This window comes from Brienomyrus brachyistius, chromosome 19 (genome assembly GCF_023856365.1).
Source record: "Brienomyrus brachyistius isolate T26 chromosome 19, BBRACH_0.4, whole genome shotgun sequence".
Lineage (NCBI taxonomy): Eukaryota > Metazoa > Chordata > Actinopteri > Osteoglossiformes > Mormyridae > Brienomyrus > Brienomyrus brachyistius.
Window position 1 is genome coordinate 17,352,446 of NC_064551.1, and position 143,802 is coordinate 17,496,247.

At 44.6% G+C, this 143,802-nt stretch overlaps 5 protein-coding genes and 1 long non-coding RNA gene across 9 annotated transcripts; 4 read left to right on the forward strand and 2 right to left on the reverse strand.

The window, feature by feature from the left end:
- Nucleotides 1-37,364: 37,364 nt before the first annotated feature.
- Nucleotides 37,365-43,111, reverse strand: brox (BRO1 domain and CAAX motif containing). Its single transcript, XM_048985985.1, has 13 exons — nt 43,022-43,111; nt 42,305-42,424; nt 42,053-42,159; nt 41,746-41,842; nt 41,085-41,180; nt 40,503-40,575; nt 40,184-40,289; nt 39,870-39,959; nt 39,650-39,735; nt 39,480-39,561; nt 39,232-39,382; nt 38,895-39,054; nt 37,365-38,793 (listed from the first exon to the last, which is right to left on the reverse strand). The coding sequence occupies exons 2-13, from the start codon at nt 42,403-42,405 to the stop codon at nt 38,707-38,709; spliced, it is 1,236 nt and encodes a 411-aa protein (XP_048841942.1). The 5' UTR covers nt 42,406-42,424; nt 43,022-43,111; the 3' UTR covers nt 37,365-38,706.
- Nucleotides 43,112-44,883: 1,772 nt separating this feature from the next.
- Nucleotides 44,884-51,275, forward strand: aida (axin interactor, dorsalization associated). Of its 2 annotated transcripts, XM_048985986.1 has the most exons (11): nt 44,884-45,217; nt 46,065-46,131; nt 47,381-47,434; nt 47,537-47,591; nt 47,928-47,991; nt 48,341-48,450; nt 48,712-48,720; nt 49,238-49,360; nt 49,512-49,634; nt 49,918-50,035; nt 50,328-51,275. In XM_048985986.1, the coding sequence occupies exons 1-11, from the start codon at nt 45,111-45,113 to the stop codon at nt 50,422-50,424; spliced, it is 927 nt and encodes a 308-aa protein (XP_048841943.1). In that variant the 5' UTR covers nt 44,884-45,110; the 3' UTR covers nt 50,425-51,275. The 2 variants fall into 2 exon arrangements, with proteins under 2 accessions (XP_048841943.1, XP_048841944.1); XM_048985987.1 differs by lacking the exon at nt 48,712-48,720 and having other exon boundaries at nt 44,885-45,217.
- Nucleotides 51,276-51,937: 662 nt separating this feature from the next.
- On the reverse strand, nt 51,938-66,221 carry mia3 (MIA SH3 domain ER export factor 3). Its single transcript, XM_048985975.1, is given in 30 exon segments — nt 51,938-52,769; nt 52,866-53,000; nt 53,003-53,102; nt 53,499-53,546; nt 53,992-54,026; nt 54,121-54,183; nt 54,556-54,595; nt 54,597-54,670; nt 54,752-54,849; nt 55,170-55,237; nt 55,321-55,356; nt 55,454-55,616; nt 55,708-55,846; nt 56,273-56,363; nt 56,607-56,662; nt 56,743-56,845; nt 56,974-57,096; nt 57,276-57,380; nt 57,459-57,530; nt 57,624-57,734; nt 58,476-58,553; nt 58,638-58,726; nt 58,831-58,852; nt 58,971-59,102; nt 60,678-60,811; nt 60,941-61,234; nt 61,391-63,992; nt 64,372-64,458; nt 64,741-64,874; nt 65,704-66,221. Coding segments are annotated over 30 exon segments (5,682 nt in total). The 5' UTR covers nt 65,858-66,221; the 3' UTR covers nt 51,938-52,473.
- A 1,210-nt stretch (nt 66,222-67,431) lies between these two features.
- On the forward strand, nt 67,432-87,238 carry taf1a (TATA box binding protein (TBP)-associated factor, RNA polymerase I, A). Of its 2 annotated transcripts, XM_048985982.1 has the most exons (16): nt 67,432-67,521; nt 67,960-68,112; nt 68,220-68,383; nt 68,741-68,854; nt 69,729-69,927; nt 70,304-70,425; nt 70,553-70,711; nt 70,799-70,865; nt 70,957-71,080; nt 71,177-71,331; nt 72,266-73,256; nt 76,943-77,075; nt 77,760-78,228; nt 78,403-78,542; nt 83,792-83,969; nt 84,335-87,238. In XM_048985982.1, the coding sequence occupies exons 2-11, from the start codon at nt 67,962-67,964 to the stop codon at nt 72,415-72,417; spliced, it is 1,407 nt and encodes a 468-aa protein (XP_048841939.1). In that variant the 5' UTR covers nt 67,432-67,521; nt 67,960-67,961; the 3' UTR covers nt 72,418-73,256; nt 76,943-77,075; nt 77,760-78,228; nt 78,403-78,542; nt 83,792-83,969; nt 84,335-87,238. The 2 variants fall into 2 exon arrangements, with proteins under 2 accessions (XP_048841939.1, XP_048841940.1); XM_048985983.1 differs by lacking the exon at nt 76,943-77,075 and having other exon boundaries at nt 72,266-72,423; nt 77,113-78,228; nt 83,843-83,969.
- Nucleotides 87,239-96,863: 9,625 nt separating this feature from the next.
- On the forward strand, nt 96,864-109,464 carry dusp10 (dual specificity phosphatase 10). Of its 2 annotated transcripts, XM_048985938.1 has the most exons (5): nt 96,864-97,125; nt 97,696-97,812; nt 98,338-99,166; nt 103,478-103,834; nt 105,050-109,464. In XM_048985938.1, exons 3-5 carry the CDS (start codon nt 98,383-98,385, stop codon nt 105,313-105,315), a joined length of 1,407 nt encoding a protein of 468 aa, XP_048841895.1. In that variant the 5' UTR covers nt 96,864-97,125; nt 97,696-97,812; nt 98,338-98,382; the 3' UTR covers nt 105,316-109,464. The 2 variants fall into 2 exon arrangements, with proteins under 2 accessions (XP_048841895.1, XP_048841894.1); XM_048985937.1 differs by lacking the exon at nt 97,696-97,812.
- Nucleotides 109,465-135,123: 25,659 nt separating this feature from the next.
- On the forward strand, nt 135,124-137,976 carry LOC125714852 (uncharacterized). Its single transcript, XR_007383869.1, has 3 exons — nt 135,124-135,380; nt 135,561-135,662; nt 135,968-137,976. It is a non-coding gene; the product is annotated as an uncharacterized LOC125714852 (long non-coding RNA).
- Nucleotides 137,977-143,802: the final 5,826 nt, after the last annotated feature.

Consider the following 143,802-nt stretch of genomic DNA (forward strand, 5'->3'; position numbering starts at 1 on the left):
AGAATTCAGGAAAAGCCAGGGGCCGGACCGAGTGTAGGGGGCGTGGCCAGAGACAGCCTGCTGACTGTTCCAAATCATGGATGCATGTTACAAGTCCGGAACATATTTTAACTTAGTACTAACTTAGCATCATATTTGATCTGATTCGACTGAATATCCCAGGTTTCCATCTCTCATGCATCTGGTGTGACGTGTTTGTCAGACTCTCAGGCTGGCGCAAAGAAATCTTACGGGAATTGAACGTCTCACTCCGGTCAGCTGAGCAAAGTTGGTAACCTTGGTATTGTGTGTAGGAGATTCGGTATAACTATAATTTCGTTCTCCATTTACATGCCCGTAGTGTCTTTAAGTGTTATGTACTTTTGCCTGAAACGCAAAAATAAAACAAAGCAATTAAAGCCGATCAGTGGCTCAAATTCTGCCGTAGCGATTGAAGAACTTTTGTCGGAAGCTGGATTCGAACCCACGCCTTACTTGGGAGAACAGAATACCCCTTACTTCGAAAGGCCATTTTCGCTGCGCAGGAGGGTTGAGACCGCTCGGCCATGGGGCAGTTTCCAGTTGAACCCTAAGGAGTAGGTTAAGTCCATCCTTGGCTTCCAAGCTGACGTTTTTCTACATATGTGCTTGTGTATCATGGACAGTAAGAGGGGGCAGGCAAGGAGAGAATTTCTCTCTTTGGGGATCAATAGAGTGTTGTTATTATAACGTCTAAAACGTATGATGGTCTGTCGATAAATCAATAACAATATCAATGAAGTCAATGTTTAAAGAAATCAGAATTCAGGAAAAGCCAGGGGCCGGACCGAGTGTAGGGGGCGTGGCCAGAGACAGCCTGCTGACTGTTCCAAATCATGGGTGCATGTTACAAGTCCGGAACATATTTTAACTTAGTACTAACTTAGCATCATATTTGATCTGATTCGACTGAATATCCCAGGTTTCCATCTCTCATGCATCTGGTGTGACGTGTTTGTCAGACTCTCAGGCTGGCGCAAAGAAATCTTACGGGAATTGAACGTCTCACTCCGGTCAGCTGAGCAAAGTTGGTAACCTTGGTATTGTGTGTAGGAGATTCGGTATAACTATAATTTCGTTCTCCATTTACATGCCGGAAGTGTCTTTAAGTGTTATGTAGTTTTGCCTGAAACGCAAAAATAAAACAAAGCAATTAAAGCCAAGCAGTTGCTCAAATTCTGCCGTTGCGATTGAAGAATTTTTGTCGGAAGTTGGATTCGAACCCACGCCTTACTTGGAAGAACAGAATACCCCTTACTTCGAAAGGCCATTTTCGCTGCGCAGGAGGGTTAAGACCGCTCGGCCATGGGGCAGTTTCCAGTTGAACCCTAAGGAGTAGGTTAAGTCCAGCCTTGGCTTCCAAGCTGACGTTTTTCTACATATGTGCTTGTGTATCATGGACAGTAAGAGGGGGCAGGCAAGGAGAGAATTTCTCTCTTTGGGGATCAATAGAGTGTTGTTATTATAACGTCTAAAACGTATGATGGTCTGTCGATAAATCAATAACAATATCAATGAAGTCAATGTTTATCTAAAGAAATCAGAATTCAGGAAAAGCCAGGGGCCGGACCGAGTGTAGGGGGCGTGGCCAGAGACAGCCTGCCGACTGTTCCAAATCATGGGTGCATGTTACAAGTCCGGAACATATTTTAACTTAGTACTAACTTAGCATCATATTTGATCTGATTCGACTGAATATCCCAGGTTTCCATCTCTCATGCATCTGGTGTGACGTGTTTGTCAGACTCTCAGGCTGGCGCAAAGAAATCTTACGGGAATTGAACTTCTCACTCCGGTCAGCTGAGCAAAGTTGGTAACCTTGGTATTGTGTGTAGGAGATTCGGTATAACTATAATTTCGTTCTCCATTTACATGCCCGTAGTGTCTTTAAGTGTTATGTAGTTTTGCCTGAAACGCAAAAATAAAACAAAGCAATTAAAGCCGATCAGTGGCTCAAATTCTGCCGTAGCGATTGAAGAACTTTTGTCGGAAGCTGGATTCGAACCCACGCCTTACTTGGGAGAACAGAATACCCCTTACTTCGAAAGGCCATTTTCGCTGCGCAGGAGGGTTGAGACCGCTCGGCCATGGGGCAGTTTCCAGTTGAACCCTAAGGAGTAGGTTAAGTCCAGCCTTGGCTTCCAAGCTGACGTTTTTCTACATATGTGCTTGTGTATCATGGACAGTAAGAGGGGGCAGGCAAGGAGAGAATTTCTCTCTTTGGGGATCAATAGAGTGTTGTTATTATAACGTCTAAAACGTATGATGGTCTGTCGATAAATCAATAACAATATCAATGAAGTCAATGTTTATCTAAAGAAATCAGAATTCAGGAAAAGCCAGGGGCCGGACCGAGTGTAGGGGGCGTGGCCAGAGACAGCCTGCCGACTGTTCCAAATCATGGGTGCATGTTACAAGTCCGGAACATATTTTAACTTAGTACTAACTTAGCATCATATTTGATCTGATTCGACTGAATATCCCAGGTTTCCATCTCTCATGCATCTGGTGTGACGTGTTTGTCAGACTCTCAGGCTGGCGCAAAGAAATCTTACGGGAATTGAACGTCTCACTCCGGTCAGCTGAGCAAAGTTGGTAACCTTGGTATTGTGTGTAGGAGATTCGGTATAACTATAATTTCGTTCTCCATTTACATGCCCGTAGTGTCTTTAAGTGTTATGTAGTTTTGCCTGAAACGCAAAAATAAAACAAAGCAATTAAAGCCGATCAGTGGCTCAAATTCTGCCGTAGCGATTGAAGAACTTTTGTCGGAAGCTGGATTCGAACCCACGCCTTACTTGGAAGAACAGAATACCCCTTACTTCGAAAGGCCATTTTCGCTGCGCAGGAGGGTTAAGACCGCTCGGCCATGGGGCAGTTTCCAGTTGAACCCTAAGGAGTAGGTTAAGTCCAGCCTTGGCTTCCAAGCTGACGTTTTTCTACATATGTGCTTGTGTATCATGGACAGTAAGAGGGGGCAGGCAAGGAGAGAATTTCTCTCTTTGGGGATCAATAGAGTGTTGTTATTATAACGTCTAAAACGTATGATGGTCTGTCGATAAATCAATAACAATATCAATGAAGTCAATGTTTATCTAAAGAAATCAGAATTCAGGAAAAGCCAGGGGCCGGACCGAGTGTAGGGGGCGTGGCCAGAGACAGCCTGCCGACTGTTCCAAATCATGGGTGCATGTTACAAGTCCGGAACATATTTTAACTTAGTACTAACTTAGCATCATATTTGATCTGATTCGACTGAATATCCCAGGTTTCCATCTCTCATGCATCTGGTGTGACGTGTTTGTCAGACTCTCAGGCTGGCGCAAAGAAATCTTACGGGAATTGAACGTCTCACTCCGGTCAGCTGAGCAAAGTTGGTAACCTTGGTATTGTGTGTAGGAGATTCGGTATAACTATAATTTCGTTCTCCATTTACATGCCCGTAGTGTCTTTAAGTGTTATGTAGTTTTGCCTGAAACGCAAAAATAAAACAAAGCAATTAAAGCCGATCAGTGGCTCAAATTCTGCCGTAGCGATTGAAGAACTTTTGTCGGAAGCTGGATTCGAACCCACGCCTTACTTGGAAGAACAGAATACCCCTTACTTCGAAAGGCCATTTTCGCTGCGCAGGAGGGTTAAGACCGCTCGGCCATGGGGCAGTTTCCAGTTGAACCCTAAGGAGTAGGTTAAGTCCAGCCTTGGCTTCCAAGCTGACGTTTTTCTACATATGTGCTTGTGTATCATGGACAGTAAGAGGGGGCAGGCAAGGAGAGAATTTCTCTCTTTGGGGATCAATAGAGTGTTGTTATTATAACGTCTAAAACGTATGATGGTCTGTCGATAAATCAATAACAATATCAATGAAGTCAATGTTTATCTAAAGAAATCAGAATTCAGGAAAAGCCAGGGGCCGGACCGAGTGTAGGGGGCGTGGCCAGAGACAGCCTGCCGACTGTTCCAAATCATGGGTGCATGTTACAAGTCCGGAACATATTTTAACTTAGTACTAACTTAGCATCATATTTGATCTGATTCGACTGAATATCCCAGGTTTCCATCTCTCATGCATCTGGTGTGACGTGTTTGTCAGACTCTCAGGCTGGCGCAAAGAAATCTTACGGGAATTGAACGTCTCACTCCGGTCAGCTGAGCAAAGTTGGTAACCTTGGTATTGTGTGTAGGAGATTCGGTATAACTATAATTTCGTTCTCCATTTACATGCCCGTAGTGTCTTTAAGTGTTATGTAGTTTTGCCTGAAACGCAAAAATAAAACAAAGCAATTAAAGCCGATCAGTGGCTCAAATTCTGCCGTAGCGATTGAAGAACTTTTGTCGGAAGCTGGATTCGAATCCACGCCTTACTTGGAAGAACAGAATACCCCTTACTTCGAAAGGCCATTTTCGCTGCGCAGGAGGGTTAAGACCGCTCGGCCATGGGGCAGTTTCCAGTTGAACCCTAAGGAGTAGGTTAAGTCCATCCTTGGCTTCCAAGCTGACGTTTTTCTACATATGTGCTTGTGTATCATGGACAGTAAGAGGGGGCAGGCAAGGAGAGAATTTCTCTCTTTGGGGATCAATAGAGTGTTGTTATTATAACGTCTAAAACGTATGATGGTCTGTCGATAAATCAATAACAATATCAATGAAGTCAATGTTTAAAGAAATCAGAATTCAGGAAAAGCCAGGGGCCGGACCGAGTGTAGGGGGCGTGGCCAGAGACAGCCTGCTGACTGTTCCAAATCATGGGTGCATGTTACAAGTCCGGAACATATTTTAACTTAGTACTAACTTAGCATCATATTTGATCTGATTCGACTGAATATCCCAGGTTTCCATCTCTCATGCATCTGGTGTGACGTGTTTGTCAGACTCTCAGGCTGGCGCAAAGAAATCTTACGGGAATTGAACGTCTCACTCCGGTCAGCTGAGCAAAGTTGGTAACCTTGGTATTGTGTGTAGGAGATTCGGTATAACTATAATTTCGTTCTCCATTTACATGCCGGAAGTGTCTTTAAGTGTTATGTAGTTTTGCCTGAAACGCAAAAATAAAACAAAGCAATTAAAGCCGATCAGTGGCTCAAATTCTGCCGTAGCGATTGAAGAACTTTTGTCGGAAGTTGGATTCGAACCCACGCCTTACTTGGGAGAACAGAATACCCCTTACTTCGAAAGGCCATTTTCGCTGCGCAGGAGGGTTGAGACCGCTCGGCCATGGGGCAGTTTCCAGTTGAACCCTAAGGAGTAGGTTAAGTCCATCCTTGGCTTCCAAGCTGACGTTTTTCTACATATGTGCTTGTGTATCATGGACAGTAAGAGGGGGCAGGCAAGGAGAGAATTTCTCTCTTTGGGGATCAATAGAGTGTTGTTATTATAACGTCTAAAACGTATGATGGTCTGTCGATAAATCAATAACAATATCAATGAAGTCAATGTTTATCTAAAGAAATCAGAATTCAGGAAAAGCCAGGGGCCGGACCGAGTGTAGGGGGCGTGGCCAGAGACAGCCTGCCGACTGTTCCAAATCATGGGTGCATGTTACAAGTCCGGAACATATTTTAACTTAGTACTAACTTAGCATCATATTTGATCTGATTCGACTGAATATCCCAGGTTTCCATCTCTCATGCATCTGGTGTGACGTGTTTGTCAGACTCTCAGGCTGGCGCAAAGAAATCTTACGGGAATTGAACGTCTCACTCCGGTCAGCTGAGCAAAGTTGGTAACATTGGTATTGTGTGTAGGAGATTCGGTATAACTATAATTTCGTTCTCCATTTACATGCCGGAAGTGTCTTTAAGTGTTATGTAGTTTTGCCTGAAACGCAAAAATAAAACAAAGCAATTGAAGCCAAGCAGTTGCTCAAATTCTGCCGTAGCGATTGAAGAACTTTTGTCGGAAGTTGGATTCGAACCCACGCCTTACTTGGGAGAACAGAATACCCCTTACTTCGAAAGGCCATTTTCGCTGGGCAGGAGGGTTGAGACCGCTCGGCCATGGGGCAGTTTCCAGTTGAACCCTAAGGAGTAGGTTAAGTCCAGCCTTGGCTTCCAAGCTGACGTTTTTCTACATATGTGCTTGTGTATCATGGACAGTAAGAGGGGGCAGGCAAGGAGAGAATTTCTCTCTTTGGGGATCAATAGAGTGTTGTTATTATAACGTCTAAAACGTATGATGGTCTGTCGATAAATCAATAACAATATCAATGAAGTCAATGTTTATCTAAAGAAATCAGAATTCAGGAAAAGCCAGGGGCCGGACCGAGTGTAGGGGGCGTGGCCAGAGACAGCCTGCCGACTGTTCCAAATCATGGGTGCATGTTACAAGTCCGGAACATATTTTAACTTAGTACTAACTTAGCATCATATTTGATCTGATTCGACTGAATATCCCAGGTTTCCATCTCTCATGCATCTGGTGTGACGTGTTTGTCAGACTCTCAGGCTGGCGCAAAGAAATCTTACGGGAATTGAACGTCTCACTCCGGTCAGCTGAGCAAAGTTGGTAACCTTGGTATTGTGTGTAGGAGATTCGGTATAACTATAATTTCGTTCTCCATTTACATGCCGGAAGTGTCTTTAAGTGTTATGTAGTTTTGCCTGAAACGCAAAAATAAAACAAAGCAATTAAAGCCAAGCAGTTGCTCAAATTCTGCCGTAGCGATTGAAGAACTTTTGTCGGAAGTTGGATTCGAACCCACGCCTTACTTGGGAGAACAGAATACCCCTTACTTCGAAAGGCCATTTTCGCTGCGCAGGAGGGTTGAGACCGCTCGGCCATGGGGCAGTTTCCAGTTGAACCCTAAGGAGTAGGTTAAGTCCATCCTTGGCTTCCAAGCTGACGGTTTTCTACATATGTGCTTGTGTATCATGGACAGTAAGAGGGGGCAGGCAAGGAGAGAATTTCTCTCTTTGGGGATCAATAGAGTGTTGTTATTATAACGTCTAAAACGTATGATGGTCTGTCGATAAATCAATAACAATATCAATGAAGTCAATGTTTAAAGAAATCAGAATTCAGGAAAAGCCAGGGGCCGGACCGAGTGTAGGGGGCGTGGCCAGAGACAGCCTGCTGACTGTTCCAAATCATGGGTGCATGTTACAAGTCCGGAACATATTTTAACTTAGTACTAACTTAGCATCATATTTGATCTGATTCGACTGAATATCCCAGGTTTCCATCTCTCATGCATCTGGTGTGACGTGTTTTCAGACTCTCAGGCTGGCGCAAAGAAATCTTACGGGAATTGAACGTCTCACTCCGGTCAGCTGAGCAAAGTTGGTAACCTTGGTATTGTGTGTAGGAGATTCGGTATAACTATAATTTCGTTCTCCATTTACATGCCCGTAGTGTCTTTAAGTGTTATGTAGTTTTGCCTGAAACGCAAAAATAAAACAAAGCAATTAAAGCCGATCAGTGGCTGAAATTCTGCTGTAGCGATTGAAGAACTTTTGTCGGAAGTTGGATTCGAACCCACGCCTTACTTGGGAGAACAGAATACCCCTTACTTCGAAAGGCCATTTTCGCTGCGCAGGAGGGTTGAGACCGCTCGGCCATGGGGCAGTTTCCAGTTGAACCCTAAGGAGTAGGTTAAGTCCATCCTTGGCTTCCAAGCTGACGTTTTTCTACATATGTGCTTGTGTATCATGGACAGTAAGAGGGGGCAGGCAAGGAGAGAATTTCTCTCTTTGGGGATCAATAGAGTGTTGTTATTATAACGTCTAAAACGTATGATGGTCTGTCGATAAATCAATAACAATATCAATGAAGTCAATGTTTAAAGAAATCAGAATTCAGGAAAAGCCAGGGGCCGGACCGAGTGTAGGGGGCGTGGCCAGAGACAGCCTGCTGACTGTTCCAAATCATGGGTGCATGTTACAAGTCCGGAACATATTTTAACTTAGTACTAACTTAGCATCATATTTGATCTGATTCGACTGAATATCCCAGGTTTCCATCTCTCATGCATCTGGTGTGACGTGTTTGTCAGACTCTCAGGCTGGCGCAAAGAAATCTTACCGGAATTGAACGTCTCACTCCGGTCAGCTGAGCAAAGTTGGTAACCTTGGTATTGTGTGTAGGAGATTCGGTATAACTATAATTTCGTTCTCCATTTACATGCCGGAAGTGTCTTTAAGTGTTATGTAGTTTTGCCTGAAACGCAAAAATAAAACAAAGCAATTAAAGCCAAGCAGTTGCTCAAATTCTGCCGTAGCGATTGAAGAACTTTTGTCGGAAGTTGGATTCGAACCCACGCCTTACTTGGGAGAACAGAATACCCCTTACTTCGAAAGGCCATTTTCGCTGCGCAGGAGGGTTGAGACCGCTCGGCCATGGGGCAGTTTCCAGTTGAACCTTAAGGAGTAGGTTAAGTCCATCCTTGGCTTCCAAGCTGACGGTTTTCTACATATGTGCTTGTGTATCATGGACAGTAAGAGGGGGCAGGCAAGGAGAGAATTTCTCTCTTTGGGGATCAATAGAGTGTTGTTATTATAACGTCTAAAACGTATGATGGTCTGTCGATAAATCAATAACAATATCAATGAAGTCAATGTTTAAAGAAATCAGAATTCAGGAAAAGCCAGGGGCCGGACCGAGTGTAGGGGGCGTGGCCAGAGACAGCCTGCTGACTGTTCCAAATCATGGATGCATGTTACAAGTCCGGAACATATTTTAACTTAGTACTAACTTAGCATCATATTTGATCTGATTCGACTGAATATCCCAGGTTTCCATCTCTCATGCATCTGGTGTGACGTGTTTGTCAGACTCTCAGGCTGGCGCAAAGAAATCTTACGGGAATTGAACGTCTCACTCCGGTCAGCTGAGCAAAGTTGGTAACCTTGGTATTGTGTGTAGGAGATTCGGTATAACTATAATTTCGTTCTCCATTTACATGCCCGTAGTGTCTTTAAGTGTTATGTACTTTTGCCTGAAACGCAAAAATAAAACAAAGCAATTAAAGCCGATCAGTGGCTCAAATTCTGCCGTAGCGATTGAAGAACTTTTGTCGGAAGCTGGATTCGAACCCACGCCTTACTTGGGAGAACAGAATACCCCTTACTTCGAAAGGCCATTTTCGCTGCGCAGGAGGGTTGAGACCGCTCGGCCATGGGGCAGTTTCCAGTTGAACCCTAAGGAGTAGGTTAAGTCCATCCTTGGCTTCCAAGCTGACGTTTTTCTACATATGTGCTTGTGTATCATGGACAGTAAGAGGGGGCAGGCAAGGAGAGAATTTCTCTCTTTGGGGATCAATAGAGTGTTGTTATTATAACGTCTAAAACGTATGATGGTCTGTCGATAAATCAATAACAATATCAATGAAGTCAATGTTTAAAGAAATCAGAATTCAGGAAAAGCCAGGGGCCGGACCGAGTGTAGGGGGCGTGGCCAGAGACAGCCTGCTGACTGTTCCAAATCATGGGTGCATGTTACAAGTCCGGAACATATTTTAACTTAGTACTAACTTAGCATCATATTTGATCTGATTCGACTGAATATCCCAGGTTTCCATCTCTCATGCATCTGGTGTGACGTGTTTGTCAGACTCTCAGGCTGGCGCAAAGAAATCTTACGGGAATTGAACGTCTCACTCCGGTCAGCTGAGCAAAGTTGGTAACCTTGGTATTGTGTGTAGGAGATTCGGTATAACTATAATTTCGTTCTCCATTTACATGCCGGAAGTGTCTTTAAGTGTTATGTAGTTTTGCCTGAAACGCAAAAATAAAACAAAGCAATTAAAGCCAAGCAGTTGCTCAAATTCTGCCGTTGCGATTGAAGAATTTTTGTCGGAAGTTGGATTCGAACCCACGCCTTACTTGGAAGAACAGAATACCCCTTACTTCGAAAGGCCATTTTCGCTGCGCAGGAGGGTTAAGACCGCTCGGCCATGGGGCAGTTTCCAGTTGAACCCTAAGGAGTAGGTTAAGTCCAGCCTTGGCTTCCAAGCTGACGTTTTTCTACATATGTGCTTGTGTATCATGGACAGTAAGAGGGGGCAGGCAAGGAGAGAATTTCTCTCTTTGGGGATCAATAGAGTGTTGTTATTATAACGTCTAAAACGTATGATGGTCTGTCGATAAATCAATAACAATATCAATGAAGTCAATGTTTATCTAAAGAAATCAGAATTCAGGAAAAGCCAGGGGCCGGACCGAGTGTAGGGGGCGTGGCCAGAGACAGCCTGCCGACTGTTCCAAATCATGGGTGCATGTTACAAGTCCGGAACATATTTTAACTTAGTACTAACTTAGCATCATATTTGATCTGATTCGACTGAATATCCCAGGTTTCCATCTCTCATGCATCTGGTGTGACGTGTTTGTCAGACTCTCAGGCTGGCGCAAAGAAATCTTACGGGAATTGAACTTCTCACTCCGGTCAGCTGAGCAAAGTTGGTAACCTTGGTATTGTGTGTAGGAGATTCGGTATAACTATAATTTCGTTCTCCATTTACATGCCCGTAGTGTCTTTAAGTGTTATGTAGTTTTGCCTGAAACGCAAAAATAAAACAAAGCAATTAAAGCCGATCAGTGGCTCAAATTCTGCCGTAGCGATTGAAGAACTTTTGTCGGAAGCTGGATTCGAACCCACGCCTTACTTGGGAGAACAGAATACCCCTTACTTCGAAAGGCCATTTTCGCTGCGCAGGAGGGTTGAGACCGCTCGGCCATGGGGCAGTTTCCAGTTGAACCCTAAGGAGTAGGTTAAGTCCAGCCTTGGCTTCCAAGCTGACGTTTTTCTACATATGTGCTTGTGTATCATGGACAGTAAGAGGGGGCAGGCAAGGAGAGAATTTCTCTCTTTGGGGATCAATAGAGTGTTGTTATTATAACGTCTAAAACGTATGATGGTCTGTCGATAAATCAATAACAATATCAATGAAGTCAATGTTTATCTAAAGAAATCAGAATTCAGGAAAAGCCAGGGGCCGGACCGAGTGTAGGGGGCGTGGCCAGAGACAGCCTGCCGACTGTTCCAAATCATGGGTGCATGTTACAAGTCCGGAACATATTTTAACTTAGTACTAACTTAGCATCATATTTGATCTGATTCGACTGAATATCCCAGGTTTCCATCTCTCATGCATCTGGTGTGACGTGTTTGTCAGACTCTCAGGCTGGCGCAAAGAAATCTTACGGGAATTGAACGTCTCACTCCGGTCAGCTGAGCAAAGTTGGTAACCTTGGTATTGTGTGTAGGAGATTCGGTATAACTATAATTTCGTTCTCCATTTACATGCCCGTAGTGTCTTTAAGTGTTATGTAGTTTTGCCTGAAACGCAAAAATAAAACAAAGCAATTAAAGCCGATCAGTGGCTCAAATTCTGCCGTAGCGATTGAAGAACTTTTGTCGGAAGCTGGATTCGAACCCACGCCTTACTTGGAAGAACAGAATACCCCTTACTTCGAAAGGCCATTTTCGCTGCGCAGGAGGGTTAAGACCGCTCGGCCATGGGGCAGTTTCCAGTTGAACCCTAAGGAGTAGGTTAAGTCCAGCCTTGGCTTCCAAGCTGACGTTTTTCTACATATGTGCTTGTGTATCATGGACAGTAAGAGGGGGCAGGCAAGGAGAGAATTTCTCTCTTTGGGGATCAATAGAGTGTTGTTATTATAACGTCTAAAACGTATGATGGTCTGTCGATAAATCAATAACAATGTCAATGAAGTCAATGTTTATCTAAAGAAATCAGAATTCAGGAAAAGCCAGGGGCCGGACCGAGTGTAGGGGGCGTGGCCAGAGACAGCCTGCCGACTGTTCCAAATCATGGGTGCATGTTACAAGTCCGGAACATATTTTAACTTAGTACTAACTTAGCATCATATTTGATCTGATTCGACTGAATATCCCAGGTTTCCATCTCTCATGCATCTGGTGTGACGTGTTTGTCAGACTCTCAGGCTGGCGCAAAGAAATCTTACGGGAATTGAACGTCTCACTCCGGTCAGCTGAGCAAAGTTGGTAACCTTGGTATTGTGTGTAGGAGATTCGGTATAACTATAATTTCGTTCTCCATTTACATGCCCGTAGTGTCTTTAAGTGTTATGTAGTTTTGCCTGAAACGCAAAAATAAAACAAAGCAATTAAAGCCGATCAGTGGCTCAAATTCTGCCGTAGCGATTGAAGAACTTTTGTCGGAAGCTGGATTCGAACCCACGCCTTACTTGGAAGAACAGAATACCCCTTACTTCGAAAGGCCATTTTCGCTGCGCAGGAGGGTTAAGACCGCTCGGCCATGGGGCAGTTTCCAGTTGAACCCTAAGGAGTAGGTTAAGTCCATCCTTGGCTTCCAAGCTGACGTTTTTCTACATATGTGCTTGTGTATCATGGACAGTAAGAGGGGGCAGGCAAGGAGAGAATTTCTCTCTTTGGGGATCAATAGAGTGTTGTTATTATAACGTCTAAAACGTATGATGGTCTGTCGATAAATCAATAACAATATCAATGAAGTCAATGTTTAAAGAAATCAGAATTCAGGAAAAGCCAGGGGCCGGACCGAGTGTAGGGGGCGTGGCCAGAGACAGCCTGCTGACTGTTCCAAATCATGGATGCATGTTACAAGTCCGGAACATATTTTAACTTAGTACTAACTTAGCATCATATTTGATCTGATTCGACTGAATATCCCAGGTTTCCATCTCTCATGCATCTGGTGTGACGTGTTTGTCAGACTCTCAGGCTGGCGCAAAGAAATCTTACGGGAATTGAACGTCTCACTCCGGTCAGCTGAGCAAAGTTGGTAACCTTGGTATTGTGTGTAGGAGATTCGGTATAACTATAATTTCGTTCTCCATTTACATGCCGGAAGTGTCTTTAAGTGTTATGTAGTTTTGCCTGAAACGCAAAAATAAAACAAAGCAATTAAAGCCGATCAGTGGCTCAAATTCTGCCGTAGCGATTGAAGAACTTTTGTCGGAAGTTGGATTCGAACCCACGCCTTACTTGGGAGAACAGAATACCCCTTACTTCGAAAGGCCATTTTCGCTGCGCAGGAGGGTTGAGACCGCTCGGCCATGGGGCAGTTTCCAGTTGAACCCTAAGGAGTAGGTTAAGTCCATCCTTGGCTTCCAAGCTGACGTTTTTCTACATATGTGCTTGTGTATCATGGACAGTAAGAGGGGGCAGGCAAGGAGAGAATTTCTCTCTTTGGGGATCAATAGAGTGTTGTTATTATAACGTCTAAAACGTATGATGGTCTGTCGATAAATCAATAACAATATCAATGAAGTCAATGTTTATCTAAAGAAATCAGAATTCAGGAAAAGCCAGGGGCCGGACCGAGTGTAGGGGGCGTGGCCAGAGACAGCCTGCCGACTGTTCCAAATCATGGGTGCATGTTACAAGTCCGGAACATATTTTAACTTAGTACTAACTTAGCATCATATTTGATCTGATTCGACTGAATATCCCAGGTTTCCATCTCTCATGCATCTGGTGTGACGTGTTTGTCAGACTCTCAGGCTGGCGCAAAGAAATCTTACGGGAATTGAACGTCTCACTCCGGTCAGCTGAGCAAAGTTGGTAACATTGGTATTGTGTGTAGGAGATTCGGTATAACTATAATTTCGTTCTCCATTTACATGCCGGAAGTGTCTTTAAGTGTTATGTAGTTTTGCCTGAAACGCAAAAATAAAACAAAGCAATTGAAGCCAAGCAGTTGCTCAAATTCTGCCGTAGCGATTGAAGAACTTTTGTCGGAAGTTGGATTCGAACCCACGCCTTACTTGGGAGAACAGAATACCCCTTACTTCGAAAGGCCATTTTCGCTGGGCAGGAGGGTTGAGACCGCTCGGCCATGGGGCAGTTTCCAGTTGAACCCTAAGGAGTAGGTTAAGTCCAGCCTTGGCTTCCAAGCTGACGTTTTTCTACATATGTGCTTGTGTATCATGGACAGTAAGAGGGGGCAGGCAAGGAGAGAATTTCTCTCTTTGGGGATCAATAGAGTGTTGTTATTATAACGTCTAAAACGTATGATGGTCTGTCGATAAATCAATAACAATATCAATGAAGTCAATGTTTATCTAAAGAAATCAGAATTCAGGAAAAGCCAGGGGCCGGACCGAGTGTAGGGGGCGTGGCCAGAGACAGCCTGCCGACTGTTCCAAATCATGGGTGCATGTTACAAGTCCGGAACATATTTTAACTTAGTACTAACTTAGCATCATATTTGATCTGATTCGACTGAATATCCCAGGTTTCCATCTCTCATGCATCTGGTGTGACGTGTTTGTCAGACTCTCAGGCTGGCGCAAAGAAATCTTACGGGAATTGAACGTCTCACTCCGGTCAGCTGAGCAAAGTTGGTAACCTTGGTATTGTGTGTAGGAGATTCGGTATAACTATAATTTCGTTCTCCATTTACATGCCCGTAGTGTCTTTAAGTGTTATGTAGTTTTGCCTGAAACGCAAAAATAAAACAAAGCAATTAAAGCCGATCAGTGGCTCAAATTCTGCCGTAGCGATTGAAGAACTTTTGTCGGAAGCTGGATTCGAACCCACGCCTTACTTGGGAGAACAGAATACCCCTTACTTCGAAAGGCCATTTTCGCTGCGCAGGAGGGTTGAGACCGCTCGGCCATGGGGCAGTTTCCAGTTGAACCCTAAGGAGTAGGTTAAGTCCATCCTTGGCTTCCAAGCTGACGTTTTTCTACATATGTGCTTGTGTATCATGGACAGTAAGAGGGGGCAGGCAAGGAGAGAATTTCTCTCTTTGGGGATCAATAGAGTGTTGTTATTATAACGTCTAAAACGTATGATGGTCTGTCGATAAATCAATAACAATATCAATGAAGTCAATGTTTAAAGAAATCAGAATTCAGGAAAAGCCAGGGGCCGGACCGAGTGTAGGGGGCGTGGCCAGAGACAGCCTGCCGACTGTTCCAAATCATGGGTGCATGTTACAAGTCCGGAACATATTTTAACTTAGTACTAACTTAGCATCATATTTGATCTGATTCGACTGAATATCCCAGGTTTCCATCTCTCATGCATCTGGTGTGACGTGTTTTCAGACTCTCAGGCTGGCGCAAAGAAATCTTACGGGAATTGAACGTCTCACTCCGGTCAGCTGACCAAAGTTGGTAACCTTGGTATTGTGTGTAGGAGATTCGGTATAACTATAATTTCGTTCTCCATTTACATGCCCGTAGTGTCTTTAAGTGTTATGTAGTTTTGCCTGAAACGCAAAAATAAAACAAAGCAATTAAAGCCGATCAGTGGCTGAAATTCTGCCGTAGCGATTGAAGAACTTTTGTCGGAAGTTGGATTCGAACCCACGCCTTACTTGGGAGAACAGAATACCCCTTACTTCGAAAGGCCATTTTCGCTGCGCAGGAGGGTTGAGACCGCTCGGCCATGGGGCAGTTTCCAGTTGAACCCTAAGGAGTAGGTTAAGTCCATCCTTGGCTTCCAAGCTGACGTTTTTCTACATATGTGCTTGTGTATCATGGACAGTAAGAGGGGGCAGGCAAGGAGAGAATTTCTCTCTTTGGGGATCAATAGAGTGTTGTTATTATAACGTCTAAAACGTATGATGGTCTGTCGATAAATCAATAACAATATCAATGAAGTCAATGTTTAAAGAAATCAGAATTCAGGAAAAGCCAGGGGCCGGACCGAGTGTAGGGGGCGTGGCCAGAGACAGCCTGCCGACTGTTCCAAATCATGGGTGCATGTTACAAGTCCGGAACATATTTTAACTTAGTACTAACTTAGCATCATATTTGATCTGATTCGACTGAATATCCCAGGTTTCCATCTCTCATGCATCTGGTGTGACGTGTTTGTCAGACTCTCAGGCTGGCGCAAAGAAATCTTACGGGAATTGAACGTCTCACTCCGGTCAGCTGAGCAAAGTTGGTAACCTTGGTATTGTGTGTAGGAGATTCGGTATAACTATAATTTCGTTCTCCATTTACATGCCCGTAGTGTCTTTAAGTGTTATGTAGTTTTGCCTGAAACGCAAAAATAAAACAAAGCAATTAAAGCCGATCAGTGGCTCAAATTCTGCCGTAGCGATTGAAGAACTTTTGTCGGAAGCTGGATTCGAACCCACGCCTTACTTGGAAGAACAGAATACCCCTTACTTCGAAAGGCCATTTTCGCTGCGCAGGAGGGTTAAGACCGCTCGGCCATGGGGCAGTTTCCAGTTGAACCCTAAGGAGTAGGTTAAGTCCATCCTTGGCTTCCAAGCTGACGTTTTTCTACATATGTGCTTGTGTATCATGGACAGTAAGAGGGGGCAGGCAAGGAGAGAATTTCTCTCTTTGGGGATCAATAGAGTGTTGTTATTATAACGTCTAAAACGTATGATGGTCTGTCGATAAATCAATAACAATATCAATGAAGTCAATGTTTAAAGAAATCAGAATTCAGGAAAAGCCAGGGGCCGGACCGAGTGTAGGGGGCGTGGCCAGAGACAGCCTGCTGACTGTTCCAAATCATGGATGCATGTTACAAGTCCGGAACATATTTTAACTTAGTACTAACTTAGCATCATATTTGATCTGATTCGACTGAATATCCCAGGTTTCCATCTCTCATGCATCTGGTGTGACGTGTTTGTCAGACTCTCAGGCTGGCGCAAAGAAATCTTACGGGAATTGAACGTCTCACTCCGGTCAGCTGAGCAAAGTTGGTAACCTTGGTATTGTGTGTAGGAGATTCGGTATAACTATAATTTCGTTCTCCATTTACATGCCCGTAGTGTCTTTAAGTGTTATGTACTTTTGCCTGAAACGCAAAAATAAAACAAAGCAATTAAAGCCGATCAGTGGCTCAAATTCTGCCGTAGCGATTGAAGAACTTTTGTCGGAAGCTGGATTCGAACCCACGCCTTACTTGGGAGAACAGAATACCCCTTACTTCGAAAGGCCATTTTCGCTGCGCAGGAGGGTTGAGACCGCTCGGCCATGGGGCAGTTTCCAGTTGAACCCTAAGGAGTAGGTTAAGTCCATCCTTGGCTTCCAAGCTGACGTTTTTCTACATATGTGCTTGTGTATCATGGACAGTAAGAGGGGGCAGGCAAGGAGAGAATTTCTCTCTTTGGGGATCAATAGAGTGTTGTTATTATAACGTCTAAAACGTATGATGGTCTGTCGATAAATCAATAACAATATCAATGAAGTCAATGTTTAAAGAAATCAGAATTCAGGAAAAGCCAGGGGCCGGACCGAGTGTAGGGGGCGTGGCCAGAGACAGCCTGCTGACTGTTCCAAATCATGGGTGCATGTTACAAGTCCGGAACATATTTTAACTTAGTACTAACTTAGCATCATATTTGATCTGATTCGACTGAATATCCCAGGTTTCCATCTCTCATGCATCTGGTGTGACGTGTTTGTCAGACTCTCAGGCTGGCGCAAAGAAATCTTACCGGAATTGAACGTCTCACTCCGGTCAGCTGAGCAAAGTTGGTAACCTTGGTATTGTGTGTAGGAGATTCGGTATAACTATAATTTCGTTCTCCATTTACATGCCGGAAGTGTCTTTAAGTGTTATGTAGTTTTGCCTGAAACGCAAAAATAAAACAAAGCAATTAAAGCCAAGCAGTTGCTCAAATTCTGCCGTTGCGATTGAAGAATTTTTGTCGGAAGTTGGATTCGAACCCACGCCTTACTTGGAAGAACAGAATACCCCTTACTTCGAAAGGCCATTTTCGCTGCGCAGGAGGGTTAAGACCGCTCGGCCATGGGGCAGTTTCCAGTTGAACCCTAAGGAGTAGGTTAAGTCCATCCTTGGCTTCCAAGCTGACGTTTTTCTACATATGTGCTTGTGTATCATGGACAGTAAGAGGGGGCAGGCAAGGAGAGAATTTCTCTCTTTGGGGATCAATAGAGTGTTGTTATTATAACGTCTAAAACGTATGATGGTCTGTCGATAAATCAATAACAATATCAATGAAGTCAATGTTTAAAGATATCAGAATTCAGGAAAAGCCAGGGGCCGGACCGAGTGTAGGGGGCGTGGCCAGAGACAGCCTGCTGACTGTTCCAAATCATGGATGCATGTTACAAGTCCGGAACATATTTTAACTTAGTACTAACTTAGCATCATATTTGATCTGATTCGACTGAATATCCCAGGTTTCCATCTCTCATGCATCTGGTGTGACGTGTTTGTCAGACTCTCAGGCTGGCGCAAAGAAATCTTACCGGAATTGAACGTCTCACTCCGGTCAGCTGAGCAAAGTTGGTAACCTTGGTATTGTGTGTAGGAGATTCGGTATAACTATAATTTCGTTCTCCATTTACATGCCGGAAGTGTCTTTAAGTGTTATGTAGTTTTGCCTGAAACGCAAAAATAAAACAAAGCAATTAAAGCCAAGCAGTTGCTCAAATTCTGCCGTAGCGATTGAAGAACTTTTGTCGGAAGTTGGATTCGAACCCACGCCTTACTTGGAAGAACAGAATACCCCTTACTTCGAAAGGCCATTTTCGCTGCGCAGGAGGGTTGAGACCGCTCGGCCATGGGGCAGTTTCAAGTTGAACCCTAAGGAGTAGGTTAAGTCCATCCTTGGCTTCCAAGCTGACGTTTTTCTACATATGTGCTTGTGTATCATGGACAGTAAGAGGGGGCAGGCAAGGAGAGAATTTCTCTCTTTGGGGATCAATAGAGTGTTGTTATTATAACGTCTAAAACGTATGATGGTCTGTCGATAAATCAATAACAATATCAATGAAGTCAATGTTTAAAGAAATCAGAATTCAGGAAAAGCCAGGGGCCGGACCGAGTGTAGGGGGCGTGGCCAGAGACAGCCTGCTGACTGTTCCAAATCATGGATGCATGTTACAAGTCCGGAACATATTTTAACTTAGTACTAACTTAGCATCATATTTGATCTGATTCGACTGAATATCCCAGGTTTCCATCTCTCATGCATCTGGTGTGACGTGTTTGTCAGACTCTCAGGCTGGCGCAAAGAAATCTTACGGGAATTGAACGTCTCACTCCGGTCAGCTGAGCAAAGTTGGTAACCTTGGTATTGTGTGTAGGAGATTCGGTATAACTATAATTTCGTTCTCCATTTACATGCCCGTAGTGTCTTTAAGTGTTATGTAGTTTTGCCTGAAACGCAAAAATAAAACAAAGCAATTAAAGCCGATCAGTGGCTCAAATTCTGCCGTAGCGATTGAAGAACTTTTGTCGGAAGCTGGATTCGAACCCACGCCTTACTTGGGAGAACAGAATACCCCTTACTTCGAAAGGCCATTTTCGCTGCGCAGGAGGGTTGAGACCGCTCGGCCATGGGGCAGTTTCCAGTTGAACCCTAAGGAGTAGGTTAAGTCCAGCCTTGGCTTCCAAGCTGACGTTTTTCTACATATGTGCTTGTGTATCATGGACAGTAAGAGGGGGCAGGCAAGGAGAGAATTTCTCTCTTTGGGGATCAATAGAGTGTTGTTATTATAACGTCTAAAACGTATGATGGTCTGTCGATAAATCAAGAACAATATCAATGAAGTCAATGTTTATCTAAAGAAATCAGAATTCAGGAAAAGCCAGGGGCCGGACCGAGTGTAGGGGGCGTGGCCAGAGACAGCCTGCCGACTGTTCCAAATCATGGGTGCATGTTACAAGTCCGGAACATATTTTAACTTAGTACTAACTTAGCATCATATTTGATCTGATTCGACTGAATATCCCAGGTTTCCATCTCTCATGCATCTGGTGTGACGTGTTTGTCAGACTCTCAGGCTGGCGCAAAGAAATCTTACGGGAATTGAACGTCTCACTCCGGTCAGCTGAGCAAAGTTGGTAACCTTGGTATTGTGTGTAGGAGATTCGGTATAACTATAATTTCGTTCTCCATTTACATGCCCGTAGTGTCTTTAAGTGTTATGTAGTTTTGCCTGAAACGCAAAAATAAAACAAAGCAATTAAAGCCGATCAGTGGCTCAAATTCTGCCGTAGCGATTGAAGAACTTTTGTCGGAAGCTGGATTCGAACCCACGCCTTACTTGGGAGAACAGAATACCCCTTACTTCGAAAGGCCATTTTCGCTGCGCAGGAGGGTTGAGACCGCTCGGCCATGGGGCAGTTTCCAGTTGAACCCTAAGGAGTAGGTTAAGTCCATCCTTGGCTTCCAAGCTGACGTTTTTCTACATATGTGCTTGTGTATCATGGACAGTAAGAGGGGGCAGGCAAGGAGAGAATTTCTCTCTTTGGGGATCAATAGAGTGTTGTTATTATAACGTCTAAAACGTATGATGGTCTGTCGATAAATCAATAACAATATCAATGAAGTCAATGTTTAAAGAAATCAGAATTCAGGAAAAGCCAGGGGCCGGACCGAGTGTAGGGGGCGTGGCCAGAGACAGCCTGCTGACTGTTCCAAATCATGGGTGCATGTTACAAGTCCGGAACATATTTTAACTTAGTACTAACTTAGCATCATATTTGATCTGATTCGACTGAATATCCCAGGTTTCCATCTCTCATGCATCTGGTGTGACGTGTTTTCAGACTCTCAGGCTGGCGCAAAGAAATCTTACGGGAATTGAACGTCTCACTCCGGTCAGCTGACCAAAGTTGGTAACCTTGGTATTGTGTGTAGGAGATTCGGTATAACTATAATTTCGTTCTCCATTTACATGCCCGTAGTGTCTTTAAGTGTTATGTAGTTTTGCCTGAAACGCAAAAATAAAACAAAGCAATTAAAGCTGATCAGTGGCTCAAATTCTGCCGTAGCGATTGAAGAACTTTTGTCGGAAGTTGGATTCGAACCCACGCCTTACTTGGGAGAACAGAATACCCCTTACTTCGAAAGGCCATTTTCGCTGCGCAGGAGGGTTGAGACCGCTCGGCCATGGGGCAGTTTCCAGTTGAACCCTAAGGAGTAGGTTAAGTCCATCCTTGGCTTCCAAGCTGACGTTTTTCTACATATGTGCTTGTGTATCATGGACAGTAAGAGGGGGCAGGCAAGGAGAGAATTTCTCTCTTTGGGGATCAATAGAGTGTTGTTATTATAACGTCTAAAACGTATGATGGTCTGTCGATAAATCAATAACAATATCAATGAAGTCAATGTTTAAAGAAATCAGAATTCAGGAAAAGCCAGGGGCCGGACCGAGTGTAGGGGGCGTGGCCAGAGACAGCCTGCTGACTGTTCCAAATCATGGGTGCATGTTACAAGTCCGGAACATATTTTAACTTAGTACTAACTTAGCATCATATTTGATCTGATTCGACTGAATATCCCAGGTTTCCATCTCTCATGCATCTGGTGTGACGTGTTTGTCAGACTCTCAGGCTGGCGCAAAGAAATCTTACCGGAATTGAACGTCTCACTCCGGTCAGCTGAGCAAAGTTGGTAACCTTGGTATTGTGTGTAGGAGATTCGGTATAACTATAATTTCGTTCTCCATTTACATGCCGGAAGTGTCTTTAAGTGTTATGTAGTTTTGCCTGAAACGCAAAAATAAAACAAAGCAATTAAAGCCAAGCAGTTGCTCAAATTCTGCCGTAGCGATTGAAGAATTTTTGTCGGAAGTTGGATTCGAACCCACGCCTTACTTGGAAGAACAGAATACCCCTTACTTTGAAAGGCCATTTTCGCTGCGCAGGAGGGTTGAGACCGCTCGGACATGGGGCAGTTTCCAGTTGAATCCTAAGGAGTAGGTTAAGTCCAGCCTTGGCTTCCAAGCTGACGTTTTTCTACATATGTGCTTGTGTATCATGGACAGTAAGAGGGGGCAGGCAAGGAGAGAATTTCTCTCTTTGGGGATCAATAGAGTGTTGTTATTATAACGTCTAAAACGTATGATGGTCTGTCGATAAATCAATAACAATATCAATGAAGTCAATGTTTATCTAAAGAAATCAGAATTCAGGAAAAGCCAGGGGCCGGACCGAGTGTAGGGGGCGTGGCCAGAGACAGCCTGCCGACTGTTCCAAATCATGGGTGCATGTTACAAGTCCGGAACATATTTTAACTTAGTACTAACTTAGCATCATATTTGATCTGATTCGACTGAATATCCCAGGTTTCCATCTCTCATGCATCTGGTGTGATGTGTTTTCAGACTCTCAGGCTGGCGCAAAGAAATCTTTCGGGAATTGAACGTCTCACTCCGGTCAGCTGAGCAAAGTTGGTAACCTTGGTATTGTGTGTAGGAGATTCGGTATAACTATAATTTCGTTCTCCATTTACATGCCCGTAGTGTCTTTAAGTGTTATGTAGTCTTGCCTGAAACGCAAAAATAAAACAAAGCAATTAAAGCCGATCAGTGGCTGAAATTCTGCTGTAGCGATTGAAGAACTTTTGTCGGAAGTTGGATTCGAACCCACGCCTTACTTGGGAGAACGGAATACCCCTTACTTTGAAAGGCCATTTTCGCTGCGCATGAGGCTTAAGACCGCTCGGCCATGGGGCAGTTTCCAGTTGAACCCTAAGGAGTAGGTTAAGTCCAGCCTTGGCTTCCAAGCTGACGTTTTTCTACATATGTGCTTGTGTATCATGGACAGTAAGAGGGGGCAGGCAAGGAGAGAATTTCTCTCTTTGGGGATCAATAGAGTGTTGTTATTATAACGTCTAAAACGTATGATGGTCTGTCGATAAATCAATAACAATATCAATGAAGTCAATGTTTATCTAAAGAAATCAGAATTCAGGAAAAGCCAGGGGCCGGACCGAGTGTAGGGGGCGTGGCCAGAGACAGCCTGCCGACTGTTCCAAATCATGGGTGCATGTTACAAGTCCGGAACATATTTTAACTTAGTACTAACTTAGCATCATATTTGATCTGATTCGACTGAATATCCCAGGTTTCCATCTCTCATGCATCTGGTGTGACGTGTTTTCAGACTCTCAGGCTGGCGCAAAGAAATCTTTCGGGAATTGAACGTCTCACTCCGGTCAGCTGAGCAAAGTTGGTAACCTTGGTATTGTGTGTAGGAGATTCGGTATAACTATAATTTCGTTCTCCATTTACATGCCCGTAGTGTCTTTAAGTGTTATGTAGTTTTGCCTGAAACGCAAAAATAAAACAAAGCAATTAAAGCCGATCAGTGGCTGAAATTCTGCTGTAGCGATTGAAGAACTTTTGTCGGAAGTTGGATTCGAACCCACGCCTTACTTGGGAGAACGGAATACCCCTTACTTTGGAAGGCCATTTTCGCTGCGCAGGAGGCTTAAGACCGCTCGGCCATGGGGCAGTTTCCAGTTGAACCCTAAGGAGTAGGTTAAGTCCAGCCTTGGCTTCCAAGCTGACGTTTTTCTACATATGTGCTTGTGTATCATGGACAGTAAGAGGGGGCAGGCAAGGAGAGAATTTCTCTCTTTGGGGATCAATAGAGTGTTGTTATTATAACGTCTAAAACGTATGATGGTCTGTCGATAAATCAATAACAATATCAATGAAGTCAATGTTTATCTAAAGAAATCAGAATTCAGGAAAAGCCAGGGGCCGGACCGAGTGTAGGGGGCGTGGCCAGAGACAGCCTGCTGTCTGTTCCAAATCATGGGTGCATGTTACAAGTCCGGAACATATTTTAACTTAGTACTAACTTAGCATCATATTTGATCTGATTCGACTGAATATCCCAGGTTTCCATCTCTCATGCATCTGGTGTGACGTGTTTTCAGACTCTCAGGCTGGCGCAAAGAAATCTTACGGGAATTGAACGTCTCACTCCGGTCAGCTGAGCAAAGTTGGTAACCTTGGTATTGTGTGTAGGAGATTCGGTATAACTATAATTTCGTTCTCCATTTACATGCCCGTAGTGTCTTTAAGTGTTATGTAGTTTTGCCTGAAACGCAAAAATAAAACAAAGCAATTAAAGCCGATCAGTGGCTGAAATTCTGCTGTAGCGATTGAAGAACTTTTGTCGGAAGTTGGATTCGAACCCACGCCTTACTTGGGAGAACGGAATACCCCTTACTTTGGAAGGCCATTTTCGCTGCGCAGGAGGCTTAAGACCGCTCGGCCATGGGGCAGTTTCCAGTTGAACCCTAAGGAGTAGGTTAAGTCCAGCCTTGGCTTCCAAGCTGACGTTTTTCTACATATGTGCTTGTGTATCATGGACAGTAAGAGGGGGCAGGCAAGGAGAGAATTTCTCTCTTTGGGGATCAATAGAGTGTTGTTATTATAACGTCTAAAACGTATGATGGTCTGTCGATAAATCAATAACAATATCAATGAAGTCAATGTTTATCTAAAGAAATCAGAATTCAGGAAAAGCCAGGGGCCGGACCGAGTGTAGGGGGCGTGGCCAGAGACAGCCTGCCGTCTGTTCCAAATCATGGGTGCATGTTACAAGTCCGGAACATATTTTAACTTAGTACTAACTTAGCATCATATTTGATCTGATTCGACTGAATATCCCAGGTTTCCATCTCTCATGCATCTGGTGTGACGTGTTTTCAGACTCTCAGGCTGGCGCAAAGAAATCTTACGGGAATTGAACGTCTCACTCCGGTCAGCTGAGCAAAGTTGGTAACCTTGGTATTGTGTGTAGGAGATTCGGTATAACTATAATTTCGTTCTCCATTTACATGCCCGTAGTGTCTTTAAACAGACCAATCTTACTTTTGTCACTGAATGCAACAAATAATGTTGTATTTATCTGTCAAAAGTCCAGCACCAGGAAAAGCAACAGAGCGAAAATAGAAACTGCAATAATAATGGAAGTGTGCCGCCCTACAGGGAAGGAGGAGTGATGGGAGTCCAGGTGGTGGCTAAGCGAGAGGCATCTGGCTGCAGAAGGGCCTGACAGCGCGTGTCCTCTGTCAGGCCCCTTCCACTCTCAAGCCCCTACGTCATTTCCGTTCGAACGACAATTCTTCTTGTCGCGAGCTATAAGAATCCATCTTGTCGTGCGGATAATTCTGAAGTCGTGGAATGTATGACTTAACTATTTAAAAATTAATTATCACATCGAAATACGCGTGTGTTGAACTCATCGCCTTAGTACAGGCAACTCATGTTTACCTTAAAAAAGTCCTAAGAGTAGTGCTCGGTCACATAAAAAAAGTCAGCCAAAGACAAAGTAAACTTTATAGTCATCTCAGCTACTGTATATACAAATATATAGAGAGGCAAGACGACGTGACTCCGACGTGACTTACCGTTATCAGGAGTGGCAAGATGGACTTCATAACTGAATATTACACTGAAGAAGAGAAAGATACCATTGTCTATCCCTTTTTATTTCAATTTTCAAATGTTTCAAAGACATGCATTTGTTTTTAGAAAACACAGCCGACAAGAGCTTAATCGTGTTTTGTGGTTTAGCGTAGTAGGTTCACTGTACAGTACATTGTTATTGTCACAACCGATCGTTCAGACCTCGTGGACCACGCCCACTTCATTTATCTCGTGTGAATCCCGCTTATTACCAGCTTTCCTGTTTGATCTTGTTTGTCTTGTGTATTTCAGTGTGTTCTATTTCATTCTCCAGATCTGTCGTTGTTGTTGCTACGTGCCTTATTCCTTGTGATTCCCTTTTTACCCTGATTAAACCCCGTTTATTCGCATTCACGGCTCCCTTCGCCTGCTTCTCCGCACCCGATGTCAGTTATTTTTTATATTAGTCATATATATGCATCTGTTTTTAGTGAAAAATCCTTAATCACTGATTGCAGTTGTCATGCCCGGCCCGTCTGCTCCTCCTGTGTGCCACGCCCCCTGATTACCCACGTGTTTTCTCCGCTTTCTCAGCTGTGTCTAGTTAATTTGATCAGTCCTGTGTATTTCAGTCCGTGTCTTGCCTGAGTCCATTGTCTGTCATTGTGGTTATTACCCTGTGAGCGTATTCGTGCGATGTTCCCTATTCTTCGTCAGTTTAATAAATCCCCGTTTGCCCTGATCTTGCCGGCTCGCCTGCCTCTTTGCTCGTCGCCCAGTCCTTGCGCCTCACCCGCACCGCACGCGCGTGACAGCAGTATTGTAAATTATTGTATATTTTCAAAGATCTGTTATTTGTATATAGTATTTGTTGTCATTTTATAAAGTAGTTCATATATTTAAGTGTTTTATACTGTATTCTGTTGACATCCTGTTTGGTTTGAAAAATAAACCTTTTGCTGTTTTGTGAGGATTTTTTTTATTATTAAAAACAACATAGTTTGTATATAACTAGAATAGTAGTTTTTCTTGTAGAAATTTAATTCTCATCGGCTCCTTAGACAAAAATTTACATAGTAAAAATATTGTATTATGGCCAGTACCAAAGCACAACTTTTTACTGGCAATCGTTTATTTAAATTAGGCAATTATGCAACTGTTTCAACTTCACATTATATTATTGTCTTCACAATATAATTAAAAATATTTTTATTTGTTTTTTTATTAAAAAATGACTGACTTCGTCATATGTTTACATAATAGTGAGGTATGTATTAATATGTGATATATAGTGTAATACACGGTAAGAAAGTTCTAATTAGCTATTTAGGCACACTAGACTCTAAATCTATGTTGGAACACTGGACTCTAGACATCGTTATTAAAATGATGTTATTACTTCGCACATATCTTGGGTAAAACAAATACGTTTTGTCAATAACCAATAACGCACAAAACATGTTTATTAGATTATGACTTAAAAGTTTCCGTATAAACATTTAAATGCTGACATTATTAAAGTACAATATTTGACGGAATAAATATGGCACAAGAAAATAATGATTTAAGTACATATTAGCTATAGTCTGATGTCTCACAATAATAACACATACAGTAGCACTACATTTATTTACACACACATATGTACAACTATATTGTTCAGGTTTGAGACGGATTCCCTCGTTTAAACAGAAATTACGTATTGGGGTTTGTCAAGACGGATTTGTCCACAGGACGGATTGTTTGTTTGTCTCTTGGAAAAAATAATCTCTCTCCAAATCTGCTGAAATATAAAGCAACAACACACAACAGCGTGTTCATGGAGGCAGCCATGTTTGAATGGGAGATCGTCACCTCGGAATTTCCTGATAATCTGTCGTTTTAACGGAAATGACGTAGGGGCTTGAGAGTGGAAGGGGCTTGACAGGGGACACGCGCTGTCAGGCCCCTTCTGCAGCCAGACACTTGTGGGCTAAGCGCGCGTGGAGAGAGGCGTCATACTGTGAGACTTCATGAACTTCCGATGGAGCAGTGCTGTCATACAGCGTGGAGCCTGAGAGGGGCACTGTGGCCGGGTGCGAGAGCCCTGGGTAATGAGTTGTAGAGCTGCGAAGGAACTGAGAGCCCAAGCTGCTGGACATTCCACTGGACTGGGAGACTGGGGTGAGCGAGGAGGAGCTCATTGACCACCAACTGGGATACTGGCTGTGTGTGAGCAATGGGGTGGAGATTAAGGAAAGACGTTAAATCAGCTTGCAGTGTAGCCTGGAAACAAAAACAAATATACTACAGTGTCACTGTACTAAAACAATATCAAAATAATGCCTATTTTTTTTTCATTTTACTTGTAGAGTGCAAAGTACAAAGGAAAACAAAGAGTAACTATGGCGAAATAAATCAAAGCATGTCCCAGAATGCATTGATGGGCCTGAATGAATCAGGACAGAAGAAGGTGAAAGACCTGTTAACGAGGTGAGACGATGAGGCGAGAACAAGAGGGAAGACGGGGGCCCCAGACTCAGCATGGGGGCAGGTGGGGGAGGGGAGGCACGGGCTCACCTGGAGCTGCTCCCGGAGGTGCCGCTATGACTCATGGGTAACATGCCGGAATGGGACGGCACCTGTAGGCTGGACCAGTTGTCATGGGACGGCAACATGGACAGACAGGTAGACGAGCTGTCTGAATAAGCAGCTGCAAGTATAAAACAATAAATGAAGCAGGTATGTGGTGGGCAGTGTTACAGGGTCCTTAATATGGTCAATACAGAAAAGGCATGTCATCATGTTATGTATAAACTGCCTCCAGTTACTTAATGCCTAACTTTAATACATTGATTGGTTTGTTCACTACTGTAGCCTGTGTCAACTTTCCTTTCAGACAGATGTAAAGTCCTTTCTGTTTTTGTTCTGTGGAGTTTTTTTTGAACAGCATATGGCTGAATTCTGTTAAACCTCAGATTGAAGAAAATTGTGTTAATTGAAAAGCAAATATCAAAAACTCAGTCCGCAGGAATGTTTTTCAGTAGATTTCTGTGGACTTTTGGAAATTTCACGAAATTTCATCGCTCGATTACATAAACACTGAGTGAGATTTCATTCCCATTACTGCAACGTATGAAGAGGATTATGACTTATTACTTTAGGTTATCGGACTGAGTGAGTTTTGGAAATTTGCTCTTCAACCGATAACTGAAGCAGTGTTGTGAATGCAGAGGTTATATGCGTCGCATATCAACAGAACTGTATGTTTATGTCTTGTCTTAATTATTTTGATTAAATGTCTGACTATTCCCAATATGTGTGAACATACTTGGCTAAATAAAGCTGATTCTGATTCAGTCAGAGGGTAATCGTCGGTGTGCTGTACTATCGTGGTGACCCACACAGAGAGCTTAGGACCATGATTTCAGTGTGCGCTTGTGTGAGGGGACAGGCAGGGCAGCTGCTCACTGGGTGATGCACTCCTTAGGGGCTGGGATCGGGTGCGGAGCGGTTACTCCTCAAGGAGGAGTAACGGTCACAGCCGTGGGGGGAGGAGAGGGAGAGGGTGCTCCCAAACTGGGGGTGTGGGTTTGATGAAGAGCAGAGAGACCCTGAGCCTGGAATGAACCAGCTGCCTACTGAAACGAAAGCGGATTAAGACAGAAACTAGAACCTCAAACTAAACAACACAAACAACAATATCAAGTTATATTCAATCATTAAACAGTTATATATTTAATCTAAACAATAGTAATACATATCGTTCCGATTCAAAATATCATTTACGGGTGAATCTTATGACTTGCATTGGGAAACAGGAAACGGGCCAAGCTGCAGGGCCAGTTCAAAGGCATAGTGGGAGGCGCCCAGAAGGGGGCGCGGTCTGGGCGGAGTCAGCTAAAGAAGGAATAGGCCTGACCTTTTTCTGGATGCTGTGGACTGTGTTTGTGTGTGAGCTGCAGCTGCATGTTCCTTACATTTTTTTATTAACACCAGCACCGTGAGGTTTGGCCTGGACTGGGTCCTGTCCTACACGGTTGAAGGCATGTTGACTGATGGTCAGCCCGTGTTCTGTTGGATCCCACAGAAAGGAAATGGGAATCCCATTTGGATCGGATGCTGACAGTTGAAAAAAAACTCATGTCTGTGTGTTATGAAAGAATATCAATAAATGTTTCCGAAAGGGGATGACTCATTTGGTAATTATTTACGGCTTATGTTATGGCTGCCAATTTACAGTCTTTACTGAAGTCTGACTTCTTTCGAGTCACCTTTAATATAGATTGGACACTCTCTATGCAATGTGAAATGCTTATATAGATGGTAAATGTTTACCTGCTTGCACTGATGGTTGATTAGGTAATTATTGTAAGTGTGTGTGTGTGTGTGTCCAATCGCATGTATGTCCAAGGTCCATAGTAAGTAATATACACTGATCAAGAGATGCCCGAAAGTGGATGAAAGAGGACATTAGTGGGGGTATCACTTAGTGTAACAGGTGCAGGAAAATGAGCAGGACTGCAAGCCATATAATGACCCACTGTCCTTATCTAGCTCTTAATACAGTATGCATACAGTGATGTATCTACAATGGACAGCTACTATAAGCAGATAGCACAGTACAGGTGCTTAATCTGTATGCTATTTCCATCCATCCATTGTTCAAACCGCTTATCCTACTGGGTCACGGGGGGTCCGGAGCCTATCCCGGAATCAATGGGCGTGAGGCAGGGAACAACCCAGGATGGGGGACAAGCCCATCACAGCTCACACTCACACACCATTCACTCACACATGCACACCTACGGGCAAATTAGCAACACCAATTAGCATCAGCATGTTTTTGGACTGTGGGGGGAAACCGGAGTACCCGGAGGAAACCCCACGACGACATGGGGAGAACATGCAAACTTCACACACATGTGACCCAGGCGGGGACTCGAACCCGGGTCCCAGAGGTGTGAGGCAACAGTGCTAACCACTGCACCACCATGCCGCCCCCTGTATGCTATTTCATTGTATAAAAAGAAACTTACTGTACTGTACAATAAAGTATTTCACCACTGCTTCTCCCTCAGCTCCCACTGTTTGCTATCACATGCATCTTTGGATTTCTTAGTGCAATCTGTGCTTTATTTTTTTCGTGAAATGTAAGTGCAGTATCTGTTTATTAAGTGCTGTGGTTTAATATGTACATTATTATTTCAGTACTGTGTATACTGTTCTTAATGTCTTGCCTCTCTCGTATAACTTGAGATACGCCCAAATTGACTTGCAACAAGTGGTCCTGGTTCCAAATGCGGAAGCCGATGGATACCTGTACTTTATATGCTGTAGTGTGCTGGGTGTCAGACATTGCAGTGCACCTTGCTTTGATTTTGACCCGTTAGATCAGAGGGAGGTAATCTTATCCAGAAAGGTCCGCTGTGTATGATGGTTTTCACTGCAACTCTCTGAACAGCGAACCTAACGGTTATCCCAATACCTTGATCTTGCTAGCATATTTAAATGTGTACCTATTCAGGAATAGAGTGGTGAAGGCATTCAGAGGAGGACTGATGATTATCAGAGGGAACAAAGGGGCTGGGTACTTGTCAGTATCCAGTAGAACCACCAGACTCCTACACTGAATGGTTCTGGATGTGGCACAGACGTTAATCCCTCTGTATTAGGGGATCCGTCTCCAGTTTGTACTCTTCTAGTTAATAGGTAGATTATCAGACAGATTTTCGCCCTAGTCCAGTACTCTTTGACAGCCTAATACACCGTGTTTCAGTTTGTCTTGATAGTCAATACATGTCACAGGATGTACATTACTCTGATGGGCAGGCCCTCTTACATATGATGGAAACACTACAACTTAAGAATAAGGGTCAGAAGAGTGAAATACATATAATGAGTGTGTAGCTCAGCAGACTAAGACTCTGTGGCTGTGATGAGAAGGTCGACGGTTCGTACTCAGAATTGGCAGAATAGCCACATGTCCACAGGCTTTTGAACAAGACCTGAAAACCCTGGGGGCCTCAAGGTAGCAGTCTCTTCACTGTGACCCCCAAGCTTGTTCTTGCCTTTGTAGAGAGTAAGATGGGGCAAATTATTAATCCCATGGGGCCTCAGCAGAATTACAAACCAGTACAAGGAAAATAGTTGTTAATTTTACATACTACCTTCTGCTGGCCTTATGAGAATATTCAGATTATCATTTTTCCCCATAATTGCAATTTTAACATTAAATTTATGATTTTCCCACGGTCCTGTGGTGGTTTATTTTGTTAATTATTGATGAAAACTTTTTTGGAAAGTGAAACAATATTAAAATTGCTTTATTGTGTAAAAAAACTGCTTTTGTTTAGTAAAATTATGTTTTTTCGCTCTTTATACTGCCGTTTTGTGGCTAAATTTAAATACTGCAGTTTGAAAACAATTAAATGATTTCTTCTCGAAATTGCAATACCTACTTTTGGCCACGAGATGGCAGCAAGAAAATAGAAAAATTATTTTCCCACGGTCTACTATCAGCTTTTAGATGTTATTTCTTCATTAAAATAATTTGACTTGGTCCAATGTATTTTTAATACAAACAATTACCACACAAAGCTGCTAGTAGACCGTGGGAAAATTATTTTTCTATTTTCTTGCTGCCATCTCGTGGCCAAAAGTAGGTACTGCAGTTTCGGCAAGAAATCATTTATTTTCAAACTGCAGTACCTACTTTTGGCCACGAGACGGCAGCAAGAAAATAGAAAAATTATTTTCCCACGGTCTACTATCAGCTTTTAGATGTTTTTCTTCATTAAAATAATTTGACTTGGTCCAATGTATTTTTAATACAAACAATTACCACACAAAGCTGCTAGTAGACCGTGGGAAAATAATTTATCTATTTTCTTGCTGCCATCTCGTGGCCAAAAGTAGGTATTGCAATTTCGAGAAGAAATCATTTAATTGTTTTCAAACTGCAATATTTAAATTTAGCCACAAAACGGCAGTATAAAGAGCGAAAAAACATTATTTTACTAAACAAAAACAGTACACAATAAAGCAATTTTAATATTGTTTCACTTTCCAAAAAGGTTTCCATCAATAATTACCATATAAAGCGGCCACAGGACCATGTGAAAATCATAAATTTAATGTTAAAATTGCAATTATGGGGAAAAATGATAATCTGAATATTCTCATAAGGCCAGCAGAAGGTAGTATGTAAAATTAACAACTATTTTCCTTGTACTGATTTGTAATTCTGCTGAGGCCCCATGGGATTAATAATTTGCCCCATCTTACTCTCTATAAAGGCAAGAACAAGCTTGGGGGTCACAGTGAAGACACTGCTACCTTGAGGCCCCCAGGGTTTTCAGGTCTTGTTCAAAAGCCTGTGGACATGTGGCTATTCTGCCAATTCTGAGCACGAACTGTCGATCTTCTGATCACAGCCACAGAGTCTTAGTCTGCTGAGCTACACACTCATTATATGTATTTCACTCTTCTGACCCTTATTCTTAAGTTGTAGTGTTTCCATCATATGTAAGAGGGCCTGCCCATCAGAGTAATGTACATCCTGTGACATGTATTGACTATCAAGACAAACTGAAACACGGTGTATTAGGCTGTCAAAGAGTACTGGACTAGGGCGAAAATCTGTCTGATAATCTACCTATTAACTAGAAGAGTACAAACTGGAGACGGATCCCCTAATACAGAGGGATTAACGTCTGTGCCACATCCAGAACCATTCAGTGTAGGAGTCTGGTGGTTCTACTGGATACTGACAAGTACCCAGCCCCTTTGTTCCCTCTGATAATCATCGGTCCTCCTCTGAATGCCTTCACCACTCTATTCCTGAATAGGTACACATTTAAATATGCTAGCAAGATCAAGGTATTGGAATAACCGTTAGGTTCGCTGTTCAGAGAGTTGCAGTGAAAACCATCATACACAGCGGACCTTTCTGGATAAGATTATCTCCCTCTGATCTAACGGGTCAAAATCAAAGCAAGGTGCACTGCAATGTCTGACACCCAGCACACTACAGCATATAAAGTACAGGTATCCATCGGCTTCCGCATTTGGAACCAGGACCACTTGTTGCAAGTCAATTTGGGCGTATCTCAAGTTATACGAGAGAGGCAAGACATTAAGGACAGTATACACAGTACTGAAATAATAATGTACATATTAAATCAGAGCACTTAATAAACAGATACTGCACTTACATTTCACGAAAATAATAAAGCACAGATTGCACTAAGAAATCCAAAGATGCATGTGATAGCAAACAGTGGGAGCTGAGGGAGAAGCAGTGGTGAAATACTTTATTGTACAGTACAGTAAGTTTCTTTTTATACAATGAAATAGCATAAAGGGGGCGGCATGGTGGTGCAGTGGTTAGCACTGTTGCCTCACACCTCTGGGACCCGGGTTCGAGTCCCCGCCTGGGTGTCAATTTTGGCTGGTTCGAGTCCCCGCCTGGGTGTCAATTTTGGCTGTCACACACAGCCAGTATCCCCGTTTCTGGTCAATGAGCTCCTCCTCGCTCACCCCAGTCTCCTAGTCCAGTGGAATGTCCAACAGCTTGGGCTCTCAGTTCCTGCGCAGCTCTACAACTCATTACCCAGGGCTCTCGCACCCGGCCACAGTGCCCCTCTCAGGCTCCCCGCTGTATGACAGCACTGCTCCATCGGAAGTTCATGAAGTCTCACAGTATGACGCCTCTCTCCACGCGCGCTTAGCCACCACCTGGACTCCCATCACTCCTCCTTCCCTGTAGGGCGGCGCACTTCCATTATTATTGCAGTTTCTATTGTCGCTCTGTTGCTTTTCCTGGTGCTGGACTTTTGACAGATAAATACAACATTATTTGTTGCATTCAGTGACAAAAGTAAGATTGGTCTGTTTAACACCCTCAGTCTCCACCCTATGAGCCCCTTGTTGGCGGCAGAATCAGGAAGATGTCGGAGAAAGCAGAGGTAAAGTGAATAGTTACCTCGACAATAATGTGGAAACCGCTTATGGTGATCATGCCTGTGTGGGTGAAATGGATCACTACAGTATAAGCGGATGATGATTATAGACGATTTTTCCCTTTTTCTTTATGTCTGGCAGTTTAGCATCTAATAGGCATTATTTTTCTTTTTATGCACTTTGAGATGCGTCTAGGTCAGATACGACCAAAATATTTTTCTTATTTCAGAAGTGAAAAAAAAATATTGCTGTCAGATTCTGTTCAGTTGTAGCTTTTTAAAATAATGTACCTTGATTTGTGTTTGTTTAAAATGCCATTACCTGCTGCTTACTGGGCCGCTGAATATGTCTGACCCAGCTAAATGTCTTGGTTTGAAAATCTGGCCCAACTACTTTCCAGACCTGGACTAGCCCTACTGAATCATACACTAATGTTATTCTGTTATGTGGGCTGTTGTGATAGGGAGATTTGCAGGATGCTGCACGACGGGTGGTGTCCCTGCTGCAGAATGCCGTCTGAACCAGCACCTAGAGACAGTGAGGGTTGTTGTTATCACCTTAATATTGTATATATTGTAATGGTGTATCTGTTATTTCTTAACTAATTTAATTGTAATGTATTCTTCTGATATGTTGTGCACAGCCAACAAAAAAGAGAAAAATGCAAAACCAAAGGAAGGCTTTCTTTTCTCTTAAAAGTCTTTTTTCTAAACCAACTGAGAGTCAGTTAGAGGGGTGTTCATTATCAGTATTGTTGCTGGCATTTCTGAAAATGTGCCAATTTTAGTCAAGTGGCTACTTTCCAAATGCAGTCCCTGGCCAAGATGAAGAAAGCCATTAAGTCGGGTTAAAACAAAGTTCATGAAGACTACATGATAATATTAAGCACTGACATAACAAACAACATTTTTACATGCAAAATATACAGGAAATATACACTGCCACAGGCTAGGATAGACAAATAACCAAATACACTTGCAAGCCTGACCACTTTAGACCCCAGATTAGAAACTGTTGGTGAATGAGCATATATTTTTTTCCAAGTTTTGTTTACTTTGCTTTCAAGTTCTCACAAAAAAAAAAAAAAAAAAGATTTTCCCACTATAGCCAGATCCAGTTTCTGTGGGGGGGGGGTGACAATTTGTAGTAATAACTATTTCCTGCTGAAAAACACTGGTAAACTATCCACATGTCTCTGAATATCTATGAGTCCCGAGACCTCCATGACACATAGATATAAGTTGCTAGTGTTGATCGGCAGGAAATCTTCTCCAAAGCCCCACCACCACCTCACACCAATCCACCCAGGGCTGTAGATGAACAAACTTCAATTAAATTTGCTGTTAATACAAACCGGATCAACTTGTGGTTTGTGTCCACGTGTACCAGAGACAAAGGCCCTGGTACAGAGTACATTCTGCGTACAACACAGCCAAGACTTGACAACCTTGATATGATGCGCATGGAATCAACTCTATGCATGGAGGCTGCAACTCTTCTCCACCGAACCCTGTAGCCCATTGACTGCAGCCTCCCTCTGACCATCCTGTAGCCTGCATTTGGTACATCATTCTTGACAGAAGAAACCAAATTGTCAAGTTCCTCATCACTGATGGAATTATATGTGTCCCTACACAGGGCTCATACTCTTTCATTCTTCTTAAGATTGTTCTTCTTGAAACACCCATCAGTGTGGCTATGCAAGGCACAGGAAGTTGAGTATGGAGCATTTCTTTCAAACGTTGTTCTTCAATCAAAATCTTGGGTCGTCCATTGGTGGCAGCGGCTTCCTGTGTGACACATGGGGCTGGACATTCCAGATGTGCCCTCACAAGGTCAAAGAGCTCTTGCAAAGCCAGGGTGATAGCAGGAGGTACTTCAATGTGATTAGACAGGGCCTGCAGAAGATACAGCTCCTGATGACAAAGGAACTCCAGGTAATCCAAATTTAGTGGAGTCGCGCTGAATCTCATTTCTATTTTATGCAGATCACTTTCGAGAAGGTGGTATCTGAGCTGTTCACAGAACAAATTATAGTTAATGAGGTGTCAAGATCTTGTCTCTGATCCACACACTAGGCCTACCATTCAAAAGTTTTAATTATGAAAATGAAATGTTTTTGTTTTGTGAGGTGCTTGTTCATGTATGATGATGTAGTGGCTGCTCTGTTTGACCGTGGTAAACCTTTTCACAAACAATATAAGTGAAGAAGTATGACATTAGATCTAAGGACCAGAGTCAAATAAAGTTAAATAAAATCCATCAAAAAGACTTACTCAGTGGAGATTCCAATGTAGTAGGCAGACAACTTTATGGCTTTAATAATGAGTGTATTTAGCAGCTACAAGGACAAAAGATATTATAAACCTCTCCATTCTAATGCTAATTTAATAAACATTAACAGATAGCACTTAAGGTGGTTTCGCCTATAGTCTGCTAACACTAACCCGAGAACTAATATCTGAGGAGCGCTCTTCCCAGGATTTGACTTTATTAAATTGGCTTTGTGATGTTGTATTAAGAAATGTTATTCACAATGCAATTTACCGTACATTGGCCCATTCTTTTATATACGGTAAGACGAAGCGGGAAATTCCCAAATTATGATAGCAGACTGTGAATAAATAGTATTGCACGAGATACCAGCTATACCGCATTGAATTTCAAGCTCTGCTTTAATTAAGACACACGCGATTCCAATCCTTAACGTGAATATGAAAACAGAATCTCTAAAAGATGTGAACTCAGTGTAAGACTTATTTGCTCTGACATCATGACAGTGTGAATCCCACATCCATTGGTCAATTATCTTTATCTTCTACCAAAGCAAATAGCAAACCATAGTCAATATTTGGAAAAAAAAAACAATCAAAGAAGCGGAGCCATTAGCCACTGTTCCCGCCTCCAAAGTGTCAAAATTCTTCCTGTCGAGCGAGCGAGCGCTGTGCAGACGCGAGCGCGTAGATAAGGTACAGCGAACACGCGCGTAGAGGGGATGGGTTTTCAGCACGCGAGCGCACACACTCGCGTGGTTCGACTTTTGGCACTAATTTAACGCCGAGCGAGTGAGTGCTGTGCAATCGCGAGCGCGTAGAGAGCATGGATTTTCTGCTCGCGAGCGCATACGCGCGCGTGGTTTTTATGCGCGCGACTTTTGGCACTAATTTAACGCCATAGGCGTGTCCAAACATCAACATACACGCCCAGCCCATTTTTAAATATCAGCGAATGATTAAATCTACAGACCACACACTTGGTCAGGCTGACGCTCGTTCTTTGTTAAACGGTCATCTAACACCTGATCCTTCATTACAGGGTCTTTTGTCTCAGAAGAACTCATGACAGTAACAGACTGCAGTCGTTTTATTAACCACTTAAAATACAGGAGATATATAGCAATAATCCAGACAATGAATAGAGTTAATCTTTTTCATCCAAATTTCCAGCACTACAATACAGACGCAGCATCATATATATCCATACAGACAGAGGAACAAACAGAGAGAGAGAGCGGCCAATCAGGGCCTAGTTACAGTGGAAAGTGATGACCTTTGTGTTTCCTGAACGATCAGCCGATTAGAAATCCTCCATCATCAGATTTTTGAGACTGATTTGGAGAGGGATATGAAAGTGCATCTATAAATAAAAATGCAAGGAGAACCTGGCGAGCTCCACATGCGGTTACATCCCATAATCCTCGGATACTTCTGCAAGGACCGGTCGTTTCAGTATCCGAGTTACCCAAGGTGGAGAGAACAATACAGTCAAATGCTCATAAAATAAAATGGTACCTGCTGCACCTTTAGCTTCTGGTTTGACATCTGCCAGACGAGATGCACAAATTTACAGGACATCACCATTAACAGGAAATGGATTATAAGAAGTTCAGAGGCATGTCATGACTTTTGTGTGTGTGTGTGTGTGTGTGTGTGTGTTTAGAGGCAGTGTTCATTGACTTCCAACACCAACGCAGGGGCCAATCATAACCCATTAATCACCAATCAGCTGTCAGATGAAAGCTGTCAATTGTTAAAGAACATGAACAAATGGAAACTGACAAGCAAGACAGACTGAGACACCCCAGGAGAGCGCAGAATGCCGTCTTGTAGATCACAGTTACAAATTACCTGTTCAGAGACCGAAATGAAAAATATATATAAAATTCGGCCCATGTATGATAGCTCAGACTCAAAAAAGTCAAATGCTAATCTATGGCGCATCTACGCTAATTAAAAACTGACAGTGAATATAAACTAGGGCAAGTAAAAAGTGTGGATGTTAGTTTAGGAAAGTTTAAATGTGAACTGCCTATGAAGCGAGGCATAAAATTGGTGTCCAGGTCAAGGTAGGTTGGCAATGATTTGTCTGTGGATTGTGAACATGAGACCATCAGACTATCAGACACACCCTGCCCCATGAGCTCTACCATGTCTGTTAAGTCCATCACCTCCCAAATCATTCATTCAGGTGTTTGCTTGCTCTCTGCATTCTGTGCCCGTTATAATGTTGCTCTTCTGCACTGCGGCAAAGCCATTTATTGTGAACCACCTGCTTCGAAAGCGTTATGGTCTGTCATCTCACCTGTACCTACGGGAAACTGAAATCAAAAAGGTCAAACGCATGGCTGTACTTTGCCTGGAGAAGTAGCTTTACTATTTACACAAGGGCAGTGCGTCCCTCCCTGCACTTAGGAGAGGGTGCAGCCCGTATCCTTCTGAGGCTTCAGGTCTGGTTCCTTTACAGGTTTCACTTCCTCTTCCTGCTTTGGTTTAGCCTGGAACGGGCATGTGATACGGTGGTTGTCAGATCAAAGCACTAGATGCACAAATAAAGCACAAAAGTGTTCAGAGGAACACGTACTGCCTCCTGGATTACCTTGTCGTCTTTGGCACCCTTGGTGAGGTCAAAGGTCGCATACACCTCTGGGGTGCACTGCTGACTCAGAGCAGGGAGCTCAAAGGGAACAGGCTCTGCTAGTCCGTAGCTGGCCTTCAGCTCCAGCTGAGGAGCCTCTGGTGGAATCTTATGGAAATATCTGAGCAAAAAAAATCAGTTAAAAAGGAGCTTTCAAAATGATACATTCCTACATCGGAATGAAAGATAGCGGCTATGCTTTAGCCGCTCAGACACTGATTACCACTAGGGGCAGCGCAACACGAGCGCATCTCCTGTATCCTTCCCTCCGCCTCTTTACAGTGCCCTAAATACTCACATAAATCCATTCTCCCTCTGGCACTTCTCCAGGGTGTTCTTGATCAGGCTGCCCAGCTTCAGAAAGAAAAGCTGTTCGGATGGCTTGGCAGTGCTGCCCGGACCCTTGGTCTGACGATACTCTTTGCACAGAGCCTCGGCTCTGGAGTAGCCTGTGTCACGGGTAGAAAAGCACCATGGGTAACAGGAGAATAGCAGGGTTTGGTAGCGTGTCACTACCACCCCCTGGTCCCATAAGGTCACACTCACACTTCTCCGCCTCCTGCAGAGACCGGATGGCCTCCCCGCACTTATCGCTGGCTAGCAGGGTTTGTCCGTGGTAGCAGTAAGCCTGTAAGAAACCCAGCGTACGGTTCTGAAAGTGGCATTAAACCGAATACGCACATGCCAAGACGGACCGGAGCCCAGTGGGACCTTACGTAGGCTATGTAGAACATCTGCTTCAGCTGGAGGTACTTCCTCCACTTGCTGCTATAGTCTGGGTCCAGACTGTTCAGGGTGTGGTCTGCACAGAGACACAACCTTCAGTCATTTGGCAGTAAGCAGGCTTGCCCTGGCTCCTGACCACCCCTAACACACACACACACACACACACACACACACACGCGAACACGCGCACGCGCACACATGCACACTCACCAGCTCTTTGGTAGAAGTTTGCAGTCTCAAAGGCCAGAGCTGCTACCAAGGATGCATTATGCTTCAGTTCAATAGCTCTCGCAATCGTCACTACCACAAAAAAACAAAAAAAAAAAAAAACAGTATATTAAATTACAATCAATATTGTTGCTAAGGTTTACCACACCTACACCTGGTCTCATATAGGGAACCGTGTGCCCCTAAAACTGTTCATTGTGACAGAGAAAACATCCACTAAACTTCCTTGAAAACTCATCATCCAACAGCCGTACTCCAAGTTCACATGACTCCAAGGAAAACCAATCACAGCCTACCTTCCTGAGCCTCTGCCTGGGACTGAATTGTGTAGGTGTCCATCACTCTAGCTTCTAGATCTCTTCCCTTTTCAACTGGGGTGATAAAGCGAGGAACCTGGGCCTCCTAGTGGTGGGTTAGGGTATAAATACAAGTCACGCCTTGCATTAAAAGCTGATACTTAATTATCAGATTAGTATGGTGGTAACAGTCAGACAATTATTAATGGAATTAAGATGTTAACTAAACAAAAGGTTATATTTTAAAACTACAGAAAGGTTTTTAAAAATGTGCACATTTGAAGGATATAAGTTGCCTTAAAAAGCTCATTTCTGTCACCTTGAGGTACTTGAAGATTCCAGCTGCAATTTTCAGGCTCTTGTGAACTTCCTTAGCTTCATCTTCTGTTATGCTACAAATGAAAGTATTCATTACAAAGGCCTGAATCAGAATCAAGGGGAAAATCATACCAAGGCAAGCTACAAGAGCATAATTAAAGCTCCAGTCTGACCAAAGCCAGCACAAGGGTTACGTTTGTAAGTTATTTTACCTTTATTCGGCTTCACATACGCAGTGCCAGAGAATCATAAAATGTACAGTGAAATTAGGTTCATTTGATTATTGTGCTAAAACACAGCGATATAAATGACCACGCAACAACGGCAACATCACAACAGAACGAGCAGCACCACAGAGTGCTAGCAAAACGATTAATGTGAGTTACAGGCAAACCGAAAAAACAAAGTACAATTTCTATACTAGACACACTGCTATTTTTTAATAATAAACAAATAAGGGTGTGCATACATAAACAGATTATTTAAGTCACCACTGACAGAAAAAGTCAAGACTGAGGTGTCAATTATAGAACTTTTTTATGAAAACGTCTTCAAGTTGAAATAGTCCATAGGCAACACTTACTTCTCTTTTCCAGCAAGCCTTGATGCAAATTTAGTGTACCACAGTGCAACATTAAAGGCCATCGCAGCCAGTTCAAAGACGGCATCTTGCTGGGCACTGACAGGGGAACACAAAGTGAATTAAGAAGGGCAATTGGGGCAGACAGGGCAACATAGTATCAAACAACTGCTTATTCAGTCAGGGGACCTTCTCGATTAAAATGAGAAGCACCCTTCATCTGCCACAGGATTAAGGATTAAGATGTTAAGTTCAAAAAAGTGCTGTTTTCATCAACACATATGATTGACTTCAGTGGCTTACAACACTATCTGATGTAAAAGAGAATATCTTTTTTGACTGGAGTCAGGAAAGTCTCCTGAAAAGCAAGGACAGGCCTGCTGTTTCTAGGGTTCAACTCAAATGCTTCCAAATCGAAATAAAGAGCTAGCAAGTAGAGTCAGAAGATGACAGCTAGCTAGCAGGCTTGCAGAACATGCTGCCTCAGTATCTCCCAAATAAGGGCATTTATTTAATATTCATTTTGTGGGCAGCTGGGGGCTGGAAAACAAGGTTGTAAACAAGGATGCTGCTGAAAAGAATAGGCGAGAACAGGGATCAGACTGCTCCATTCTATGTGTATTAAACTGAGCGCTCAGGGTAACATAACTTCATTATGAATTACCTTGCCACATTCCCAAGTAAAGTGTCTGTCCATTTGAAGTTCTGAATGAATCGCATTTTATTTTCTTGTGTAGTCCCATCCAACGAAACAATGAATCCTACATTTAATTGAATATGACAGAGCAGATGGAAAACAATTCAGCATCACGCAGAGCAACATATATAAGAAATAAAATCCCTCCAACACATTTACTATAAAAACATGAAACATCTACATTTTCACTGAACGATGTGAGATTTATCTTCTTAATCCAAAATCCTGGTGCTCTTAACTGTGTCTCCACAGTTAACGTTTAATAACGGCTGACCTTGCAACAGGGAGAAGTAAGCATCAGTGGCCTTTTTCATCATTTCGGGATTACACGTGACATCGGTGAACAACTCCAGAAGGCAGGCCCTGGTGGCCCTCAGATCACTGAGCAAAAAACACAGGCATATCCAGTTACAGTATATTACTCCATATTTATAACCAATCCCATGCAATATCAGTTACTGTATATTTACAAGAGCCCAAACTGTTGCATTTGCTCATAAATACTGATGTGGAAATTGGCACCTACTTGCATATCTTGTTGGCTGCAGGACTCGCAGCGACTCCATAAAAGTTGAAGGAGACGGGAGCTGTGGCTTTCAGGGGATTTCGATGAAACCAGTGCGCCATGCTGAAAACCGCCTGGAGACTAAGAGCATGTGCACTGTTCATTTATGATCACCCAGAAACATTAATATTGACAAAACATTATCCCCAATACTCTCTTGAAATATAGTAAACTTCTAAATATACCAAACTATTAATAAATTACGACTGTGCTTATATGCAATCGAAAACCACAGTTTTAACAGTTAGGGTTAAATAAAGAATAAGGCTTTTATGTGCTGGTCAGATTAGGGCGACAGCCATGTACAGTCTTCCCGAAGGACCTGCCCAGATCACCACATCCCGGCCTAGAGGCTGACATTAACCGTATAGCTTTAGTGACGAACAGCAAGAGAAAATTTCAAAGACTGGTAACAAATTTCTCATCAGTTATCAAAGCATCTAAATATAATGTTAAGTACATCATATAAGTGAAGTAAAACACAACAGTAATAAAGTAAATAAACGACTGACACCCAGTAACTGGGTTATCGTTAACACAGATATCGGAATGCATCACAAGTAACCCTACTAGCGCAGAACAAATTTATCAACAACAAGGTAACAATATCCACACATATACTCGCATAATTGCGTCAAAATAAAATGTAACTGCCACACACGCATTAAACTGCCGTACCTGTACAGCCGCTCAGCTCAGCACAGGAAATAATAACAATGAGAAAACGCTTCCGGCATTTCGACGCGGTGATGTCACTGTGCGTTTCACGTCACCGTATAGTGATTGGGTTATTCTAGGTGACGTAACGAATTTGCCTTTCTATTGGCGTGTTTAATGCCCAGGGGCAGGACATAACTGGTGACGTATTCGTACGGAAACGGGACGCGCCCGGAAGTCTCACACTAACATGATGTGACTCCGAAAACATAGAAAGGTGCGGTTCAGTAATAGAAGGGGCATTTGAACAATACAGGTGCCTTCATGGCAAAACCGGGCAAACAGCTTTAAATATTAGGAGTATTCTTCCGAAGGTGATTTTTCTGTCTTTTATGTATGTTCTTTAAAAATATACATAAACATACAATTGTGTCCACAAAATTGGTCCCGGGTCTAAGTGTGTTGACAGGGGTGTATCATGTCTTCACAACTGTCTTTGATTTATATTTCAAGGCCTCTGCCAGGGTTCTATGTGTGTGGAGTTTGTATGTTGTCCCCATGTTGTAGTGGGGTTTCCTCCAGGTACTCCGGTTTCCCCTCACATTCCATTAACATGCTGAGGTTACTTGGCATTGCCAAATTATGTGTGAATGTATGGTGTGTGAGTGTACCCTATGATTGGTTGGTGTCCCATCTTGGGTTGTTGCCTGCCTTGTGGTCATTGCCTCTGTGATAAGCTCTGGACCCCACCTACAACCCGGGATAGGACAAGCGGTTATAGAAGATAGATCGATGGATATCAATATGAGGGTTGTAACTGAAATCCTTGCTGTTTGCAGATGATGTTCTGTCTGGCCTGAATCCCCAGCACTGGCTTAAGTAGACATATATGCCTAGGGTGAAGCAGCTGGCATGAGAATCAGTACTTTAAAATTTGAGCCTATGGTGCTCTTTTGAAGAAGAGTGTACTGGCCCTCTCTCAATGAATGCATTTAAGAGTTTGCCCTTAGTGAAGGGATTTAAGAAATTTGGCTTTGCTCTCTGTGACAAGGTGAGGAGTTTAAGAAAGCAGAATGACTTCCAAATAGAGCCGTTGTTCCTTCAAATCAAGAGGATCCAGGTGAGTGGGTTTTCATAAGGAGGCCACCAGGACGGATCCTAAGCAAGATGTTCTACTGGGTGGTGGTCCTGGGGAACACAGAGGACATGCTTGAGGGATTAAATCTCATAAATGGACTGAGAACATCTAAGGATCCCCAAAACAAGATATATAATTTGTCCTATGAATGAGTAGTCTGGCCTGGAGTGGTTTGGCCTGATCAACATGCTGCCAAGGTAACCCTTCCCAGGACAAGCCAGAAGAAGATAATAATGATGGCAATGACTGGCATATTCTGGGATTAACCCTAATAGTCGGAGCCCTATAAGAATAGACTATAGCTCTTTTTACTTAACCATTAAACATTTAATTTGTCATTTTGGATTGTGGCCTGGTGTGTGTTTCTGATTTCGGTCCCAAAAGGCCTGGCGGGAGTAGTCCGTGAAATGTTTTGGTGCAGTTCCATTTCACGATAATGTAAAAACAATCATTCATACCGTGCAGCCACACAATCTGGAATAACTTCTGTCAACCCCTCTATTTGCTTTCCATATACATACATTTACAATTTCGCAGAAAAAACGAACTAACGAAAGTGCGGAGTAATATTTAGGTCATTTATTATTATTCTTCTTATTATTATTATGCTCGAATAACGTAAAGCGAATTTTTTTCCTAATAACACTGATCAGATCGTCTTCATTTTTCAGCGCAACGCCCATATCAGGATTCCCGACGCCTATGTTTTCCTGACTCCCCCTTAAACGTGAATGTTGAAGGCAAACCGGGAGGCGGAACTTCCCCCTGTTTTCCGCCGGAGAGAAGTTTAGGTGAGAGGACAGAAGGGCTTGGTCGGTGTGGAGGGTAGGACCGGGCAGCGTCGGACCCTGTACCCTGGGACGCGATCAAACGGAGAGGACGTGCGAAAAGCTCACCGGCGATGTTAACCTGAGACTCACACTGTGACGCTAGGTTTTTTTTTTTAATTTAATTTTAATTTTTTTTTTGAAAATGTCAGATGTGACCAAGACCATCCAAAAATGGCATGCGAGTTTTAAAAAAGGCACGGACTTTGATTCATGGGGACAGTTAGTGGAAGCGATTGATGAGTACCAAATGTAAGTGCAAGTATTTCAATGTGTGTTAGTCAGTGTGCTGGGGAATGAAAATGGGGAGGAGAAGAAAGGCTGGCAATCTCTGCCTGATAGGAGATTGGGAGCCTATCTCAACTGCAATTTACTGATTCTGTATCGTATAATTAACGTTTTTTGAGTTGGAAACGCGAATTTTGTGTGAATTAGTCTAACATGCATATCTTAGAGTTGATATCGGGGATCATTGCATGTGTAATCGCTTCCTTTTAGGTAAAATAACTTAAACTTGAAAACTGGGTGGTTAATTCGTTGCCGGTTGGCAGGCGGGCACACATTGGGGGACAGAAGTTTGTTTTGTGTATTTTGGGCAAATGTGCCGGGCCAGATTTAACACGTTTAAAATCCACCCTTTTGCACGGCCTGCCACACCCTAATGTTCCCGGTGGCCCTCGGCCGGGGCTGGCCTGTCACCCCGCCCGCTCCCCGGCTTCATTGCGCTTGGATCCCCTTTGCTTTAGTCCTGGACTGCAGCGCTGCTTTAATTTCATTGTTTTCCCTTGACGTTGCACTTCCCACTCAGCATTAAGCATTTAGACGTTTTTATATAACCAGCAGCTTAATATGGACCATTCATTCTGCATGCGGAGATACGGCATCCATCATTAATCGATCCTTTCATTATCCTTCAGCAAGAAGTAACCTTGTCGTTAATAATAAAAAGATGCATGCGGAATGACAAACCGATCACAGAACTCCCGATTTAAACCGGCGTATTAAACGATTTGCACGGTATAATATACAACTGAGGTTTGCCCGAAAGAGTAATTCAATGATTCTGAAAGAATATCTTTCTTTGCGATATTGAACGCAGACTTGCGAGGCAGTTGCAGAAAGAAGTGCAGTCGGCCAATTCTTCAGAATTTACAGAAGACCAAAAGGTATGTTTTCATTATAATAAAGGTAGATTGATGTTTGGGCTGCATCTCTCGATCATCTCAGTGCTGGGTTGCGAACTCTCATACATCTGGCGTGACACTCACGTTTTCTGCCTCTCACGCTCAGGCAAGACCTTCTCGTAGGGTAAATCTATATCATTCCATTATAAACCTAAAATTAATTTAATCAAAAGTTAGGGTAGTTTACAAACCATACTGACTATTTACAGGGAAATAAAAAAAACATGGAAATGTGTGTGCAGGCTTGTCTCGAATTGAAAATGTCTCACCAGCCAGCTGACCGCATTTGAGAACTCTGACAATGACCTGAAATAAGAGTAGTTAGTTAGCCAAGAGAACAGGTGTAGCAAATCTGTGCTAAAGGATGACTGTGGTTTAGTACTGAAAGGAGATTGGCCAGTCATCTCTTCCATCACAAAAGTGTTCAGATGCATTTTATGGCTGAAATATGACTGGTAAACTATCAAATCCAGACCTTCACAATCCTGCGTTTAACCCAACTGGGCTTGCAGGCAGGTTTTGGCGGTTTTAACGAGGACACTGACAGTTACATTTGCAGTTATCTAGGTAAGGCTGAGGCAATAACCAAATGGAAAAAACTAAACTCTAGAATGTTCATGCTTGTAAAAAAAAGTATAACCACATTAGATAAATGTACATTCATAAAAATTCAAGGGAAGAATATTTTTCCAAAAGGCAGCAAAGATTTGTTGTTGAAAGTATTGTGTGCTTCTCACTAATCAGGCACCACATGCATCAAACAGAAGTGCCTCCTTGGTGGAAATTTATAGTGCAAAGGTTGCATATTTTGAAATTTATAAATGCCAGGGCAAAAAAATGAAGACTGACTCCTTTGTTGATGCTACTTCAAAGGTGTTACAGATTGATGCCGTTTTAAAGGTCATGTTATCAGATCCATAACAAACCAACAGTTTCAGTTCATGCGGGGTCTTTCAGAGCCGGGCTGTATGGACCAGTTTGCAGTTGCCCTAGCAACCTTAAAGAAACATTAAATTCACTCTACCCTACACTGTAAAAGTGTCTCTTATTTGATTGCTACAGTCGCGGCCATTTTTGTCTTCTCACTTTAAAGTTTACAGGTTTCTTGAGACATAAGTGAAGAACCAATAAGACAGAAAACACGAGGCTGGGCTCATTTGTGCTTAATTTGGACGTCCTGGTGAACGCCGGTGTGTTTGTGTGTGTTCATGTGTGTGTATCTCCATCGCAGAAAACGCTGGGGAAATGTGCCACGTGCCTGGAAATGAGGAGTGCTGCTTTGCAGGTACAGCTTTTTATCATAAAACGAACTACCAAATTCTCCAGCAGGGGGCGTGTGTCTGGATTCCTCTGAATCTTTTTTTTTGTTGTTTTTCTGCATTATTAGTGCACACAATCCAGTGAGGAGTTCAAGCTGGAAGACCTGAAAAAACTGGAACCCAGTAGGTATCCCGGTAAAAACGCTGCGGATGAATCATGTGAGAAGAAATGGGGGCGTTTAGCACTGAATTAACATGGATTTTTTTAGATTAAAATGTACGTGGCATATTTCATTTGAAACACCTTGAAAAACCTTGTTATGGAGTATTACTTTGGTTGAGAAGAAACTGTGGTGGGTGGGTCTTAAAGATGTCAAATAGGCCATTAGCATCAGGCTAGTGCTATAACTCAGCTGTCCTACGCTGATGGGTTATGTAGCTTGAAAAAGTGATAGTGACAGACAAGATTTCCAAAGGGTACAGGAGTGTTGACCAATTGTTTTTCTCCCCTCTAAACAGTTATTAAGAATATCCTCACATATAACAAAGGTTTTCCATTCGATGTACAACCGGTGCCTTTAAGGTAAAAATGTTCGTCATTTATTTTCATGTGAAAATCTCAAATGAAGTTACGACCAAGATAATAACAAAAAACTATCATAGACCTGTAAACGATTCAAATGAAAGGGACCTGAGAACAGAGGATACTGAAAACTGAACATAAGCAAAAACAGATGAGAAGTTATGGTTATCATAACCCAGAACGCTAGGTTTATTACCAGAGTGTTGTAGGTTCAAATCTCTGGTGTCAATATGCAATATGATACTGAGATTATCAGGCAGTTCCAGGACCTGCTGAACAGACTTTGCGACACAGACTGAGAAGTCAGCTGAATGATTGGTTGAAAATGACATCATCTCCCTGACTGCAGGAAAATCCTCGCCCCTGGTGAGGAGGAGAACTTGGAGCTGGAGGATGAGGAGGAGGAAGGTGTGACCGCCGGGGTGGGATCCCCCGAGTCCTTTCCCTCCGGAGTGCCAGGTATGGAGCTGCCTTTAGGCGCTGTTAGGTTTGGTCACTGCACAGTGCGCCTCTGAATGCCGTCTTTTGTCACTGCGAGCTGAGCTGCGCGCAGTAAACAGCGCTGGCTGACAGTGGCCTTTTCTGTGTGTTTGTGACCCCATGGTCCAGACCACTGCCTCACCGCCTCTCTCTCTCTCTCTCTCTCTGCCACTCCCTCCTTCCGGGTTCTTTCGTCGCTGTGTGCGAAATCTCCATTCACACCACCCATCCCATCCGCAGCCCTGCAAGGTATGGCCGTGTGTCTCTGGCCGTCTGCTGGGATGGCTTTACTTTCACACCACTGCTTCCCTGTCTCCACCGATGGCATACTGATCAGGCCATGGATAGTCACGTAGCACAGCAGTGGGTGTCCAGCTGGGGGTGCTGCTGGCCAGCTCTGAATTATTCAGCTGGATCTGACCTTAGAATATCAGCTCATCTGGTGTCCAAGACGGAGATCTGTCACTAACAGCAACCTGGAAGCCTGCAGATCTCCACAGAAAGGGCTCCTCTGCCTATTTAGTGGGGAGTGGCTGTGCTGATCTTTTTTTCAAATGTACTAGAATAGAATGTATAGTAATTATGGCAGATTCTCTGGGGTGGTGAACTTCATCAATCACTTTATTTTAGAGCGTAAGGGTCAGTCAGATAAATGTAAAAATGGCTGTTTCTTTAATTATCAGTTAAATAGTGGCCGTCACTTGGGTTTGATGTAATTCAATCTCATGCAGTACGAACTGCATTAATGAGACAATGTCATCATCAGGGTCCCTGCTGCCACGGTTACCATCAGAGCCGGGAATGACGCTACTCACGATTAAGATTGAGAAGATTGGCCTGAAAGATGCTGGACAGTGCATCGATCCCTACATTACAGTTAGTGTCAAAGGTACTGTCACGCTGTGAAAGGCCTGGATTGCGTAATCATACAGGACTTACGAACAGACATATATTTTACACGTTTGATGTTTGGTATGTGTTGTTGCTATGAACGTGTCATTCTGCGGTTCTCCTTCATTCTGGATTTTCATTCTCTGTAGACCTGAATGGCGTGGATTTAAATCCAGTGCAGGACACCCCAGTGGCCACCAGAAAGGAAGACACCTACATACACTTCAGCATGGACGTGGAGATCCAGAAGCACCTGGAGGAACTATCCAAAGGTGCTCACTGATTTCCATCTCGTCCATGCTGCTAAGCCCATTTGTAAAAGGGCACTTTTACTTGAATTAAAAAAAAAAATTTGAACACTAACTGCCATGAAATGCTTACTTACTACAAAACCAGTCCCTGCTCAATGCTCAAATTATTGTGCTTCACTGAAATCCTTTTGAATGAATGTGGTCTATCTGAAAGGTTATCTCTGAGCTGACGATCTGTGGAGTTCATATCTGTAATGGGATTTTCAGTCTAATACATACTTTAACCCTTCGTCATTCTTTCCAGGGGCAGCTATATTCTTTGAATTTAAGCACTACAAACCCAAGAAAAAATTCACCAGCACAAAATGTTTTGCTTTCATGGAAATGGATGAAATCAAACCTGGTCCAATTGTAATTGAACTGTAAGTACATCTTTGACATCTACCAGAACGTGACACTCGCCTTTGTGTTCAGTGTTACTTGAATTGGGTACCCTCCTATCAGGTTAAAATCATTTTCTTCACCGGAAAGCTTTTTTTACATTCTGTAATTTCAGGCTCAAGATTTTTCAGACCCGTGTCCCAGTTTGCGAAGCGAGTAGGCCCATGTTTTCCTACCATGTTGACTTTTTTTGGTCAGATGATATGAATTTGTTTACATTCTGCATGTCTGTGTACAGTGACATCATACTGACCTTCTGACGTTGACTGCCAGGTACAAGAAGCCGACCGACTTCAAGAGGAAGAAGCTCCACCTTCTGACAAAGAAGCCGCTGTTTCTCCACCTGCACCAGACTTTGCACAAAGACTGAGTAGCTCCTAGGAGTGCAGGATGATCCATCGGGCCGCTTCAGGTGGACTCTGGTCCGGCGAGCGGGAAGACCCCCACAAACTCGGCAATACTCACAGGCCGGCCAGACTTCGTCCCTCTTTACTCTGTCCCGTCAAAACCATGTGACTTGGTGACTTCCTGGCCGTGCGATGCCTACCTGATGGCAGTAGGCTGGCAGTCCTACGGATGCAGGGTACATTACTTACTTCTCCATACTGTTTTTTTTTTTTTTTAATTATTAATTTAACAAGTGACGTCTGTCTGGCCGCCAGCGGACGGAACATTCCGGCTATGAGACTCACCCCCCATCGCCATACTAGTGGTACGGCGCTGTGGATTTTCTCCTTTCCCGACTGTCCCCCCAAGGAGCTGAAGGGGCAGTTCACTAAACAGCTGACTAACAGGGTTTATCTCTCACACTGGATGATCGAGGGACACACTGCGATTGCTTGGGTTTTGCTGGCTGAACATCACCAACCAGGCCCAGGTGTGGTGGAGGGCAGCCCCTTCCGCACTGGCCTGCCATCTGATCATCCTGGTGAAAGGGCTTCTTACCATGATGCTGCGTGATCCTTATGGATTTATTCCCCCCCCCCCCCTATTCTTTTTGCCCCCCATCAATTATGCCTTTTGTTTTCTAATGTTGCAGATGGTTATTTTTTTTAACATCAGGAAATGAAGACTAGCGCAGGATGTACTCAAGATCTCTTAAAGCACGCAGGTGCACCGCGCGACGTCTCCATGCTTGTCCACACCGCAATGTGCGTTTACGATAAACTGCATATTCACGTTGCTTCGAGTTCTAATAAAGAGAAGTGCTGCTTGAGAAAAGTGCCTCATCCGGACAATGACAACGACAGCAAACCTCACTACTACTAAAAGTCGGAGACGTTCCTAGTCGAACCCAAGGAACACTCCCCATAGCCCACTGTGTACCCTGGTAAACTACCGATGTTGTGGTACTTATTCAGTTTTTTCAATTCCTCCCACAAATCCAGTCACTTTGGCAACGTTATATCCCTGAATATCTTAGCATTTCATGTACCATACAGTCACTGTCTGGCAGTTCATGGTTCTTTAAACTTCTTTTAATATTCCCACTTGTATATACAAAAATCTAGTTCTCATTTTGAGCTAAAAGCCTGGTTGAGTCAATCTATTTATATAATCAATTTATTATAATCAATTTTGTTTAAACTACATTTAAACAACTTTTGAGTGAAGACAGCTAGGAGTGATGGTATTCAAATCCACAGGGGATACAGGCAGAGAGACCACTGAGCTACACACCTCCCACACTTTATGGAATCGCTGATAGTTTGTCAATGCCCTGGAAACATTGCTGAAATGGATATATCATCTTCAGGCTATTATTTTACTGAAATTATAGTGACATTTATGAAAATAAAACGGTCTGTCCAAAAATAGATTTTAGACACTTGTTCACGTCCTACAGTACAGAAAATTACAAGTCTTAGCTTTCCAACACAGCGTCCGATGTTATACAAATGACATTTATTCTATGAAATCTGTATCTTTATTTCATTACAATTTTGATGTCTAACTCCGACACTCCCCCCACAAAGAATAATCCATCATTCAAACATCACAAACCTCAGATTCCACCCCTCCCAAGGTCATAGTAAAAATAACATTCCTTTAACAATCTTTTATCAATAAAATCGCTAAGATCATAAGTTATAAATCTGACTTTATACAACTTACCTTGACAATTACAAAGCAGCCATTATGGGCGAGCCAGAGGCCTCGCTCTCTGCCCAAACATTTTTAAAATCAAGTATTTCCACAGGAAATCCTCAGAGAAAAATCAACTGAACACAAGCAGACAGCTACCCTTAAAAAACACGCATTCAGAAGGAAGTAATGTCGTACAAGACTCCCCCCCCACACAACTGTTAAGCCTTGATTCCTCAAGACAGAAATGTTAGATCTGAGACAGGACACGTGCTTTCTAATGATTTAATAATGAGGTTAACGTAATGTCTTCTATATGAACTAAAAGGAGGGTTCAGGGTCCGCTCTGTGGAGTGACCGACCGGTCCCTGTACTCTTCTTGCTGTGCAGGATAGTCCTTGCTGATGCTGGGGCCAGGGTGGGGCCCTTCTGGAAAGTCCCTGGGGCCCGTGGACACTTGCTGCGGAGGCATGCTGGGGGTCGGAATGGGCCCAGGTAGCAGAGGGCGATGTGGAGGCGGGTAGTCCCGCGGTCCGGCCATAGGGCGCCACATCTCAGGATAGATGTCCCGGGGGCCGAATGGAGGGGGTCCCATGGGGAAATCCCTCATGGGGGGAGGTGGCCCTCGTACTGTGGGAAGGCCACAGTCATGTAGTGATATGACCACCTGACCTATTCAGAATATGCATAAATCAAGTACTCAAAAGAATGATTAGTAAATCTTACCAAACGGTGACAATGGACCAAAGTGACGCGGGGGACCGGGGAGGCCATAGGGTCCAGGGCCCATGGTGGGCAGAGGTGGTCCGGGTGGAATCATAGGCAGATGTCCGTTGGGGGGCCTCAGCATTGGGGCGCGGGCCCATTTGGGGGTCCGTGCCCTTTGGGATGAGGCCCAGGAACCGGAGAGTCCCGAATGGGGGACTCCATGAAGGAGGGGTGGCCCTGTGATCTAGAACCCACCTGGCAAGAAAGAGAGACACCGGTGTGTCGATTGGCTGACGGGCAGATTACCCCCCCCCCCCCATCGAGATGCCAGCACCAATGAACACCCCACAGCGTGTTCAGGAAGACACACGGCGCAGTTTCAGAGAGATAACCCCAAGGAGCATATCACACCGCCAAATCGTGTTGTAAGAGACGGGATGCCAACACACCAGATCAGCCCGGCAGAGAAACTAGTCACACGCAGTGGTGCGGTTAAGCCAACGAGAACCTGAAGCGTGAAGTCCATGCCGGTTAGTGCTCAACCGAAATGGAGGTGTCAGTGTCACTCTGCCCAGCCATGAAACTCAAACCCATTAGGACCCAGGGGACTGTTTCCCAACACCCACCACCAGTCCCCATCCCAATACTCACTGCCTCTTTTGTATCAGCTGATTCCTGGGTAGAGGAGGGGGCCTGTGACTGAACGGGGCCAACGGAGAGAGAAGGGTGAGTGCTTCCTCACCATCATGAGGCCAGACGGAGACCTCGCTACCTCAGCTCTCAGGGCTGGGAATCCTAAACTAAAGGTAATATGACAGCCTGGGGATTCCCCCACACCTACAGACACCCAACCGATTTGTCTCTGAACAGGACTCCAGAAATATTTACGGGACCATGAAGTGTCTTTTAAATAAGTATCGTTTTCACCTCCCCCCGTCTGTCACTGCCTGCCCTGTCACCAGTTTCTTTTGTCACCATCTCTGCTTATTCCCTCGACTTCTGAGTTCCACTAAGAGACACAGCATATCGACACAAGGAAGCACACATCCTGCGTGTGCCTAAATAACACGGCCAGGGTGTAGCTCTAGGGTTTCCCTAAATGTTCCTAAATATGGCCACTACAGAAGCAGGACGGGATACTCACCGATCCGTCCATGCTGGGGGAGGACGTCCGAGGGGCTGCAGGACATGAGAGATCAAAGTACTTAGAAATCCTGACCAGAGTATAAGGGCTGCATTGTAAACAAGGTGTAAAGGAGGTGTAGAGGAGTACCAGGTCGAGCAGGCATTGGGTGCCCAAGGTCTGGGTACCGTCCGTGAGATTCTGGTCTGGGACCTGTAACACAGAACCAGAGTGAAGTCAGCACACATCACCAGCTTTTAGATGGGGGGGGTTTCATCTGAGGAGAATCCAGACCCAAGCTGATGTTTCCTTCAGGTGAGCATCGCCATAAGAGGAAACCACCTATCTAGAGTGACAAGCAGTAAGCAGGAGAAGGCTGGATATGAATGGCAAGGCAACGGGGTAAATGTAATGGGGAAAACGGGGCTGAAGGTTCAGGAGGTCAAACAGAAAGGGATGAAATATCAGAACTGAGAAAAATCAAGAGTTAAGATGGGGAGATCCATGGGAAAGAGGCAGCGGTAGAAGCTGGGAGATGAAGGGGCTTTGCAGCTGAATGGACAAAAGAAGTATAGGTGAGCTTACCAAATGGATCGCCTCGCGGCCCCACCGGTGCCGAGGGGGGGGCGCCCTGGGCCCTCAATCATTAAGGGGGGCGATGGCACACCTCCACTCACGGGGGAGGGTCCAAAAGAGTCTCCTGTTCGGATCATTCAAGCCGTTTACTGACATGTTTCAAGACCCCCGTTGGAGACCGACCCCCGAACCTGATGTGGCTCACCTCTGCGGAGGGGGGGCATCTGCTGGTCCAAGCGGCCCGACGAGGCTTTGATCAGAGGCCTCTGGAACTCTGCAAGCTTGTCGTGCACCTCCACCAGCCTGGGGGACAGGTCACATCACGGGGGACAGGTCACATCACGGGGGACAGGTCACATCACGATGGTTCTCTTTATGCCCCCACGCTAGATCAGATAATATCTGCTATAGCACAATTCTTCTCATTACTACAAGGTCTAAGGAGGAGGGGGGCTTGTTTTTGTCTCCACCCATGTCACCATACTGCTATTTGTACCCTCAGCCCTCCCAGTAGATGTCACTGTCGAGCAAGTTGAAAGAGAGCCCCACCTCTCATCCACCAATGAACATCCTGCAAGTAAACATGTGACCCAACTAAAGGAGCCGGAAGGCTCCACACTCACTTTTGACGAAGGTTGGCGGTCTCCCTCTTCTCCTCCACCAGGGAGCGTTCGGAAGCACGGGCATTTAGCTACGGGGGAGCAGAGAGCGGATAATCAGAGCGCGCCAGCTCCTCAGAGCTTCCTGCTCGTGGCGAGAGTGACGGCGCCTTACCCAGTTGTCATGAGCCTTCTTCTCGTGGGCAGCGATCTGGACGAAAGGCGAACACAGTGACCGTGAGGCAATAGCAGCACCGTGGGATTACTGGCCGTTGGCAGGGTAGTGCGGCACAGACGGGACTCCCCACCTGAGCTTTATAGGAGCGCTCCGTTTTCTGTAGCTCCTCCTCTACCTCCTGCACCCTCCCCTTATACGCCTTCAGCTCCTCCACCGCCTGCAGGGCTCTGCCGTCCACCTGGGACAGCATGGACTCCTTCTCACGCCGCTGGAACTCTTCTTGAGTCAGCTTCCTGCCATGGAGCACATGGCGGTCAGCCCGATTTCACAGTACACGATATTTGGGGGTGTGGTCCAAAGCCCCGCCCAGCCCCACCCACTCACTGCTGGAGGGCTTCTTCCTTCTGCTGGTGCAGCTCACTCATTATCTCCAGCTTCTGCTGGAGGGTCCTCAGCTCCTCCTCCATCTGCTGCTTCTCGCCAGCTAGAGAGGCTTGCTCATGCTCCAGCTTCTTGGTCTGCTCTGGGAGACAAATGAGTCACAGCCAATCAGAGACTGCGGAGGTTAGGGCTAGGAACTCAAGGACCAAGACGTGAGAAGATAATACTGTCCATCTGGAAAGGAGGTTCTGACTTGGGTCCACAGAGAACTCTTGGAAATCGACAAAACTGATGAAAAGCCAGCATGATCCTAGTCCCCCTTCTCCAGCCAAAAAAAAATTTGCACTAAAGCCCCCCTACGTTTTTAGCTCCTTATGTGATCACACATTAATGGTGGTGGTGGGGGTCCATAGCTTTGGTTTACATTTTGAGGTACCTGCTTTAAGAATGGTTGAATACCCCCACTTCAGAATATATGACATCAATGGCCATTTGACTGTGCTGACTGGGAAACCTAAGGCCACGCCCGGTCGACAACAAGAGGCGGAGCAAGAGGAATAGGCAGTACCTTCCAGCTCCTGCCTCTGCTTCTCCGCATTCAGGAGTTTGCCCAGATATGTATTCTTCTCCTCTTCGACAATGGACAGGGCTGTTTTCACCTGTACCAAACCAGTCGCAATGAAAATTTATACCATATCTGACTCCAGTTTCACAAGAAAATTACATCTGCTTCACTTTAAATTACATTTTCCGACCTATTTACTGATCCAGTGTCTGACTGCATCATTCAAGAGGATCTATCTTTAAGTTGGCTTTCAGCATACTATTCAGTACCTCCCATCTGTGACACCATGGAAATGTGATTCTGTTTTACACATCTTAGGACAATCAAACTCGATTACCCTCGACACATCCATCATCTGCTTAATCCGGCTTTTCAGCACATCGCTCTTCGGGCCTAAAACAAGACAGATGCATAAAAAAAACACTCCACATTTCTGACAAGGCCTCTAACACAACTGTGCTGCCTGGACTCACTGGATGAGTCCCCATTGGCCAGGGCGTGCGTGTCCCCTTTGTCCAGCTCTGTGGCGTCGCCAATGTCCAGCTGGCGAAGCTCGGCGATGCAGTCAGTCAGAACCTGGTGGGGGGGGGGGGGGGGGGGGGGGGGGGGGATGGCTCTGTCATCATACGGCTACATTCAGCTACAGCAACAGTGAATGAATGTGATCTAGAGGGACGCAGGGGTGAAACACCCACAGGACTCACCTCAATCTCATTCTCCTTGTGTGCAAGGCTATTCTCCAACTCCTTCTGGGACTTCTGGAATAGTTTCATCTTCTCCCCCAGATCTCGGTGCCTCTCCTCCCAGGACTTTGCGTCGCTTAGCAGCTGTGTGCCGGTGGCAAGACACAACCGTTAAACAATGACTAAAGCCAGACGGGCATCTGCGCATCAGCTGGCAGAGATCACAGATGAACCACGAGGAACAGTCATAATATCATGGGAAATGGCACGATATCCATGCCATTCACATATGGGGTTTCACAGCTGACAGGGGCTCCACTTACAGACTTCTTCAGCTCCTTTAGAGCGTTGTTCTCCTTCTCAAAGGCCATCACTTGGGCTTTGAGGGCATCTTCTCTAATCTTAGCTTCATCCATAAGGACTTGAACCTGTACAATGGGGTCTGAATGTTAGAACTTTCATGGAAGGATCATCAAAGCTGCATCTCACTGATGTACAACTCATACCTTTGCGAGTTCTTCCTTGTTGGATTTTACCACGCGTTTAAAGTCCTTGACCATTTTTTCAGCTTGGGCAATCTGTCAAAGGCGGGAAAACCCAAAAGACGAGATACGTGAGTGTGACATCCTGAACAAGCCCAACAAAATGGCTGCCTGGCTGGATCACCTCACCTGCTCCTCCTGCACCTGATTCCGCTTCTTCTCCACTTCCACGGCGGTTGTCAAGGTGTTCATTTTGTCCTTCATCTGTGTGCTTCTCTTCTGCAGCTCCTTAAAAGAATTCTGAGGAACGACGTGTGGGATTTTTGAGAAGTCACGTGTCCCCAATGCTGTGTGTTCAGGTCTGCCAAAGTACTATGCTGTGCTATTTCACACGTCAAGGAATCTTTTATTGTCCGCTACAGATATACGATATGTGCAGTCATACACCGAGCTAAAATACCTGCTCCTCATTGGTCATAGTGCAAATAAAAAATAAACAGAATATAAACACTTTACATATAAACATAATATAGACATAAGTACATAAAGAGCTTCTTTCCCCAGGTAACACAGATCCTTAATGAGGACAGTGTGTTGGGCCTGAACACCAACATACACTACAGTCTACTCATATAAACACTTGTTTCTGAACTCTCGTACTTCCTTCAGTTACTTACTGCCAAATGTTTACACCACAGATATTTTGATTATATTTAATATGTAATATCTGTAGTACATGATGTCTTGTCTCTGTCTTATGTTCCCTATTAATCCCAGTCTGGGGCTAGGCAACTGTGCATAATTGGATATGACACAAATAAAACTTTGAAACTTTTAAGACATGCCGTCACGACAGATAGAAAAACACATTTAACTCCTTGATTGGTGGGGAGTTTTATCACTGATGCAGGATGTGTAATAAACAGATTTATATACAATGACGCGTCTACATGAACTGACATGCAGTGTTCATGTGTGAAGCAAATTGTTTGTGCACATACTTAAAATGCAGCTGTATGCAGACTGAACCCCCAGCCCTACCTTAAGTTCTGTATTCTCGCGCTGTGAAGAGGATGCACTTTTCTCAGATTCTTTCAGTTTCTCCTCATTTTCAGTGATCTAAGGATGGACAGAATGAGATCTCGAGGTCACAACCAGTTCATCCCAACCTGGGGTAGCTACCTGCCACAAGCTGCAACCTGCCTTCTGCTTCAGCTCTGAGATCCTGGACAGAGCTTCGTTCTTCTCATCAAACAGCAGCTTGATCCGGTCAGTGAGCTGCTTCTCAGTCACTGAGACAGAGGCAGAGTGTGTCAGCACATAGGAATGGACTTCACTGGTAAACAAGCTGCCCAGCCAACAAACCCAGTAGAGCAAAAAGGGGACACACACTTACATTGATATGTTCTGCTTTTGACCTGAAAAGGGGAAGAGGGTGATTACTTCAGCGTAAGTGGAAGTATTCAGGAAATTACTGCTTATCAAAGGAGAGGAATCTTCAAGCCGGTTAACGGTGCTAAAGAGACAAACGCTTACAGCAAGAACCGTCCTCCAGGCGAAGACCAGGAAAGTGAGGATTCCCACCATGACTGTAGCCAGGATCGGCTGCCAAGGAAGGCCGTGGAAGGTGGGGCCGGGCTGCCATTCCTCAGGCAGGCTGGCGATTATCTAAAAGAACAAGCGACCAAATAAACCGTCTGAAAGCATCCATCCTGTGAGCAGGAGCCCTCAAAAACATAATGCCAATACAAACCAAACTTCAGACATTTGGCTGTTCACAATGTCATTTGAGCTACTAAGTCCATAAAATCAACAACATCCATATTAAAATCCACTTACCAGTAAGTTTTAATATTCACACACAACTTTTGCCAGGAGACACCATACATTACAGTGTAGTACTTTCAGATCAGTCACTCTGTACACATTTAAAAGGGCCGGATGTAGCCGAAATGATTATATCTGAGAAGCAGCAGTGACTAAGTGATAGAAAGGACTACATTAACCAGAAACAAGCAAAGCACCAAGGTCACCTATTGCTGGCCTCATCTCTTCTATTTTACCTCTTATCATGTTTCAGCTTTCAGCTGAGGCCAGCAGCCAGGCAGGCAGTCAGTCCTGCTTCTGTCACTATCCAGGCCAAGTTATTAAAGGTTAAACGTTCGACATGTTCCTATTATCATGAAGATGAAATAAGTAATGATGCCTTATATATGTATATAAATGTGTGAGAGAGTGTGTGTGTGAGAGAGAGAGCACATCTGCACACGTCACCTATGAATGTTAAAGCCCCCCGAGCGTGATTTTAAATGCATGTATGTCTATATATAATATACATACACACACACAAACACACAATGAGGAAGCGGCCGCGACAGGGGCACCGTTAGCCGTCCGTACTCCCGAGTAACCCGGCGCTACATCGTCACGGATCCCGACCCTTACTTACACCCGCCATCGCCTTCATCGCTAACACATGGCCGGCTGCGGCTTGTTCCAGTCCGGGGGCAGGTGAGGATATTGCCTCTTTTCCGTCCATCACGCCCGGGCACCGGGAGGCCGACTAGCTCCGTATAGCGGCGGAAATTTAATTCCTTCGCGCTGTAGTGTTAAACTCCGAGGACTCCGGAAGCTTTTTGAACACACCGGCGGTTTATACAAGTATAAATAACTTAATACTAGCTAATGTCTGCGGGGAAAGACGCCCCGAGCCGGGCTGACAGCGGCAGGTATCGCTAAGCGCCAAAGGCTGTTTTCGATGCCAGCTGCTGCAGGCGGACTTCGGCCTCGCGCTGTTACACGTAACCTCTGGGAGGCGCCTGGCTGCCTGCGTCATCGGGAAGCGACGCATCGCCAAAGATCATTTTGACAAGCATACGTACAGTTCAGTAATGGACTTCCTCAAATCCGACAAGTAATCTTGCTAAGCCAAAAATCGAGCTTCGTGATAAAGGCCCCAGGACAACGTTCCCACACAGAAGTGCTTCGAGTTTGCCATCACTATCATTTTGTTATTGAATGACAAAATATACAAGAGCCAGCAACCCGTAACTAAGCGACTGGAAGAATGGAAAACAAACGTAGAGAAATAACCTATCTGCCCATCTAATTTATTCTTCTCTGCTGAATTTTACATTCGTTTTATTTAGTGTTATGTACTAAACGTTCAAAGTGGTGAGAGAAAAGTTACAATATAATTTCAAATGATATGGTGAAAATACCGGTAACTCAGAGATAACTTACCCTTTCGGCATAAGTGTCCAAATAACCCTGAGCAAGAATCACAGTATTACCGAAGTCAAAAAAGTCAATTCCAAAAGCATGACTCCTTTCCTCTTCCTCATGATAATCGGAAGTACTGGGTGAATCCAGAGACCCTAAGGACACAGTGTTTGGGTGTTACTTTAAAAAATATCATATTATTAAAAAAAAAAAAAAAAAAAAGTAAAAAAAAAAAACAAAATACTACCAAACTAAAATGATATCTTCCAAGAGCAATGTGGTACCTGAAGACGGGCTTTCAACATGAAACCCAAACCCCATATCTACTGGACTCTCCAAAATGGCTTGTGGGCCTCTTTGAATCTCTGCAGAATCTTCAAAAGCCCCTTGAATATCTTTGTTCTTGTTGAAGTGACCCCCATCCTCCTCAAAGCTCTTGTCTGAGCTGCTGTCAAGGCTGCCATCCAAGGATTCACTCACATGCCCATCCTCAGGCTCATTTTCTCTTTCTGCACTCCTAGTACTTGTAGTGACGTTTTCAATTGTGTCTTTTACAGCTTCTGGAATTTCCTCTTCACCTGTAATACGTTAAATATGTATTATAGGTATAAATGTTATTACATAATCCAAATCTGGCACATTGTAAATAATGCAGAAAATACAACAATTGATTTTGCTGTACATGTTGTTAAACATGTGTACCAGAAGATATAGAAAACAATGCAGCATCTTACCTGAATCCAAGTCAATGCGTTCATCAGATGCTAAAGGAGTACTGTCACTGACTGTCGAGTACTTCTGCCGAAGCTGAAAGGCCAGCTCTTGGAAATTATCCAAGATCGCAGCCTCTTCGTCAAACGTATTTCCGTCTACCTGGTGTTGGTCGGCACTCTTCTGCTCCTGAGCATCCAACATCCTTTCGATTTCATCCAAAATAGATGTCTCTGAGGCTTCCAAGATGTCTTCTAGTGACTTTTCAATTTCTTCACTGGTGCCTGCTTGTGACAGCCTGGTTGCCCTCAGTTCCTGCTCCAGGTCAATGAACATAGCTTCCACATGGAGAAGATTTTGGGGGCCTAGGTGTCTGTAAAGCCACTCGAGATCTTTGTTCTCGAAGTGATTTCTGAGAAGAAAAAGCTGTTGTACACATGCATCGTATTTAATCTCAGTCTCTAAAACTATTTCAGAGTCCACATGTTTATGTTCACCTTCAGACTCAGATAACACATTAATTTGATCAAACTCTGAAGATGTAAATTCTATCTTTTTTTCAATGTTAATATCCTCAGGTGCATCGGAAACCTGGCTGGATTTGTTTTCCATATCTGTTCCAGCTATAGCTTCCACATCTCTGGCTGCCATATCTGTTCCAGCTATAGCTTCCACATCTCTGGCTGCCATATCTGTTCCAGCTATAGCTTCCACATCTCTGGCTGCCAAAGACTCCTCTAGGTTCTGAACATCTGGCCTGGTGTAGATTTCCACACGTTCTTGTTCATTCTCTCTCTGCAGACTGTCAGGATTCTGATCATTTGAATCGTCTTCTTTGGATGCCAGGTCATGTTCTTTGGTTGCTAATTCTTCTTTGGATGCTTTGGACAACAGAGCATTTTCATCTTCAAGTAACATTACTTCTTGGTCTCCTTCTTCCAAATCTAAATGAACTGACACATCATGGTTATCTATTTCTGCTTCTTTTTTGGACAGATTTTCTTTTTCCAATGTTTGTTTAAACAAATCCATGATCTCCTCCTTCACTCTGTCCACCTGTGCCGTCACCGCCATGTCAGGGGCAGTATCTCTACTCGCCTCAAATGCATTTTTATATGTATTTTCCAAGGATTTGACATCTGGAAATGCAGACGGTTCAACAGCAGTGACCTCAAGTGTCACATTTTCTTCCTTTGACGTGTCAATATATTCTTGGGTGTCATTGGATGTCTCACCTGTTTCAGCTTCAAAGGTTCCATGTTCGTCACTAAGCTCACTGAGTGAGTGCTCGGTAACTTTTTCAATTGAGACATCTTCAAAAATATCTAAAGATTCTTTGTTTTCTGCATCAACTGTTGATAATTCAGACTTAATAGTTCTATTGTCATTTTCAAGCCCTTTTAGCTCACTTTCATCTGATACATCTTCACCTGTTTTTCCATCAGGTAAAGGTTCAGGTAAATCACTATCAGACAAATTATTCACATCATTATCATTAGATCCTGCATTTTCCTCAAAAATGGCACCTTTGGCTTCTCCCTCACTATGCGCCATTTCCTTGGGCTCTTGGTGAGAATCAGAGTCGAATAGTGGTGCATGTTGTTCCTCTCTGCTATCTGGTGTTTCAGGCACAGATTTGTGAGATTCCTCGACTTCCACATCTTCTTCAACCTCCTGTTCTAAACTTGTGATCTGATTCGTACTTTCATCACCACTGACAATGGCAAAATCGGTATCTCCCAATGATGTTGACATCCTCTCATCTTTGACGTCACTCTTCTGATTTTCAGATTGATCTGTGTTAAAGTCGTTGTCCTCCTCTAAATGAGAACCTTGCAAAATGTTCCTATCAGTACGAGATGTCTTATCCTCAGTAACGGCGAGTAATGGTATTTTCTCTGAATTATCAGCATCATCTAGTTGGTCTTCAGATTCCTTGTTTTCTTGTTCATCATAATTAGGGGTGACGTGCCAAGTGTCTTCATCATCTGATGTAACAGCATCAAATGTTGACCCAAATGTTGTTTTCAATTCAGGAACTATTTTTCCCTCTGAAAAATGACTTTCCATTTCAATATTAATATCAGCTGTAGTTAAAGACTGATCTTGAACCTCTGGAGGTGCAAATATGGTTTTATTTTCCACTGGATTAACACTGTCTAGGACAGAAGATCCCACTGACTGATCTTCATGTAGACCATTGCTGGTGCCTTCATCTTGAGCCCCAGTCTGTCTCTCATGATCTAGTTCATTAGCTTCTAAGTTTTCTGCTGGCATTTCTATTAATAAATTAGAAGAAACTTCAGGAGACAAATCACCAAGATATTTCTCTTCTGTGATATCTTCAGCAATCCTCTCGCTTTCAAAGTTCTCGATTGGGCTATCATTTAAAGATTGAGAGTCTGTATCAGATGTGTGGTCCTGGTCTACAGGCAAGGATTCCACGGGTGCCTGTTCCCTGCTACCCGAGTGGATTTCCTCATCTTTGGCTGGATCCACATCATTTGATGCTTTCTCGGCAGAATTTTCACTTTCGGTTGGCAACATCACTGCCGCCAACAGAGAATCTACATCATAATCTTTAAATGTGTTGAATCCCGTATCAAAACATACGAAATCTGTTTCCTGCGTATAGAAAATACATGTTAATTACACTCTAATGTCTTCCACTTTATCAAGAAGAAATCTAGCATAAATGTAAATGCAACTGATCTGTTTAGCAGACTCTTTCATCCAAAGCTATGTATAAATGAGACAGACAATTCATTATAAGCATACAGCTGTTAAATAGCCATGTTAGCGGTAAATTCCAAAGCAAGTCATCAGAGGTAGGACTATACAGTATGTTAGAAAACATTATACAAACCCTAACCTCAGAAAAGCAACACCAAGCTATACAATACCATGAGGACTATACTTGAGTATCAGCCTTGAATCACTGTACAATCATGTGGAAATAAAGTTTCCTTCTAAACTATGGACATACAGCATACAGACAACTTACTTCTGCAGTAACTTCCACCTCCTTCTCTGTGTATATGTGATTAACTGTGAGCAGATCCTTTGGGAAGTAACCAAATGCACTTCCAACCTAGAAACATTTGTGAGGAAAAAAAATGTTTTCTGTCTTTTTCCTTGAAGCAGGTTATCATGGTCTGTTATTAATTCGATGTAAACACATACAAGGACAACTCTACTCACTGTGATCTGGACTTCATGTTCAAATTAAGGCAAAACACTATTTATTCATGCCATGCAAGACATAAATACAATGTACTAACTTTAAACAGACAAAGTTACATAAGTTGTATTTGTTCTACTCACCTGTATCGTCCACCCTTTTGTATATTGATTAATTTTAACTCATACTTACACTTCCAGCCCAAAGATCGCTCCTTTTCCCGGCGAGTTTATAATACACGTATACAGTCTCTCCCTTTTTAAAGGGCAGGAACCGACAATCCGGTCCGGTAAAATCTTGCGCGGCTTTTCCTCGACACAACAACACTGTAGGGAATTAAATTAATCAGTTATTCGACTGCCGCCTCCCGCAGTCACACAGTTTCAAGACTTATCCCGTTATTTCTTAGCCATTTACTCTTGTTTTATCAATGCATTAGATGTTATGCAATATAAAGGCCAATCCTTTTGAGATACACAGTAGAAATTCTTGCGCATATAATTGTTTAGTTAACTATATTCTCACATATAGTGGCTATCCCGATAATGAAAGAAATTGTATCATGCTGTCAGTAGTTAAACGGCACTTTTTGTAACCTTAGTTTGAAGGTAATGAAGTGATCGGTATTGCCCGAGACGTTCAATCAAATGTGATCCAAGAAAGTGCATGAAATTAGATCTTCGTGGCAGGAAGGTACCCTAAATGACTGTAACAGAATACACCTCTTACATAACAGAGCTATAATATTATATGTAGGATTGGGATACTGCGGCGAAGGTAAAGAACAGCCCGGGCCAGCTGGCACATGCAACCTTTTGGATCAGGGGTTCACTTTAGATCAGGAACGGACCAAATTCGCAAACCGGATGGGAGAAAGGGGGGGGGGGGCTTTGCCATCCGAGATGGCTCGGATCTGTGCGTTTACTACGCATTAACTCCACGTTTGTTGCATGTTTACAGCGTGTCGCGCTTCCCGCATCTCGCCCACACCGCACTTCCTTCTTGATCAGCCCGGCCGCCTTGTGTCCGCAGCCCGGCCGCATTGTGTCCGCACCCCGCCGCTGATCACAGCAATAACGACGTAGGCACCGGGCAGCGCTGCTGGAGCGCCGGCGCACGGCCGATTCCAAAGTTCACCCGTCCGGAAACACTTACTGCTACATTCCTCGTCGGCGCACCGTTTGAAGTCCGAAAACCTCCTATCTGCGGCTGCGGCAGTCGCGCATAGGAGCAAAAGCTGCAGGAATCCGGGAAAGCCGGAGAGAGCCATGCTGGCACGCCGATCCTGGGCTCGCTGCTGGCCGAGCATGTGCAGTGGCGGCCCGACACGTCAGCAAATCCGCAGGCTGCACGGCACAGCGCAACCGGGGAGATGCAGGATGTTCCTGGAGGATGTTGACCGCCGGAGTCGGGTTACAAGAACCCGATCCAGCAGGGAGGGTTCGCCCACGCCCAACGCAGTTGCTTTTTCCTGCGTGAAACTCACGCACTTAATCCCATCACGTTTTCAAACTTCTCACAGTGCCAAAATGTATTTAACATCATCAGTAGTAGGTATATAAAGTTATTAAACTATTACTATTGTTGTGAATAATTTAAAATACAAAACATTGACGTTTCGTTCTACGAAAGATTCGTTTACCAGCGACTGAAGTGTAAACTAACCACACCTTGTCAGCAAGTTATGTCACGCCTATTTTTTATTTATATATGCATTTATTTTTTTAAGCCTATTGAATTACGGGTCTAAGTAAATGCGCGTATATTTTGGTTTTATTTATGTAGGCAGATTTTGGTTTTTTCACCTCAGGCATGTGAAGGAAAGAATTTTATTTTGGGAGAGGAGTTTACTTACTTTGTAAATGATTAAGTAGTTGGGACAGAATAAATTTAAATATGTTAAAGCAAAATATATTCCGGTCTTTCAGGTAACATCGAATGGGAGTGCCGGGTCTTTTTTAAAGTAATTAATAAAGCCTAACCCTATTAAGGCATTTTTGTATTGCGTAGGCTGGCTCTCCCCTCTCGCAAACGCCCGCCCCCTAGCGGCGGGGTCCGTATCGCCTTTGGGTTTAACACCGGAACTTGCGACACATGTCCGTCTTGTATCTGGGAGGAACATAGGAAAATTTATTGCATTTCTTCACGGGTCACCACCTTCAGAAGCTGGGTGGAGATAGTTCACGCAGGATATACTTATTTCACTGAAATCCGGCAGCAAATAGCTCATACAAACAACTATATTTTAGCTATTAGGGGCATGCAGTCTTCTTCTGCTTCTGCTTAAATCCACCATAGTTCGTGCCAGCAGGCGGTGTGGTGTATGTTAACTATATAAATAAATATATTATTAAATATATATTTACTAACATAATACTTAATAATGTGCATACAAGTGTGTGTGTGTGTATATATATATTGAAGTATATATTAAATACCCTACAAACAAATCGTTGTGGATTAGAACATTTGGACAACTGGCAAGTTCGCGCGAGTCGATAAAAAAGCATATAATCAAAGGTCTTATAATCAATGATTCTAACAGAAAAATATATGCCGCATGCGGCACCTTAAAATTCACAAGGTGATGTGGGGAAATCAGCCATAAACATTGTCGGTAAAATTGTTCTGGTATTCTGAAAGCATGTAGTGCGTTTCATTATTTTCCACAGGAACAACAACAGCAATTACATTTGCGACGCTGACATGTAAATACAGTTAGCACATACAGATGAGGGTGCGGGTGTTCCATAACGCATGACAGTGAACGTGAGGATCTGGCCAGATAGCTAACAGACATGTTTAATCGGACAGTTCGACCCTCCCCTGCGCTAGGGGGCATGATTACAAATGGCTGGAGATTTAAATGCTTTAAAGTCACTGAAGAAGAAAGCACCCCCCCCCCCCCCCCCCCAGAAAAAAACACCAGTCCATGCGTACTATGTTACGGTACCGCGTACGGAAACTTGCTGGGTGAGTTTAGCGTTTGTTTTTGGCATACACATGCATATTTATTGGGTCTTGTCTACTGTAAGACATGCAGGTGTAAAATATGTGATTCAGCTGGATTTATGTTGAGTTAAACCTCGAAATGAAAACATCACAAATATGTTTTTCATCTTTAGACTGTTTGGTGGGCAGTATCATAAGTATGTCTGACTGCATACATTACGAGAAGCCGTTAATGTTATATGGAAAATAAATAAGCACATTGTAAAAACTTTATAGACGTTTTTAGTTGTCTGAATTAGAAATTGCATTAAACTTAGTGTATGGTTCAGTGCATTATCATTTTCGCTGTTAATCAGACCATTCAGGGTCTTATTGCTCTTCTATCTATCTGAATAATTACATCAAATTGTAGCATAAATAACAAGCTAAATAATCGTGTGGTCTTGATGCGTTACTCAGCCATGGATGACATCAGTGCGGAATGGATGACGGCACCTGCGAGGGATTGCGGCAGTGATAATGGTGATGACGACGACGACGTGGAGGAGCAGGAGCCGATTCGGAAGAGGAGCAAAGGGCCGGACCTGCCTGTCCCAGCACCGTGGTATGGAGGTCTGTTAGAGGCTCTTCTGCTGTTCTCACCAGTCCCCCACCTTCCTCATTGATAGCTAGTATGCCATAAAGCTCCTGGCAAGTGCAATGGCCTCTCCCTCCCCCAGAGACATCCAAGGAGACTGGATTTCACCGAAGTGCCAGGCTTTGCCTGAATCAGATTCGGGAATGTCTGTTTGAGCACCGCTGGCAGGAGGCAGCAAAGTACCTGATCAGCTACTTCCAGACTCTGGAGGACACAAGCACACACAGGCAGCTGCTGGCCGCTGAGGTGAGGCACTCTGTGGGTGTCATGGAGGACACAAGCCTGAACCAGTTAGGTGCTGGTTCTAGTCCCAGAAGTGCTCTTACTGGTGGAAAAAAGTATTTACTGTAGGGCCACAGATGGATTATTAGAGAAGACCCTTCTGTTGTACATTCCAGTAAAAGATCATTCTGGGAGTAGTTGGATAGCCACTGTTCAGGCTGAAAACATCTAAACACCAGAAAGTAAATTTATTTGTTGAAAAATCCAGCAGTATTTCAACGTAATTCTCTGCCCTAGTGCACCTTTGTAAAGTGGTGGAAAGTTGTGTTAATATATTAATTTCTCTTTATTAATTTAATTTATTAATTCATTCTATTCCAGATAATTTTTAGATTGGGCAGTGAGATTCTTCATCATCACCCAAACTCCAGACTTGAAGATGTCAATCGTTTTTTTGACCTAATGAAAAACACTGGAGTGAGAGGTTATCTGAAGGTAGGTTTCTGTTTAGCTGTACGCAGCCCAGGTTCTCTGTGACATTTACCATAATGCATCCAGTCCGATGCTGGGGATACATAAAACAGAGTTACGTTTTTGAACGACCTGCTTTAACGACACTGATGATGTGTATTTGGGTGCATTGTTGCAGGTTCCGTGTGACCTTCATTCTGCCTGGTGACTTCTTGTGCGTGTTTGCAGGGTGTGGAGGCCTCAGTGGTTGTGGTTACTTGATTTTGTTTGTTTTTCCTGTTGCTGAGTGTTTCCCCCCCATAATGACTTATCCAGTGGTCTGTTGTAATGACATTTTACATTTCTTCCGATTTGTCTTCATCCTTTCTTCTTATAGAGTGCCAGTCAAAAGTTTGGACACACCCACAGAAAGGTTTATTTACACTATTCTCTACATTTCAGAATGATTATAAAGACATCAAACCGTAAAATAACATATATGGAATGTTGCACTAACTAAAAAGGTATTTTAAAAATAATTTAATGGGGCCAGCTCAATGGTTTGGGATTTAGAAGGTTGTTGGTTCAAATCCCTGGGTTGGCAGCATGATTTCACCATTGCCCCCCTGACCAAGGCCCTTAACCCAAATCACTCCAGGGACTGGCTGGCCCTACTGTCTCCTCTATGCTGGTTTCATGGGGTGGCCTCCTGGGATGGTTTTCCAGTTGCCCTGTAGGAGGTCCCACTTGTATGCTGAGCACTGATTGGTTGTTTTCCCCCTGGTCAAACCCCTCCAAAACAATTTCTACTGGCTATTGGTCAGGTGGCCAGGTCATGTAATGTGACATCTCTCTCCTTTGTAGGTGGCTTGGCGTGTCCACAGTACCAGACTCCTTGTAACTTGCTTCTCTGTTCTAGGTTTGTCTGGAACAGTCATTCCACCTGCTGCTGACTGGGAATTTTGATGATGCCGTGCGGCAGCTGACTACGGCGGAGAGCTGGCGGTATGGTAAACAGTCTGCTGCTCAGGGTGACAGGATGAAGCTCGTCCATGCCTATCGAGGCTTCCTAAGCTATCTCTCCTGGATCTCTAAGAAGGGTTCCACCTCCGAGGATGGTAAGTAGGGACCTGATATTATGTGTGTCTAGCTGTGTGTATTCTGCCCTCTAGTGGTGGATAGGGGCGGTTACTGTAGCAAATCTATATGGTAAATAAAACCTACTGTGGTGTCAGGTTAGTGTGATGTCACTGGTGCAAGGCAGTCAGGTAGTTATTGCCACGATAACATTCTTTAGGAAGATGCCATTTCTCAGTATTTTCTTTGATCTGCACTCCTCAGATGAGTTACTCCCCAGTACACTTGAGTTTTAAGGTCACCTCCATATTGGCTTTTCAGTTATCGCCATTCAGAAGAGAGAACCTGTTATATTTGCTATTATGTGAGAGGGTGGCATCCCTTCAGCAAAACTGAGCTGCTGCCTGTCTGTGCCAGACGATGCCGATCTTTCCGCCACCCAGGAGATGCATACCTACTTCCGGCAAGCATGCATCAGTCTGCAGGAGATTCTGAAGCTGCCTGGAGTGTGGGATCCGTTTGTCGTCGGCTACGTTAATGTGAGTTACGCCGGAAGTGTGCATGTTAAGCTGGCAACATGGGGCTTAGCCGTGTCCTTTGATCGAGGTCTATAAAGGCACGTTTCTCAACATTGTGGATGACGGGCTGTCTGTACTGCTTTGGCAGATGCTGGAGTTTTACAGTGACCATGAGGGGGCGCTGCACGTGCTGAAGGAGTACGCGTATGACAACTCCTTCCCGCCAAACCCCAACGCTCACGTCTACCTCTACCGCTTCCTGAAGAGGCAGGGGGCCACAGAGAAGAAGCAGATCAGGGTCCTTAAGGTGTGTGTGGGGTGTCCTAGGCTCGCCCGTCCTTTGTTCACTTGTCACTGCTCTTTACCACAAACGGCGGTCTTATCCTCTCCCCAGATTCTGGGGGCTTTGGTTCCCAGCCATGAGCTGATGCTGGAGTTGTTTTCACTTCTCCTTCAGTCAGGTAAACCTCCTTTAAAATTTAAATTATTGATTTAAATAATCTGATCTGAGGTCTGATTTTTAAGTCTTAATAGCTGTACAACGTTTTCCAGGGACTGAACAGGATCTGAAAGAGGCACTGGGTGTCATTTTTAATCTCCTCGACGATTGCAGTTGGAAGCGCAGCGTGGCACCCTGGACCTGCTTTCGTGACATCATCAAAATCCTCAGAAAAAAGTAGGGATGCCCTCTGGTACCTGCCTTACTGTTCGTGACGTTTGAATCGCTCGATGGTTTGGCCTTTCTCATTTTAAAGCGGCTCTCTGTTGGCAGGAAGTTGAAGCGTCTCCTTGAGGGAGAGTGGGAGACGCGGAAGGACTGGTGGCCTGCCTTTCATTTCAGGACGTACCATGCGAGGAGGGACTCTGAGTTGTCCTGGGATTTGCTGATGCTGAAAGCTTTTGTGGCTGCAGCTCTGGTCGGAAGCGGTAAGAACGCGGGCTGAGCTCGCCTTGGTCTCGTTGTGCTGGTCAACCCATTAGGCCAGTGTTTCCCAACCCAGTCCTCGGCAAGTTTTTGCTATTGGGAGCTGCGAAGGAGCAAAAACATGCTCCTGGTGCCCTTGTGAATCCCTGAGAACCAGGTTTGGAAGCACTGCATTAGGCAACAACTGGCCGGCAAAGGCCAGCGGTGGGAAGTTCTGATCCAGAAAGCACATATCCTGACCAAGATTTTGATCCAACCAGCCAGTTGAGAACTTTGTAAATGTGACTCTTTATACTAAACTGATTGGTTGAAACAAAATCTTGGCCTGGATTTGTACTTTCTGAACCTGCCCAAAATACTGTCTTCTAAAGGGGGCGCCGATGTAATCAGCCATCTCAGAAGATGCTCTTCACGGCTGGGGAGGGGGTGCTGACGATGAGGCTTGTTGGTGGGGTGTGAGGGGGAAGCAGTTTGCCTGTGGAATCACATGGGCTTTGACCGGCATGGTTGTGATGTTTATTCACCTGCCTTTCTACTTATCATGGATAAGGCTGGGCTGCGCATTGGGTGGGATGCCAGTCCATCTCAGGGTCCACACACACACACACATTCATACACTTTGGGCAATTTATAGGAACGATTTGGTCTCAGCATAACTCTTTGAATTGCAAGAGAAAACCTGCATGACTGGGAAAGAACATACAATCTCCACATACAGAAATTACTTGAATTATTAGAACTTTAAATTCTGGATTTCTGTTTCTGAGTGATGTGATGTAGATGGGTGTATTAATGTCTCCCAGCCATGACTTTAATACCTGAGGACACACGAGGTGTGTTTGAGGGTTTTCGAGTAGTTTGGTCGTCTAGCTGTAGCCTCACCTGATTTATCGAACCGCTACCTTCATGGAGCTGCGATGTTCTGTCTGATTGCAGGATGCATGTACTGCAGAAGAAAAATTGAACTTGAGAAGGAAAAGAAGGCCAGAAGGATGCCGGAAACCCGCGAAAGACGGACGTGCCGTCGCTACCCGAGACGCTGTGGGGGCGCAGAGGTCCGTCTGTCGTACGGAGGAGACCCAGAGTAGCTGGCGGTGAGCTGCTCTGCCTCCTAGTGGGCATTAGGAGACATAACTCTTAAAAGGTGCAATTTTTTTTCTTCACAATTTGTGAAGATGTTAAAATATAACGATAACATTTTGTCGGGTTTTTATCAAAGAGTCTGTAGTAGCTGCATGTTTTACCGTCATGGAGGAACCGGGTTTTGGAGGGAATACGACCTCAGTCATCTTCTAGATCATTCTCGACACTGTTAGTATCATGGAAAACAGTGGAATTTGTAAAGATTTGTTAAATGTTTTGTAACAAGATTATATTTTTATTTTCAGCTTATGTGAAAAATCTGTAATAAAATCATGACTGTCATGACAATAGAATTTTTTTTGTCTGTGTAATATATAGGAAATTGTTACATCACAGAAAGCCTAGTGGTTGTTACCCATTAAATTGAACCCTGAAGAGACCCCTCCCCCTCCTTGATTTATTGGGTACTGACTCTTTATCCCATAATCCTCCTCTCAGATCCGGGTCTCTGTCTGCGTGTTACAGTCCTCGTGGGTGACAGTGAGCCGTGCAGTTCAAACTCCTCCCCACCAGGTGGCACTAGCGCCATATTCCCCACTCCCTTTGGCTGTCTGCATGCCCCCAACATGGACATGGCGCAGCAAGGAGAATTTCTGTAAGAGCAGCCAGCTGTCTCTCAGGAAGACTGCCAGTTCTCCGTTAACTGCCATGCTGCCAGGGTCCTGCTCATAAATACTCTTGTTTAGTTGGAGCAAAATTTGATCGAGCAAAGTGGTTTCATTTTAAAGTCATTAAGGATTCAGGTTTCATTTTCTCAGGTACCTGGATTATTTTTTATAGAGAGGTTTGTAAATTTCCATGACTACATGCATATTTTTAACTACCATTGGGAGATACTGTAAATGGGTTGGGCTTTACAAAATGAAAGCCAAATCTCTGCAGTCCATGTTCTGAGAACATGCTTAGCTTTACAGGGCTAGCCCTTAAAGTTCTACACACGTTTATAATGCGGCATGCATACTGCATGTTCTTGATTGTTTTATTTTTAATTTAGCTTTATTCAGATGCTAAGGTTTGCTGTCTGTTGTGTACAGTATCTAAATTTAAACTGTGAAGTATGCTATGAATTATCTAAATCATAGATGAAGAAATTCTGCATGATGCGTATTCATACGCTTTACTTATTACTGTTTGTTTTAATGAGGTTTATTTTTAATCTTGTTGACATTGAAAAGCATCAGTACAACTTTGTGTACCAGCAGTAACATCCAGCTGTGTGGTCGGAACTATGCAAACTGCAGGGCAGAAATGTGGTTTGGGGCGCCGCCCTAACCGGACCTCCTCAGGGACAGAATCCACTGGAATCATGCCATGTTATCATGAATGAGATCTAGTACTAACTGTTTTAGAAAATTCATTACTGTTATACATGCACTCACTGGTCCCTTCATTAGTTGGTACCCCTACGCAGTGCCGGGTAGGACCCGCTTTGTTAGGTACCCCTACGCAGTGCCGGGTAGGACCCGCTTTGTTAGGTACCCCTACGCGGTGCCGGGTAGGACCCGCTTTGTTAGGTACCCCTACGCGGTGCCGGGTAGGACCCGCTTTGTTAGGTACCCCTACGCGGTGCCGGGTAGGACCCGCTTTGTTAGGTACCCCTACGCGGTGCCGGGTAGGACCCGCTTTGTTAGGTACCCCTACGCGGTGCCGGGTAGGACCCGCTTTGTTAGGTACCCCTACGCGGTGCCGGGTAGGACCCGCTTTGTTAGGTACCCCTACGCGGTGCCGGGTAGGACCCGCTTTGTTAGGTACCCCTACGCGGTGCCGGGTAGGACCCGCTTTGTTAGGTACCCCTACGCGGTGCCGGGTAGGACCCGCTTTGTTAGATACCCCCACGCGGTGCCGGGTAGGACCCGCTTTGTTAGATACCCCCACGCGGTGCCAGGTTGGACCCGCTTTGTTAGGTACCCCTATGCGGCGCCGGGTAGGACCTGCTTTGTTAGGTACCCCTATGCGGCGCCGGGTAGGACCTCCTTTGTTAGGTACCCCTATGTGGTGCCGGGTAGGACCTGCTTTGTTAGGTACCCCTATGCGGCGCCGGGTAGGACCTCCTTTGTTAGGTACCCCTATGTAGTGCCGGGTAGGACCCGCTTTGTTAGGTACCCCTACGCGGTGCCGGGTAGGACCCGCTTTGTTAGGTACCCCTACGCGGTGCCGGGTAGGACCCGCTTTGTTAGGTACCCCTACGCGGTGCCGGGTAGGACCCGCTTTGTTAGGTACCCCTATGCGGTGCCGGGTAGGACCCGCTTTGTTAGGTACCCCTATGCGGTGCCGGGTAGGACCCGCTTTGTTAGGTACCCCTATGCGGTGCCCGGGTAGGACCCGCTTTGTTAGGTACCCCACGCGGTGCCGGGTAGGACCCGCTTTGTTAGGTACCCCACGCGGTGCCGGGTAGGACCCGCTTTGTTAGGTACCCCTACGCGGTGCCGGGTTGGACCCGCTTTGTTAGGTACCCCTACGCGGTGCCGGGTTGGACCCGCTTTGTTAGGTACCCCTACGCAGTGCCGGGTTGGACCCGCTTTGTTAGGTACCCCTATGCGGTGCCGGGTTGGACCCGCTTTGTTAGGTACCCCACGCGGTGCCGGGTAGGACCCGCTTTGTTAGGTACCCCACGCGGTGCCGAGTAGCACCCGATTTAGCAGTAACTGAACCTTCTGACCCTATGTATGTTCTGTGCTCAATGGCAGCCATGACTTGCTTTTTGGAAGCTGTTTGCTTTTTAGAACCAGGTCTACCTAATAGTGACTATTTTACACCTAAATCCGAGGGAGTGATTGATAGCAGATATCGCAGGTTTAATAATTATAGTATAGTATGTTTTTAGATGTCATTTGTGATGCCTCAGCCAGTCCTACCCACACTCCCATCTCCCATGGTGATGGCCCTGTTGCCGTGACACCCTCTGAGTAATATGAGTTTGGGAACCTAAGTTCCTGGCATGAAATGAGATAAAGCAATATCTACGGATCGATGGTCATGTCATCATGGCCAGAGGTGGCTCAGACTTTCCGTTTAATTAGCTCTGAAATTATTAATAAGGACCATGTTCTTAAATATAATGTCGCGCACATTTCACCAGTTATATTGATGATTTAGCAAATGCTGGTTTCACTTAAGGCAAATGTAACAAGCATTTTCACAGTCTGCATCAATAGCAAATATGTCATCCCCCCCCCCCCACCAAACAATTGAAAATTGACCCCATTAAAATTCTATCCATAACAGCAAATAAATACCCCTGCACTTTTTAACCATGAAAGCATTTTTATATCCCAAAAAATAATGTCTTGGGAGATTTGAGGTATGTTGTTGTCGTTTCTGCATCGTCGTTCATGCTGTCTTGATGTCGTTGTGCAGCAGCTCGCTGGCCCGTTTGGGACAGACACAAGCCTCACAGTGCATAAGGACGCCCTCCAGCCTGAGGATGTTGAGGCCTTTTCAGCAGTTTTCAGCTTCCTTCACATATATAATAATGAGGACGGAAATTCTAACCTGCTTTTGTATCTTCTCTCATTCTCTGTCCGCAGTCTCCTCAAGGCCCGGCCTCGTGATGCGTCTTCGGTTATCTTTGGTTGCCTTTGGGGGGGGGGGAGGGGGGGGACGTGATGGCATATTACATAATTCTGGCTGTAGCTGTCAGGCTGGAACGCAGCTCTAAAAAGGAAATGTCTCTCCTCTGACTGTCCCAACATTGTTCTTCAAGGAAGCAGTAAGAACCAACCCTCTGTGGAAAGATTTATGCAGGACCTCTACGTGGAGACACCCCTGCACTCGTTCTATGATTTGACGGTAGGGCAGGCGGGAGGCATTAACTTAGCATTTGAAGGGAAGGTCAGCTGATCACACGATGACCAATCAGCTTTGAGTTGCAGTTTTGAATGGGAAAAAAAGATGAAGATGAGTCGCACAGCATGTTAGTTGGTCATCTTGTAACATCAGCAGCAGTGCTTATCACATGGGAGCCCCAGCAAACGCGCCCTTGTGTAACCACCTGGGTTGGGGGTTAAATTTGTATGTTCTCCCCGAGTTGTGTGAATTTCCTCCTGTATTTCAAAAGACGTGCAGATGAATGAATCGATAGCTTCCTGTAAATCCCTTTTTCAAAAAGCGCTACGGAAGATGGAGGGATGTAAATGCATCAGAGCTGGTTTACCTGCTGTACTTGCTAAGCATGATGGTACTTTCATTAGCCAACTGTTTGTCTCGCTGGGTAATTAATACAGCCCGAGTCTCCCCAAGTCCCCCAGCCGAGATCGCAATTAAATGGCGCCTGCTCCTTTCCCCTTGGCTATAAACGCATCTGCACCGTGACGAGGCTGCGACCTTCTGACGTGTTTATTAGAGCAAAGATAAACAAAGATTGAGTTCCTGAAAACGCCATTTTTTGCAAACATATGAGCATAGTAACAAAACTGAGGTCACTTCACTTGCCCATCATGTTTACGGAGGTATGTTTCATTTATCCAACAGATGATTTTACTCAAAGCATCAAAGGGTCAGACGCTTCCTGGGGTAACTGGGAGTTGAAGACCTCACTCAGGGGGCCAGTAGTGACATCACTCTGCTGACAGTGGGATCTGAACTAGCAACCTTCTGATCACAGGTACAGAGTCCTAACCCACACGCCCGCTTTTCCTCAGTTTTAGCCAGAGGAGCTGATGAAGAAGACACTGCATGGTGGAGGGTGGCTTCCTGCCTCGCCGTCGGGGGCTCCGTGCATCTGCTGCCTCGGGGATCCAGCTGCTCGCAACACGGTCCGACGCCCACGGACGCACACTCACACCAATCTGGGAGAAAGAGGACAGTCTTCGCTCACCGAAACTGACAGCTCAATATGGGCCCCCATCCGAGCGTGAAAGAAACATGATAAAGTCCCCCCCCCCAGGTCTGCATTGCCTCTCGGAACAACTGATGCCCATGCCTATCCCAAATGCTAACCCACCCCCCTCCACCCCTCCACCAACCAGACCTTACTCCCCAGAAACCTAGATCCCAGAAAATGCCACATTTATATATTAAAGTTCCACTGGATGATGACAGTGTAACAGGCAATGAAAATGACAATAAAAAAATACCAGTAAAAGAGTATTGTTCAAGCAGACATGGAGACAGATATAACCTAACCCACAATCCTCCTCTTTCAATTTGTCCATAAAGGGAGTTTGCCTCAGTAAGCACGTCTGCCTATATGATTTTTTTCTTTCTATTGTACTCTGCACTGTAAGACTGTTAATCTGAATTCAGCGTTTGCCGTACCTCTCAGCAAAGTGTTTATATTGCCTAGCAGCTGTTTCGCCGAGCCGCTGAACCCCCCCACCACCGGAGCCTGGCGGGATTTTGCCATAGCAACCAAGATGGCCACCGCGACGCCAATCTGCCGCGAGAACTCGTGGGCCAGCAGTCCGGTGACTGTAATTGGAGCGAGAAGAGGACGTGGGGGTGGGACTGGGCGGGCAAAACGGCTGCGAGCCCACGGCGTCCTCTGGAGCACGGCGAGCTGAAGGCCGGCGCCAAGACCCACAGGGACATCTGTTGGGGGTGCGGGGGGACACGGCTCGCCAGAGAGCAGGGGGACACGGCACGCCCCCCCCCTCCACCCCCACCTGATCAGGTTTTGATGTTTTTCAGTGTACAGTCTGGTAGATGGCTGCCTATTGCAGGTTTGATGGTATTGGTGGGCAGCTCCATGACGGCAAGTAAGAAACCACCAGCAGAGGTGAAGAAGTGAAAAGACAGAAGTGGAACACCCCCATCCAGTAACTACTTATTCTGGGTCATGGAGGGGAGGGGAGGGGAGGGGAGGGAGAGGGGGGGGGGGGTGGCTGGAGCCTGTCCCAGGCAGCATAAGGCCCAAAGCTGGGGTACCCTGGACAGGATGCAATTTGTTGAGTGAAATGTTTATTTTAAATAGTCCGTCTCTTTTCCATGAGTGTGTGTCCAGTAGAGGGTCGCAGTTATCCTGGACCCGATCCGAGGAAGCACAGGACAGGAGGCAGGGGGCACCTGGACAGAATGCCAATCCATCGCAGGGACACTGTCCTAATGTAAAGACACTATGCTTTATGTAACGGTACGTTCATGGGCTGTGAGAGAAAACCACACACACACACACACACACAGATCATTAACTAATGGGACAGTAACAACCCAAAAGGGGCAGTCATACTAGTGTAAAAAATATCCAGGTTCTTCCCAGAGTTGTCCAAAAATGGGAAAGACAGTATAATACAGTATACCATGGTAGTGTGAGTATACCATGATATTTTCATTCTGCTAATGAATAGTGTTGCTTTTGAAAATATGTGAAGATAGCATGCCAGCTAGCGATGAGTTATGAACGTGCATTAACAAAACTGGTACTCAAGTACACGATGCCAGTATGAAGGGTTAAATGCACCAGTAAGTACTTGTCATAACCGTACAAATGCATTCTTCTCCCACAGTTTTCTATTTTTAAAAAATGTTCTTGTCATAACGATGCAAATGTGCATAAAACAAATGTCCTCCTCCGTTGCACTTCTGTGAAACTGAAGGGTCAGGCGCTCCATACCACACCAGATTGGTTTAGCGACGTGAATTTGTGAGTCGAAGTTCATTCAAGGGCGTGCTTTCACTTGGCCCGAGTGCCTAGTATCGAGTCCGAGCATGGTTGCCCCCCCCCCCCCCCCCCACTGGTCTGTGCTCACATTGCGCTTAACATTCCAGGCCCGAGCACGCTTTTATCATCAGTGCGAGACTTTTGGTGTTAAAGGTAACAGAAAGAAAAACACCACATCACTTCATATATTTCATGACTGATGTTTTTATCTTGTCTTCTTTGGAGTCATTATGGGCACGATGACACACAGGCCTCATAAATTCATCAGAAGGCAAGCAGCGATTTTCATATAATCATGTTGCATGTAGAAGAAGATGCTTCGGTATTTTGCCAGATATCTCAGAGTTTTTGTGTGCCGCACCCAGTTGTTTCTCGATATCCTCGTCAGCCCAATTTTCCAGCAAACTCTGAACATCTGCCGTAGACCAAAGAGACCCACATGCTGCCGTATTTAAGTTTTTTCATTTAATAACGAGCGTTAAAAAAATCTATTTGGACACTGTTTTTTCAGTACTGTACGCCTAAAATATTAATGAGAAGTGAATTGTGACGCCCAAAAGTTAGTATACATTTGCTGCATCCTTGTGTTGAATTCAGTTAGTGGAGCTTGCCAGAAGGTCCTGCTTTGGTATACCATGAAGCAAAGGAGGACGTGGTGGTGAAGAAAGGAACAGTTTAGTAGCCGCAACATCTTTTATAGCAAACCGGACTTTTGGGGGTCAGTTGTGCTTGAGCGTGGTGTGGATCAGCAACCCTAAATGGACTCTGCGAAAAAACAGGCTGCAGATTCGCTGTGCTTCCGGAAGTAAACTTTTTGCTTGTCACGTCAAGCGGCTGGAATTTAATAACCCAAACCCCGTCGTTAGTGAGACAGTAATATTACTACCCCTGTTATTAATGAGACGGCTTTACCCCAAACCCAAACCCGGAAATGGACTCCTTGGATTGCCGCTTCTTCTCAGTGCCCCTGGTCGCTCGACCCTCCAGCCCTCCTAATGTCCCAGGGCTCTATCCAAACGCACGTTAAGTCAGGTTAAGTGTGATCCGCTCCTGACGGGCTGGATCTGCTCGCCTGGCCCGTCTGTTCGACCTGAGCAGGTGGACTGTGAAGCAGGCCGTCATGTGTAGGTTACACACAGGCTGCTCCAGCACCCGTCGGTCACCCACGCAGTGCCTACGCGCTGGAATGTGTCACGAATTAATCATCCCAAAGATGCTGTGAGCCACACACTCCCACACAGACCACTGGCACGGCACCAGCTGTACCCTGCTCCTCTGATTTCTCCCTGTCAGTCGCCTACAGGCGCTTAGGGTCAGAGAAGGTCCCTCTGTTGATGGGGCCCAGCTGATCGACGCCCCACTGCGTAACCAAGGGCGCCGATGTGCAGATGCCCTTGCCAGGGTTCTATGCTCCCCAGAGATTTTCCAGCTCAGCATTACAGTCTTCCCAGCTGCTGCTGTCTCTCTCCATACTGTATATATATCACCTAAATCACATGGTTCCTCCAAACTCCAGCCACCCCACACAACCCACAGTGCTCACCTCATCCCGGAGGTCATCATCAATGGCCTTTTATACCATACTGAGTTGTGCTGTTATACATTGAACAATATTACTAACATAATGAAACCTAATGCCCATTTAACACATGGTGCGGAACTCTGGTCACACATGGCCAGGTGAGTGAACAGGTCATGTGACTGGCAGGTCGCATGACTGACATTCCCAGCTGACTGGGTTTTGACCCTTGTCACCTCAGGCCGCTTCTTACTGCCCCACGTCGGCCCCGCATCATAGCACCGGGCCACAATGTGGCTGGATGGAATGCAAGCGTTGCCCCAGGATGGCGCTCGTTTGGGAAGATGGGCTGAGGACTCTGGCTGCCACCAGAGTGAGGCACTTCCCCTTGCATTTTTAAATTATTTCTCCTGGTGCTGTTTACCAGCGTATTACCAGCTCGGAGCCCAAAACTGGCGTGTGACTCGCCGGCACCAATAAGCCACGTGTCGCCTCACTGGTTCCCATCTCCGCCCCCGACAATCTGCATCCCGCACAGTTCACTTCACCCATCGCCTACCATTACAGGCCAGCTGGGCACCATCAAGGGGACAAGCTCTTAACTGAAAGAGGAACCTGGTGCCAGTTCCGGTCCAGGTTTCTGCCACCTCAGGCCTTTAACAGATGCCATTTATCCTTAAGTTTAGCCACTGTTGGGGTGGTGGGGGGCAGTAAGGTGTCAGCTGGTGTTTCCTCTGGTTGTTTCAATCTCCTACTGCTGTCCAATGACATCAAGTCAGGCTGATAAGCATCTGTAAATTACCCAGAACACTTTTAAAGTGGAGTCTTGCACACAAAAAATCCATTTATCTATCCGCTTTTTCTGTTCAAGGTCCTGGGGGTTGGGGTGGGGGGCTGGAGTCTTTCCCAGGCAGCACAGGGCACCAGGCAGGGGGTTACATTCTGGACAGGATGCCAGTGCATTACAGAACCTGCATAGACAGAACTCACTTCAGAAGTTACTTTTCATCTTTAAATTGTAATAAATCATCATAAAATGGATCGAAGATTGGACCTAATATGTTTATTAAGGATAGATATCTTGCCACCTCACAGCTGTGGGAATTGTGGGTTCACTCTGACTTCCACTAAATTAGCGTAGCTTCCCTGTGGGTTGTTTGACTTAACATGTGTCTGATTGACTGGTGCAACATCCCTGAACCGTTCTGTGTTTATGCTTGATTTCATATATATTTCTGATTCACTGAGTGCGATGAAGATTCAGATCTGCCTGTTGTTAAAGCACAAACTGGGTGGTTTTTTCAGATACATCGACCCTGCTGAGCAACACGCCGCCCCCATTTTAATGATCGAAATGTTAAGGTCAACACAACGAACGTAAATGTCCTGTTTCCAAATGTCACTTGATTTGAGTCATCAGCAAAGGCGGTTAGATGGTGGATGGATGGAATTCACAATTCGCAGAGTAACACGAATACCGGACTCAGTGACATCAGGAATGACACAGAAAATCCATTCCCTAACCCTCTTATCATATGGAACATTTCTGAGTTTCATGGTTAAAGACCTGCAGTAATATGATAGGTGTGACTAAGAGAATCAAGTTCGTCACGCTATTATAATCATCGCCATTATAATAATCTTTCTTAGAAAACAGTCACTGTGTGACATGGAGTCAAATTGCCTGCAGCTGAATTAAGCTTGAATCTAAGGAGACGTTCCTTTAATTAACATTTTAATTCAGCAGACGCTCTTATTCAAAGCGATGTGCATTTTCTGAGAAAGCAGAGTCAGCCAGTCCCTGGAGCAAATGGGGGTTAAGGGCCCAAGAGTGACATCACTTTACGGACCATGGGATTTAAACTAGCAACCTTCCGATCCCTGGGAGAACATCTTATCCCACCAAGCCGCACCAACAGTGTGTTCTTTACATTTTTATTTATTTAGTGTTCTTTATTTAGGTACCTGGTGTGATATATTTCAGGGTGAGCTGCTTGATTGTATGTCCAGTTACAAATTAGCTGGGGCGTGGCTCTGTGGCTTAGGACTGTGCTTGTGACCAGATGGTCGTCGGTTCAGCTCCCGTGGCTCTCTGGGTGATGTCACCGCTGGGCCCTTGAGAAAAGCTTTTAGCTTCTGTCGTCTGAGAGTTGCTGGCTGATACTCCCTTAGGTGCTGTTTGGTAAATAAAGCAAGGTGATTAATAATTCACTGGGCTTATACCTATCATTCTTAAAAGATCACTCGCGTATGACTTTTGTTTCTGTCTGGTTATTGGTCGCAGAGCGTAGCTGGTTAAATGGGGTGGTGATCTAACAGCGTTGTGATTTAACGCTGTGCCCCACCCCCCCATGTTACCCGTCAGCAGGGCTGCAACCTAAATCGCTGGGCGCTTCACGGTTTGTTAGAAACCTTAAGCATGCAGCTGTGCTGGAGTCCTCAGATGGGGAGCGATAGGATCCAGGATCACTGCTGGAGAAAATGGGAGCATTGTGCTCAGTGGTGGTGTTTACAAGTTTGCATAGGGCCCCTGAGGTTTGGCCCCCTGTTGGTCACAAATAATCACAACACTAAATATTTAAAAAAATGCATTATTTACTTAGGAGATGCTGGAGTAGTGTGGTCTGCTAAGTAGCTAGCTAACTATGATCTTCTAACTGTGGTCGATAACTATTTATCTGAGGGTGGCCTCAGATACTACAAATCAGGTGCTTGCACATGCCTGGGAAACTCCAGGTAGAAACCTGGCATCACATATTACATGGAGTTGGAACGTTTCTGCAGAAGTATCACTTCATTCTTAAGTCTCTCGGGGAGTTTTTTTCGGTGACATGCGCAAATACCAAGTAATAACTCAGTTGCTGCTGGAGTACAAATCATAACAAATTATGAACAAATATAGTTGCTGCTTGAGACAAAAGGTAAGCCACGATTTATTAATGATGAGCAAATATGAGATCAGTACTTCACTTGTGTTATTCATTACTACCTCCTTCAATAGTTCCTCCAGTAATTCACAAAGGTTTACAGAATTAACACATATTGTATCAAATATGCTAACTGCCTGAGATAAAACATACATCACAATTCATTAATTATGGATTAACCTGAGATCAATATGTAAGTAAGACTTAGTTTGTGGGTAATTAATACTTAACATAATACATGTTACTGTTTTTTCTCTCCGCACACTTGGATGAAGGTTCGTGAAGCTGGTGACCAGGTATCCGTGATCTTCTCCTATGCTCCTCAGAAGCAGAGTGACTGATTGCTGACCATCCAGCAAAACTGAGCCAAACTGAGTGCCTGAGTCCTGGCTTGAGCAGGTGGACCAGGGGAGCAAAAGAAAAATCCCCACCTTCCCCCAATGTTCTCTCAAGGTGAGGCAGCGTTTACCACCAGGTTTGGGAGCCCCTGCTGGCCACAAACAGTCAGTACACTTGAGGGAGCGAAGGGGCCCTCAACTTTATGAATTAGGCCCCAGAATCAGGAAACCTGCCTCTGCAGCTCAGACCAAGTCCTCTGAGACAATCATTGTGTGTCAGTACTATTCTTGAGTATTCATTCATAATGAATGAACACATGGCAGGGTGTCCATCAGCATGAAGGGCCCCCCACTGGTGGATTTAGGATCATTATTAATTATAGCATATCGCAGACAATGAAATGGTGTTTTAATTAAACAGAATAAAGAATCTGTTTCATGAGACGGCAAAATGATTCACCGTTTCCCCTTCTTTCCTAGTGACAGTGTCGCCTTCCTTTTGTCGGACGAGGCGAATGCTATTCCTAAGAGATTAATCCAGCACACGAGGGTGAATGGAAACGACACTGTGGAACAAGGCGGGTTTGATTAATTTTTACTTTTTTTTACTTTCCTGCCCTCAGGAAAATGGCAGAAATTGTTATAGCGTCACAGGCCAATTCGAAACAAAATAAAGAAATATCACCTCTAACAGAAAAATGCCCTTTTAGACACTTTTGCTGAATCCTAGTTGCGGCTTTTCTCTCATGGGGTGTACGTCCGGAGGTGGGCTGTCTGTGCCGTGGCCGGAAGGTTGTGGGTTCAAACCCTCCGGTTGGGTTGGGGAAGGCTCCAGTCCCAGCCTGCTGCTGGCTGACCATGGATACCCCACCCACATGTGGTGCCTGTTAAAATAATCATTAATAATGGCCCTTTCCACACTTTCTTGCATCTAGAGACCTTGTCTCATACCTACAGACGACTTGGCAAGTCTAATTCACCTCAGAGTGTTCTTAGAATTTGGGGGGAACAGGAGAACCCAGTGGAAACTCCACAATGACATGGGGAGAACATGCAAATTCCACATATGAAGCTGGGGCAGAAACTCCCACCCTGGTCTGCAGAGGTGTGAGGAGACCATGCTAACCTCAGCACGCTGCCCTGCAAAGGGTTGGAACCCCATCCCAGGTTCTTCACCGCTTTGTGCCTGGAGCTGCTTGGATAGGCTCTGGACCTCTGCAGCCCTGCATAGGAATAGGCTCGATGGATGGATGGACTGATTTAATCATGTCACGAATAGCAGAGGAGAACTTTTCTGGAATTTTCCCAAGCCACCAAAGTTCCTGCTTATCCTGTCTCCCGTTCCAGCAGATTCCCCCTGGCACTCAGACTGCTCAGGTGAACTGCGTCAACGTGGCTCGATGGTGTGGTACCGTGGTCTATCTCACAGGCTGACGCCCACGTTTGGGCTTGTGCTGTAGGCTTGTGCGACCTTTTTCGAAACAGCTACACGTAGCGAGAGAAACGCACATTACTGCGGAGGCACATTAACTCTAGCTTAAAGGTCATGTTTAATTTGCAGTTAAGGACGACAAACACAAACAAGTGTTTTTCTGAGTGACGTCTGCCATATTGCCTCAATGTCATCAACACAGTGGGCGGGATAAAAGTCAAGCTCATTATGGAAAGGAAAAGACATTTAAGTGCGTTTAAATGCCAAATTACTGTAACTGTAATCTTTCCAGTTAGTGGAACACTTGACCTGTCCTATGTTTCATTTTTAAAGGTTTATTTTTCTCTGACTTGCCTCTGAACAGAACAGCCTCTTGCTCAAGTCATTTAACAGCTGTTCATTACAGGGCAATAACCAGCTGCTGGAAAGTGTGTAGCTTGGCTAAACGTTTTCAATCGTGTGATGCTGTGGTCCTCTGATCCATCCATCAGGCCCTTGGCGAATGGTAGTTACATTCCTCCAGGCCTGGGTTGGGGAACTTGGGAAATCATCAAGAAGGCGAAGAGGAACTTTTTTTTTCCGTGGCCTTTGCCTTGCGGCAAGACAAATGGACATTAGAGAGAGTGTAACCCTGTATTACACAGATGTAATTAACACACCACACCCATCATGCCTAACTGCAGATCAACATAACATAATGTCAGGTAACAAATCCTGCCTGTAGTACTTCACCCGTACTGGTAGTGTCCCTATATTCAAATGGGACTATATTGAATTAATATCTGTTAACTCTTCAGGTACAAAAGTGGGTGTAATAGTATATTGTTGCTGTGAATAAAGCCCAGATTTCAGGCCAGAGTGAGGTGATGGGGGTCCATGGAGGGAGGGTAGTGTCGAAGGTCCTTATCCTATTGGAGATGAGTTGCTGATTAAATTTCATCTCACTGTCATTTGATTAGTTTGTTACCCAGTTCAGAGAATTTAATTTCAAATAAGTATAAGAGAAAGCACTCAGTTACTGAGACCCCTGGACTGGATAAGTAATTACGAAAAGAGGCGGTTGGGATGGAGATGTATAGAATTACGAAAAGCACTTCAGATTTTGGATAATTCATTGTTACGGAAAGCCTGCTTGCCACCCAGGGACATCTCATAGACATCTTCAGGGATATATGCTCTCACAGTTAAAGAAAAAAAATATGATTGGAAAAAATAAACCGTATGAGAGTCTCCTGGTATTTCTGAGCTCGTGTGTTCAACACTGCAACACTGTCCTTCCTCTTTATACAGTTTCACATCCTGCTACTTCACTTTCAGAATTGCCGTGTGACCTTTAAATAGGTGCACCTTTTCCTGAAGTAAAAAAACGTAACAGAAACCGAGAATATCACTTCCCTTCTTCGGCGAGTCACATGAAAATCACCGACATTCTTTATTATGTTACATAATACAAATTGGCGATTATTAGTTGCCTATCTGAGTGCCTTTGTTGGGGAAAACTAATCAGTACTTGTAACGACATGGCTAACTTAATGAAGCTTTATAGTGGCTGATGTAAGAATCTTCTGTTAGCATTTTTTATTGCCAAGTGGGATGGAGCTGAGGTCATCACTGCATAAAGCTCACCTTTATAGACTGTGATAGACACAGTCACGCTGAAAGAGGGGGAAAAAGGGGGGTGACGGACCCTATGGCTGTAACAGAACGACATCACCTGCTTCAAATCTGCCCTCAAATTAACTTTCAAACTAGCTTTCGGCAATAGCTGGCACGGTTATCTTTGTCTGCTTAGCTTTCCATTTCACCTCAAACACAGAGGCCCAGCTTCTAACTTAACCAGCTAAACTTTCGAAGTTGTTTCCCTAAAACTGCTGTACATAGCGTCATCTGTGAATGAAGTGCTTCTGTATCTCTGATATTATTGATTTTTGAATAAATCGAATTAATACTGACTTGGAGACGGCTCAGTAGATTTATGAAAGCTAAGATTTTGCCCGCAAAAGGCTCATGTTCCCCGACATATCATAAATAATGTGACACACAGTAGATCGAATGACAGGAATCTGAGTGACGTCATGTAATGTGAATCAAATTCAACTGAGAAGCGGTTCTCTGAACGACTCGTCGAACCCAGTGGACGCCAAATGGCCCATTCCTCCACTCAAGCTAGCCAACAAGCGTTGCTCATCCCACCAAGCTACACATTTTGTCAGATCTATGACGAACTAAGAATTCCCACTGTCCCTGGACGAACAACTCCATTAACCATGACACAACAGGCCCAGCGGACTTAGGCCTCGTTTGCAAAGCCAGTCTGATAGGCTGCTGGGCTGATGTCACCCTCTGACTCAGATGCGTGGCACCGCCCACCAACCGGCAACACAACCCTTCTGAAGTCAGTCTCTCTCATATAAAGCTCCTCAAAACGGTCAGTTTGGAGAAAACAAAGAGCGACGATGTGATGACATCACCTGAGTAGCCGTGAGCCAGATCGGCTAGGTCACACGGCGTTCAGGATGGGGACAAAATGTTCCCACGCATTGTCTGACTAATGTTTTCCTTGAAAAAACACGACCTGAAACCATCAACAGTGAGCGGTCGGAGTAAACCATTAAACGGAAGATTGTACAAACACCTGTACTTCCTAAAAACATAGCTGTCCTCTGCATTTGGGGATTATAAGTACAGTATGAAAGGCTATAGTAAACAGTACACACTTCGTCATTGGACTAGACAGAGAACAGAGGTAACCAGCCTATTTATTAAGCTTTGGCCTATTGTCCATGTGATGCCTTATGCAACCAGGAACCAAATGTAGCAGCCAGAACACTGAACACAACCCTCTTAACAAAGTTTGTTCACCCTGGTGGAACTCCTGGTAAGAAAAACAGCAAACAGTCCTTCATGTGAGGATGGGAACGGCTTTTGAGTCTTACCTGCATCTTACATCCTCATACCAGCCTGCCAACAAAATATTTCTCACAGGTTTTAATTTTACACCTCGATTATAGCTGTTTATTATTGCATCACTTTTTATAATCAGCCTGTGAGTAAACAGTTCGCAATGCTAATCAGAATAGCCTTTAAATAGCCATGTGCCTTTCTGAAAGTCCGACAGCTGTGGCGTGACCTCCACTGCATCCTGCTTGTGTGTTTATTGCTAAATCCCGCGCGTTTATTTCAGTTTTACTTCATCGTTCTGTTTTTGCTAGGAATCCACGCCATGCTGAGTAGGACCAGGCTTGGTGGGGATTCGGAGGGTCGCTATGTTGATATTTCGAGTCTGGATAATGGGTCACATGGCCCCCTCCATCCTGCTGAGGGACGTCACACTATGCTTAAAGAGGGAGGGGTACTCAACAGACTGTCCGCTGGCGCGAACTTCATGAACTGGCATTAAAGCACGTCGGCCTTGCCTGCCGCAGGCCCCTGGGGGGGGGAAACAGCTGTAAGCTGCGGCTGAACCCAGGTCCCTCGAGGCCAATCTCACGTTTAAAGGATTTGGCCTCCCCTTGCACACATTTCAGCACGTGACCCGCTGTCCTATAAACAGCTGCTGCTTTACAGTGTTTAAAAACCGTCACCTCGTCTACAGTGCACTGTACTGGGGACAGTAAAAAAAAAAACTGTGTGTGTGTTAAATTTGTAAAATATGTAACAAAAAATCGACTAGATAAAAGTATCTGTAATGATTCATTTTGTAAAATCGATACAATATTTTGGAGAACCGCAAGAAAATACTTTTACTTTTTAAGTTTTCCACAGAATGAATAGAGATCGCATGACTTTTTCTCTCCATCCATCCATTTTCCAAACTGCTTATCCTACTGGGTCGCGGGGGGTCCGGAGCCTATCCCGGAAGCAATGGGCACGAGGCAGGGAACAACCCAGATGGGGGGCCAGCCCATCGCAGGGCACACTCACACACCATTCACACACACATGCACACCTACGGGCAATTTAGCAACTCCAATTAGCCTCAGCATGTTTTTGGACTGTGGGGGGAAACCAGAGTACCCGGAGGAAACCCCACGGCAACATGGGGAGAACATGCAAACTCCGCACACATGTGACCCAGGCGGAGACTCGAACCCAGGTCCCATCGGTGTGAGGCAACAGTGCTAACCACTGCACCACCATGCCGCCCTCTCTTTTTGTCTCGGCTATATTAATTTTTTGATTATCGCGGCAACATAGCTATTGTGCCTGTTTCACTTAAAGACCGCCGTCTCCTCTTCGTGAAGCTGGCCTCGCTTCCCGGCCATGCACTTCCTTCACCCATCGCAAAACAATATTTGCCTGTTGCCTAGCGACCGTGAGGATGATTCACCTCCTGTTCGAGGCAAAAAAAAAAAACATACCGGTTTTGCTGAATGATGATTTGCATACCTCTGTAACTTAAGTCAGGACGGATAAACAGATATTATGTCAATCTGCACAAATTTTCTAAAAGCACATTTTGTTCTGCAACTTAGGTATTATCCAATGGAGTGCTAAAGAACTATGAAACCGTTCCACTGTAATATTGAATTTTGAAACCTAAGAATCAACAGCCGGAAGATGAATTCAGTTCTTACACAGATAATACACCTTCCAATGTAGAAAACGAAAAAGTTTCAGAAGGAATTCACAACGAATTCAGGTATTCCTGGGTTGACAGCTGAATGGCTATCGTCATAAGATGATTCAACCTTTCCAACCTGGAAAAGGGGAAATCTTTATTTGGTACCCCTTATTTATAAAACACAACCAATTCGATGTCGTTCTCAGCGCTGTGACCTAGCTGCTGCCCAGCATGGTAGCCCTTCAAGAACTTTCTGCTTGTCACTCAAAGGGCTTTTGTGGTCCTCATTACACATCACAGTGGAATCCGTATTAGTCACTTTTCTGACATCGTGTGATTAACCTCAATCGTGCCATGTTGCCGGCAAGAGTGAAAGATGTCAAAAAGTTATTTGTTAGTCAGACGTGGAAGACAAGATGGTCATGGACGAGACATGAAAAAGTTCTGTGTGGTTCTGCAGTGTGGGAAGGGAAGCAAGACTGCAAGGTTGGGGAGTTTATTGTTTTTACCACTTTTTAAGCAGTGACTGAAGCTCGTTGGATGCTCAGTGTTTGTGCCCCTGAGTGGGAGGTGACCAGTTTGAGGTCTGGCCTCAATAGCGCAGTCACATGTCTATGGCCTCTTGAGCAAGGCCCTTAACCCCCCAGCTCCAGGGCTGCTGGATGATGGTTGACCCTGTTCTATCACCCATGAGCTGTGAAGAGCAAGATAGGACAGGCATGGAAATGATTTCCTATATACCTGTACTTGTGCAATGACCAATAAAGGATTATTGTAATATGACCATAGTAGACATCAGAGGAAAAGCATTCCAATTCAGGCAAATATACAAATACAAAAAACACAAAAAACTGAGTAAGGGGAGGCAGCCAGGAAACATGTGATTAGACTGACTTTCTGAAGGCGCTGTAGGTCTTCCTCATTCACACTGGAAACACGTCCTGTCAAAGTTGCCATTAAGCCTATTAATCAGTGCTGGATAATCATTTGCAGTGAAGATTTTTTTCCCCATATAGTTTTGCAGCCTGAGTCAGACATCTTTCGTTTTTCAGATTCTTAGATGTATTTTTTTTAATAAGTCTTTGACAAATCTAACAAACTGTCAAAAGTTTGCTAATATGCCTGACAGCAAAGATCACCCCAGATGTGCTTCCAGGAGTGACCACTTTGATTCCTTACCGCTTGCTATCAGATATTGCTCCAGGCAGGGAGTCTTGCGATGTGTCTATTACACACTCCACCAGATTTCCTGTATCCCCCCGTACATCGCTTTCCTCTTTAAATCAGGGGTGAACACCTTGTACAAAAATGAATGCCAATCCACTAGCTTATTATATGATCTGTACTGTAGTCAGAGGATATGGGACAGAATCTGATATCCTCCTCAATTAGCCTCCTGCGGATGACGTCGCACCCCTGGGCCGTCAGGCTGATGCCGACCTCGCCCCCTTCATCTGTGGCTCAGGAATGGTTTTTACCTAAAGCACAGCTGTTCAAATCACGGTCCTCAACGGCCGAGCCCTGCTGATTTCCCAGTCTTCCTTTACCTGTGAGCCAGGTGTGAAGCCTCTGACCAATCAGAATCAGTAATTATTAAACTAACTGCCTGGGTGAACTGAAAACAGGGCCTGGATTTGGAATGGAGGGCCAGAGTTGAAGAGGCCTGACCCAGAGGAATATGTGAGAAAATGATCATCACCTCCAGTCATCTGCTGTTATCTATGTAGTAAAACATCGTTCCTTAACTGTACTGGCATTTAAAATCTGACAGATCAGCACATTTCCTCAGGTTTCGCAATGGATGACATCCCCCTAGTCTTGGTGAAAAATGTCATCATTAAAACAAGGTGACTCAGCGAAGAGGATAGGTATCACACATGAGACTGGTTTGTGTGCTGGAGATGACATCACCTTTAACCACAAGTAATGATCCTTGTTTTTTGCTAACTAGACGGAACTGAAATATACTGGTTTAAACCAAACAAGCACCAGTCCCAGACTCTGGGTGACCTTTTAGACTTCAAACGAATGAATTATTAATTTTTGAGCTATAACTGAAAATGAGCTGCTGCTTAATGCACCCTGATCTCTTTTCGGGACTCTGGTGAGTGTCACAGAGCTGAAGATCACCGGTTAACCTGTACGGTTAACCCGTATTCCCAGCTCCTCACGGGGGGTCCCCCCCCCGGATTCCGGCCTTCAGGATGTCCATCAGCCCAGCCCCCCCAGCGTCCTCCACAGCTCAGTTGGCCCTCTCCTCTCCCACCTCCTCTCGCTTCGGCCTACGCCTCTTCTGACTCCGCCACTCCAGCCTGTGTTTGTTGCCACGTAACACCCCCTGGCCTCTCTACACCTACACATCAGTGGCAGAGACACCCTCAGCCTGCCTAGCAGATCATCCCCGGTCAGTAAACCCACCGTCTCGCCTGTTCTACCAGTTTAACTTACTGGCTAGTAATGTCAACATAATTGCTAATATAATTTGACATAGTATAGTATAGTATAGTATAGCATAGTGGAATGCAATGTAGTATAGCTCAGTATAACATAATATGACAGTATAGTACAGTCTGGTGTAACATAGTATAGTACAGTATAGCGCTGTATGATACAGCATAGTATAGCATAGTATGATTTTTCACGACCCTGCAAGCCTCCCGAGGACACTGCATTTTGTGCTCAAATACTCTCACCGTGGTGTTGAGGGGCAGAGATCGACATGCTGTTGAGAATCTGGCTACCAGCCCCACCCCCTATTATTTTCAGATATATTGTTTATGCAAGCTGTTACCTTCACACTGTGCCCATCTGTGCACCTTCAAATATCTGGAGCCAGGTCTGAAAAATGATAGTTTTAAAATATAAGAATTTTACAGAATATGCTGTATACTTCCCCTGCCGGAAGATTCTGTCGAGAAATGACTGATAGCTAAAGGCCATTGCGGTAGATGGTGATACGTACCTTATGCTATATCCTGTTTTGTCTATTTCTTTCTCTAGAATATGAGCTATAAATTGTTTGGTTGGTGCTGTTCTGAACTTACAGAGACGTTACAACAAACAGGATCTTCTGTCAGACATGCTGATTTTAACAACCGCTTAAAAAAAAAAGCAAAAAAAGATAGTGAACAGCAACAGGGAAAATTGTAATCCTGTAAGCCGCGAGACTCCGAATGTCTCAGGAAAGCAGGACAGGTGCTGGAGACCAGGGAAAGGATTTCTTGAAGAAGAGCTGAATGCATCTTGCAATGTAGCAGATGTACTGGATTGTGTCACAAGTCTGTAACGCAAGACACAAATGTTCGGGCCATGATCTCCAGAAGAACACAGATATTATTTAAATATCACTAATCAGTTCTGAAGCAGTTTGCTTCATGTCACTTTGCTGTGCAGGCATCCACATTGTAAGGTTACTTTAAACGGGGTATAGCTGCTACTTTGGAAAACGCTTTGAGCGAGAAAATACATCCTTTGTAGGAAGGAGGCGGCAGACATCTAAGGAACACGTGCACCGCTCCAGAGGCATCGCAGCCACCTCGCTGATGCTCCTCGCCGTAAATATTTAATTACGCTCTGAAGTGCGTTACTCAGAAGAGTGTAGCTGCTTTGCTGAGCGCGTTCCGGGCAGCTCGCTTCCCCGGCGGCCTGTCCCGCCCCATCCCGTCTGCATTACCCCATTTCTAACGTCCCCAGTCCTGTTTTTGTTTGCTAAGTGTTTACAAATATCAATTGACCCCCCTCCCCCCTTCTTAGGCAACTGTCCGTGTTTATCATTAATGAAAAGATCAGTTAATTAATGCTTGGAAATTCAGTCGGTATTAACCCTCCTAACCCTCCTGGTTGCTTGGAACCGTGTTGAGGAGCCTTAAAGGTCTTGATATATTTGGGCTATTTCAGGTAACTGAAGCACATGATGGATTTAAATCAAATTTTGTCTGGTCACCCAACATTCTACATATGAATCAGCACTACATACTTCTATTGCATGTATATAAGAACGAACTGGTCACTTCCATCATTTTCTGTTGATGTAATATTTTGGAGCCAAATAATAATAATCAAGTCTAAACAAGAGATCAGAGTGAGTTACCAAAATGGGAAAACTGTAAGACGTAACTGCAAGGCATTACGTAACTTACCAGTTTTCAAAAGAAAATGTTTTGCTTCTGAATGCTGACAATCTAGTGCAAGTAATACTCAGAGGACATTAAGGTTAAAAGCATCTGACCCCCACCCCCCCCCCCCCCGCCCCCAACAGAACAGCTGGCCCCAGTAAAAATGGTCTAGAACCGCCACTGACTGGGAAGGGCTAGACCGCTCAGCAGTCAAAGTGCCTGTTTTAAAGCTTTAATGCTTCACTGTGCTGGCTTTGAGGCTACAGAATGTCCTCTCAGAGAGCAGTGGGGCAAAGCAGTTATGGGGGGGGGGGGGGTGCGATGGACCCCAGATTATTCCAGTGGCACTCTAGATGCAGTGGTTATTGTAGATTTTAAGCTGTAATGTTATGATAACCCGGTTGAGGGACTGGCGTTCTGAGGCTTCTCAGGATCTGAACCTGGCTGTGATGCAGATACTCTCCATGGTGTAGAAGATGGTCAGAATGGTCGGTGACATTATATGCCTCAGTATAAGTATGTAAGACATTAGATACGGTTCAGTATGACACGGTATGCCACAATATCCTATTTTATGTTCTGAAATTCTGCAATATGTTGCAATATATTGTGCTATGCCATAAAATTATTTGACACAATATTTCAAAATATATCATGGGGTAAAGAGGAACCAAATGGAATGAATAAATGCATGCAAATTTTTCAGATGACTTGGAGGTCGCCCCACCTTTATGGGCTGTGATAGGCTGGATTGTTAACAGCTGGGGTGGTGCAGTGGTTAGCACTGCGGCCTCACACCTCTGGCACTGGGATTTGAGTCTTCGCCTGGATTCCATGTGTGTGGAGTTTGCATGTTCTCCCTGTGTGGTTGTGGGGTTTCCTCCAGGTACTCTGGTCTCCCCCCACAGTACAAAAACTTGCAGAGGTTAATTGGAGGTGTGCATGTGTGAGTGAGTATGTCCCGTGCTGTCCTATCCTGGGCTGTTCCCTGCCTTGTGCCCATATCTTCCAGGTTAGGTTCCAGACCCCCCCGCAGCCCCAAATAGGACAAGCGGGTAGTGAAATGGATGGATGGATGGGTAATTCTGATTGGTCATGTGATGCATGCACTCCGAGAACATGATCTTAGTGAGGGTGGATAATGCAGCTATCTTTGTTTTCCAGACAACTAAGTCAGGGTACCTCCAGAAATAACTGGTGGAACAAAATAATGAGGGGAAAAAAGAGAAAATGAGAGAATAAAGAATGAGGATGATTTTGATGAGGAGAAGAGGGACCCGAAAATGGTGAGAGGAGAACGTTTCCGCACATGAGTATTGTGGTCCTATGGAAGGGGGCGGGAGCACGAGGCACAGACACGCGTTGGTTCCACCGCGGTGAGCGACATCACAGACGGGCGCTGTGTCCTATCAAAGGCAGCCGGCAGATGTTTGCAGGCATGACTTGCGCGACTCTGCAACTGCAGGAGCACTTCTGACAATGCCACTCTTTCAGCGCGATGATGCGGGAAACTGCAGGATACCAGTAATTTTTACTTTTCATTCCGTGTCGCCGGTGTATTCAAAATAAATTTTGTAAACAAGTGAGAAAGCAAAAAGTACAGGACTTGTTCAAACTATATACAAACTATATATGTATATAAATTATGAATTACATACATACTATATACTTATATACATACTATATATATATCAGTTCTTAATTTCTGGGAAATAATAGTTTATTCTCTCAGCTTTATGTTACGGTAAATCCCACGCTGTTTGCCTTTAAGAAAAGCTATGATCATTTTCGATTGTGTGTTTAAAAGAACAACTGAACTGCACTATTTATAGATGCATGAATATTTGTCCTGCGTGGTTTCACTCTACATATAAATAGAGCACTTAGATGCTTTTCGGTCGGGCGGTGTTAAAGCCGCAGCCCCACCCACAGAACACAGACACGCACACACATTGACATAGAAACACACACACACACACACACACACACACACACACACACACACACACACACACACACACACACACACACACCACAGAACACCTTCACACAGATAAAGAGCACAAGCCAGCCTTCACTGAGGGGCAGGGAGATTTACTGCCAACAATATTACTTGACATTTTGTAAAGGCTTCCTGGGTCACTCGGAAAAGTGCTAAAAATATAGTTCTTGTTTTGAAGAGGCCAAACTTCACGATGATCCTCGCTTCTAGGAGGGGGCTCACAACTCCACATCATTTTAAACTAGTGCAAAATGCCGATTATCTGCTTATGCCGAAAATTCTCCTTAAATAGTAAAGCACACAGTTAACACATAACTGGTGAACTGAGAAAAAAATGTTCCCATGCATTGTGATTTGCACCATTGCAAATGCAGCTGAAAATGAAGTCATATCAAAACACTGGCTGTGTACCAGGGCGAGCCTGGATGTGTGAAAAATGTATCATTATTTTCAAAATATTTTCATTGCACCGGGGTCTTTATTAAATGAGTAAATCTGGAACAAATCATATGAAACACAGACAAACAGAAAATGAATGAAAATAAATGAAAATTAAAAACAGCCACATTTAAAGAGGTTACATATGTCTCCAATTCGAATACTTGATGTTTTAACAGAAATAAAGGTCTGCTTTTCAATTAACAAATGTGATTGAAGCCAAGTGACTCCGGAGGCTTTCCGCAGCAGGAATGATTTTGCACATTTCAGACTCTCTAATGAACAGAAGCAGCCCAGCCGGCCCTGAGCGGCACAAAGAGACATCCGGGTTTTAGGCTTTCAGCTGAGCCGATCCGAGTTGAGTCGAGCCAGGACGAACCGAGCCGAGCCAAGCGGGCTTTGATTCTTCCCCGGTCCGGCTGCGGCGCTCCTCCATTGGTCGCCAATGACATCACCCGGTTCTCGCACACGGGACCCTGAGCATTGTTCACCCGGCGGCCCCCCGTAGAAAGCGCACTTTACAGCCGGCAGACTCCACCCCCACCGCCCAGGGGCCGCCGCTGCTCCGCCCGTGTTTCGCGTATTTAACATGAGCCTGAGCCTCCATTGGAGGTGAGAAATGATGCGAGTCCGCCACAATGGGTCGGGCTGAAGACACATAGAAATTAACATTAAAACCCGATGACAGCGGCCGGCAGGGGATACGACTGACACAAAAATGTGAGTAAAGCTTCGGGAATATTTCAAAACGCCGCAGGATAAAAAAGTTTCTCTTTTATGTATTTTTATTTCATTTAATTTTGCACGTAGTCATACATGTTGTTACGTTTAACTAAACGTGTGAGCTCCGTCCACACTTGGAAATGCCAGTTAATTGATACAGTCTTTCAGTTTAATGCCGAAGCGCGGATTATAAGTAAACGATACCACAGTCCGCATTATTTTGCATTTGAGACGCAGGGCTTTCAAACGCGGGTATTAACACCTGTGCGTTTTCGCCCGAGTTTGTATGAAGTTGCTCATTTATATTCTGCAACCATGAAAGCCGATCGATGTAAGCGGCCGTGCGGTGCAATTGTGATAAATTGTGACGATCGATAAATGCGTTTACATTGATTACTTAAATATAGTCGGTTTGATCAGAATCACCTAGCGTTTGGATATTAATAAAAATAATATATAGTAAAACTTCCCTTTGGACAACTGAACAGTGACCCGTGTCTTAATTCTGTGCACGTACTCATGCCGGTATCTGTGATTAATTCATTCTTTCCATTTTTCGTTGCATAGTCTGTAACACGTACTGGTGTGACAACAACCGTGATGCTATAAGACGCATAAATGATGGGAAAAGGCTCCGGCTGAGCCGTCATCTGCCCCAGACGCCGTTTTAGAAGTACCCCCGCAGTGGGTGCAGTATTTTGTTATGTTGCCGTTTGCTGACAAATAAATTTGGAGTGGATTAAAGTCAAAGTCTGACCTGAGCTCTGCTTGGTTTCTAGCTGAAATAAAATAGGAATTATTAAACCGAATAACATTATAGAAAATATTCGGTGCGATTAAATAGGATCCTTTAAAATGTAAAAGTGCTTCAAAATGTCCTTTTAAGGCCCTGGAGAGATTTCGTGATTATGAACATAGTTTGATTAATTTCTATCCCGTGGTGGTTCATTTACAGGAAAATACTAAGAATAAAAACAGAGTTTATGCTTCAGACTTTCACATTCATGTGTAATCTGTTAAAGTATACTCCCGACGTGGGGAGAAAGAGCACTGCAGTCCTGAAGTTAATAAATCAATTATCCCAATCTGTAATGGCCTATAATTAGACACGATTTCTGATTGGCTGTCATCTTGCCACTGTCTGATTCTGAGCTTCTGATTGGCTGCTGTCTCATCGCCATCTGATTGTGACCTTCTGATTGCCCACAGCCCGGATTCCTGAGTTCTCGCTTGTCGCCAGTCTTCAGCTTCCCCATGCCTCCATCTCCCCTCGACGACAGAATTGTGGTGCCCCTCCCAAGGCCTGTCCGTCCTCAGGAACTCAAACTCTGCCCGGACACCAGTTACCTGGATCCCATCTCTGTCTCCGGCCAGATCGCCATCGGCACAGCTGTGGTGAAGATCCGGGCTGCCAATCTGACTTATATGCCCTCATCCAACGGCTCGACGCGATCGTTGTCTTGCGGATGCAGCAGCGCCAGCTGTTGCACGGTGACCACCTACGAGAAGGACAGCCAGAGCCAGAGCCAGAGCCAGATCAGCGTCAGCAGTCCCAACTTGAGCTCGGGAGTACCCTTTGCTGGCACTCCTGGCCCCATGGTCAACAATAATGAGGCGGCGAGCTCTCCAGCCCCGGTTGGCATTCTCGGGCCCAGCACCGGCGCCACCCGTGTCATCCACCCCAACGAGCTGGCCAAGAAGATGACCCGCTGTCCCAAAGGCCACCAGATCGGCCCGGTGCCGGTCATCATCGACTGCCGTCCGTTTACGGAGTATAATAAAAGCCACATCCAGGGGGCGCTGCACATCAGCTGTTCTGACAAGATCAGCCGCCGGAGGCTCCAGCAGGGCAAGATCACTGTTTTGGACTTGATCTCCTGCCGGGAAGGCAAGGACTCCTATAAGGGCATCTTCTCCAAAGAGATAGTGGTTTACGATGATAGCACTAGCGACCCCAGCAGACTGATGCCATCGCAGCCCCTCAATGTCGTCCTGGAGTCACTCAGGAGAGAAGGGAAGGACCCCCTTGTTTTGAAAGGTAAAGTTCTTTGAGTACTTGGCTTCAGCCATTTGAGTAGCAGAACCTGAATTGGCCCCGGGAAGCGACACTAGTTTCATTTAAACACGTACTTCAGCTTGGGTTTATCGATCGATGGGAGGAGGGGGAGGCCTATTTCGTGTCAGCAGTTTTGGCTGGTGGTCTGTCATGGCGGAGCAGGCCTGACGGGGACAGGGAATAGAGGAGGCCTGACTCTCTAGGGATTTCTTCACGGAGGCAGCAATCCGTTTCGCCGTGGACATTCTGTGGCATTTCAGACGTATCACACTGCCCGTATAGCGAGTTTTTAAAAGGAATTGTTTACCTGAAGACATGATTGGCTGTAGGCTTGTAGGAGAGTCTCATTCAGAAACGTTTCGTTCCTGCTTGGGCCCAGATAGTCAGGATGTGAGATTCCTAGGTAGCATTTAAAAAGGAGCTGAAGCTCGCTGATGCTACAAGGCTTCGGACTCAGCAGCTCAATCGTCTAGCAGTTGTGTCATCAAATCATCTGACCTGGGTTCAAGCCTTAAAAGCACCAAGTAAATTCTTGGGTGCCATGTGTGACTCTGTTGGTTAGAATTCCATGTACATGATTGGAAGATCATTGGTTTAAATACCATCATTGGTAGAGTGTTTTTATTGTTGGATCCCTGAGCAAAACCCTTCGCTCCCAGTTGATGCAGACACCACTTCCTCAACAGTGCTTATATCGCTTCAGATGGAAGCATCTCCTAAAAATATGTAAAATACGGTGTTACAGGGTGACTCCGTCAAGAGGAACAGACCTTCTCATGTGTCCTTGTTCTTCAGGGGTTGTCCCCCTTCTTATTTGGGGTGAATTTTCCATGACGTGTTTGTTAAACCTTTGTGTCAAGCTCGTGTTTTAAGGGCCTGAATGTTTACTTTAGACTGAAGATCTGTGTTTATGGATTAAGACGTAACCCAATCCTGAATGAAAGAAGCCTCTGGTTTCGACTCCTGCTGCCTGACGGCGGGACTTTCGGGCTGATTTTACAGCAGCTGTTTGTAAACACTGAGCTTTGGCCTAGCAGCCTCTGCTGGCCGTGGGCCACATCCTCCATCTTTTGGTTTGGGCATCTGTCCTCTGGGGGTGGGGGGCTGAGCACATAAGTGCCACGGATGATGTGGTGCTGGAAGGCCAGGTTACACCCTTCCTGAAAAACAGGCCCTGGAATGAGAGGGAAGGTCTGGGATTTTAGCCGAAACCCATGTGTGTACGATCCTGGAGCCCCGAGGGGGCAGTTAGAGAACAAATGACCATCAATCACCAGCTAATCGTGTTTGTTAAGGCCTGGCGCCAGCATATGTACACGCCATATCAATTCTCTTCGCTGGTTTTCCACGTATTTCAATTAAAAACCCGGCAGATGCCTTCAAAGGCATCCAAAGACAACGCTGAAAGCCGTCTGTGACGAAGCATAATGTGACGGTAATGTGTTTGACTTCAGGCTACTGAATCGGGGACGGCTAGAGTGATTTATTCCAGCACCGTGTGGGGAAGAAAAGGTTCAGCTGTAAATCAGAAGGGATTGACCGTGTCTCTTGGAAATGGAAACGTCCTGAGCCATATCTATTGATTACAAGCATGTGAACATCATTGCTATATTTATCTTATAAAAAGCCTTTTCTCTCATTATATTATTATTATTATTATTATTATTATTATTATTATTATTATTATTATTAATAATAATAATAATAATAATAATAAAACAAGCCTTATCCAGTGTTATTAAGTAATAATTAACATTATTTTTTCAGTGTGTTAGGGGAATACGGTCAAGTTTTGCCAATACAGGAAGAAGCTGATAAACAAAGTACGTCGATATGTCTGCATATTTGTCTAAAATAGGGTTTAATTAACGAGACTGGACAAACCTGTCAGCAGTGTGGTGTTTAAAAAGAGCAGCAGAACGGGCAGCTGTATATGAGAAACCGCGGAACTTTCCCCAGCAAGGTCACATGATCACCTGCGGTCATTTATTTTTTTTTAACCTTCAGTATATTTCACTTTAGAGCTGTTCAGAGTCGCTTCAACGAAGGGGAAGGGTTGACGACATAAAAAAAAAACTCTGGTGCTTAATGTGCCACTCATTTAAAGCGAAAGAAACAAATCAAAACCTTAACTGATGCCACCGTGCTGTCAGTGCATTTTATGCGTCATGACCAGAATCTGAGGTCTCGGGAAGGTCCCCTCCCTTAGTTTAACTGGACCAGTTACCACAGGAAGCCATGAATTTGTGACACTGGGAGAGGGGGGATGATTCTCATACATACAGGACTTGTCAGTGTTACCCGACCAGTACTGTCATTGCAAGGGGCTGGCTGGGGTGGAGGGGGACTGATCTGTGACAATGCAAATGCGACTTTCATTCGTTTAGTGACGGATTTGTTGAGCTAGTTTGTTAGTTGTGCTTAGCAGGTGATTTACGCCCCCACCCGCTCCCAGCCCCCCGCCCCGGCAGTGGATGTGGTTTGCTCCCCTACCTCATTTCCATGGTTATGTGGTGAGGGCATGTGATGATGTCATTTGGCATTATGTCATTTCTCTTGTGAACAATACATTAACTGATACTGACTTTAATACCTCGACACTGGGAGTACTGGTGGAAGGTCTAAGTGCTGATGTAATACCAACAGGTGCTCAGTCGTTGTCTGACTAACCCTGACCCCATCCAATAGCTGAGGAAAGTGTGATTCCTACTTTCCATGTGGTAGCTTAAGGCATAGCGTAAAATGTGTGGTAAATATCATTATATCCCTGTTCATGTTTATTTACCTTTTAACAGTTAAACCAGAAATATACAGGATTAGAGGCCGCCTGAAGTGTGACTGTGATTTTACTGGATCGCTGTCGGGCTTGAGCCGAGCCTTAACTTGGGTGGACAGTAGCCGGTCGAAGAAATAATCTGTAAAACTCGGGCGTATGTTTGAATAATGCAGAAACAAGCAAAAAATGGGAAAAAAATGTGAATTATCATACTAAAGCCTGACTCTTTAAAGGAGTCCTATCAGGCAGCACACCACACTGGCTCTTCGCGCTGTTTACTGCCACCACACTGGCTCCTCGCGCTGTTTACCGCCACCACACTGGCTCCTCGCGCTGATTACCGCTACCACACTGGCTCTTCGCGCTGATTACCGCCACCACACTGGCTCTTCGCGCTGACTACCGCCACCACACTGGCTCTTCGCGCTGTTTACCGCCACCACACTGGCCCTTCGCGCTGTTTACCGCCACCACACTGGCCCTTCGCGCTGTTTACCGCCACCACACTGGCCCTTCGCGCTGATTACCGCCACCACACTGGCCCCTCGCGCTGATTACCGCCACCACACTGGCCCCTCGCGCTGTTTACCGCCACCACACTGGCCCCTCGCGTTGATTACCGCCACCACACTGGCTCTTCGCGCTGTTTACCGCCACCACACTGGCTCCTCGCGCTGTTTACCGCCACCACACTGGCTCCTGGGCACTGTTTACCGCCACCACACTGGCTCCTGGGCACTGTTTACCGCCACCACACTGGCTCCTGGGCACTGTTTACCGCCACCACACTGGCTCCTGGGCACTGTTTACCGCCACCACACTGGCTCCTGGGCACTGTTTACCGCCACCACACTGGCTCCTGGGCACTGTTTACCGCCACCACACTGGCTCCTGGGCACTGTTTACCGCCACCACACTGGCTCCTCGCGCTGTTTACCGCCACCACACTGGCTCCTCGCGCTGTTTACCGCCACCACACTGGCTCCTCGCGCTGTTTACCGCCACCACACTGGCTCCTCGCGCTGTTTACCGCCACCACACTGGCTCCTCGCGCTGTTTACCGCCACCACACTGGCTCCTCGCGCTGATTACCGCCACCACACTGGCTCCTCGCGCTGATTACCGCCACCACACTGGCTCCTCGCGCTGTTTACCGCCACCACACTGGCTCCTCGCGCTGTTTACCGCCACCACACTGGCTCCTCGCGCTGTTTACCGCCACCACACTGGCTCCTCGCGCTGTTTACCGCCACCACACTGGCTCCTCGCGCTGATTACCGCCACCAGTCCGCCACCCTTCTGAGAGTGTGACGTCTTTCTCATGTGATCCTGGGCGGTGGTGTTTACCGGCACTCAAACCACGCTTTTGCCTGGGGGCCCTTGATGTTTGACGGCCCCCTGTGGCCCATAAACAGTCACTACCCTAGGGGGGCATGGGTCTCTGAAGTGACCTTTTGAGTGGGCCCCTGAAATGCCAGACCCTCCCCTGATGGTACCCTCTCAATCCCCTTTTATAGGAGGCCTGAGCAGCTTTCGGCAAAGTCACGAGAACCTATGTGAGAACTTTCTGCAGCTGGATGAGGGCCTGGATTCAGGCGGGGCGGCTGCCCTGCCCCCCTCCCTGCCCGCCACGCCCGACATGGAGAACGCCGAGCTGACCGCCATCCTCCCCTTCCTGTACCTGGGGAATGAGCACGATGCTCAGGATCTGGAGCTCATGCAGAGGCTGAACGTTGGTTTCGTGCTCAACGTCACCACGCACCTGCCCCTCTACCACTACGAGCAGGGCCTGTTCAACTACAAGCGCCTCCCCGCTACAGACAGCAACAAGCAGAACCTCAGGCAGTACTTTGAGGAGGCGTTTGAGTTCATCGGTAGGTAAAGCACTACACTCAAATTTTCCCCTCCAAAATCTGAAACAGAATCTTTGCTGCCATACGACAAAGGCCAGTGGAAAAATTTTTTGGCAGAGCTTGCTACAGTTGACATTGGACAACTAACAATTATGACATAATGCCGGCAAAGAAAAAATACAAGACACAAGGTACAATGAAACAGAAAAGTAAATGCAGTGTGTGTGATAAATACAGTAGTTTTCTGCATATTCATTTACCGATGGGTCTGTTCTCACGTTATATTTCACATTATCAGTGGAAGAGAGCTGACAGCACTGGTGAGAAGAGCGAGCCATGCCCTTGTTGGGACAGAACCTTTCCCTAAGCCTACACCCCCTCTACCAGTGCCAAAGCGAGTCGAGTCTGGGGGCGACAGGTTCTCAGGATATCCGTATTTAAGCCAGAATCTCACTGGAGTGCCCTTGAAGCGCGGCTCTGGCTTTTTCAGAAGTTAGACTCTGTGGGGTGCCTCATTTTGTAAAGTCAGCTTTTGAGCGTGAAGGATTTAAAGATCCAGTCGTTTATTCCCGAAGCTTGACTTTATGTGTGTTTATAGACATTTGGAGCTCACCTGAGCACGCTCAGTAGTAAATGCCTTCCCAGTCGCCTGTAGAGGGCGCAGTGAGCTACTTAAGCTCCAGTTTAATGGCACTAAAAATTAAATATGATGTGTATGAAACTGACTGAAACTGAATACGTTACGTGTATAAGACTTCACTTCTCCATCCAGAGGTATCTTCAGTTACCATTATTTCATCACTGTGTTTGGTAGACCGATTGTAATGTTACCTTTTACAGAGATAGTAGGATGTAAATTTAGAATGAATCTGGTTTCTAGGGAATCTGTAAGGAGACATTGTGCAGATATTTTCTGTGTTTAAAAAAAAAATCACCCCTCTTGGCCGTCCATCTGGCTTCAATAACTGCTTATCCAGTTTGGGTATCGGCGATACGAAGCCCTTCCTGAGCGGGACTGCACTTCATAAATTACCGCACACCATGCTGCATTAAGGATGGTTTTGCGGAGGCTGGTCTGTGGTGTTTGGATCGTGGTGGGAATTCGGGGTTACCGTGGGAAGCCTGGGAGTGAATACTGACAGAAGCAAGCTGGTTGCGCTGATTTCTGTTGCTAAAAATGATCCATGAAATCACAGTCTGGTGTGATCATACTTTATTGTGTGTTTTTGCCCACAGAAGAGGCTCAACAAGCCGGACGGGGGGTCCTCATTCACTGTCAGGCTGGCGTCTCGCGATCGGCCACCATCGTCATCGCCTACTTAATGAAGCACACTTGGATGACCATGACAGACGCCTACAAGTTTGTCAAAACGAGGAGGCCGATTATATCTCCAAACCTCAACTTTATGGGACAGCTGCTGGAGTTCGAGGAGGACCTCAACAACGGCATCACCCCACGGATCCTGACACCAAAGCTCATCGGGGTGGAGACCATCGTCTGAAAAGAGCTTTTAAGGATGACATGGGTCCTTTTGTGATTTGGCTCTGAAGGTGAACACGTTTTCTGAGCTTCCTCAAGGCTTCCGCTACAACTTGAGCTGGGAGAGATCTGGATCTGAGGTCTCGAGAAGACTGGGACCTGGTCCAGAGGCCTGGAGTGCCGGGGTGTTGATCCCGAGGCCGTGTTGTGCGTACAGGTGCACGCCGAAGCAGACGTGACCAAGCAGGATCGGAGTGTGTCCTCCTCTCTGCAGTGGGAGACCTTCATATCTCCTAGTGGCGTTGGGACAGCTGGTTCGGTTTCCAACAAGAGGGCAAGCGTGCCCCCCGCCAAAAAAGTGAATGCATTACTTGGTGTGTTAATGTCCTCAAGCTATTTTTATATGGGAATTGAAACACGGGGTTAAGGGGCAGTGGGCAGACTAAGTCCTCTGTGGCTTCACTGTGCAATAATTTCTGTGTGGAATGCGACCGGAGCTGGACCTGTGTATATAGAGCGCTCATTAAATGTATCCAGCTCACAAGTGATTAAACAAAGTTTTTGCTGTTGTTTTCAGTTTGGCTTCAGATTCTGGGGCTTGTGCCGAATTCCGTGGCACAGGAGTATGAGAGGAAGACAAAAAGAGACGTTTCTTAATGTCTTGGCACTTCATAGCAGTCTGTGGCTTCACCTGAGCTCTCCACATGAAGAAGTTGAACCCGTTCTCGATAAGCCGCGTAGCGTAGTGCTAGTCCCATGACGGGCGTTCCCCAGATATTCACTGTAGGGGAATTCCCTTGTTTTCCAGATGTAAAGTTCATATGCATGTCAGTAGCAGGCCAAGAGACAGAGGTGTGTAGAGAGCAGTGCCGGGCCAGGCTTTAGTCTTGTACAGTGTGTTAGGAGACCACACACCTCAGAATAGTCTGATTCTCTGCTTGTTTTGCCATTCATGGCTGCTTTTCCTCTGGTTTATCCTTGTGCCTCTTATAACAGATGTTCAACGCCCTATTTTTAAAATGCTTCGGTTTTAACGTGCATATAATATATATATTTTTTACAAATACAACAAATTATGATCCTGGATGCAGACACCCGCAGCTGTGATGTAACCTTCAGCGTTTGGGCTCTCGGGTAGGGATGGGGAATCCGGGCCATCATATCCCGTCTTTGAACGCATTGGGTCACTCTACGAGGCTGTGTCCGACATCCCAGCAGCCCGCACTCTCGCCGCTCCCTGATAGTGCCGCTATAGTTGCCTTAATTTTTACCGTACCTCCTCATCCAACCTAAAAATGGCAGGAATTAAGAACCCCAGTTTGACATGTCTTCCCAAAAACGTTAAACGTTTGCTGCAACTTCTTAAAACAACGTCACAGATTTGCATAAATAGAGAACAACAGTAGCTATCGGCGACTACAGGTGACCGCACAAGGTCAAGAGGCGTCTCCAGGGTTTTCAAGTACAGTCTGCCTCCAAAACAAGACAGAGAGGTGTAGATGATCATACTACTAAACCTTTGCTGCTGCGAGACTGCCGTACGCCGCTTTTTGGAGACTCGTATTTCCAGGCTTTGTTTCCGGTAGCTAACTGCCTATTTAGCTTGTCCCAAAGCATGCCGATTCCCCTTACCGCCCTGACTCTGCTGGCTATTTCTGGCCAAGCTCCTGCCGTCTTCCCATTGGTGGTGCGGGTGCTACATCACAGCGTGCACCTCTCGTACCGTCTGTTGTAGCGCTTTGCATGCTAGCTTCACAGGCTGTTTGGATTAAGTGTCACGGTCTGGGAAGCCGCCGTGCTGGGGAATGAACAGCTTCTGGTGCATGTTGCAGTTGCAAAGCTCGTTCTGTGAGCTGCCGTTAGGCTACCAAGACCTAATCTGGTGTAGCGAAAAATCACAGTCCCATTCTCTGCCTTACCATGCTGAAATGGGATAAACATGACGGAGGCAGGTGTGAGCTCACAGGCAATGCGTGTGTCCAGAGGAAACTAACAGGCACCTATGCAGTTTGGATATCAGAGCACAAACCCACTATCCATTGCCAGAGAGATAACGCAACACCTCTCTGGCAAACAAGGGCCAAACATGAAGAAATGTTGACGTTTCCCTCGATCCATTTGTTTCTTTTTGGTTGAATCCATTCACGTTTATTTTAGCAGGTGCTTTTTTCCAAAGTGATGAACATTTGAGAGAGCAGGGGCAGCCATTCCCTGGAGAAATTGGGTATTAAGGGTCTTACTCATGAGCCCAACAGGTTAACAGTGTTAGTCCTACACACACGTGAGAAAAAAAAAAAAACGCATCGATGCTATTCATTTGCTTGCTCACTAGCTAGCCGGTTGACCGTCGTCCTCTTGCGATGTCGTATTTCCTCTTGTTCCTGGTGGAAGATAAGAGAGCTAGCAGGTCATCATCAGCATACCCTGGCTTTTCTGTAGAGACGTCTTCTTAAAAGAAAAACCGGCACCCGTTTAGCACCAATCACACCCTGACCAAAAAGGCGTTGTTTGCGAGCGGCTTACATAAGGATTCGACGCCAGAGCACCTCTGCTTTGTAGAGGAGCTGCCAGCCAGCACACACAGTACCTTAGATAAAAACACAGCTTGTAATTTCGAAGGAGGCGACCTTGGAGAGACCGTACGATTGAATATTTCTCACCGGATTCAGTTTCCAGTCAAGCGTCTTCATCTAACGAGCGTACATCTTAGATCCTGTCTCATTAAATATACTTTTTCATGAATTGAAATGAGCCTGTAATTGTAGTCAGTGAGATGATCTGAATATAGGGCTAATGTAAGCTTGCAATTGGGAAATGCTTTAGCTGTAGATGATAGGTATTCTGTCTGCTCAAGAGGTGACCCTCTGGACATATTTAACCGTTTTTGCTGTGAGATCTGGATACACACTCTGACTTTTGTGCGCTGTCTGTTTCCGCCGGTTTACATTTCATTCGTTGGCACAGTATACTTGCACTTCGAATAACATCCAAAAATAAGCAATCCAATAAATATGTGCTGACTAAAAAAAGTGTGTCACTGTATACATCTCTTGGGGCAGATGTTACATGCAATCCATTTTCGGTCTTTAATATCGATGTTCCTGATATTGTGTGTCTGTGGACAACCATTCAGATGTGACATTTCCGTCATCCGTGTCCCTCGAAATAAACGCGAATTTTACTGTATCATTGGCTAAAATATATCTAGCTGTTGCTTGAAATACGACGTAGGTAAAGTTTTCAGTTTCGTGTGCAGATGGGTGGAGACTGAGAGTGCATTTGCCATTTGTGTGCCTATGTAGGTTTTTTTAAAAAAAATATCGTTCGAAGGATTTGACGGGAGGAAGCAGGGTGGAGCCAGCGGTGGGCGTCATGTGACACGGGTCATGTGCTTCTTACCTGCATGTTGTGTCGTATCAGTGTTCATTTCCTGGGAGATTCCCCAGTGCCGATGTTTGCTATGAAAGTCGCTGAAGGTGGCTGCATTTTAAAAGCTGTTAGACCACGCGCATATCACTTGGGAGAGACGCAGCTGCCCCTGCGGGAGGTGTACAGCCACCTTACTGCCTTTTCCGTCCCCTTCCAAGGGTCTTTGTGAGCACAAGAGCTTCCTGTAGACAAGTGGGAAATACTGTGTCACTATTTCTTGGGTGCGAGGCATAAACTGCGCATTACGCAGCGGCAGAGATCACGGTGCATCCGGCGACGCATTAACTGTCAGGACGCGGTTTACGCAGACTTCCCCCGGGGCTTTAACCCTTCATGCGTCTCCACCGGCGAGACCCGTCACTGTGGTTGGGGGTGTTTACTGCTCCGCGTGCGCCATCCTTGACGTTCTTGTGAATGGCTTGTTTTTGTCATGCACGTGCAGATACAGTAGGTGTGTGTGCATATATTGTGTTGTTGAGTATATTCTGTATGTGTCCATGACTTCATTTCTATGCATAAATCATTACTATTTTTGCACTGACTTATAAAACAGCAGGATTTATTTTTTCATAAAGGGTGCTATATTTAAGATGAGGCCTTCTTCCACATCTCCTGCATGACCTGTTCAATATTTCCAACATATTTATCCTTTTTCTTAAACTGTCAAAGTTTAAGTATTGTAATTTTGTAGTTCCTTACCTTCCTTGTGGATTTTGAAATAAAGGGATTAAATGATTCCAGACCTCATGTGTGCTGGCTGTTATTTAATCGAGCAGAACCCCGTTCACATATAGACAGGATATTGTCACCCCCCCACAAACTCCAGTGGAATCGCCTGCAGTCACCCCCTCCAAAATACCGATTGGACTAATCCTGTTACCTCATTGTTTTCACCTGTGCTATAATTCCAGCATGGTGATGCACCAATGACTCTCATTTCAAGTTCTGGTCTGAGCATTTCTTATTTTGTATTCTTTTGATTCTGAATTCTCTCGATTTTGGACTCTCTTGCTTATGGCCCTCTGTTCGATTCGGGATTCTCTCCAATACCTACTAAATGTTCCTAATGGGAACATTTAAGTAAGCCAGTGAGTAGGTAAGTCACAGGCAGGTGGTACGGAGAGGGACGCTGCTCTGTCATTCTTCTTGATGATCTCTTCGCAGGAGACCAGTGATGCAATTATGTGCAAAGTTGTGACGTTAATGCAAAGCTTGAGCACTCAAAGCTCGTCCCAAGAACAGCGAGGGCTCCAGCATGAGGACAGAGCAAGAATTCACCAGACACGGACGGGAGGAATCCTTCAGTGCCCTGCAGTAAGAAGGAGAAGCTGCTGAACACCGCGTTCAAGTTGATGGGGGTGATGGTGACCATGCAGAGTCTGAGGTTGGTTGCGTCGACCACCCACTGTAGCTGAACGCCGCGTTCAGGTTGGCGGGGTGACAGTGACCATGCAGAGTCTGAGGTTGGTTGCGTCGACCGCCCACTGTAGCCGAACACCGCGTTCAGGTGACGCAGCCTGACCGAACCAACGCTGCCAAAACAGTGGATAACCACTGCTGTGATAATTGAATATTAATACCTCTAAATATTTATCTGTATGTCCCGTTACTATCCTAGGGCTGAGCACACTACTGTACCTGGGTTCAAGCTGTAAGTAAACATCACTTGCTTGGATGAGTCGGCGTGACCCCACAGCATCGCTGTGCCCTCTTGGCCCTGCGTGTGGGCCATCAGCTCACTGCCCACCCCCCCCCCCAGCCATGCCACTGTTTTGCCCCCTCCCCCCCCAAGTCGCATGCCAGGGTGGACGTCACAAAAACAGCAAGGTCAGCTCCATGAGACAGGAAGCGGGGCAGCACTGTTTGAGTGCTGGAAACAGGAAATGCTGGTCCGCTTGGCCAGCACTCTTCCTGGGGTAAACAAGATCCACAAATACGGCCAAGAACTATACTTTCACTGGAACCAACATTTTATTCACAATTCATTTGTACTATACTTTTGCAAGCTGTCGTACGTCAGTGACATCTGATTACTCGTTAAGCACTGGGAGAGGTGCTGCACAAACATACAAACAAAATTCAATGAAAGGAATACAAATCCTCTGGGCGCTGTGTACATGTACGTGATATACATCCTATATTTACTCCCGACGGACTGCAAGGCCGCGTTAGACCGCGCAGGAGAAGCAGAGGGACTGAGGCCAGACGCTTCTCTGCATAGGAACAGGCCCTAAAATAGTTGCTGCGTTGTTTCTAATTACGACTGACGAGTGGTCGGCCTCGTTAATCCATCGCCATCAGCACAACACTCGGACCGACACCAGAATAGCCCTGATGTTAGCAGGTCTGCATGCCGCCTCTGCCGGCTTTTGTACGTATTAGGAAAGGCCGGGGCAGTGCGGCCCGGGAGGAGTTCTGATCACGGACATCCAGGGGGAAGCAAACTGGGTAAAAATAACCCAGGGAGGACCATCTATTAGCAAGATGCTAACGTCCATCAGCACCGAATACGCACACGCGATACACACGCACCCCTGACACGCGATACAGGCTTGGGCACGTGAAACCGCAGCTTTGGGAAAACCGTCCGCCGCACGGAGCTGCTGTGGTCGTCAGTCAGGCCCTTAAACCATTAGTTCACTGCAGACAGCAAAGACTGAAAGGCACACACCTTAACTGGAAACCCAGTGTAATCTGTATGATGTCTTTTGAGCTGAAATTCACACTGAGGAAATGCCGCTGGTTTAGGTCACTACCTGCAGGAAACGGAGGTTAAAAAAATATGAGTATTTTGCTTGAATATTTCTGTCAGTGCCTTCCCGCATTTCGCAAGGAAGTCAGTTTTTTGAAGTTAAACGCAAAGCTGCGCTTTGCTAGGCATTGAGTCATTGCTGTGGCAACTGTCTCTGAACCTCTGTAACCAGAGTCGGCTGTCTGTCGAGGAACAGCAGTTAATCCCGAAAGATCCTGGAAGCCGTGAGCAGTACATGAGTCAAGGTAGGTGGACGATTATAGTGCGAATACAACAATGACAATTTAGTAATATAAACTTTCATTTTCGTTAGTAATGTTGCTGCCCTAAGCAGACACCATAGTGAACACTGCTGGAGGTCAGTCAGAGTCCCTCGATCAGTCGGCGTTAAGGCCTTTTATTCAAGGCCCAGCAATGCCATGATTGCTCTGCCACACCCTCGCCGTAAGTAACCAAGCTAAATACCAGAATTTTGGCATTTCTAGTTTTTTCACTGCATTCACAGATCTTTGCAGGAACCTGAAAAATGGTCCCCACAACGTCAAAATAACAGTTTTTTTCACTTTTAGCATTTGGTCCCTACAATGTAATATAACCCTAATCCACACACATCTTACACACACACACACACACACACACACACACACACACACACATAGTGCATAATGTACTCAATAAGCAGTGATTTGGTTCTGAATCTTCTGACTCTTTTTTTGTACACACACCTGGGCCTGTGCTACTGCACAGATAGTCCAGGCTTCTACGCATCACTGTCCCACCTGCTGGACCCGAGAATACAGAGTCCGGAAGCAGAAATGCAGGGTACCATGGATTGCCCGTTTTCCTGCTGGTAAATGTCTGGTCTGGTTCAAGTCACACGTGTCATGACTGTGTGGGGGCTGCAGCAGCGGCTGGGGGCTGGATCTGGGTGATTCCATGTTCCCATGGCGAACGATAATCAGCTCTGTTGCCAGCAGTAATGACACCCAGCTGGACCTAACTGGAACGATGACCTCATCGCAGATAAATAGGGCCACCTAGGCAGATAAGGGTGAGGCCTGTGAAGGCCTGAGAGGTAAGATTGTATTTTTTCTGGGTTATTGGCTGGCTCTCTTCCTCTAGTTTACTGTACGGCTCTCAGGTCTGCTGTTTAAAGGAGCCGTGACTGGGTTTTATGGCTCCGGCTGGCTCTCACCCACTCGCCCCAGAACATGCCGCGGCGTTTAGCGAAACATCTGTCCACGTGTCTCTGCTCTCTCCGCTCCATTACCTTGCAAGTGGAATGGAGTGGAGTATGGATTTTCTATTGAAATCACAGTGCCTGACGTCAGACTGAAATCATTTCCCTTGGCTGGGGTAGACACACGGTGTGTAGCTGTGTTTCTGAATTAATCCTTTCTCTGAGCATTTAAATGAAAGGATGGAGACATCTCATTCATGTGAAGTCATTTGGATCTGTATCTCTGTATCACTGCTGGATACAGTGGGCAATCATTAGCATATTTGCATATTTACTTGTTCCACGGCTGCTGTCTGGATGAGTGACCCACTGATTGTGATATAGGTTTAGCTCAACTAGCTACGCTTTCTAAATAATGTGGGATAGCACCAGTATCAGGTCCATATGTTATGCCCCAGAAGTGCCGTGGGAACCACACATTTGCATGGGGCCCCTGAGGTTTGGGGTCTCCCCCATTGGTTGCAAGCAGTCACTACACTAAATATTAAACAAATATCTTCCTTACTTAGGACATGCTGAAGCTGCATGTTTTGCTAATCAACTAGCTACAATTATCTGACACACTAGCATTTCATTTTGTCATTGAAACATCTGAGATTGGGGGCTTGGGGCCCCGAAGTAACCTTCTGATTGGGGCCCCTGAAACAAACCCCCCTCCGTACAGCTGTTATCGTGTTTGATGGCACAGTCTTACTCATCACCATAGACCAGCGACCACTGAATGTTACAATCCACCGTGAACACATCTAAGGCCTGAGAATCTCTCACTGCAATGTTAGGACAGAAGTGTTCAACAGCTGCCCACAATGAGTCCCATTCCAAGCGATACGCCGGTGTGATAAGGAACCCACAGTGACATCTCAGTGTCCTGTTGACTGCTGAAGCGTCCTTTCAGTAAAGGGGCTTTTAATCTGCCATGGGGGGGGGGGATTAGGGCCCACATTTTCTTGATATTCACTGGTCTGATGGGGGAAATTTGCATTGATAGGATGTGTATAGCAGGCCTCATAGAGTAATGCGTGTGCAGAATATCACAGTCAATGTTTCCTACACTTACCGCTAAATGAGCATAAGGTCGCAAGGCCACGCGGTTCCTAGCAAAACATTAATGGGCTGAAAACCCGTTTGCATGAATCACCTAAATACAGCAGAAGATAAATGATATTTTTATTTAAGCCGGCACTTCAGATTGCGTTTCTTCCTGACTTGGAATTACAATTTACAAAATTTTGCCTTCTCAGAGCTCAGTCAATAAAACATATTTAGTGAAGCGTTTAAATCTATAGTCGCTTCACTTGATGTATGCTATGAAAACGATTTTTCCCCATTTATATCCCTTCATCATCACATAAAAATTGGAGAAATAGAGGCCACAAGACCGATGCACATATACTGTTGTCCTCTGATGTTTGTTTTCGGCTGTTATTGAAGGTTTTGTGCTTGATCATCACTGTGGAAGTTAGTACATGTACTTACTACAAAGTCTGTCCATTTGACTTTAAAATTTAAAAGAAGGTTGCGATTAAATGTTCTTACTGGGGTATTAGTCTTCAGAGAGGAAATCCGATTGATAAAACATTTATTCCGCATATCCGGCGGAGCACATTTCCAGGAATCATATGTTGCCCGAAGCAGGGGAATAAATCTCGTTGCAGTGCAATGCTTGAAAACTGGGCCCCAAATGGCAAAAAATATAAATGTTAGTTTAATGCAAATTAGCAGCACACAGCTTAAACTCATAAAGTCCAAATAACTGTTGCCATAATCCACTGGAAATACTGCATCTGGATAAGCAGTGAGAATTCCACAGTGAAATATCGGAAAACTGTAATAGGTAAATAGTTTTTCCACTCAATAGCAACAGTCCAGCCAGAAAAATGCATGCATTGAGGCTGATGAAGAATTTTACCAAAACCTTACAACATTGTCGCTCTTCAAAATTACCAGCCTTTTAAATTATACGTTTTGTGAATTTGCTTATTCATCTTGCCTGATGGAATCTCGTAATATGTACCAATAGTTCAGGCCTATATCACTTCATTCAGGTGCAAGAGTCCATGACAGTAATTCGTGTGTTTGATGTTTTGTAAATTAAAAACACTTCCGAGCCGGTCACAGCGCTGGTACTGTACCAGACGAGGGCCAAAGTCCAATCTGCAGACAACGTTCTTTATCGTGACGTGATAAATCTGCGGTTCGCATCCAGTGCGAGACACGTCAAATATGAAGCCCAGATGAAACCAGGTTCATATATATATATATATATATATATATATATATATACACACACAAATATATATAAAACACAGACACATATACATATATACATACACGCATACAACCAGCAGTGAGCCAAAGCGTTTAATTTCACAGAATGTCTCTGTCGATTCCTTTCCAGCAGTCTAATATCCTTTCTGCACCCACATATACAGTGTATATATATATATATATATATATATATATATATATATATATATATATATATATATATACACACACACACACACACACACACTTTATTTTAGAGTCGCTGCTTATATGATTTGCGTAATTTCAGTTACGATGCTCATTTCCTTGTTTTTAGTCATTGTCGCGTCAACATCAATGCGGTGATTGTTTGGTTTGGTCTGTGTCAAGATATTATTAACTGGTGTTAACGATGCCATCGTTAGCAGTAAGGCACATTCCGGGTCGCACACTGGATAGAGTTTTATCACGGGAAAGGTGTGAAGCCCACACCCTGTCGACGACTTGGGCATACTCTCCCCTGACGCTCGTGTATGCGGGTGTGTGTGTGTGTGTGTGTGGGTTTGCATAGATCACATTTGCAGACCAGAATGTCCCCAAAGTGCGGTAAAACCTGGAACTTCCTTACTTTTGGGGACATTTTTCAGGTCCCCATTTGGATAACCTCAATTTTATAAAAATCTGTGAATGCGATCAAAAAAGTAAAAATACCAAAAGTCTTGTATCTTGTTTGGTTACGTTTGGTTAGGGCTGAGTGGGGGTTAAGGGTGTCGTGATTGTGATTAGGGTTTTTCCCACAGAAATGAATTGAAGGTCCCCATTTATATAGGTTTGCTAACATGCATGTGTGTGTGTGGTTTTTTTAAATAACCCCCATGCAGGGGGAATTCCCCGTTGCACACAGACCGCCCCACTCTTGATCATGACGTTCTTCTTTCCGTGTGTATGACCTATATTTAAAAATGGTGCCCGAAACCATTTTGAGTCTCACTAGTTTAGCTCTAGTGTGAGGTGAAGGAATTAACACTCCCAAAATAAACATCTGTTCATAAGCTCGCTTTCTGTCTGTGTTCAGGAGTCTGTTTTGTTTAAGAGTGTTTAAAATTTAGTCTTTCTTATTGTATTTTCTCACTGTCCATTAAAATGTTACTTACAGATGCGCTTTTAATTCCTACAAATTACAAACCACACATGTGACAGCGGGGGCCGTGTGGGGTTGGTTTACACTAATATGCTCAGCAATCTCCCCCATTTTGGTAGTTAATTTCAGCCAGTGCAGTGGCATGTATAAAGTAACCAAGTGGGTCTATCGTTAACACCGTTCCCTAGGACACTTCCACAAACAACAGCTGCGGAGCGTGTCGAACAGCCTTGGAGCTCTAATATCACGCATGAAAAATGCTGCAATGTTAAAAATACATCATCCTTTTTGTCACTCAAAGACAGCGGACTCCAAGATGGCCGTCCCCAAACACTGGTCACTAGGCAATACGTCTATCCAAACACGGGCCAGCCGCCTCTCTTGCCATTCCCAGGCCGGGACGCAGCTGTTCAAACCCTTTTCCAGAGAAACGCTTGTCGCACGTTTGAGTGTCAGTCACAGATTTGCCAAACTTTAATGGTCTATGCACACTTTAAGTCATGCAACACGTTAGTAATGAGCGCTGAAATTACACAATAAAAGCAATTAATCTTTAAGATTAAGTTTGAAATAATATAGCATGAAATGTCAGTGAAAAATGGACACCTGATTTTATGAGCTAGCTGACTGATGCCCTGGAATCTTCTGTATTTTTGATCTTTGCAAAGGATAATCGACTATTTGCAACCCCTGTGAAAAAAACACAGTAGAAGGTGTGTGTTTGACTACAGTAATTATCACAGCTGTAAGCAAGTCTGTAGGTAAAACAGTTTCACACAGACCATTAGCAAATAACTGCTACACACACCCATCTGCTTATCTCTGCTTGTCCTACACAGGGTTGTGGAGCTGATCCTGGAAGCTACAGGTGTAAGGCAAGGCCCAACCCTGGAGAGGGAGCCAGTCCATCACAGGACACATTTACTTGCACAACTACGGGGAAATAGCATGTTTTTGTGCCATGAGTAGAAACCCTACAATATCACAGGGAGGACGTACAAACTCCACTCCCATAGAGCTGTGGCAGAGACTCGAACCCTGATCCCAGCGATGTAAAGCAACAGTGCTAACAAATGCATCACCAAGCCATCCTGGCTACATATAGCCACTAGCAAAAGACAATTTATTATTATATGTTTATGATTGGACAACACGAGCTTAGTATTTTAGAGGTTGACTGAGTCTGTCCATTTCAGATGATCTGGCAGATGAATGAAATCAACATTGAGCCCAACTGTTACATTACAGCTGTGGACAACTGAAGCTTAGAATTTCAGACGATGTTATTTATTCTAAGACGTATAATATTTATACACCAATGCTATTATGCAGACCTGTGCTATTGTGAAATCAGCCAGAATATTAAAAATGCTGTGGCAATGAAGTGTACCATAGAAAGGCTATTTTAAACTCATTTTCCGGGTCTTTCCATTACTTCGGATTACAAATAACAGTGTGATTTTCTGCCTGATTGATTGGTTTAGTTTCTGCATGTGTTTTTGGAGAAATGCAGAGCTCACAGAAAGTCTTGGGATGCTTGCTTATTTCAGTAAAAATATTGCATATTTATTGGTTTCATAACAAAATCATTATTCACTTGCATACAAAAATATATATCACATTAGAAGCAACTAGTAGTGTAAAGTAAAACATTTAGCGCAGTAATAAATTGAAAAGTTAATTGACAATCGCATTCGATGCTTTTTAATTAGTAAAACCTTTGCAACAACATAAAATGTCAAACATTTGTGTTCCATATCCATTGGAAACCAATGACCACCACTGCAATTAACAGCAAATGGCAAGAACAGAACTGAATGAGTAAGTAAACAAAAAATTAAGACACTTACAAATAATATGTCCATGCAGAAGATATGTGCAGATATGCTGAACATTGCTTGTCAATGGACTTTTGTTATGAAACCAATACATTTGCAACATTGTTACAGAATTAAGGAAGTGAGTACTGTGTTTTAAAAGGCAGGATTCTAAAAAAAGGTTCGAAAAGCAGGTCACTGCCGGAATACAGCTGGCTGCAGCTGTACATTTAGCTCCCTAGCTAACATTAAGCCTCCTGACTAATTATAAGGGACACCTTGACTGTTTAAAACGAGGAAGAGGGAAAACGTTCATTTCCTGGGGGACGATTCCTGTACAGATAAACCTTGTGCTTTTTGTCCATCGTTAGCTGTTGTAGCCTACATTTTATATGGAGAGAAGTCAGATTTAGCGATTAACACAGTGTTATTCTCTGCTCTGACGAGCATCACACCTATTTATCTGTATGGTGCTCGATAGATGAGAATAAATTTAAGTTTAAATCCAATAAATGAGAGTAAATTACTCTAAAGTTGATTAACCAGTGAACTCTTCCTTGTTTTACTTCAACAGCAGAAATACAGACAGATTTTCCCACCTGAAGTCTTTTCCTTGAGGGTCAGACTCTTATTAGCGACACCGTCACCATAAAAGCTGATCATTTCCTAGGCTTTGTCATCACAACACTGCAAAATTCAGAGCTGTTTACCTTTGATGGCGCTTATGGGAACTACATGAAATAAGATCCCCAACCCACCTGCCATGTGGTCTGTCTGATTGAGCGATCTGATTGATTTATCAGGGAAAATAATGTATTGAATGAGTGATTCACAACATCTCTTTCCAGCTTCAGTAAGCTCAAGGGATTTTGGGTAAAATGACCTTTCCGGGTCGCCTTGATGGTGAATGTTACCAGCTGCTGCCCATAACGAACACCCCCCCCCCCCCCCCAAAGCAGTGCTCTGTGTAAAACTGACAGTTATAAGATACGCAAATGATTAAGGACCGTGGAAGGGCATTTGGCTGAGGCTTTGTCTACCATTATTATAAGCTCATATGAATTGTTGCTGTATGTCTGCTGTAAGCCAACCCCTCTGCTGCCTGGAATATTCCCTCATTTTTATGTGTGTGTGTGTGTGTCTGTGTGTATATTATGTTTATATTACATTGTGGGGACCATTTTTCAGGTCCCCACAAAGATCTGCGAATGCGATCGAAAAAGTAAACACATCAAAAATCTTGTATTTGGTTTGGTTACTAATGGTTCAGGTTAGGGCTGGGTGGGGGTTCAGGTCTCCATGTTGGGATTAGAGTTTTCCCCATAGAAATGAATGGATAGTCCTCACAAAAATCAAATAAGTGTGTGTGTGTGATACATTTCCCCATTTGTGTGGGGTTCTCAAAGATACGCAGTTAGGCTGTTTGGTGTTTCTGCGACGCCCATATTCTGTGTGTGTCCTGTAATAGGATGGTTTGTCATCCTGGGTGTGGCCTGGGGTGAGTTCCAGGCTCGTCTTTGAGTCTGACCCGGATAAGCAGCTAGATGATGGATGGCACTAATTATATCAGATTTTTATGTGCCAGCTATGCACTGCTTTGACAAAGTGACCAAGTCGTTAAGGAAATGGACTGGTAATCCATTGTGCTCTATATGTGTAGGTTTGAGTCCCATCATTGTTGGGTACCAGCTCTCAGAGGATGCTGTGTGGTTCTGTGGGTCTGGACCCTGCGCTTGCTAGCTGAAGGTCCCTGGTTCAAATCCTGGTGATTAGTTTCACTGCTGGTCCCTTAATCCCTGATTGCTGCAGGGACTGAATGACCATGCATGTCACTTTGGATGAAAGTGTCTTGTGAAACATATAAAATGTTCATTTCAAAATATTTATTTAGCCCATATAAGAAATCATAATAAAATCATTAGAAAGTAAAATTATGAGAAAGCAAAATTCCCTCAGATTTCAGCTTTTAAAACTGCAAAATGTTTTAAGTTGCAGTCAGTTCACTGTTAACCTGAGAATTCTTGAGTGACTCAGGGAGACCGGATATGACTGTCTGTGGAAACACTGACAGGTCTAGTCAGCTTTCCTGGTCCCCACATGAATAACTGGAACATTTTCATTAAATACAGTCGGACATGGCATTAACGCTGATCAGAGATTGTATAATACGTCATGTCCACCACAGGAGTGAGCTGGCCTTGGGAGGGCTTTGTAGCACCGTGCCAAGAGCCTAGAGGTGGTCTTGGACTCATTTGTGGTTGTCAGACCTCCAGAAGCCATGACTGCCACCTTCTGGAGCGAAAGTGTCCTGCAGGCTGGATTAGTTTATGGGAAAAGGGACCCTAACGCACTATTCACCAGATGAAGAAGCGAAAGATTTATGCGTGAAATAAATACCAGGTTTCAGAGCAGAGACAGAAAACAGTGCTGGGTTGATTATTTACGTCAAAGTTTTTTGTCAAATCCAGTTGTACTCGTACAACATACAGTGAAATGCTCGTTCTGGTAGATTCACCAGTCGTGTTATATAAAATAGATAATATATAATACGTTATACTAGATATATCTAAAAATACACACAATATAAAAAATGTACTAAACATAAAAATATATTATACATTATTGCAGCGTTTCCCAATCTGGCCCTCGTGGACCCACAGACAGTCCACATTTTTACTCCCTCCCAGACAATGCACATTTTTGCTCCCTCCCAGCTCCCTGCCAGACAGTCCATGCTTTTGCCCTACCGGGAGCTATTTCTATGTTTGGATGCCCAAGACTCTAGACATATGAACCCTGATGTTGAATTTCATTCGTTCACTTGTAACTTTCACAACTTCTTGTAACATGTGACATCGTTCAGAAAAAGTCTTTTTAAAACACATCACTCTGCCTTCTTGCATATTTTTAAAGGGATTGTCACCGTCGACACACCACAATGAAATGTGTCCTCTGCATTTAGCCCATATGTCACATAGCAGTGGGTAGCTATTATTTAGCACCTGGGGAGCAGGGTGTGGGGGTGGGGGGACATTGCTTAAGGATCCTTAGAGGGTGGGGATTTGAACCAACCACCTTTCAATCATAAGTGCACTTCGTTAACCATGAGCCCACCATTGTCACATGACCAAAACAGTGGGTTCGTTGACTGTTGACTATGTAGCACGATCAAATAAACAACAATCTGGTCCAAGTTTGTGTGGCTCAGGTTCTTTCTTTATTAATGATGCACCTGCAGCTTTTCACTCAAGTCAACGATCAATATTTAAAGGATCAGTACTTGGGAACGAGCATTAAAGCGTAATTAACTGCCAACCTCACTGTCTTTTTAACACCATGACGCATGACGATATCCAGAAGGACGTGTCTTCCGTGTCTCATTACACGTGCCGGGTAAACGATTCGTGGATCGGGGTTTGGAACCCATCTCCAAACGAGGCCCCGTTTCCGTTGTTCCCCCGGCATTGGTCCATCTTGGATTAATGGCTGTTTTTCTCGCCATAATCCCGCCTCCAATATCCCAAACAAAGACACAGTGGCCACAATAAAACCATCATTTTCACCCCTGCGCTAAGCGACCGTAAACATTACCTATTATAGACTGCGACCCGCGATATTAATAAACACATTGCACGGCGCTCGTACGGCGCTCGCTCGGCGCTCGCAGGCTCCCGCGGCCCTCGGACCGCTTCTGCTACTCATCACGGGTAATCGTTTGCTGATGTCTGGCCCCAAATGTGTACCGCCTCACATACACAAACATTTATAGCGCTGAGTGCAGCGTAACGTTATGCAAGACAAAAGTCTGCATCATGAATCAAAGTTATTGGGCCGTTTTATCTCAGGGTATAACAGCTTTCTCTGTAAGCTCCTGGAAAAAAAATATTATAATCTTTTGCCTGTCTGTCTTTCCCAAAGTGGAATTTTACAGCCTTTCTCTGTATATACGTCTCCGGGGTGCAGCCAAAACCGAACACATCCCAGAGTTGACATGCTTCTTCTCAGACTGTATACACACAGTAGACAAACAAAAATTGCTACATTCTACACGGGATCTTTTGTTATTCGGGGGATTTGCTGTCGTGTCTTGTGTGAGTACTCATGTCGGCCCGTGTGACACACGGTCTTCCATTGGTTGGGGGGGGGGGTTTTGTCATAATGCTGGTGGGGGGGGTGTCATTGAGCTCCGGTTAAGATGCTGCTAGCGTTTGTTCTGTGTAGCCTGGCCTGAGAGGCGGATCAGGAGCGGCTGTGGGATCGGGGCCGGAATGCTGGAAGAGGTGGCGATCAATCAAGTGGGGTCTAGGGTGCTTGGGGCGAAGGGTGGGGGGCGGCGTCACAGGGTGGGGGGGGGTGTGGAAAGGAAAAAGAGAGGAGCGAAGAGCACTTGCAGGGTGGGACAGAGGAAGTTTCATGAAGCTGAGTGATCCACGGACCTGGGGGCTTGTGGTCAGATCGCGCCCCCCATCCATCATGCCCAACGGCCCTGCTGCACCCCCCTCCACCGGCCCACAGTAGACTTGCCAAGCCCCACCACCCCACCCCCCTCGCACCCCACAGCCCACAGCCTGTCCTCGCCGGGCCTGTAAAGGGCTTTCATAGCGAGACGTATAAATCTGCGTGTGACAAATCCCAGCATCGTGGGGGCCGGGCCAGGAAAACGGCTCCGGCTGTAAACCCCAGACCTCCTCTGCGTCTGCACCCCCCCCCCACCCCCACCCCAACCCCCTGCCCCAGAATCCTGCAAGCGCAATCAAATCCAGTCTGAGGGGAGTTATGGTCTGGAAGCACAAGAAAGGTCAGCTTCAATAAACATGACCAGTGAGGTGTAAAGCAGGGCAGATGGAACAGATTAAATATATAATGTCCATATTCCACATTACATCCATATTAACCTCCACAAGAATGTGGTTTCCTGGGCTTGTTCCTCCAGTGTTTCTTTTTAAAACGCTTGTCAGTATCTTTATGTGGCTCAGCTATTTTTTTTTTTTAAAGCACCTTTGATTTTCTGCTCGCGTGTCAGGATCCTCAGCCTGCTGACTCTGCAGGAGGGTGCTGTCATGAAGGCGGCCATCGGAGGGCAGCACCTGGTCTCTCAGATAGCACAGCCAGCGCCTCAGTTTTGTAAGTTAAGTTACTCATAAGAACATAAGAAATTTACAAACGAGAGGAGGCCATTCGGCCCATCAAGCTCGTTTGGGGAGAATTTAACTAATAGCTCAGAGTTGTTAAAATCTTATCTAACTCTGATTTAAAGGAACCCAGGATTTTAGCTTGCGCTACACTAGCAAGAAGACTATTCCATACTCAAACTACACGCAAAGAAGTGTAAAGAAGTGCTTCCTCAGATTCGTTTTGAAATGTTCTCCCGCTAATTTCCACTTATGGCCACGAGTCCTAGTATTTATATTAATATTAAAATAGCCATTTGGCTGAACAGCATCCAGACCTGTTAGAATCTTATACACCTGGGTCATGTCCCTCCTTAGTCTCTTTTGCTTGAGGCTAAACAGATTCAGGTCAGCTAACCTTTCCTCATAAGACATTCCTCTAAGACCAGGAATCATTCTTGTAGCCCTACATTGCCCCTTTACCAAGGCAGCAATGTCCTTCTTAAGGTATGGTGACCAATATTCTAGGTAGGGTATTACCAAGGAATTATATAATTGTAGCATCACATCCCTTGACTTAAACTCCACACAGCTAGAGATGTAACCCAACATCCTATTGGCCTTTTTTATTGCTTCCCCACACTGGTGAGAGTGGGACATGGAAACATCGTCGAACGGACTGAATGAATGAAATGCAGAAATAAATGTCAGTAAATATATAGCAGAAAACAACAGGAGTTGACATATACCGCATTACACCTCACAAACTTTCAGTAATGCTTGTCAGTGCATTGGAGATGAAGCAGTATAGAGCAATATGATCTAGTACAGTTCAGCACATCCAGAATCCAGCATGTTGCTGGAATACCTCGATTTACGGGGGTGATGTCAGCATCCTGGCATGCGCTGGGAAAAAAGACAAAGTGGGAATGGCAAGGAAAGCTGATTAATACATTTGTAAAGAATTATATATAGAATTTATTTGTTTTTGGAGAGGAACAGTTAAAGCAAAATAACAGTCAACAGAATATTTACATAACCTAGTGTGACCATTTGATAGAAAGTCATCCAGAAGTGCAACATGAGAGAGCAGTGAGGGAACACAGGTTGTTCATGGGAATTTTACTTACACAAGGGCAAAAGAAAAAATGATTGGTTCAGAGAGTTAATCAATCAGATTATAGCAGAGGTGGGTCCAAGCAACTAGAGGAGGTGGCATCTGATTGGTCAGTCCCACCTCCGTTAGTTGCTTGGAGCTACCTCTTCCATAATCTGATTGGTTAACTCTCTGAACCAGTCATTTTTTGTTCTACCTTCAGAACATTTTTGTGTAAGTAAAACTCCTACGAGCCCACAGAGTGATTTAGGCTTGAAGAGATAATTAAGTAATTAAAAAAAAATTACACATACCTTAAACATTACCCATGATGGGGAATTTCATAGTAAACGAGTTTATTATTTAGTGGATTAAAAACATAAACCTTGAGTGGCTGTTTAGTGGGATATTGAATCAGAATTATGGCTGTTCAGCATTTGCCTGGGATGCTGGTGGATTACGTTGCTTTACAATGACAGACAGCCATCTGAACATCACGCTTCATATAGTCAGCAATACATATACGTGAGATGTATTTGCTGACAGAGATTGCAATGTGTAAAATAAAACTGAGCTCATTAAAATTAGCTTGGCAGTTGCCAACACTGCACTCTGTTCTGTGACAATAAATACTTTTAATTTCACCACTAGGAGGCAACATTTATATAGAAACAGAACCTGCCTGGCTTTTACAACATTAATTAGCATGGAGGGACCCTTGATATCTGTAAGATCAAGGACTAATTGCAAATTGACGTTGTGTTAGTAAGGCTGATGTCTCAGGAAGGAGTGATGCTGGTGTGGAAATGCCTCATTGTTTAACAGGAAAGGCTTGTTTGTGCTCTGTTGTCATTTCTAGATTGTGATTGGACTTTGCAGTCTTCGCTTGTTTGGAGATCAGTATTTATAAACAATTATAAGGAAGTTGTTGTAAAAACCTCAGTCCTCATATGCTACCAGGAGATCCAGAAGGCAGCCAGCCCTGATCGCATCTCTCCTGCTATATTCACGCACCGTGCTTACCCAGTGCACAGTACACCTTTGCTTCAAATATTTAATCATCATTGCATTCCCTACAAAGAAGAGAATCTCCTGCCTGAATGACTACAGACTGCTAGTGCTGACCTCTGTAATTATGAATTGTTTTGAGAAGAGGTACTGCAATGTACGCGAAGCCAACCCTGACCTACACTCTGCCACACCTGGACAGTCTTCAGAATTACGGCCAGGTTCTGCTGGAGGATTTCAGCCCTGCCTTTAAAACTATTAACGCTGAACTACTGTTTGAGAAGCTCAAGACTCTCAATATCCAGCCATGACTTCCTGAGTAGCAGGAAACGGGTTGTGAAGTTTGGCAGCTACACTTTGGGTCCCGTCTTCCTCAGTACTGGTGCTCCATGAGGATGTGTTGTCTCTCTCCCCCGTTTTAGTCCACCAACGATTGCACTTCACCGAGTGGCTGTTAAACTGCTCGAGTTTGCAGATGGCTCTTCTCTGTAACGGATTCATCAAGAATGGCAAGAAAAAGTCACTCCACTGATGTCAGGGTGTGGTGTGAAAAGCTTAGAGCTGAACACACACAAAAAAAACTGGAAATGACTTTCGTAAAGCCACCCATCATCTGTGCTGATCACACTGAATATTACAGTCTGCAGAGCCAAGACCTTCACATTCAAAATGCAATTCTTAAATCCTTGAAATTTCTAGACCATCAAACAAGACCTGCATTGGGACACAAACACTGCCTGCCTGACTAAGAAGGCCAAACAGCACTTCTACTTCTTGCACCAACTGAAGAAATTCAAGCTCTCACAGATGTTGATGGCTCAGCTCTACACGGCCATAATGGAATCATCGCTACATCCTGGTTCTGTCTGCCCTTCTTTGCACCCTAAGCGGAGATTATGGCGATTGGTGCGATGTGCAGAGAAGATCATCTGCTATCAGCTCCTCCCACCTGAAGACTTGTACTCATCGAGGGCTAAGAAAATGATATCCTCCCGCTTGAACCCTAGTCATTTCCTCTTCCAGCATCTCCCTTCACAGCGAAAGCTGAGTCAGACCTTGAATACAAGGACCGATATCCACCTGAACATCTTCTTTCCACAGGCCTTTGCCCTCCTTAATGAGGACCCATGAGGAGCACACTCACACTGGGGGGCAGGGGGGGGGGTTGTTTCATATTTCCTATTTACAGTACCAGTCAAAAGTTTGGAAACACATAGCCATAGAAAGATTTATTTGTACTATTCTCTACATTTTATAATAATTTCAAAATTATGGTGCAATTATGACCAAAAAATGTATTTCTTGTGGGGCACAGCTCTATGGGTTGGGATTCGGAAGGTTGCTGATTCAAATCCCTTGGTCTGCAGACTGATCCCACCATTGAGCAAGGCTCTTAAACCCAATTCCTCCAGGGACCCTACTGTCTCCTCTACCCCAGTTTCATGAGGCAGCCTCCTGAGAGCCTTTGCTGAATGCACCAAAACAAATTCCTCATACTTTTCTTACTTGGCAAATAAGAAGATTCTGATTCTGTCAATCCTACAGGAGTCCCGTGGACCCCACCCCAGGCCGACACCCAGAAACCCGCCGGGACGTTCAGAAATCCCCGTCAAGTTCTCTTGCTTGGACGCCTTAGGCTGGCACACGTAACATCCATGTTCCCGTCCGCTGTGAGTCCCCCCGGTAACCATCCCTAGCCCTACGTACCATCCGAGGACTCTAGCAGTGACTAATGATTTTAAAGTATTTGTTTATATATACATTAAAACATTCTGCACAGAGGATTCACCTCTTTCCTTATAGAGCATGAACCCCTCTGGTTGGCTGGGTTGAGTATATACTGCAGTTCTGTTTATTTAACACCTACATAAGACGCATTAACATTTCAAACCCATTAGCCTCTTAGGCCCATTAAAACAAGCTCAGATGGTTTATGGTATGAACTCATTTTTGATACTTAAATAAGATAACACTCCTCTTTGAGACAGTGGGACAGAGAGAGGGGCAGACTGGACCCCCGTGTGGAGACCCCCACCCTACAGGCACCACCACCTCCATGGCTCCTGGTCGCTTTATTGAAGTCATTTGCTCGGTGGTCCACTTGTTATAGCTGGTCGGTAATGGAAATGTTTTAAGCATTAAGATAAAGGTAATTAACAGAGACAGAGACCTCCTGGCTCCGGCCGATTTACAGCTTATTTGGTAAATATCAGGCCCTGACATTAACAGCAAATGACAGTGATGTGTGCTTCACGTTTTCCACCAATTACGGGCAAATTAAACACGTCCTTGTTAATGATTTTCAGCGAAACACTTTGCCAGAGTGTGTATCAGTGGCTGGTGCAATTTAACGTGTCACAATGGTTCAATCAAGTTGAATGTTGTTAATTTGGGGGCTTTCAATCCTTCCTGTTGACTGACAGAAGTCCATTTATACTTGTATTCCAGGAGAATAACAGCCACCGTTCCACAAATATAACATAAAATACGTGGAGTAATTTAGTCACTTTTGAAGACAGCTAGAAGAAATCATGCAATAGGTGCTGGGTTAAAGACCAATACAAGTTGGTTTGTTAAGCTTGTTAACATGCACCAATTAAATATGAAATCTGCATTTCCCTTTTCTGAGACTCCCCTGCTTCACGAACCGACCACCCACACTTTATTAAAATAACGTAACAAGTCCCATCACACACATTTTCACTATTCACTTCCTGTTTTTTTTTTTTTACTTTACAGATCATTCGCCTAATCTGATCCAAATTCACCGTGAAGGTTTATTTTCCTACTGGATGGTGCAGTCTGATTAATTACTAGTAAATGAACGACCTGGTACCTGGGATCCGGTAAACAAACAAGGACAAAATTAAGAAAACAACTGAGAACCTAAGAGTGGCCCCTTTTCAGTGTGGTTCTTACACTAAGGATGACTCATCAAATTAATCCGTTTTCCAGTTAATTTCACTTCCTATTTTCTTCTTTATAATCTTACTTTCGATGCCTTTTTTTAAAAGTTTAGCACTTAACAGAATATTTTTTTTAGCTAGGGTGTGCCTGCGATATACACATTAAAAATAATATGTTATATATTAATAATATATTAACATAGTTTAATAAATCCCTAAGCTTGCTTCTGATTGGGTGATATCATGTGGGCCTCTCCCCCCTCCCCGGTTCGGAACCCCACACACACACACACACACAGTGAGCTTCCAATCACGGCCAGACCCACGTCAGGCGAGTTGAGGGGGTCATGTGACAGCGGAATCTCCATATTGCAGCATCCGATACCCCCCTCTGCAACTTCACCTCCATAAATAAGAGAGTCCTGCTTGGGGGGAGAATGTAATTCAATAGCAAATGAGACTTTGGCCCAGCAGATGCAAAGGCGCACCAGGATTACCCTGCCAGAGAAATATTTTTTATTGCAGCTCATTTGGTCCAGGAATAACCTTGGACTCATTAACCAGGGACTGACCCTCCCCGGTATGTTAATTAAGCAGACAGGAGTGTGAGTGCCTGACGAGCCCACCCCCACCCCCCCACACACACATCTTCCTGCTGACCTTCAGCTTGGTCCTTCTCCTTTTTAAGGCGTCGTAATGAGGCAGGGCGGGCGAACCAGGCCAGCTGAAGTGTTCTTTACAAAGCCCTCGGATGCTAAACGCATCAGCGCCATGGTCACGTACCCTGGGGCCCAGGGACCCTGTAGATTTTCACACATCCTCGCACCCACGTGGGTCCTCTCCCGTCTCAGCACCGAGCTCTAATTGCCGGTAAATGAGGCCCATATCTGCCCCCCCCCCATTTTCCCTGAAATATAAGCACACATACCGCTCAGCGCAGAGCAGCCCGAGAGCAGAGCTAACAGCTTTTTTTGTCTTTCTCTGTTGAATATAAGTTGGCGTCTACTGTAAAATAAATACTCCTGTCTGAGATAAAGCCACTAATCCCTTCAACTTTTGAACTGGGGGCATTTTATGACACTCACATTAAAAAATAATTGTCAAGCAGAACTTTCCAGAATCTTAAAACACTAGGTGTCGGGTTGCGTGGGTCCCGTGCTTATCGTGACGTACATGCTGTTATGTTTAAGATTTTATTGGATGCTTGCAGGAATCTGTTTTTCTGCCTTTTATTTTAATACTCTTCAGAGACAGGTATTTGAACAACTAATATTAATGCCTGTTAAATATGTTCATGCTCAAATTTTAAACAGAATCTTACATTCCTTTGCATAACACTGCAAACTAATAGCATTGACATTGGCATAAAGTGCCAGTATTTGTTTAATATGATCAGGCTTATGTCACAGTATCGCATTAATGACTTATCATAACCAGGCTTATGTCACAGTATCGCATTAATGACTTATCAAAACCAGGCTTATGTCACAGTATCGCATTAATGACTTATCATAACCAGGCTTATGTCACAGTATCGCATTAATGACTTGATCATAACCAGGCTTATGTCACAGTATCGCATTAATGACTTATCATAACCAGGCTTATGTCACAGTATCGCATTAATGACTTAATCATAACCAGGCTTATGTCACAGTATCGCATTAACTACTTAATCATAACCAGGCTTATGTCACAGTATCGCATTAATGACTTAATCATAACTAGGCTTATGTCACAGTATCGCATTAACGACTTAATCATGATCAGGCTTATGTCACAGTATCGCATTAACTACTTAATCATAACCAGGCTTATGTCACAGTTTAGCATTAATGACTCATCATAACCAGGCTTATGTCACAGTATCGCATTAACGACTTATCATAACCAGGCTTATGTTACAGTATTGCATTAATGACTTATCATAACCAGGTTTATGTTGCAATAAAGCATTGATATTTCTTCATAATCAGGCTTATGGCACAATGAACTACTTATAGAAAATGCCATTTGTTAAAGAAACAATATATTAATTATACTGAGGGGATTTCAGGCAACATTTGGTATTTCGTCATATTTACTCTAACAATGATACAGTTCTAATGTGATAAATACAAAAAATGAAAAAACAGAATTATTGTCCACGGGGTTAGACATCTGTTAATGAAATCTACCCTGTGTTTGTCATAAATTCCTCCGGTTTTCCATTTAACTGTGAGACAGGGCTTGTTGTTTCCCCGGTGGAGTCATAACGGCATGTGAATTTACGTTGCATTTATTAAATATTCATTTGTAAATAATCTAGTCGGAGCAGGAAAGCAGAGAACGTGACGCTGAGCCCTGGTGACGGCCAGCAGATTCATATCCGCCACGCCGCCCGTGACACGCGCTGGCCTTTCCCGGGTCCTTAATCACGTAACGGGCGGGCTAATGGCCGGCGACTGCTGTGACGGGGCAGAGATGGACTTAGCAGCAGAATTCCGCCTCGCCTCAGGTTACGTTTGGCTCTGCCTGCTTCACTTTACTGGGGCACGTGTCTCCGATGCTGGGAGGGAAGATGATGAGATGGAGAAGCTCCGTTGTGGGTTTAGTGAACTCTCAGACGGGATGATGACTCCTGTACCTTTTACAGTCTGTAAACCGAATGCTAAGCAGGTATTTTACGATGCTTTTCTCTGCCTACAGGCTGTTCCCACGCCGTTAATGCCTAAATTCCCTTTGATTCACTGCCTTTCTGTGTCTGACGGAAAGCTCACACACCCTACAGATGGACACCCCTCTTTATGGACCAGTCATACCCCACTATTCTCTTCTGCAATGAGATGCCCCCTGCTGGCCAAATACCGCACTGTGACTGCCCCGCACTCTCCCACCCCTGCCAATCACGGCCAATCAAGTGGGGCTCCCTCCTTGCATCACGCATCTGTGTAACTGATTGGCGGTCAGTTCCATTCGTCGCTGATGGGGGAGGGGGGGGGGGGGGTAACCTTCTGATTCTTTCCCTTGCCTTCCCTCATATAGTATGGAAAAACAACCTCGCACAGGTTATAAACTCATCAGGACAAATTAATTCACACATTCAGATAATCATTCATAAAACCAGCATTGACACAACAAAGGAAAACTTTCCACTGCCTATTACCCTCAGTCTGTGATTAATAATCTCAGACCCCCCTAAACTCCCCCCACCCTGCTCTCCATACACCACAAACAGGACAAACAGGTCATTATACACTTCATTGTACTTTGCACAAAAAGGTTTAGGACCTGCCTTGTTTATTTTATTGTCTTCATGACAAGTCTGGAAAAACTATGATCGGATTTTCAGTTATTTTCGTCCCTCATGGGCAGATTAACCCCCCACCCCCGCCCACCCGCCCCCGGCTTTTCAGGGAAGGCAAACAACAGAACAGACATACGCTGTGCTGCTGCCTTTTAAAGGGCTGAAACAAAGGCCCCACGCCCTTTGGCAGAACCGCCGTTTATTATTGTCTTTAATGGGCTTTAAGGGGGGGCTGTCTGTTTTCTTCTCAGATGCTGAAGGTCTCTTTTGAGCTTCTGAGAAAGGAAACATCAGGGAGATCAATACATCCTCTACGCAGATTTCCAGCAGAGTGTGACGTTGGTGGGGGGGAAGCGGACTGCGCGGAGGATACGCTCCTCATTATGGCTTTGACATGAACTTGGCCCCCCGCCCCAGGGAATGTGATGGATGCATTATTTGACCTTCCTGTCTTTGTCCGGCCTGCCTGACGATTGGGGCCGAGGCTCAGCAGGCCGCAGAAGAGCCGTGCTCCGCCGTTAAAATGAACGGGACTGAAATAACGCCACCTTGCCCCTGCCACCTCACTCCACGTTCTGAGTCCATTCCCATCAGGCCGAGCGGCCGGCCGGCCCGCCTACTGAGCACACGTGAATCAGCTTCTCAGCGGCATGTGCGGTGACGCGTGGGGTCCGGCCGGGAAGAGAGCTAAGCGCTTAAGCAGCTGCTCAGAAGGGATTGGTGACATCTTATTTGTTCCATTATTCCACATAGGGCACGTGTGCGCCGGGAGAAGAGGGGGGGGTATCCAAAAATACACGATCTGACAATAATGCAGGGGAAGGCAGGCCTGCGAAGGCCTCCCTTCACACCCTTGCTTACGCGCTTTGCTATTTTGAAAATAAACATCTGCCACTGCGAAGATGCCGCTGAAGCTGGACACGGACACGCCAAGCGTCTCCCTTTGTTTGCGAAAGTCGCAAAACACGTGTTTTCATTCACTTTCCCCCCCGGACGCCGTGTCACGTTTGCAGGGAGCCGCCGGGAGGCCCCTGTGTGCTTCACTTAACCTCAATGCCTCAAAACGTAAATGTTAGATCACATGGTCAATATGTTCTGCAATGGAGCTTCACCTCAGCTGCGCCTGGCTGCCTGCATCCGACGGCTACGGAGAGTGCTGCCCCCTGTCTTACAGGAGGGGAATACGTCAGATTGCAGGGCCTGTCACACAAGAAAGTACATTTAAGATAGGAGAGTTCGTGAAAAAGCTGAGGGATTCCCAACATCTTCAGCATAATTGCAAAAATGTTACTTAAAAAACTGACAAGCTACTACATATAAAAGCAGGGGTTATCAGGAAAATACTGTAGTGAATCAAAAGAATTTCAAGAGAATTATTGATAAATCTATCTTTTATTACACTATTTGTAAACCCTGACAAGGAGTAGTAGTTGGAAGTTATATGTATGGATATTTATGAATATTCTATAAAGATGTACAAACATTTCATCATATAATTTTCGTTGTTGATGAGGGCTGGGCTGATTACTAGCTAAAGAGATGCAAAGTTAGCTATGCTGTTGTCTTCCAAATAATAATAAGGTATCAAACTGTATTTCAACAATAATGAGACATAATGCCAACGTGCCATTTTCAACAGTGTCAAAAAAGCGAATAAAGTTTCCTGTGATTCGTTTGTACGTGCAGTCGACACGCCTGCATGGCAGCGGTACCAATACATCGAGTGATTGACGTTAGGAAATGGGAATTTTCCTGAGAGTTTTACAAAAGCCGCAGGTGACATGCGAAGGCCAGTAGACGGCAGAGGAAAAGTTTAGTAACTCTTAAATGCATCATATATAAGTGCAGTGCTTGTTTAGTGGACGCCAAGTGTGTTTAGTGCCGCCCCTGGCGTGACACCTCACAGTGATCTCTGTGTCGCACGTTTCTCATACCTTTTCCCTTCACTTTCACTCTACTTGCCAAAGGGACAATGGGGACCGAAAATTTTACTCGGTTTTTCCAGACTGGGGGGGGGGGGGGGGGGGGGAGGGGGCTGTGCCCTTAACCACCCCCCGCAATGAGGAAGAGTCAACTGTACTTTCACTTACATGGGATGAGCGAATACTTGCCTGTTTGTGTTCCTTTGGTTCAACTATGCTGAGAGTCAAAGATCAAAGGATAAGTATTAGCTCATGATACTTCATATTTAAGAGTTACAAAGGTCATGAATTACTTGATTTGTTTTGATTTGTAGTAAAGCTGAATCCCTGGCTGTGCTGATTTCTTATATTCCATGCTAAATCTAAAAAGAAGGCAGGAAATATTTTGGAATACCAAACACACTAAATTGAATCTAGGGTTTGGGACATTTCTCAGAAATTGGATCCTGATACATCAATGATCTCCTGCTGTTGTTACGGGCCTCAGCAAGGGGGCGCTATGGTATGACTGCCTTAGGTGTAGCGTGACCAGGGCGGCAGCACAGACTCTGAGGATGGGAGGCACAGATATTTTCCTCTGAAAGTGTTTTATGTGAAGAAGAGTGGAGAAGCACGTCTCCCTTCAAAGAATGCCTGTCATACAACCGTGAATGGCACGCACAAGTGCGATATTTTTTCCACAAGATCCACATCGCCTCACAGGAGAATGTGCTCTCTTCCTGCTAGAGAGCCCACTAGCTTCCTCCCATTCGGACCCGGGGCCTACTGCTTCCCGGAAAGCCGCTGCTCGGCCAGCCTCCTCTCGGCCATCCTCCTCTCGGCCATTCTCCTCTCGGCCAGCCTCCTCTCGGCCAGCCTCCTCTCGGCCATCCTCCTCTCGGCCAGCCTCCTCTCGGCCATCCTCCTCTCGGCCAGCCTCCTCTCGGCCAGCCTCCTCTCGGCCATCCCGTTGCAGTCTCCCTGCCCTTCCGTATGGCCGCCATGTCATCTCTTGACACTATAAATCACTCAGCTCGAGATCCCGGTTTATCCATAAAGAACGATGGAGGTGAGCAGCCAGCACTCAGAGTGACCCCCGCACCCGTCCACCTGCAGAGGGGGGATCCACCCCCGGCCTGCATGCGAAGCTTCTCAGGGATTCCTCTCCTCCTCCACTCTCCTCCTCCACAGGTGCTGTGCAAATCCACCACAAACCCAAAGCCATGTTCACAAATTGCTATGGAACTGGCAGCCCTGAAGGGGCCTTAAAACAAGATAATTATGCATTTCGTTCCATTTAATTAAACTAGCGGACATGTTCTGCTGCACCGCATGGAAGTTGCTGCACATTTCGGTTTCCTCGCCCCTACTGGGGGGGGGGGGGGGGGGGGGTGTTATATACTGAGTGTTTACAATGTGTCTCATGCACAGAAGAAGAAAAACATTTTAAAGTGCATTATTGACAGAAACACATCAAATTTGCACAAATATTTAAAATATAAAGTAGCAGCAATTCTACTCAGGGACGGATTATGGGTTGTGTGGGCCCCTGGGCAAAACGTTCACGAGGGCTGTAATCCATCCCTGATTCTACTTATAAATTAATGTAAAGAGTGACACTTTATTCCATGATTTAGATATTCTACAAGAGTGACTCACAACTTTAGTCTTCGAACCCCAACCCAAAGCAGTTTATTAACCCCTGAAAGGCTGGCAAGTATCACTGTTTGAGGTTTATTCTATGCTTTGTGAAGACCCTTTTATAATTTATAAATACCTAATTAGGGACTGTGTGGATGAGCTTCTGTACCACGTTTCCACTCAGGACTGGACTTGGATTGAAAATCAGCTCTGGGGTACCTCACAATAAAAGTGAGGGGGGGGGTAAAAATGCGCACTCTTGAGGACATTTCTATGACGTCAGAAAGCACGGTCCAACAAGCAACCCAGAGCTAAACAGTCAGACTGAATCATCACCTGTAACCTGACGGGGGCGTCTCTACTCAGCGTAAGCGTCTGACCGTCCGTCGGAAATGATCGATCCGTGACACGGACCAAAAACGAAATATCTAATAATAAATTAGATGGCGTCAAAAAGCTACGCATCTGACGCAGAATAAGAAAGAGGAAGATGAAGAAAAACAAGCGCAAAGGTATGTTATTTTATTTCATTTTTAAAGGTTTTACCATTGTTATCTAGCACTAGCAGCTAGCTAAGGGCCACCAGTAGCAACATATCAACATATAGTAACTTCTGGAGCATTACTGCCTCTTCTGACAGTTTTGTAATAAAAATGCCCAAGTACTATACATGTTTCTGTTGTCATTTTTAGAAGGATTTCCCTGGGGGCAGGTGAAAAGGGGGGGAATTCTTTGCCTAACCTGCCGAGGACCTCGCCATCCCACCAGCCGGCTCTATAGCAGCATAAGCAGAGGTGTGATAAGAAAATGAGCTGCGATTCCACGCTACAGTGCGAGTCGGGGGACAGATGAAGACAAAAACATCGCCCCATTATTCTTAGCGATGGGTTTTTTAATGAGGAGGCAGGACTAAAAAAAAACACGTAGGGACCGAGCAGGAAATGTAGTATCGCTTTCATGTCCCTCCATTTGTCTGCCACCTGTTGGACATGATCATTATCCCGGGTAAAGGGGGACAAGCTAAGCCCTGTCTCATTTATATCAACAAACGCTGACAAAACTGTCTAATTAGCCCCCCTGTCTTCGTTTCTGCTTTCAGATCCCAGCCCTGGCTGCTGGCCAGACGCCCGCAAGCTGGTATGTGTATGTGACAGCTCTGTCCCCGGGATCGCTGCCGTGCCTCGCCGGCCTTTTATGACAGCTGGCCGGATTAATGTGGACGGGGTCGGGATGAGTATGACAGCCAAATGACCGTGGAGGGGAGTGAGAGAGGGCTGCTTCCCTCTGTCTTTATATGGCTGTTTTATAGCCTGTAATTAAGATGTATGAAGTACAGACACACACGCAGGAAAAAAATACACTTGGACGTTGCTTCTGACTAAATCTACAGAAAACACAATGAAAAATACACCGCGCGATCGGTACTATAAATGATACGTACATGACTTGATTAATATTACGAACCATTATTGAAACTTGTAGGATAAATTAGTTTATTTCTGGAATCATCATTGCAGATAATTTTGAAAATCGATTTCTAAAATGTGCAGAATTTGATATAACTGTTAGTCTCAGCCAAGTTTACCACCGTACTTATTGCAGTGCAACCAAATAACCTACTAATGTGACAAGCAGCTAGGGGATTCGAATAAACTGTAGTTATATTATTTAATTCGTCTTGCATTTTGCGGGAATACAATGTAGAAAGGTTTTAGTAGCCTAGATTTAACCGATTTCTAAGCGTTTCGAAGAAATGTTGATTCGGGATAGACTGACATTTTTATATGCATCTATTTATTCGGAAATTAACTGGGATAAAATAAAAGTTAAGTAACAGGGTAAAGGCGGGCACAAACATACAGCTCACATTTTATACTTGCTCTTTGTGACCCTGCCCTCATTAACGGTTTCATTTGATTCTCTCTTTGGGATTTACCCCCCCGCCAAAGCTTCACCCACCGGATGGTGCTAGCTGAGGACACCCTCCCTAAGGGACAGTGTTCAGGGCTTAATTAGGATGTTGAGGAAAAGATTCAAAGTGCTTCGGGATGGCAGGGGGAGATCCGCTGAAGATCTCTGGGGGATCGTCTTACCCGCTTCAAGGTAAATTGCCGAAAGCAGCGTGACGTTGGAAAAGCGGGGGCTTCTCCATGTGGGGGCATTTAAAACTACACCATCCAGCCACGTTCTTTCTCCATGTGTTTAAATAACACTTCAGGCTGCCTCGCTAACACGCGAGAATTAAACGGAGTCAGACTGAGATCGGAGGATCCATGAACATCTAACGAAAGACTAAATGAAAACACACGTGGGATAAATACCGACAGAGAGGGGGAAAAGACAGTAAACAAGCAAACAGAAAACCAAAATTTTAAATAAATGGCACAGGTGGGGCTTTAAACACATGCGGCCAGATCAGTGCTGGCCCCTAACCCTCTCCGTGCTCTCCATAATCGGCGTACTGTCATTAATATAATTTAACGGCACGGCGCAGCCCTGCCTCCAGCCCACTAGCCCTCCTCCGGAAAGGTCATCATCTCTACCACGAGGCCCTTAAAAGCAGCAGCTGGGCCGGCTTGGGTTTCTGAATCACCTGCACCAAGGAGAACTACAGGAACCGCCGTGTCTCCGTCAAGCCGGCAATTACTCAAGACGTCCATCCGTAACGCCTGCGATGTTAATTACCGCGGTGGCAGGCGCCCATTCATCAGCCGGCCTCTTAATGGCCTAATGATCATTTGAACATCGCTTAAATATTTTCACACTAATCTCTCCCTCACTATCTTAATCCTATCGCAGTTGGACAGACTTGTTTTATATTTAGTACGGATACTTAGTACGAACCCTTGTATAGGCCTACAAAGAATACAGAAAAGCTATCAGTACATACTCAGTTACACATCTAATATACTAATTACACCTAATAGTAATAATACGTAAGGAGACCGGGAGTTGATCTCCGCCCACGTCATACATACCGGGTTATAAGCAAGACGCGGCCGTGCATTAACTCGCCGTTCAGCATTTTCGGGGTAACGGAAACCAGAAAACCTTTTTTTTGTTACTTTTTTACAGCAATAAAGATTTCTTATCATAAATTTAACCAGATCTGACGCTCCCGGATATTAACTCTCCATTAACAACATAATAGATAATAGGTTACAAGTCATACCCATATATCGAATGATCAATTATTGAAATGTGCATTAACGTAAGACTATACATCATAGGTTAGAACAAGAACATCTACCAGTACTAACAATATAATAACAAAAGCTGGCTGTAAATTTAATACAGCCTAATTGTATTGAGATGTACGTATGTTTTCCCTATCCTATTCTTAATGTAAATCAAATTAGGTGTAACAGTAACATGGTAATAATCTATAAACTGCATGCAAATGCAATACTGACCGTTGCATTTACCAAGCGATAAATGCTTTAACAGAATCAATGAACTCTCCTTAATTACCATAATGCAATCTGGGCCGAAAATCTGCAGGGGAGGGGGGGGGGGTCAACTGGCGTCCTCTTTTGGCGCGGGCCAGGGAAGGCTGGCCTCCGCGTGACATTCTTTCCACTTTTATCACATAAAGTATTTTTTAATGGTTTGAAAAGGCTTTGCCAGCCTGTTCGAAACATCAATGTCAGGCCATCCATCTCAGAAGTAAAGGAGAGATACACAGCTTTTGAAAAAGTTATAAGAAAAACCAGGAGGGGGGACTTTCCACTTTAAATAGGAAGACAGGCTCTTCTGGGAGACACTAAATTGAAACTAAGGCTGTATCCGACGCACCACAGGATATGCCTGCAAATTCGGGAATATCAAAATGGCGAAAAAGTCTGTCTGTGCCCATTCATATGAAGTGAATGACTTGTAATGTTCCCCAGCTCCCTTGGGTACAGCTCTGAGGTGGAGGAAGGAGGGCAGGAAGGGTGGAATGGTTTTGACATAACTTTATTTTAGTGCTACAGCGTCTCTGCCCGCTCCCGTGGTTTAATGTTGTATTCCACAGGGCTCGCGATGGAAACAGCCAAGTGCCCCCCCGTTCGACTTTAAAAGGAAAACATATCCGAAGACAGGTGAAAAACAGCAAAGAAAATACACGAGACCTTTTCAAAGCTGCTCCCTCGGGACAGAAGCCTTGTTCCTCTCTTCTGAACGTAACTGCATGGGTTGAAGATTTAAATTTAGTAAGAAGGGAAGTTATAACAATAAAACATAATAATAAAACATGATCGCGATATTTAATTAGCCCGATTGTGGAGCAATAAAATATCAGCTTGTGCTTTCAAATGAGGATTTTTATTTTGCGCATGAACACGTGTTTTTAATACCAAATTAAAGGCAAAAGTTGTTAAGGTGTTTTTCGGTGCCCGTGGTTTTATGTTTTAAGGCGCGCCAGGGACGTTAAACACGGGCACGGATTAGGAAATCTTCACTTAGCGCTACATAATGAAGGGCGCCACTTTCTGCTCCTGTACGGTTTCACTTTTTCCTTTTTATTGGACGACCGAGAATGGGGGCCGAAAAGTAAACAATGAGAGCGTAGGCAGCGGTTTCCACTGCTCCCCAAATGAATCGAGGGACTTTCCAGATGTTTTAGATATTTGACAGGAAGGGGGGGGTGCTTTCTGTATTGAAGTATGATTATGTTAATCTAGTTTATTTCTACAGTCACTTCTCAGCTGACGTAGGCTTACTGTATGAATTGAACGGTTTCCCACAAAGCTACCTATTCCAACATAAACCTGTAATAAATATCACACTAGCCTAGCGTATACCTGCTTTCCCAAACCGGGGTACTGTTACAAATGATATGCTATTTAGCCTGTCCGTAAGTGGTAAGTTACACTGTCAGAAAAAAATTATAGCCCTGTAAAGTTTTGTCTCCCAAAAGTAAAAAAAAAAAAAAAACATTAATGTACCCTTAATTGTACAAAATGTTCCTCAGAATCCATTATTGTATACTTAATAGGTACATTTACCTACAGCTAGGATACTATACTGGCAGACCCTAGAGGGTACAGCACCAGTGAAAGGATTTATACCGTCAAAGGTACAAATTGATACTTTTTTCTAACAGTGTACCACATGAGAAATTTCAGAAATAACTTCCCAGTTTCTACAATAAAAACTGAATTTTTTTAAACAAAAGAGTTCACAAAGATCCAGATAGGAAAATAATGAAAGTTTAATTGACCGTTGGGCTGATCTATTACGATCACAGGTAGATCTGTTCCGAAACTGTTGAAATGTCGCTACATGTCGTCTTCATGTAGTTGCCAGATCTAGGATCCTGTGCTTCTCATTAATGTCTGGATTTTACTTCCATTTAGCGATCTTACCACAGTGACGCATAGCTTGTACACAGTTGACCTATAATGTGAAAGCCATTCTGGTTATAAATATGTGCAATATGCATACCGCTCCTATAATCAAGGGCAAGAGAAACGATTCATTTGTTTAAAGTGTTCAGCTTCTGCACACATTAACAATTTATTTCATTGCATAATTTAGAAAGATATTTATTTTTTCATACATAGAGGTAAAACTGCGTTCGTACTTTAAGTGACTTGAAAGGTTCCATTTGGAGTCCTGCTGAGGAAGATGATCTGAGAAAGAAAACAGGCAGTGTACTCCTAGATCTTAAAGATTAAGCTCCGCCCGACCACCCTAGCAAAGCCTACTAATGTCAGCAGGCAGTGTCTTCTTTGACGACGGCACCGAGGGCCGTCCTCATAATCCCCGACATGTGACCGCACATAGAACGACACGTGACAGCATGCAGACCTAGTATCAACTTTAAAGATTAATAAGGCAATATGCAAATAAGACTTGTATGAAGCAGGGGTGATTCTAGCTATTGAAAAAATTCAGGGGCTATGGCAAGTTTACTCAGCGTTTTTTTGGGGGGAAGACTTTGTAAATATAAAATACTCAGGGTTATAGCCCCAAGTGACGGAACCTAACAACACTCATGGTATGAAGGATATAATGCACTAAATATTATTAAATAAAACAGTATACATTTAATTAAAAAATTCTTTAAAACAATGAAGAAATGTATATCATTGAATGGATTAAGAATAAGACTTAAATCCACATTTTATGGGCAGGTTTTTCCATATAAAAAATATGCAAACAAACGTTCTTAAATATTCTTATAAATGAACAATGCCAATAAACCAATGCACACACATATCGCAAACTACACGAAAAAAAAAATATATATATATGCTTTTCATTATTGCCTAAGTTCGCCAGCAAGTAAATGTTTTGCGACTATTCAGTTATGTTGTTTCATAAGTGGAAACCTCGTTATTCTTTACTTAATGCTAATCAACAGATGTATTAGAATGGAGATTCTGCTGTAGATATCTGTGCAATCATTGCGGTTTGTTTGCTTTCCTTATGTGAGTATTACCAGCTGGAGAATTAACGAAACCGCCCATAATTGCATTGTTTTTCACCCCCTTAACTGAAGAAAGTTTGATGCTAATCATTAACCAAAAAGGCCCAAACTCCATTAGATGCACTGTCTCTGTCTTGTGTGTCCTCGGTGCGTCTTTGGTGCGTCCTCGGTGCGTCCTCAGTGCGTCTTTGGTGCGTCCTCGGTGCGTCCTCAGTGCGTCTTTGGTGTGCCCTCGGTGTGTCCTCCATTGAGTTGGCTCCTTTTCTACCATGCAGCAGATTTACTGCAAACAAGACCAGCTAGAATTTATTAACCTGTTGCACTTGTTGAGACAGCATGCAGCAGAATGTGGGCCCAGTGGTTATTTTAAAGGAAAGTGAGTAAAACTCTGTTGAATGCTTCTCATAGCACCAACCTTTCTATAAGATGTGGCTCTCCTTTGCTTTCCTTCTTTCCCTTTATTCGACTTACACACCAGCAATAGTTAAATCCCCTCTGCTACCCTATAGGCAAGCCTACTCAAAAAGTCACTCCAGAGCACACCCCACCCCAATAAATATATAAATAAATAATTTTAAACAGTCTACAAATACCTAGCAAGTACAGCTTCAGCATCTCCTAAATAAGAAAGATGTTTATTTTGATATTTACTGTGGTGACGGTTTGTAGCCAGCTGGGGGCTCCCCGCCCTCGGGGGTCCGCACACAAATGCTTGGCTGGATCGGTGCATGTTATAGACCATGCAGAGTCTGCCAGTTTGGCAAATGAATGCAGCACAGGGACACGGAGTGAAGCAATATTCTACAGGAAGAGGAACAGATTGTTATGTGTTAGCGTGTGTTTCGAGCTCTGGGAGGAGTCAGACTTGATGTGAATTTAAAGAACGATGTAAAAGCACCATGAAACCAACTAAACATGCGGTGACAGTAGGACATCTGGCAACCGTGCGTGAGCTGGTGATCTACAACCGCGATAAATGTCCGGGGTCCCAAAGGGACATTGGCTTACTTGACTTGATTCATTTGGGAAATAATAGAGAAAGACAATGCCGGCTAAGTAAGGTCATGCGACGTGCAGCGATAACTACGTGTTTAACTTTAGGAGCGTCATTTACAGAATGAGCTAATTGCGTAACTTTGGACCGACTACTGGTAGATTATCATGCAAAAAATGAGCAACCGATGCACGACAGTGCGTTCAAACACTCTCACAGACTACGTCTTTGTACCTCAGTCTGCGTCATGTGATTTGGAAACAGAACCTATACCGTTAGAGCAGTACTTCTAAATCATAAAACTCAAAATCGAAACGAGTAATGTCTTTATAATTAAAAATAATATTTCAAATCATGAAGTGGTAATGACACCGTCTGCAGTGCTTCATTTGGATTTGATTAGTTGGACGTTATAATGTTGCTCAGGGTTCCTACTAACCGCTCAGAGTCCATACACTTAAATTGTATGTCTTTTAATGTATGCGCGACGGCAATTTTATGACGGCAATAAAATGTTTGCAAGTGCCCTTGCAGCAAATTGTATTTTCAGCAGGCATTTCAAAACGTCTTAAATGGCACTCAAACGGAATTGAGATGAATGGATTGTGGTATTAATGCGATTCTCGTTGCTGAGGCACGGAATTTTCCTTTCCTCGGCCCGCGCCAAGTGCAGGAAAAAGCAGCTTCGTTCAACTATTTGTCAACTCCCATTAGAAACATTTAATAGTTATAAAATTTATGGATTTAGTTTCCAAAGGATACTGCCAGTAAGAGTGTGCGATTACTAAAGCGGCAATAAATGCTTCCATTGTTTGCCCTTTATAAATTATTATTATACTACGTACCCAGTTTGAAGACCGTACGGTACTGTTGATTTTAATAAGTAGCTGCATTATGAAAACGACGAGAGTTAAAAGCCAGGAAAGGAAACGACTCCTTAAACATGCCTAGGAAAGCCTTTGAATAATGTCTCCAGAGCCTGTGTGTATAAGTTCCCTGCCTGAAATCCCTCAAACCAATTACACAATAAATAATTCCCCAAAAGGAACGGGGGATAGGTAGAAACGAACGGTAAATCAGGTCTCTTCGGCTGGATATTCAATGACGATACCAGACATTTTTCTGGAATGTACTGAAGCAGCACATTCAATATTAAGTTCCCATATGCTTCTGAAGGATAATTAATGTCTAGGGAGGAGTTAAACATCCACGTCACCTGTCATTAATGTCACACTCATTCTTTGGCTGTATACATCGCATTAAGCTGAAAATCTAATTAGTGACGCTTAAAACAAACAACAACAACAAAAAAAAAAAACATCGAATACAAGCCTAATTAGCCTTTTAAAACTCCTTGTGCCGCACAGCTAAACCGTGACTTATTTTTCTTGTTTTTCCATTATTCCACAGCGTATATGTCATGATTTGCTATAAAATATGCAGCTGAGGCGGTGGACAATGTTTCAAAGTGTTACCTTTTTTATAGGGCGGCGTGGGATTGCTTATAATAAGGTTATTAAAACAC

What these genes read in the sequence shown, in the direction of transcription:
- brox (XM_048985985.1), bottom strand. Translation starts at nt 42,405, where the DNA reads ATGGCGCACTGGTTTCATCGAAATCCCCTGAAAGCCACAGCTCCCGTC. An exon ending in AGGCTTGCTGGAAAAGAGAA is followed by an intron (nt 40,576 to 41,084) that starts GTAAGTGTTGCC and finishes TTTCATTTGTAG; the next exon opens with CATAACAGAAGATGAAGCTA. An exon ending in TCTGCAGGAGGCGGAGAAGT is followed by an intron (nt 39,383 to 39,479) that starts GTGAGTGTGACC and finishes CCCGTGACACAG; the next exon opens with GCTACTCCAGAGCCGAGGCT.
- aida (XM_048985986.1), top strand. Translation starts at nt 45,111, where the DNA reads ATGTCAGATGTGACCAAGACCATCCAAAAATGGCATGCGAGTTTTAAA. An exon ending in GTACAACCGGTGCCTTTAAG is followed by an intron (nt 47,992 to 48,340) that starts GTAAAAATGTTC and finishes CCCTGACTGCAG; the next exon opens with GAAAATCCTCGCCCCTGGTG. An exon ending in GGTCCAATTGTAATTGAACT is followed by an intron (nt 50,036 to 50,327) that starts GTAAGTACATCT and finishes GTTGACTGCCAG; the next exon opens with GTACAAGAAGCCGACCGACT.
- taf1a (XM_048985982.1), top strand. Translation starts at nt 67,962, where the DNA reads ATGGATGACATCAGTGCGGAATGGATGACGGCACCTGCGAGGGATTGC. An exon ending in ATCAAAATCCTCAGAAAAAA is followed by an intron (nt 71,081 to 71,176) that starts GTAGGGATGCCC and finishes CTCTGTTGGCAG; the next exon opens with GAAGTTGAAGCGTCTCCTTG. An exon ending in TGCAGCTCTGGTCGGAAGCG is followed by an intron (nt 71,332 to 72,265) that starts GTAAGAACGCGG and finishes GTCTGATTGCAG; the next exon opens with GATGCATGTACTGCAGAAGA.
- dusp10 (XM_048985938.1), top strand. Translation starts at nt 98,383, where the DNA reads ATGCCTCCATCTCCCCTCGACGACAGAATTGTGGTGCCCCTCCCAAGG. An exon ending in GGACCCCCTTGTTTTGAAAG is followed by an intron (nt 99,167 to 103,477) that starts GTAAAGTTCTTT and finishes CCCCTTTTATAG; the next exon opens with GAGGCCTGAGCAGCTTTCGG. An exon ending in GGAGGCGTTTGAGTTCATCG is followed by an intron (nt 103,835 to 105,049) that starts GTAGGTAAAGCA and finishes TTTTGCCCACAG; the next exon opens with AAGAGGCTCAACAAGCCGGA.